This window comes from Peromyscus eremicus, chromosome 1 (genome assembly GCF_949786415.1).
Source record: "Peromyscus eremicus chromosome 1, PerEre_H2_v1, whole genome shotgun sequence".
NCBI classification, from domain to species: domain Eukaryota; kingdom Metazoa; phylum Chordata; class Mammalia; order Rodentia; family Cricetidae; genus Peromyscus; species Peromyscus eremicus.
In genome coordinates this window covers 113,389,745-113,533,923 of record NC_081416.1, presented here as the reverse complement: position 1 = coordinate 113,533,923, position 144,179 = coordinate 113,389,745, and the positions used below count along the sequence as shown (strand labels likewise).

Here is a 144,179-nt window from a genome sequence, read left to right as displayed (position 1 = left end):
CTTCATGTATTTGGCATTTACTACGTTAAAAATGGTAAGAGAGATTGATAGTAAGAAAGCATGAATTCTGGCATATTTCTAACAGATGGCTAGTGATATATATATATATATATATCATATATATATATATAAATTCTCATTTATAATTACACGTTATACTAAGAACCAATCAAAACACATAGGTTGAATTTCATAAGTGCTTCCCAGAATCTCTAGTCTAAAAATTATTCATCTGTACATTGCATGTTACATAAACTCTTCCTGAGAACTATATGATGGACAACATATCACTCTTCTTCTTCTAGTTCATTAAAAAATGCTTAATATTTATTTATGTTTTAATTTGGAAGAGGATATTGTTGAGATGAATACAAGCACCCTCTCCCCATGAACAAGTTCCATACTGTATCTATCATGGCCATGTGTTTCATTGAATACTTTCAAAAGTGAAGTATAAAATGTAGGAACAATGTGCTTTCAGTTATTATGGGCATATATTAGTCATATAATTTGGGGACAAACAGGGTATGTTTATTAATCAGAATGTTATTGGTGAATTACTACAGTCCTTTTTTAAAGGGTCAATTTTGTGTGAGTGAAAATAAAGGTAATTAATTATAGAAACTAGAATTTACTCTCTGAAGACATTGCTCTTGTGAAAAAGGTGTCATATTTGTATACTTACATCTACTTTGCTGTTTTCAAAGACTACATATGTTTGTCAACAGTTTAACATTCCTGCAAGACTGTGAGCATTTGAGAGCTTAAGAACTGATATGACATAGTTTTGTTTTAGTCATTGCTATTCACTCATTAACTATCCTTCAATTAAATAATGATATACACATCTCTTTTATCTTTATAGTAAATTTCTTTGTTATATTTTATGATTTGAAGAGAACATTAGTCAAAGATCATTTTTTCAAAAATTTTCCATAACTGCTGTTGCTTCAGAAGAGAAAAATGTCACTCCTTCAGGGCTTGCTCTCTTCTTTCCCTTTGATTTGAAGCAGGGTCTTGCTTTGCAGTTTAGGGTGGCCTCAAATATAAAATTCTCTTCTCTTAGCCTCTTAATATAGGAATTAAAAGCCCCACACCACAATAACCACTTTATCAGGCACACTCAGGAATCTTAATACTCCTTATTTGTATCTTACCTAGGAAAAAGTGATGGGAAGACTTTCATTCTACTTGTGACTAAAAATAATTATGTATAACTTGCATTATTTGCCGTATTCATTTTAATTGACCAAAGAAAATATTTATTGTTTTTATGTAAAAAAATTGCATAGGGTAGTAGAATGTTCCTTTTTGTTTTATTTTAACCAGGTTTTTCATGAGAATTTTCAAATTCTCATGAAAAAGCTGGTTAAAACAAAAGGAAAAACTGTTTTCAAAGTGACAAAAATGTGGATTTCCATGTGTTCAGCTAGATTCTTCCAGACAGTTGGCTTAGTGTAGTTATTATGTATCCAATTAAGTTAAATGCTAATATGGTTTCAAAGTCATAAGAACATTTCTGTATTTATTCTTCTAAGTATAGATACTCGGTTTGAGGAGCTAAAATGTCATTCATGTACATTTTTTACCCTATTATTGACTTGATTTCCCACACATCTACTAATTCCTAACATTTATTAATTTTCATGTATCAGGGAATCTTTATATATTATAATAATTACATAAAATAAATGAAATACATAATAAATACATGAACTACATATTTTAAGTTCTATTAATTTAATTAGAAAGTTTACATAAAATTATGGATATTAAGAGAAGACTAAATGAAGCCAATGTCTATGGAGATGTTAGAAATCCATTAACTTTCATGAATAAAATCACATAATTAAAGGTTGCTAATGACTATAAAGAAGATATACTTTCAAGTTCTCATTAGTGTCTCAGGGGATTTTCTAAAGATAAGGAGCAGAAGATGAGTATTTCAAGAAATAGTATGACTACACAAACACTTAGGGCAGAAGTTTTAAGAACTCAAATCCATAACTGAAGTATTGTGTACATAATCATAATTCACCAGTAGCCTGATATTTCCTTTGTCCCAGAGCTCTCTGCCTTGTCACTCCAATCTGCATTCTTTGATTTCATTTCCCTTAGAAACATCCTTTCAGAGAGAGAAGATGGATGTCTACAATCTTACCACAGTGACTCAGTTCATCCTCATAGGGCTCTCTGACCTCCCTGAGGTGCGTTACCCCCTCTTCGTGGCCTTTGTCATCATCTATCAGATCACTTTGCTGGGAAACGGGGCCATCCTCTTGGCCATAGTGACTGAGAGAAAGCTTCAAAATCCCATGTATTACCTGTTGGCAAATCTGTCCTTGCTAGACATATTCTGCCCATCAGCTACTGTCCCCAAGATGCTCAAGAATCTCTTGACTGAGGATCACAGCATTTCCTTTGTTGGGTGTGCTTTGCAGCTCTATTTCCTGGTGGCCCTAGCTGGGACTGAAGTTTTCTTGCTGGCTGTGATGGCTTATGATCGGTATGTGGCCATATGCTTCCCTCTGCGTTACTCTCTCATCATGACCAAGGTTCGCTGTGTGCAGCTGTTGTTTGGGACCTGGGCAGCTGGGTTTCTCAATTCATTCATGCATACAATGGCAACCTTCAGCTTATCTTTCTGCAAGTCCAACCGAGTTAACCAGTACTACTGTGATATCCCACCTGTGGTGGCCCTGTCGTGCTCATCCACCTTCATAGCAGAACTGCTGATTTTATTGATGGGCAGTATCTTTGGGGTTGGTGCTTTTCTAATTACTTTGATCTCCTATATATACATCGTCTCCACCATCCTAAAGATCCAGTCAGTGGAAGGGAAGCGCAAAGCTTTCTCCACATGTGCTTCCCATCTTCTTGTAGTCTTCTTGTTCTATGGCACAACAATATTTACCTACATCCGCCCCTCCTCCAGTCAACACTCTCCTGCTAGAGACAGACTCATCTCTATGCTGTATGGTGTCATTACCCCGATGTTAAACCCTATTATCTACAGCCTGAGAAACACAGAAGTCAAAGCAGCACTCAGAAAAGTTTTACATCTTAGGATCTGTTCACAGAAAGCATGAGGTAAGAATTACTCACATTCTCCTTAGAACAAATGTATAGGAGCACATAATAAAATAGAACACGTGCACAGACAGGAATTGATATATACATGTAACTTCAAATATAAGTGTGCACACATCTGAATATACTGGAAATGAAAATTTGTTTTTTAAAGATTTATTTATTTTGTCGCTATTTTCATGATTGTTTTCCCTGCACATGAGTATGCACACCACTCGCGTTCTTGGTACCTGTGGATACTCTAAGGGGATGTTGGATTTCCTGGACCTGGAGTTACAGATGTTTGTGAACTGCCATGTGGATGCTGGGAACTGAAGTTGCATCCTTTGTGAGGACAACAAATGTTCTTTAACCATCTGTCTAGCCCTAGAAGCAAAAAATTGTAATCCAATATTAAAAATTTTGATTATATTTAGCAGGCTATCTGAAATAACTTTAAATATATTGCTGCTTTATCTATACCCACATGTATATGCACATACATGACTACAGTTGTATTTACATGTGTCTGTTTTATCTGTTCCTCTTTATTTGAGTTTGTAATCTACATCTATTCATTTGAAAAATGTTCTACTTTTATTTTAATTGACAATTATAAATATTTAAGGGAGACAACATAGTGTTATTGTTCATGAACACTCTCCATATAATTAAATAAAGCTAATCAACATGTTTCTCATCTGAAGTACAACATTTTCCTAGTGAGAACTCTTGAGATCTACATGTTTTAAACTAAGAGATATACATATATTGTTATGTGCTGTACTGAACATACTTTGAAATAAATCTTATTGAAGAAAAATATTGTTTCTCCTGAGAACATGAATATCTATGCTCTCATGTCACCAATTTCCTGTTGTCTCCACACTCTTTCCTTTTTATAATGACCATTTTTCTCTTTAGCTCAATTTTCTCTAATTCTGTATGTAAGTTATAGCTTTCAGTATTGATCCCTTTGTGATCATATTATTTCATTGAGCTTAATCACATGCATCCATTCGTGCTGTCACAAATGATATTTCTATGTTTAAAGCAGAATCCATTCCATGATATATTTATGTCAATGAATCTTTACTATTCATTTGTTAAACACACATTTCATTGAGAAAAGTCAGGACAGAAACTCAAACAGGGCAGGAAGTTGGACTCAGGAGCTGATGCAGAGACCATAGAGGGGTGCTACATACTGACTTTCTCCCCATGGCTTGCTCAGCCTGGTTTCTTACAGAACCCAAGACCACCAGGCCAGGGCTGGGCTCTCCCACAACAGTCATTAATTAAGAAAATAATAAGAACTAGTTGGGAACAAACCTAAGCTAAAGGCCAAACTTTCATAATTAAAAGAAAAGAAAAGAAAGAAATCTGTTATAGAGGCATTTTTTCAGTTATGGTTTCCTACTCTTAGATGACTCAAACCTGTGTCAAGGTGACATAAACTTATCTAGTACACCATCCCTTAATGTCAACCACCAACATGTGAAGGATGCTCACCCTGGAAGCCCACTAGAAGTGCCCACCAGGGAATTGAGTAGGTAATCTTCATTCTCCTCCCATCCTCCAATTCCAACTCCCCAGTTTCATCCCCAGCCCTGTACCAGACTACCTTCAGGGGCTTGTATTCCTTTTCTTCCTCCATTCCCTAGGGACATTCCTACCTTTTGTATCTCTCCTTCCACACTTCCAGCAAATCCCTATTTCTCTCAGCTCCCAATACCTAGAAACAAGTTCTACCCTAGTGGTCACACCTGGCAGGATCTCAGACACTCCTTATGAGGTAATCCACAGCTGCCACACTCTCCTAAGATCTAGAGAAGAAAATATAAACCAAGGAATGGGAAACTCACTCCAAAAGGACAAGACCAAATATCAACAACTAAAATTGCAATTTCCCAATCCCAGATGCCTAGATGCCAGTGTAAAATCACAGTTAATACCAGCCAGGATGATATGTCTCCATGAGAACCCAGACACACACACACACACACACACACACACACACACACACACACACACACACATCCTGAGAAATACAATTCATCAGAAGCACAAGATAAGTACTTCCAAATAGCTATTGTGAATATCATCAAGAAATCTATAAAAACACAACTCTCTCTCTGTGTGTGTATGTGTGTGTGTGTGTGTGTGTGTGTGTGTGTGTGTGTGTGTGTGTGTGTAATGAACAGAACAATTGAAGACCTGAAAATATAAATGTAATCAATAAAGAAAATCCAAACTGAGAGAAATGTGGAAATGAAAAATTTGAGAACTTGAATAGAAAACTCAGAGGAAAGTCTCACCAATAGAATACAAGACATAGAAGAAAGAATCCCAGGCATTGACTATTACATAAAAGAAATAGACACCTCTGTTAAGGAAAATGTTAAATCTAAAGAAACCCATGCACAAAACATTTAGGAAATCTGGAACACTGTAAGAAGACATAATCTAAGAATAATAGGGATAGAGGAAGAGGAAACCCAGATCAAAGGCAGAGAAAATGACTTTGACAAAAGTCATAGAAAATTTCTTTAGCCTAAAGAAGGTATTGAGGTATAAGAAGCATACAGAATAACCAATAGAATGGATCAGAAAATAAATTTCCCACAACACATAATAATCAAAACACTATTCATGCAGAACAAAGAGAACATTAAAAGCTGCAAGGAAAAGAGACCAAGTAACATATAAAAGCAGACCTATTCAAATAATACATGATTCTCAGTGGAGACTCTAAAATCCAGAAGGGCCTGGACAGATGTTCTATAAACTTGAAGAGACCACAGATGCCAGTCCAAACTATAATACCTAGCAAAACTTTCAATCACATTAGATAGAGAAAAAGGAGTATTCCATAGTAAAGCACAATTTAAGTAGTATCTATCTACAAATCCAGCTATTAGAAGGAAAACTTCAATATGAGATGATAATTAAACTTGAGAAAATACAAGGAATAAATAATATCAGGCCAGTACATCAAAAGAGATGGAGAAAATCCACACCAAATAAATAAATAAATAAATAAATAAATAAATAAATAAATAAATAAATAAATAAATAGATAAATAGTACCAACAAACAAGGTTGAAGGATAACTCTAAGTATCAGTGGTCTATGTCACCACTCTAAAGATGGTGGGATCTGGGAGAATGGACCTGATAAATGAAGCAGGCTAAAGCCTCATACAACAGTCAACTTTGCTCATAGTATCAGACAATTTATATTCTGAGGGTTAAAGAAAAACCACATAAGTAAAGTTGTCATATTCAAGCCACGTACAATCACATGGAAAAGCTGCATGTGGCAAAAACATGTTTTTTCCTTAGCGGCATATAAAGGATATTTTAAATATTTAATTGAATGATTATCTCAAGCAATAATAAGTAATCTGAGCAAACTCATTCCTATCTGCTACACCTAGAAGGAGCATGAAAATACATTCCAAAATCTATTTCATATTTTGAAAAAAACTGTGTCTGGCTGGCAACTCCTGACTCAGCCTTCCTGTGTTGCTCTGTAGAATAAATATACTTTGGTGTTTGTGTTGACTGTTCTACAGATTTCTGCTAAGTCTGTTAGTATGATGTCATTTAATTCTGATGTTTCTCTGCTTATTTTGTTCAGATGATCTGCCTCTTGGAAAGAATGAAGTATTGAAATCACTTTCTATGGTAATCTGTGTCTTTAAATTCAGTAGCTGATGTTTTATGAAACTGAGTGCTCCAGAGTTAGGTGCATCAATGCTTAGGATACTAATGTCTTCTTGGTTAATGGGTCCCTTTATTAAAATGACATGTCCCTCTTTGATTAGTTTAAGTTTGAATTCTGCTTTCTCAGATACTAGTGTAGTATCCCCTGCTTGTTTTCTGGTACTCTGAATGGAATACTTTTATTCAAACCCTACTCTAGGGTGGGGTCTATCCTTAAATCTGAGATGTTTCCTATAGACTACAGATAGATGAATTTTCTCTCTTGATCTGTTTAGCCACAGTATGTTCATTGATTGGAGAATTGGAGCCATTGTTATTTAAAGTTACTATTGAAATGTGTGTGTTAATTGTGGTTATTGTATTGTTGATTTTCAGTGGTGGTGTTTGTGTTCTCAGTGGTACTTTGTATTTTAATCATTATGGTTTTGTATTTTTTTGCACAGTCTCTTGGCTATGCTCTTTCCTTTCTTCAGCCCAAAAAGTGCTTCCTGTATTTTCTTTTGGTTTGGTTTGCTAAATGTAAGTTTTTTCAAGACAGAGTTTCTCTGTGTAGCCCTGGCTGTCTTGGAACTCACTCTGTAGTCTAGGCTCATCTTGGACTCATAGAGACCTGCCTTCCTCTGCCTCTTGAGTGTAGGATTAAACATCACAACTACCAGGAGGATATAAATTTTTAAAGGCTGTTAATACTGTTTCCCTTTCATTTAACTATGGCAGATAGTTTTGCTGTGTATATTAGTATAGTCTGGCTGTCACAGTCTTTTAGGACTCAGGGAAATGCATTGTTCCATACTCTTCTGGCTTTAAACATTTCCATTGAGGAATTACCTCTTATTATTATGTGTTTTCCTCTATATATGACTTATAATTTTTCTTTTGAAGATTTCAATAAACTCTATTTGTTCTGTATACTTTATATTTTTACTCTGACATGCCACATAGATTTTTTATTTTATTTTATCTATTTGGTCTTCCATGTGCTCCTTGTATTTGTATGGGTGTGTCTCTGCTTGGTTTTGGAATGTTTTCTCTGATTCTTGTTGAAGATCTTGTCTATGCCATTGACTTGGGATTTTTTTCTTTCATCTATGCCTGAAGTTCTAGGTTATTGTTTTAGCTAGGGTTTCTACTGCTGTGACAAAACTTCATGACCAAAGAGCAAGTTGGGTAGTAAAGGGTTTATTAGGCTTATACTTCAGAATTGCTGTTCATCACTAAAGGAAGTCAGGATAGGAACTCAGAATAGGGCAGGATCCCTGAAGCAGGAGCTTATGTAAAGACTTTGGAGGGGAGCTGCTTACTGGCTTGCTTCCCCAGACTTGCTCAGCCCACCTTCTTATACAATCCAGGAACAGCAGCCCAGTGATGGTACCACCCACCATGAGCTGAGTCCTCCTTCATTGATCACTAATTGAGAAAATGTCTTACTGTTGGATCTCATTGAGGTGTTTCCTCAACTGAGGCTCCTTCCTCTGAGGACTCTAATTTGTGTCAAGTTGACACCTAAAACCAGCTGGTAAAGTTATGTTTTTTCATGTTTTACTACATTTTTTGTTTGTTCTTTTCCTGTGTTTAATTTTTTTCATCTTCTTTGTGTATTTGATCTAGATCCTCCACGTAGTCTTCAAATCCTAATATTCTATTTTTATCATTATTCAATCTATCTGTTCAACTTTCCTTTGATTTTTCTAATTGAGTTATTGGGTTTTTAATTAAATCTCCATTTCAGCTTCAGTCCCTTAAATGTTTCTTTCTTCTGTTTCTTGAATTCTGTTTTTATGTCTTAGATTGTCTTCATCAGTTCATCATCCTTATAGTTTTGTTTTCTTGGGCATCAACTGTTTATTCTCAAGTTCTTTCTCTTTAATTTTACTGAGCTGTTTCTTTGTGTCTACTCTAAACTCCTCGAATTCACTGATAAAGTTTATGATTGTTCATTTAAATTCTGTGTCCTGGGGTTCATCTAGGTAATTCTCATTGGAAAAATTTCTACAGGAAAAATTTCTGGTAGGTTTTTGACAGAAGATACTGGCTTTGTCTTTCATATTGGTACTTCTGCTATAGGATTTGGGAATGTGACTTTCTTTTATAAGTTCCAATTCTAATATAGACAGAATATATTGGGGCAGATGATAGAAAGTATGGGAAGCTTGGGCCTAGAGTTAGGATATGACTTACATGAAATGAAATCAGGTAGACAGAGAGTACTGGGTTGGTATACAGGTTGACTCCTTATCTAATCTTGGAATGTATGTGTACATTTTTCTGGGTGGTAAGGTTAAATACAGTGTTGGAGGGGCCTGTAGGTTGGGGTATGGGTAGAAAGAGTCCTGACAGAAACCCATAGATTTGTTGTGGCACAGGCAGGTGATGCCAGACTACGCTGGGGCACTGCTTGTGGGACTGAGACTAGATCTGGCCAGTCAGGAGGAAGATCTGGGGGTGAGGGCCAGGAAGACATACCAGAGTAGATTCTAGAGAAGGATGTGGGACATCTGGTCAGTGGAGAGTTGAATGTGGTATAGAAGTTGCTGTGGTGATGGCAGAAGGACAGGTCCTGGAAGACCTTAAAATTGTTTACAGAGCAGGCCAGAATCACCAGACAATGTCATGGTACTTGATTTTAGACCTGGGCTACCAACACTGGGTGAGTTGAGGAAAAGGCATAGATTGGGTGGTTCAGGAAGACTCAATGGGCTAGATTCTGGAGAAGGATTTTGGAGATCTGGATCACTGGAGAGGTTGGATGTGGTGCAGAAAGAAACTCTGGGTAGTTCAGGTAATACATTTCCTGCCAGAAGCCTAGGAATTGGCTGTGGCAGAGTCAGGAGTGCCTAAACTAGATATGGGTACTTAATTTGAGACTGACAAGATCTAGTATAATGGGGAGAAGACCTGAATATGGAGGTCAGGGAGACTCAACAGGATGGATCCAGGGGAAGGACACAATATATTTTGATCATATTCATTTCCCTGGCCAATTTTCTCTCTCTCTAGCAAGAAACAAAGAGGCAAAGCAGCAAAATCCCCAAACAAATCAGAATAAGAAACCCACAAGAAATACACACACACACACACATACACACACACACACACACACAAAGCCCAAACAAAAGTGTGAGACAAAAAATCTACAAAAATACCATTGTGTGTGTTTGTGTTGGCAGTCTACTGCTGGGTATGAGGCCTACTCTTAATTGTGATTAATATACTCAGTAAGATTCCATTGGACTAAACTATTTTTTTCCTTTGAAAGTGGGTGTCAGTTATAGATATCTTCTTGCTTAGCAGTGGGAGCCTATATACAGTTCTTCCTCTCAGTACTAGGATACAGTCCGGCTTGAATATGTATAGACCTCGTGCATGCTACCACAGTCTTTGAATTCATATGTGTACCAGTTCTGTTGTGTATGGGAGATTGTTTCCTTGGAGCCATCTACCTTCTCTGGCTCTTACAGTCTTTCTGCTGTCTCTTTTGCATAGCTTCCTGAGGCCCCAGAGGGGAGGGGTCTGATGAATACATCCCATTTAGGAATGAATGTTTCAAAAATCTCTGTCTGCACATTGTTCAGTTGTGGTTCTGTGTTAGTTCTTGAAAGTAGAGGATACTCTGATGATGGATGAATGAGGCATCAACTTATGGCTATAGCAGAATGTCACTAGAAAACAGTGTTTACTATGTTACTTCAGCAGAAAAATAGCATTCGGTTTTCCTCTAAGACCATGGCATATCAAGTCAAGAGTTCGTGGCTATTCTAGCAGTGTCATTCACAGGTTCAACCTCATGGAATGGGTCTTAAATCCAATCTGGTAGTGGTTGGTTATTCCAAAATGTTTGTGCCATTATTTCATAGATATATTATGCAAGCAGGTCACCATTGTAGATAGCAGGGTTTGTATCAGAGTTGGTGGTAACTTTGTCTTCTGGTAGCACACAGAGTTTCAGTACTATCACCTCTAATCAACAGGGGTGAAGTCTCTAGGTCAGCAAGATCTTGACTTCTCCATGTTCAGGGAGATATGTAAGTATAGTCTTCAGCAATAGGATCTTATTATCAGCCAAGGGTCTTGGAAATAGCTTGAGATCTTTTTGGGTTTTCATGAGGCCCCTTTGGCCAGCTACTCAGTGCCACTAGAGATTTTGCTTGGTGGTGAAAGATGTCTAGTTGGGACACTGTCTTCCTGTGTTATTTAGTGACTCTATTTACATTTCTTTCATATATGTATGTATTTTAGGTAGCTTATGCAGTAGTAGGTTTCCATATAACCCTTAACGTTAGTTGCCCCTCCCTATTTTTCCTCTCATTCATTCCCTTCCTCATTTAATCAATCTATTCCAGTCTCTCCTTGTCTCTTCATAATTATATTTTATTTTTCTGCACTGAAACCATCTGGTCCTGGGCTTTTTTTGGTTGGGAGACTTTTAATGACTGTTTCTATTTCGTTAGGGGTTATTGGACTATTTAAATAGTTTATCTGGTCTTGATTTAATTTAGGTATGTGGTACCTATCCAGAAAATTATCCATTTCTTTTAGGTTTTCCAGTTTTGTGGAATAGAGGTTTTTGAAGTATGACCTGATGATTCTCTGGATTTCCTCAATGTCTGTTGTTATGTCCCCCTTTTCATTTCTGATTTTGTTGATTTGGATGCTCTCTCTGTCTTTTGGTTAGTTTGGATAAGGGCTTGTCTATCTTGTTGATTTTCTCAAAGAACCAACTCTTTGTTTCATTAATTTTTTGTATTGTTCTCTTTGTTTCTATTTTATTGATTTCAGCTCTCACTTTGATAATTTCCTGGCATCTATTTTTCCTGGGAGACTTTGCTTCTTCCTGTTCTAGAACTTTCAGGTGTGCTGTTAAGTCACTAGTGTGAGATTTCTCCAGCTTATTTATGTGGGCGTTTAGTGCTATGAATTTCCCTCTTAGTACTGCTTTCATAGTGTCCCATAGGTTTGGATATGTGGTGTCTTCATTTTCGTTGATCTCTAGGAAGTCTTTAACTTCTTTCTTTATTTCTTCCTTAACCCATTGGTGATTCAGGTGGGTATTGTTCAGTTTCCATGAGATTGCAGGTTTTCTGTAGTTTTTGTTGCTGTTGAAATCCAACTTTAGACCATGGTGGTCTGATAGAACACAGGAGGTTATTCTAATTGTTTTGTATCTGTTTAGATTTGTTTTGTGACCAAGTATGTGGTCGATTTTAGAGAAGGTTCCATGGGGTGCTGAGAAGAAGGTATATTCTTTTTTGTTAGGATGGAATGTTCTGTAGATGTCGATTAAGTCCATTTGAGTTATGACATCAGTTAAGTCCTTTATTTCTCTGTTAAGTTTCGATTTGGGGGATCTGTCCAGTGGTGAAAGTGGGGTGTTGAGGTCTCCCACTATTAATGTGTGGGGTTTTATATGTGATTTAAGCTTTAATAATGTTTCTTTTACATATGTGGGTGCCCTTGTGTTTGGGGCATAAATGTTCAGAATTGAGACTTCATCTTGGTGGATCTTTCCTGTGATGAGTATGTAATGCCCTTCTTGATCTCTTTTGATTGATTTTAGTTTGAAGTCTATTTTGCTGGATATCAGGATGGCTACACCCGCTTGTTTCTTAAGACCGTTTGATTGGAAAGTCTTTTCCCAGCCTTTTATTTTTAGGTAGTGTCTATCTTTGAATTTGAGATGTGTTTCTTGTATGCAGCAGAAAGATATTTTTCTCATTCTTTATGGGATCTTTCCTTCCCACTTTAATTGATACCTAGTCTCTTTTGTTATGTATCTTGCAGCATGTCTCTCAAAGACTTAAAGGTAATATTCATATATTTCATATAGGAGAAAACATACAGTATTTGTCTTTTGGGGTCCAAATTACCTCACTCAGGATGAGTTTTCTTTTCTTCATTCATTGAGCTGCAAATTTCATGATTTTTTTTAACACCCAAATAATATTCTATTGGTATATGCACTGCATTTTCATCATTCATTCTTCAGTCTTTTCAATTTCTAGCTATTATAAGTAGGGCAGCAATGAACATGCTGGAGCACATGTCTCTGTATTAGGATGTATATTCCTTTGGGTATATACCAAAGAGTGGTATGATGCTGTAGGGGTGGTTGTCTGTGCTTACCCTGAAGCACCACCCCTAGTGAGGCCGCAGGTGACTGCTAGGTACCTGCCCCCAACCCCTGGAATGTGGCCCAGAAGAGAAGGGGACCCCTTAAGACCTGGGATTCAAGTATGTACTCTCTCTTCTCTTCGCTACCTCATGGTCTTGGATGCTAGTGTTGTGGGTCAAGGCAGAGTTCTCCTGAGTACCATGTTGGACCATGCCCCACCTCTCCTTAGGTGCATGCCTGTAGTCCCAGCAACTCTGGAGGCTGAGGCAGGAGGATCGCTTGAGTCCAGAAGTTTTGGGCTGTAGTGCACCATGCCGATCAGGTATCCACACTAAGTTCGGCATCATGGTGCCTAATGTGTCAGCTTGTCAAAAGCAAGAGCCATCTGAAAGGAAGGAACCTCAATTGAGAAAATGTCCCCATAAGATCCAGCTGTAGGGCATTTTCTTAATCAGGGACTGATGGGGGAGAAGCCAGCCTATTTTTAGGTGATGCCACTCTGGAGCTGGAGATCCTGGGTTATATAATAAAGCAGGATGAGAAAGCTAGTCGGCAGTACTCTGTGTCTGTGCCTCCAGGTTCCTGCCCTACTTGAGTTCCTATTCTGATTTCCTCCAGTGACAGACTGCAATGTAAAAGTTTAAGCCAAATAAACTCTTTCCTCTAACTTGATTTTTGTCACGGTGTTTCGTCATAGGAATAGTAACTCAAATTAGAACAAGAAGTATGGCTGTATCTTGTGGTAGATCTATTTCCAGATTCCACTAGAACCTGCCACATTGATTTCCATAGTGGCTGCACAAGTTTTCATTACCACTTACAATGAGTGAGTGTTCCCCTTATTCCACATGCTTGCCAGCATGAGCTGTCATTTGTTATATTGATCTTGGCATTTTATCTGGTATAAGATAACAATCTCAAAGTAGTTTTGATTTGCATTTTTCTGAGGACTAAGGGTGTTGAACGTTCCTTTAAGCACTTCTTAACCATTTTATTTCTTCTTTTGAGAATTCTCTGTTTAGATCTGTACCACATTTTAAAACTGAGTCATTTGTTTTCTTAATGTTCATTTTTTTTAGTTCTTTATATATTTTAGATACCAATCCTCTATTAGATGTGTAATTGGTAAAGATCTTTTCTCATTTTGTGTCCTGATGCTTTGCCTGAATAATGATGTCTTTTGCTCTACAGAACCCTTTCAGTTTCATGAAGACCTATCTTTTAATTATTTGTCTTAGTGCCTGTGATATTAGTGTCCTTTACAAAAAGCCTTTTTCCTGTACCAATGTGTTCAAGACTATTGCCCACTGTCTCTTCTATCAGATTCAGGATATCTGGTCTTATGTTGAAGTCCTTAATCCATTTGGAGTTGAGTTTTGTGCAGGCTGATACATGGATATATTTGCATTTTTATACATTTACCCATTCAGTCTGACCAGCACCATTTGTTGAAGTTGCTGTTTCTTTCTCTAATGTACTTTTGACCTATTTGTAAAAAAACAAGTTTTCATAGGTGTAAAGACTTAAGACATTAGTAAAATTTAAGGGATATTATCAGTTTTAGAACACATGCCCCTGAATTTTGGTACAAATTTTTTTTCTGGTCTTAATAAAATTGAGAAACACTTTGGGGCAAAGATACAAACAAGCAGTCCTGCACTGGAGGCCAAGATAGAAAAGATCTCCACAAACACCATTGCTTTCCCCTTGGTGCTATGGTAGACAGGGAGAAAAGTGACCCACACACTACAGAACACCAGCATGCTGAATGTCAGGAACTTGGCTTCATTGAATGTGTCAGGCAGATTCCTGGCCAGGAAAGCTACAGTGAAAGTCCCTAGGGCTAGTAAACCCAAGTATCCCAGGACACAGTAGAAGGCAATAACTGAACCCTTGTTGCAGACAATGATGATGTGGCCATATTCAAAGTGTGGATCCATGTCAACAAATGGAGGAAATGTTCTTAGCCAGATTCCACAGAGAATCAGTTGGATCATGGTGCAGATGGGAATGATATAGTTAGGTGTCCCTGATAGTAACAGCCATCTCATCTTTTTTCTTGGATCAGTGATCTTGAAGGCCATTACTACAGTAATCGTTTTAGCCAGAATAGTAGAAACAGCTACAGTGAACACAATTGCAAGTGTGGTCTGCTGCAGAATGCAGGTGGCCATATGAGGATGGCCAATATAGAGCAAGGGACAGAGAAAACAAAATATGAGGAAGATGAGCAGGACATAACTGAGAACTCGGTTATTGGCCTTGACAATGGGAGTATCTTGATGCTTCAAAAAGACACCAAGTGTAACAGCTGTGAGAACAGAGAAGCAAAGAGCCAAACAAGCCAGAGCCATTCCCGAGGGGTCTTCATAAGTCAAGAAGGTCACGACTTTTTTGAGGCAGTGAGTTTGTTCTGTTTTGGCATACTGGTCATGTGGACACTTCACACATTGATCCGTGTCTGATATATGAAGAGAAACATCATCAGTTTTAATTTCACTCTGTTATTCACAAACATGTTAAATTAATGTATTGGAAAAATTTAGCCAAATTGGCATTATTTGTTACTGTAGATAGCAATTCAAATAAGGTTGTAGTATATTTCTATCACTGTCAAACCTAATCTTTGTCAAACCTATGCATGTTTAAAAAATGTTATTATTATCCATAATACATATTTGTGACTGTTTAGAATCTTGAATGAAAACAAATATAGACTCAGGATGGCACGATAAAATACTTTAGAGTGGGCAATTCATAGAAGCATATATCTATATATACATATACATATATATGTATATATGTATATATTCACTGTTCTGTAGCAAGGGCAATAAAGGAACACAGAGCCACCTGCCGCCATGCATGTTATGAACTTCCCATGAGCCTCAAAGTAAACTCCACAAGTCAATGTTCTCATATAGGTTCTTTGACATACATACTCCCCCAAATCTTGTTTAAAAAGTTGTAACTAGTATTAATTAGGAAGGTAAAACCTCTGTGAAGTAATTAGCACCTAATGTCATTACATCTTCAAAATCTTTTTGGTTTTATGTTTCAGTGTGAGAATTTTAGTAGGAGAGAGTATTTCACATTTTCACTACTAGATTTTAGTGTTAGTGAACTCAAATGACAATACTTATTTGGAAAATAGCACTATAAGAATGTTTTTCATCTCAATACTAGATGGATACAAGAACCTCCTTCCACACTTGGAATTTACACTGCAGTACATTCAATTTTAAAATTTCAATGAATGGAAAACCACATCCACTTGCATTCAGTCTTTCTAATACTAGTCTTCTGATCGGGATCATACATTGTTATTCAGTAATTTTAAGTTTCATCTTATTTTCCTAAACTAAGAATGTGGGTAAAAGCATCTATTCCAGTGGTTCTCAACCTGTGGGTTGTGACCCCAAACCCTTTCACAGGTGTCACCTAGGACCATTGGAAAACACAGATCTTTACACCATGATTTATAACAGTAGCAAAATGGCAGTTGTAAAGTATCAGTGAAAGTAATTTTATGGTTGGGGGGTCACCACAGCATGAGGAACTGTATTAAAGGGTTGCAGCATTAGGAAGGTGGAGAACCACTGACTTGCTCTTTTCAATTTTTTTCTAACCACTTTATCATTACTAAATGTAATAAAAATGTTATGTTATGATTTTAAGGTTTTCTAAATACATATAACTAGAAAGTTAAATGAGATGCAATGTAGAATTATTCTGTGTTCAACTGACAAATTTAGTGCATTTAACTCATTACTTTGGATTTTATACTTATACCATAGTGTCATTTGACCAAACATAATTTTTATTACCAATTTCAGTATATCATTCATTTCAACTTTTTTTCTTGCATTACTCACTATATTTTGTATCTAAAAATGCTGACCATTCTTTTTGTTGTTGTTTTGGTTTGTTTTGTGTTTTTAGACAGGGTTTCTCTGTGTAGCTCCAGCTGTCCTCTGACTCATTTTGTAGACCAGGCTGTCCTTGAGCTCACAGAGATCTGTCTGCCTCTGCATCTGGAGTGTGGGGATTAAAGTCATGCACCACTGCTGCCTGATTTAGTGCTGAACGTTTTAATGAAAATTTTCTGTTTGCAAACTACATCCATCTCTACCTTGCTCATATTTAAATTATGTTGAACTATTTACTCACTGGTCTTGATATTAAAGTTTAATTTTATTTTTTATCTATTACTACTCACTCCAATAATAATTATTTTTATGTGTCAGTTGCCTGATTTACCACCAATTACATCATCATTTTCAAAATTTCCCTGGGACTTTTGAGGCAAGGCAAATACCACCACTTATTCAATCTTTAGTATCTATGTAAAATTATGTATTACAGCATTATAATAGATCCTTGAATACATACATCTATATGTTGGCTGCCAAACTCACCTGTGAGTAGAGAAGATTTGAAAATACAACCTACTAATTGGTAAGGCATGTAATTACCTGTCATATTGGAAATTTCATTCTCTGGACATGGTGTACAATCAAAACAGCAGACAGCCTTTCCTTCCCGAAGGGATTTTCTGAATCCTACTCTGCAAGGCATACTGCAAACTGAAGGTGGTGTCTAACAAAAATAAGATATATGTTAGTAAAAAGGATTTGACCTACTCCACAGTAGAGACTGTGATTTACAGTCAGATCACTGAAATACTCCATTCATAAACAAGTACAACAGATCAAAGAGTGATATTTTGTTGTGTTTTTAAATAATATTAGAAACATATGCTTTATGATACATATTAGCAATAAATAAATGCAAAAATGGAGTCAAATGTGTCACATATTTAATATAAGAAAATCGAGGAAGGTAGAAAGTGAGTCAATAAATTACCTAATGCTGTACTGCACTACCCTGTGTGAGGAAGCACATGCCCACCTTGAGACCTTTGGTATTTATGTCAGATGTAAAGCATCATAGTTAAGTCCAGCTCACCTGTCTAATGTCCATGGTCCACTCTATCATGTCTTCAGCCATAAACAATTGCTGACCATGTAGAAAATGTTTTGAAAACTTTCCTATTTTCACCTTAAGTCCAAGACCTGGTAGAAAATTCATAATGTAGAGAATGTCGTATTCTGTATCCAGTTTTCCTTTGTGATTCATGTTGATTTGTTCTCTAGGATTTATAAATTGGTTGTTCTCCAGGAAAGGGGCCATCTGAAATACATTTACTGTTTAGTCTGGTCTATCACATTAGGACAGATAATCTGAAAATATGAATGCTCTTAATTTTCATTTATCTATCCTAAAGTATGGCATTATTAGAAGTCCTCAATGTAATAGAAGAAAAGAAGATACATCCAGAGTTAAATATCATTATACCCTAGGAATAGTTACTTAATGGAATTAATGGCCTATAACATGCACACCTGAGTGATACTCATGGAGAATGAGACATTCTTAACTTTTTTTCCTTTATCAATATTATCAGACCATCAGCTAGTGAGTAGAGGTCCTCAGTACATAAATACAGTTGCATAATTACTTAACATAAGTTAATAAACTTTGTTATAGCAATAAAGAAATTCTTGATCATTTAAAGGGTGTGTTATGCTTATTGCTGCCATATAATAATTTTGTTTCAAATATTGAAAATATAATAATGGGTATGTATTGGAAATATGCTGGCCAAAATCAACTTAAATTATTTTTCTTTTTAAAAGTTCTTTGAGAATTTTCTTACAGTATAGGTTCTCATATTCTTGAATGTCTCCCAGTACCTCCCATACCCTCCCTTCTTCTTTATCCTCCGAACATCATGTTCTTTCTCTCTCTTAATATAAAACAAAAAAAATATAGCCATTAAAAGCATGGAGTTCTGCCACACCTGTGACGGTGTCGCCTGTGTGACAAATGCCAATCTGGTGGTCTCACGAGGAAGGGGGGGCACGTGTCTCTTGAGGCTAAGCCCCCGGCGGTCCCCTGGCAATCAGCCCGAGCAATGGTTCTTGGATACACTGTTCCCTAAAGACCAGCCTTCCGTGGATGGTTGGCAAGACTCCTGCTTCTTTCTTCTTTCCTGACAATAACAACCTCCCTGTGTCTGGACTCCCGTAGACGCTCACTTGACATACCTGATAACTCCTCAGCTGTTACACCGGCACCACCCCCAGTGATTCAAGCCCTTGGGCAGATAGCACAAAAAACCCCTACTTCAGTGAGGGCACTCATGGATGGATTAGAAAAGAAAGAGCTAATGATTCAGGTTCCCACAGATTCTAAGGAAGAAAATGTAAAAGTAAAAAGATTGTTAGGTAACCCTCACTCAGCTCATGCAAACTCATAAGAAAGAGAACTTAGGAAACTGGCAACTCCCACAAGAATGGTTGGAAAGTACATTCAATACTGTATTAATGGGAAATAGTGGACACCCCCTCATTGAAATCCCAGAAGTAGAAATTACTTAGATCTACCCCCTTTTACAGGGGCTTATGACTATGAAGGAAATCGGTTGGGTAAATCATGGGGGAAAAGAATGTTGTGGAATCAGTTGCCTTTTATGGAAAGGCTGGTTAGAAGCAGAAAGGTATGGTGTACATATGATAGGCAGACAAGGTCAGCTATATTGAGGGGTATAGCACCTGTGCTGAAGAGGTGGGCTAAGGCTCTTGGCGAGGACTTTGTAACTGTCTTTAATAAATTACTAGAAATGGATCACTAGTTACTGAGTGCGTGATCTGGCTCTTAGGGTTCAGGCCACAGCATGTCTCTGTCTGAAAGGATTAATCATTCTGAAAACCACATTGTGTGACCACAAAAGATTGCGCCTATTGTTTTCCTTTTGCCTCTGGACTTAGTTCCTTGTTAAGATTGTACAAAATCTCAGCGTGATGTTCAGTAAATTTGCAGCAGTTTCACAGCATACTCTGGTGTCTGTGTCTGTCTGTCATCGCCGAATCCCAATTACCCTGAGCACCTTCACCCCGTTCTCCCTCGGTCTGGTGGCCCTACTGAGACCCAATCCGCGGCAGAGTTCCAAAGAAAAAAACCACATGATCATCTCACTAGATGCAGAAAAGGCATTTGACAAAATCCAACACCCCTTCATGATAAATGTCTTGGAACTATCAGGAATACAAGGAACATACCTAAACATAATAAAGGCAATTTACAGCAAGCCAACAGCCAACATCAAATTAAATGGAGAGAAACTCAAAGCAATTCCACTAAAATCAGGAACAAGGCAAGACTATCTGCTCTCCCCATACTTATTCAATATAGTACTTGAAGTTCTAGCCAGAGCAATAAGACAGTATAAGGAGATTAAGGGGATACAAATTGGAAAGGAAGAAGTCAAGCTTTCCCTATTTGCAGATGACATGATAGTATACTTAAGTGACCCCAAAGATTCAACCAAGGATCTGATACAGCTTATAAACACCTTCAGCAACTTAGCAGGATACAAGATCAACTCAAAAAAATCAGTAGCCCTCCTATATACAATTGACAAACAGGCTGAGAAGGAAATGAGAGATACATCACCCTTTACAATAGCCACAAATGATATAAAATACCTTGGGGTAACACTAACCAAGCAAGTGAAGGACCTATATGACAAGAACTTTAAGTCCCTGAAAAAAGAAATTGAAGAAGATGTCAGAAAATGGAAAGATCTCCCATGCTCATGGATAGGCAGAATTAACATAGTAAAAATGGCAATCTTACCAAAAGCAATCTACAGACTCAATGCAATCCCCATCAAAATACCAACACAATTCTTCACAGTACAGGAAAGAATAATACTCAACTTCATATGGAAAAACAAAAAACTCAGGATAGCCAAAAGAATCCTGTACAATAAATCAATCTCTGGAGGCATCACAATCCCTGACTTCAAGCTCTAATATAGAGCTACAGTAATAAAAACAGCTTGGTACTGTCATAAAAACTGACATGTGGACCAATGGAATCGAATTGAAGACCCTGACATTAATCCGCACACCTATGAACATATAATTTTTAACAAAGAAGCCAAAAGTGTACAATGGAAAAAAGAAAGCATCTTCAACAAATGGTGCTGGCATAACTGGATATCAACATGTAGAAGGCTGCAAATAGATCTATATCTGTCACTGTGCACAAAACTTAAGTCCAAGTGGATCAAAGACCTCAACATAAATCCAGCTACTCTGAACCTGCTAGAAGAGAAAGTAGGAAGTAGTCTTGAACACATCGGCATAGGAGATCTCTTCCTAAATATAACACCAGTAGCTCAGACACTGAGAGAAACAATCAATCAATGGGATCTCTTGAAACTGAGAAGCTTTTGTAGAGCAAAGGATATGGTCAACAAGGCAAAGCAACAGCCTACAGAATGGGAAAAGGTCTTCACCAACCCCACATCTGACAAAGGACTGATATCGAGAATATATAAGGAACTCAAGAAATTAGACATCAAAATGCCCAACAGTCCAATTAAGAAATGGGCTATAGAGCTAAACAGAGAATTCTCAACAGAGGAAACTCAAATGGCTGAAAGACATTTAAGGAATTGCTCAACATCCCTAATTATCAGGGAAATGCAAATCAAAACAACTCTGAGATACCACCTTATGCCTGTCAGAATGGCTAAGATCAAAAACACTGAAGACACCTTATGCTGGAGAGGATGTGGAGCTAGGGGAACTCTCCCCCACTGCTGGTGGGAATGCAAGCTTGTACAACCGCTTTGGAAATCAATATGGCACTTTCTTAGAAAACTGGGAATCAATCTCGCCCAAGATTCAGCTATATCACTCTTGGGCATATACCCAAGGAATGCTCAATTATACCACAAGGGCACTTGCTCATGTATGTTCATATCAGCATTGTTTGTAACAGCCAGAACATGGAAACAACCTAGATGCCCTTCAATTGAAGAATGGATAAACAAAATGTGGTACATATACACAATGGAATACTACTCAGCAGAGAAAAACAATGACATCATGAGGTTTGCAGGCAAATGGATGGATCTAGAAAAAATCATCCTGAGTGAGGTAACCCAGACTCAGAAAGACAAACATGGTATGTACTCACTCATAGGAGGATACTAGATGTGGAACAAGGATGACTGGACTGCTACTCACAACACCAGGGAGACTACCTGGAAAACAGGACCCCAAGAAAGACACGGGGATCGCTCAATGATGGAGAAATGGATGAGATCTACATGAACAGCCTGGACGTGAGTGGGGGCAATGAAGGGCGAGGGTTGAGGGAAAGAGAGCTTGGGGGAGCGGGAAATCCCAGCTGGATCAAGAACAGAGAGGGAGAACAAGGAATAGGAGACCATGGTAAATGAAGACCACATGAGAATAGGAAGAAGCAAAGTGCTGGAGAGGCCCACAGAAATCCACAAAGATGCCGCCACAATAGACTGCTTGAGCTTAGGGCCTGCCCTGAAGTGTGGCTGATATATCCAGTATCATTCCATTGAAGAAAATTTATTTTCCCTCTCTAGAAAAATATCAATTGCAAACAGCTTCTTTGTCCAAGATGTGAATTTGTGCCTGCTTCTCCTTTGTGCTGGGATTTGTCTGCCTTGTGCTTGTGCAGGTCTTATGCAGTCTATCATGGTCTTTGTGAGTTCATATGTGCATCTACCCTATGTGCCTGTAAAATAATGTTTTCCACATCATCAGACACTCTGGCTCTTAGATTTTTTTCCTATCCATTCTTTGGTATGGTTCCCTGATCCCTGAGGGGAGTAGTGTGATAGACACCTCCCATTTAGGGATCAGTCCTCCAAAGCATCTCACTTTCTGCACGTTGTCCAGTTGTGGGTCTCTGTTAGTTACCATCTACTGCAGGAAGAAACTTCTCTAATAAGATTTGGGTGATGTCCTGATATATAGGTATAGAAGCATATTATTAAGAGTTGTCTTATTGTATGCTCATTTGGCAGAATAGTAGCAGTAGGCTTTTCCTTGGGTCCATGATCTATCTATATTCACATTATTGGTTTCATTAACAGTGCCAGGTATGGATACCATCTCATAGAATGAGTCTTAAACCCAATCAGAAAGTTGGATTTAGGTTGGGTAGCCCCCTAATATTTGTGCTACCATCATGTAGGAATGTCATTTTTACAACTTTCAGGGTTTGTTACTTGGAGAAATTGATGATTCCTCTTTTTCTTCAGTAGTGAGAATAGCACCTTTCAGCACTATGAACACTAACTAGTAAGTAGTGGTGAAATTTTTGTTTGAGCACCAGTTCAATTGCTCCATATTCTATGTCATCACTATGTGGTGTCTTCAGCAACAGGGTCTTACTGTCACACTGTGGAGGATAACCAATATCATCAATTCTGATGTTTCCTGTATGTTGTTGTCTCTTGATGTTAATTTATACCACTAACAAGGTTTATGTCATATGCAGCAAAAGAGTACAGAAATCCATCCACTTGGGAGAAAGATTTATAGAATACTTGTATTTAGAATCTATGTTAAACTTTAAGCCATGTCTTTGACAATTCATATTATTCAGTGGAAGACTTATTACCTGCCAGGGGTAAAATTCCAGTCTTTTCCAAGTGTTCTCTGGTGATGTAACTATTTGTTCAACAAGCATTTCATGAAGTGCATAGGCCACAGCATAGACAGCATTGTATAGGTTGTAACTTGTCTCTCTCATGGACACTTCAAATTGGTTCCTGGATAACCATTCTAGTAGGATTTTGGTTGAACAGTTTTTCAGTGTGTTACAATGAAATGACAATGAACAGTTAAAATACATCCACCACAACCTACCAAGGGAAATATCTTTACTGTAGTTGGAAGGTTGCACAGTCTGAATGAATTTTTTAAACTAGAAATCTCAGAATGGTGATGTGATAAAATGAGAATCCCATGGAAGGAGTTTTTGGGGAACTCCCCTTTACTTGTGGTCATATCCCACCATGAGGTGGTGATCCAGAGTCTCTGAGTGACTAAATGTTGTCATAATCTAAAGTGTAGAGTTAGAGCAGAGTCTGTGTCCCCATAGATGATAATAACTTTTGCTGATGATGTCATGATCTGGTTATAGTATGTTTCAGTTCTTTTCTGGTCTCTATTTCCTGTGATCACATTCACAAAGACCAAACAGATTCTGTGTTTGTGCATCTCTTCTCTCAATTCAGACAGAAATTGAATGCCTGGGTCATCATCTGGAATTACTAGTCCCACCCAGTTCCAGCCAAAATGAATTATCAAAGCCATCATGGCCAAGGACAGAAATGTGTGCTTTGGAGATATCTGGTACAGGTAAGTAAAACGTTCACAGTCACTCAGGAGAGGATGAAATGGCCCATAATAAAGCTAAAGAACATAAACATAAACAGTATGAAGAAGATAAATACATACATCTCAGTCTTTCTAAGCATTCTAAGAAAAATCTGAAAGTCTTAGGAAGTATGAATTGTTTATCTAGTTATTACATTTTTTTGGTGATTTTTCTCAAAAACTATTGATAAGACTCTATCTTACATTAAAACACCTCACATCTCCACTCTTTCAGATCTATTTCCAATTAATCTGCCGAAAAGTGAGTATTTATGCTTCAAACTGTGAATCAGAATAGACATAAAGCCAGTTATGGATTCCAACCTGTCTTGGTGCTCAGAAAAGTGGCAGAAACGAAGACAGGGTTTCATCACAAGCCCTACCTTACCTCACCTGTGGTATTGTGAAAATGTACAGGAGGGGCCCAAGTGCGACGGATGAGAACCACCTTGGTCTGGTAAGTACGGTGAACAATCTTCTTTCACATCTAGAGTTGTAATTAGGAATAATTGCATCTTTATTTGAGAATACACTGATTGTTTGAAGATCTTTCTTTTTGGCACAGCTGACTTCAACCATCAGAGAAATATTGGGTAAAACATGAATGTTCCTGTTTATTTGTTTGATGGCAAAAAATAGAGACAAAATCAAGTGGATATTCGTGGCTGTCAATCTGAAAACAGAACATAATGATCACTTGAGTTTAGGCTCTAAACATGATAATCTTAGACTATAGTCACTGTACTGATTGTGTACTGAATGCTGTTTACCTGACCCATTTCAATGTAGATATAGGTCTCATTGCTGTGGTATGTGAGAATGTGAGATCTGTGAAAGAATTTAAGAATATTTAAAAGATTTTTTTTGGGGGATAGATTTCACTCAAATGGGACTCTGTTATTTTTGAAAATTCATATAGTTTACCTCTGTTGTCTGTGAACATGGCAAGAAGCCTGTGGACTGTCCATGGACCAGAAAGTAGGTGATAGCCAATACTGAAAGTGTTCATGGCTTTATCTTCATATACTTACTGTACACAGAAAATGAATGAGTTCCTGCTGTGGGATGGTCTGTATGTCAAATGCTCTGATTGGTCAACAAATAAAACACTGATTGGTCAGTGGCCAGGCAGGAAGTATAGGCGGGACTAACAGAGAGGAGAAAGGCGAGAACAGGAAGGCAGAGGGAGACACTGCCAGCCACCGCCATGACAAGCAGCATGTGAAGATGCCAGTAAGCCATGAGCCACATGGCAAGGTATAGATTTATAGAAATGGATTAATTTAAGATATAAGAACAGTCAGCAAGAAGCCTGCCACGGCCATACAGTTTGTAAGCAATATAAGTCTCTGTGTTTACTTGGTTGGGTCTGAGCGGCTGTGGGACTGGCAGGTGAGAGAGATTTGTCCTGACTGTGGGCCAGGCAGGAAAACTCTAGCTACAAGTTTCATCAGCTACCTTGATTCTGATATTTTCCCCCCATAAAGAATAAATAAGACAATAACTTAGTAAATGAGAAATGGTTAGTAAAATCTATCCAATAGAATAAACAGATCTTAGGAGGCCATTGAGTTCATAGGTAACACAAATAACATAACATTTCTTATTTTTTCCTCTCCATTCCATAGAATTTTCTCCTTTTAATTTTCTGAGGCTGTGCAATCTTGAGTGATAAAAGGCTGAGTATAACAATGACTGTTTCTTTATGAGGAGGGGCCCTTGGATCACTAACAATGCATTTTATACTTACTTAATTGAACATAGATATATTAACCCTGATTTATGTTGTTGGTTTTTTTCAAGCTTTTAGGGACTTTATTTTCATTCACTGTTTTCCTCCTTTGCCCTGGTATCGCAGATCAGCCCTGGACCACTCAGTGGTGGCTCCAACCCATTCAGTGTCCTGCTCTATGGGATCTGCTGATCTATCATTGGTGGATGGCTGGACACTCTAGTCATCATTAGAAACTGCTGAATGGGTACAGAGAATACCTGTATGCCCTTAGACCAGTCTTTCATCTCTGGCTGAGCAGCAGTGAACTCAGGAGCTGGTGCAGTCCATTTGTGCTTTATCACAGCCTTCTCAGCAGCAGCCTTTTCCCCCTCCTCAGTCACCTCTGGGTCTCTGTAGAAATACAGATCAGGCATATCCTCCAAGGGTGGTCATGGGAGATAGCACCACAGAGGCAGAATACTTCCTGGGCCAGCATTTACCACATCAGAAACAATGAGTGAGCTTCCTTGTTGTTGCATTGGATAACAATACCCATGTAGTGCAGAGGAGAGTCTGTGTTACACAGAGCAGTGGTGGTTGACGTAAGATGCCTCTGTGAGGTTAGCCCTGGGATAAGCCACCACTAGAAACTATGGCTCCCTAAAGGCTGCTTGGATCTGATTAGTGAAGGACTCAGGCATGAAGCAGCCAGCAATTGGAGTGGCTCCAGTGGCAGCAGCAAGCTTCAGCACTGCTCACTGGCCAGTGTTCCTGGAGGACATGATGCTGATATCAGCAGGGTTCTTAATGGCAATGGTAGCCTGGGATGCAAGCAACAGTTTTCCCTGGGCCTTCTTCAGATTTATGATATAGATATCATCACTTTTCCTTTTGTAGATGTACTGCTCCATTTGAAAGTCATGGTTGGTGCCATCTAAGTGGGTTCCTGTGACAAGAAATTTGAGGACACCCTCCTCCTTCATTTGCAGGACATCATGGGCTCTGTATATTGTGTAAGTTTCCCTTTAAGTTTAAGATTAAGTTTAAAATTAACTCAAAAAAATCAGTACCCCTTCTATATACAAATGATAAATGGGCCAAGAAAGAAGTCAGAGAAACATCATCCTTTACAATAGCTACAAATAATATAAAATACCTTGGGGTAGCTCTAACTAAGCAAGTGAAAGACCTGTATGACAAGAACTTTATGTCTCTGAAGAAAGAAATTGAAGAAGATGTCAGAAAATGGAAAAATCTCCTATGCTCATGGATATGTAGGATTAACATAGTAAAAATGGCAATCTTACCAAAAGCAATCTACATATTCAATGCAATCCCCATCAAAATCCTAACACAGTTCTTCACCGATCTAGAGAGAACAATATTCACCAACAGCACAGAAAATGAGAGCAACAATTAATAAATAGGATCTCCTGAAACTAAGAAGCTCTGGTAGGGCAAAGGACAGAATTCTAGAAACTAGACATCAAAATACTAAACAACCCAATTAAAAACTGAGCTATAGAGCTAAACAGAGAATTCTAAAGAGAAGAATCTCAAATGGCTGAAAGGCATTTAAGGAACTGCTCAACATCTTTAGTCATCAGGGAAATGCAAATAAAAACAACTCTGAGATACCATCTTACACTTGTCAGAATAGCTAAGATCAAAAACACTGAATACTGGTTATGTTGGAGAGGATGTGGAACAAGAGGAACACTCCTTCACTGTTTGTGGGAGTGCAAACTTGTACAGCCACTTTGGAAATCAATATGGTGGTTTCTCAGAAAATTGGCAGTCAATCTTCTTCAAGACCCAGTTATACCACTCTTGGGCATATACCCAAGGAATGCTCAATCATACCACAAGGACACATGTTCAACTATGTTCACAGCAACATTATTTGTAATAGCCAGAACCTGGAAACAACCTAGATGCCCCTCAACTGAAGAATGGATCAAGAAAATGTGGTACAATGGGCAATGGTGGTGCATGCCTTCAATCCCAGCACTTGAGAGGCAGAGACAGGCAGATCTCTGAGTTTGAGGCCAGCCTGGTCTACAGAGGGAGATCCAGGATAGTCATCAAAACTACATGGAGATACCCTGTCTTGAAAAACCAAAAACCAAACAAACAACAAAAAAAGAAAATGTGGTACATACATAATGAAGTACTACTCAGCAGTAAAAACAATGACATCATGAAATTTGCAGGAAAATGGATGGAACTAGAAAATATCATCCTGAGTGAGGTAACCCAGACTGAGAAGGACAAACATGGTATGTACTCACTCATAAGTGGATACTAGATGTAAAGCAAAGGATAACCAGACTACAACCCACAGCTACAGAGAAGCTAGCTAACAAGGAGGACCCAAAGAAGGACACATGGATTGCCCTGGGAAGGGGAAATAGATGAGATCTCCATGAGTAAATTGGAAATTAGGGATGGACAATGGAGGGTAGGGGTTGGGGGACGAGAACATAAGGGAAGAGGATGGTTGAGCTGGAACAGGGATAGAGTGGGAGAGCAAGGAAAAAGATATCATGATAGAGAGAGACACCATGGGGTTAGAGAGAAACCTGGTACTAGGGAAGTTTCCAGGAATACACAAGGATGACCCCACCTTAGACTACTAGCAATAGTGGAGAGGGTAACCTGAACTTGCTTACCCTGGTAATCAGATCAATGAATACCTTAACTGTCATTATAGAGCCTTTCTCCAGTAACTGATGGAAGCAGATACAGAGATCCATAGCCAAATACCAGACCAAGCTCTAGGAGTCCAGTTGAAGAGAGAGAAGAGGGATTATATGAGCAAGGTGCATCATCATCATGATGGGAAACCAACAGAGACTACCAAACCAAATTAGTAGGAACTCATGAAATTTAGACCAACATCTGTGGCGTCTCCATGGGACTGGAGTAAGCAAGACAGTTGTGTAGCTTGATCTGCTTAAGGGGCCACCTTAAGCAGTAGGATCAGGATCTATCTCTGGTACATGAACAGGCTTTTTGGTGCCCACTACCTATGGTGGGATGCCTCACACAGCCTTGAGGCAGGGTGAGGGCCTTGGACATTCCTGTGCTGAATGTACCAGGTGCTGCTGACTCCAAATTGGAGGCCTTACCTTCTTGTAGGAGGGAAAGGTGGGTGGGTTGGGGGAGGGGAGGCTGGAGGGGCTGGAGGAGGGAAGAGAGGGATCTGTGATTGGAATGTAAAATGAATAAAAAAATTTCTTAATAAAAATATCTCCCTCCCCCCAAAAAAAACAAAAGAAAAAAATGTTACAATGGGAATCAAGATCAATGCCATGTGGACCTGAGCAGTGTGTAAAGGCTATGTTGGTTGTTTTGTATTTAGTAAAGATTTGTTCTTCCTATAATACCTTGGATTTTTATTTCAATATTTTTATTTAATATTTTAACAAAATATATTGACAATTCTCTTCAGTGTGGTGGAAGAGGAAACAAAGTCAGCATACACAAACCTGCCTAGTCGTTTTTGCTGCTCTCTACACAATAGCCTGCCAATGCAATTGGATTCAGTAGCTGTCAACAGTTGAATGGATAAAGAAAATATGATACTTATAGAAGAAAAATGTTATCCCTCATATTAATGAAATCCTACATGACAGTGGATAGGACTGTTTATCAGGCTAAATAAGCCTGAGACAGAAGCACAACTACTATATATTTTTCTTAAGTTATAAAGGATAAAATAAATATATGACTAAAAGCAGTAGATTTTTCTCCAAAACCAGGGTGTTGGAACAATGATGAGGGAATAAAGAAGAAAGCGTACAAGTTGGAATAATGAACATGATGATATAAAGTATATAAATGTATATGAATATGCGTATTAAATTATCTTATGTGGAAACTTTAAACACAAAAATTATAACACCAAAGCAAAAACATTACTGTAAAAATAACAGATACCAGTACAATATATTTATATTCTTTAGGATAAGTTTTAAAGGGAGCTGGAGAGATGGCTCAGTGGTTAAGAGCACTGGATGTTCTTCCGGAGGACACAGGTCAATTCCCAGCACATAAATGGTGGCTCACAACCATCTGTAACTCCATTTACAGGAGATATGACTCCATATATGCACACAAAACACCTATACAATAAAAATAAAAATTTTAAAAAGATAAATTTATATTAATTTCTTTTTCTCCCATAGAAGAGACAGAAAGTTATGACTGAACCCAGTAACTAGAAAAAAGAGTGTTATTGATGTGAATCCACGTATTTACTGATAAAATGCCTCAGACAATAAATAATTTTATTTTTTCTGAGTACTCATACACAAATTTCTCAAGTAAAAATTTGTTGAAAAATACAAAATAATTGCAAAATTTATAAATTGTGATAACATAAGACTTTTCACAAGAGTTTAGGAATGAGAAAAACATACAAACACAGCAGTATATAATAATCAGCATATTTATATTAGTTTTTGACCATATTTAATGAAGGAGTAATACAAATGTTATATTAATTCATTATGTATTTATTAAAAATCCAGCCGGGCGATGGTGCCGCACGCCTTTAATCCCAGCACTTGGGAGGCAGAGCCAGGTGGATCTCTGTGAGTTCAAGGCCAGCCTGGGCTACCAAATGAGTTCCAGGAGAGGCACAAAGCTACACAGAGAAACCCTGTCTCGAAAAACAAAAACAAAAACAAAAACAAAAAATAAAAATTCAAAGATACACCATAATGGTGAAATCAGATGTTGTACCTGTGCTTGACAGTTTTATACTATCAAAGCAAAATCCTCAAGGTAATGAGTCTCAAAACAGAAGCTAGAAGGCTTACAGTTTTGGAGATTTCAGTTGATCTGAATGGAGTTTGATCACTGGCTTTTGTTCCATATAACACCATGATTCAAGATGAGAGAGATAGTTATCACCAAAACCACTCAAATCATGGGTAGGATGCAAAGGAGAAAATAATGGGGAATTGGAATCACACAGTTCCATTGGAAAATGCACATTATCAGTAACTTAAACTACCTATTAACTACACCACACACAGGCAGTGCCAAACTGAAAATCAAATCAAGTGCAAGCATTTGAGCAGACCTTCACATCCAAGCTTCAGCAATGATGGAAATGTAAAGAAATCGTATACATATAACACACATTTCTTTTCATCACCAACCAAGTCTAAGTTAGAGTGAATTAGTGAAGAAAGTTGCTTTGCTCAGCCACAGAAGTTCTGATTAAATTATAAGATGAGCTGACATATTTGAAACCTAGTTTGATAATCCACACACTAAGAAATGCTCATTCAACACACAAGTATAGTAACCTGGCTAGAAACTGGGTAAAGTAATAATACGTTTGATGAATTGCTTTTGATGATAACCACAAAGACATAGAATATTGAGTTCTTTTCGATGACCCCTTTCAGCTTTTTCTTCTAGGCCACCTCCATCTCATTCTTTGTGACTATGTAGAACCAGAGATTTGATGTCAGGGATCCAGAGCTGTAACACTAGTCCGGGACTCAGGTGGTGACCTTTATCCCCTTTTCTGTCCTCAATTCCAGTTTCTCCAGACTTATTCTTAGTTTTGCTACAGCCTGCTGGCAGGAGCTTCTTCTCCCAGCCCCACTTCCACATCCTCAGAACTTGACCTCTTAGTATAGTCCCAGAGTCACACTCTGGGATTACATAAAAAAAAAAAAAGCATTGTTGTCACCCAAGAGTTTTCTAGTCTAATTTCCGAGAATTTTAATGACAGAATCATATTGTCTGTGATAGAAACATTTAGAATTCTACTTCCTAAATCTTTGTGATACTTCCTGAGAGTTTGTGCACTATACTGAATAATAACAGAGCATGAAGGGACTTTTCTTCATACTTGGTGTCAAGAAAAATGTTTTCAGTGTTTTTTTTTATAATGTTTGTAATTGTTTTGTCCCATGTATTCTTTATTATCTTATGTGTATATCTTGTTTTTCTCAGTACTTAAGGCTCATTTATTATTGAAGGATGTAGAACTTAGACAAAATTCTTGGTAGAAAAACTGATCTATTTATTTAATGGTAGAGATATGGAATGAATATATATATATATATATATATATATATATATATATATATATATATATATATATTACTTATAGTTAGAGTCAGGTTCATATACAAAGATGATTCCAAAGGTAAAGATGATTCTTGAAAAATATCCTTACCCAGCATTGTTAAACAACAACGTCAACAACAAACCCAGTAGATATTTAACTCTTCTGCCATTCTACTGGGTATGATAATGTCTCCTGTTATAGCCCTCCTCACAGTATATCAATACAGTGTTTTATTTGTCTTATTTAGACTGAGAAATCATGAAGGATGTGAGTCCACATAATTTATTTCTGTGATATATGAGTAACAAATGTTTATCAAATGGATGAAGAGAGCATCAACTGGGTGGTTCACTAGAAAATGAGGCAGGATGGTGTTGACTATAAGGTTGTTTGTGTCTTGGAGCTGTAGAACACTAGTGTCAAAAGGCATTTTAAAAGTGAATCCCAGCTCCCTCATTTTCAAAAGATAAGCTACACAGACAGGGTAAGCAGCTTATACTAGGTCACAGTCACTGAACCAGAATCTAGACCTTCAGTCTTCTGTTTCCAAGTTCAGGATTCCTATTTCTTTGAGAATTTGTGATAAATAGGAGAGAAGATTTAAAAATCTTCCAAAATGTCCTCCTTCCTCCATTAACCCAGAATCCTCAGAAAACTCTCTTCAAACTTGTATCCTCTTTCAGGACCCTTTTGGGAATTATGACTGCTTTGGATTGAGATGGACGAGAACACTTAAATTGCACCAATCTTCTCCCCCTTCCCCTCAACAGTTGCTTCAACTTGTAGTGTGTCTTCATCTGATAGGGTACAGTTTAATTATGAAGGATTTTCATTGCTAGGTTTTTTAATGGTTGCTAATTTTTTGTTTCTTTTTGGGTGGTGTTTTATTGTTTTCTTTTTTTAACGAATGAAATATATACACCAATTAATATGACTACCAACAATTCATGAGGGTTCCCCCTTCTCATTTCATGCAAGTTGTTAAGGGAACAAAAAAATAAGTTGAAATAGACTACATAGAAAAAGATGAAAATTAGCTTTACTTGTGCGTGGTATTGCATATTTATGTACATTATTATGAATACTGTATATTGAATAATATTTTGATTTCCAGCTGCTTTTCCAGTGCTATCCTGACAATGTCAATCAAGATCAGAGGAACAACTGCTCTGTTCTTCTTGTCTGGGTCCCTAGTGCTTCCGATTGTCCTCTCATATCTCTCACAGATTCGTATTGAAGGGTTTGAATCTATGCTATATTTGTGGCAAAATATCATTACTACCTATTATTTCTGTCACAGACATTACTAATGTATTTCTTAGACTTTGCTTCAAATTTTATTTATTTATTATATTTTATTTAAATAACATTTTTCATTTATTTTACATACTAACCACAATATCCACCCTCCCTCCTCTCCTCCAAGTCCTCCCCTTCCCATCTATCCCTCTCCCCTTCCACTGTTCCTCTGTCTCCAGTCTCCATTCAGAAAGGGCAAACCTCCCACGGGCTTGAGCACATCATGTCAAGACAGGACCAAGCTCCTCTTCTTGTGTCAAGGCTGGACAAGGTAATCCAGCATGAGAAACAGGTTCACAAAAGCCAACTAAGCACCAGGGACAGGTCCTGATCTCACTGCTAGGAGCCTTAGAAAGAGACCAAGCTATCCAACCGTCACACACATGCAGAGGGCCTACGTCGGTCCCATGCAGGCTCCCCAACTGTTGGTCCAGAGTCATGAACTTCCACGAGCTCAAGTCAGCTGTCTCTGTGGGATCCCTATTATGAACTTCCTGGCTTGTACAATTCCCTCTTCCCCTTCTTCAGCAAGACTCCTTGGCTTGGCTGTGGATCTCTGCATCTGCTTCCATCAGTTACTGAATAAAGTATCTCTGATGACAATTAGGGTAATCACCAATCTGATTACAGTAGATGGCCAGTTCAGGCACCCTCTCCACTATTGCTAGGAGTCTTATCTGGGGTCATCCTTGTGGATTCCTGGAGGTTCCCCTGGCCCCAGGTTTCTCGCTAACCCCCAAATGGCCCCTGACATCAGGATGTCTCTTTTGTTACTATCCCCCTCCAGCCCACTTCCAATGCGCTTCTCATACTTAGTCCACCCAATCCACTCCTCCATCCCACAGCCCCGCCCCCAGTTTATACCCAGGAGATCTCTTTTATTTCGCTTTCACAAGCAAAAACATGCATCACTCTTTGGGCCATCTTTGTTATCTAGCCTCAGTGTGTCTTCATCTGATAGGTGTACAGTTAAATTATGAAGGACTTTCATTGCCACATTCATTAATGGTTGCTGTTTTTTGTTTCCTTTTGGGTGATGTTTTATTTGTTTTCTCTGGGCTTTTGTTAGTTTTTTTGAGAAAGAACTTTAAATTGGCTGAGTAGGGAAGGGGAGAGGATCTGGAAGGACTTGGGTGAAGGAAAGAACATGATCAACATATATTTAAATTAGAAATAGTTTTAAATAATAAAAGAGATAAAAAAGTTATAAAAAAAAGAGACCACAGCAGTACCTTCTTTTCTAAAAAGGACTAAGTTAATATATGTAAAGTCCTTAGATAGTGATTGGTATATGGTAAATAGTCACTAAATGATAGTTAATAATTTTGATTTCATTATTGTATTATCAAAATATGATTTCAATGAGTTATTGAACAGCTTTTATACATAATCTATGCCATTGTATAGCCATACTGTGATTTACTTAAGTTTAAATATTTTTATTTATCACAAAAATTCTCAAGCATCTCCATAGCATACAAAGACAAGAGCATTATCAAAATTGTTGCATACCTAGTTATCAGTTTGCATCTTGGCATGGCAAAGGATGTAAGTCTGAATGATCAAGCCACATAACAGTATTTGCATACCTGAAGCATTTATGCCTACATGTATGGTGATATTTTATTTGTATTAAAATGTTATTTATATGTTAATAAATAAAGTTGCCCGTGGGTCAGAGCTATTAGCAAGCCACAGGAAAGCAGGGCAGTGGTGGCATATGCTTGTAATCCCAGCACTTGGTAGGCAGAGCTAGGTAAGTCTCTGTGTGTTCAGGGGTATAGCCAGTATTGGATACACATGCCTTTAATCTCAATACCAATCATAGAAAACCTGGAGGTCTATACAGACAGGCCGTGATGAGGTGGTCATGTGGTTGGGTTTACAACCAATGAGAAGGCAGAACAGGAACTCTATATAAAGACTTTAACACAGGGGTAGCTCTGGTTTGGAGAGGTAGGACCACCGCAGGAGGAAGGGTAAGGTTTTAGCTCTTAGCTCTGACCTCTTGGCTTTCTTCTTTGCATTGGTTCTGTGTTTCTTATTTAATAAGAAGGTTGGTTACATCTACATACACGAGCCATTTCTTACATTAACAAATACTGAACTTAGATTTCTCATTTGTAAAAAGGCAAAATCAGGCATCTAGATAGGAAAACATATGTTGTGTTATGCTCTTTCATCTCTCATAACTTAAAAAAGTTTAAAACATTCTTTTAGATTTCTCTTATACCATGTAAATATGTAAGCCTGGATATAAAAAGGACCTTCAATTTCAACTATTTCTTTTACAGACATAAAATTCCCAGCATTGTTATCAAGAGAGATCACATTACTCCATTACTCAAGCATGTTGGCCCGTCAGATGATGAGATTGGAGTGTGAATGATAAGAGGAAGTACAAATGCTCTCACCTTAACTCCCAAGAAAACAAATTTGTCCCCCTCCAAATTCTGCATGCTAGAGGCTGATGGGGCACATTGCACAATTCATCCTCATTCTTGACTTTCTTTTTCAAAGTCCACTAACTTTCCCCTCAGGTCTTTCTCAACTGTGACTTATCTTTTGGACTTTGGGACAATCATTTCCATGTTCTATTTTACTGTGACTACTAATTCCCTATATGATCACTCTTAGAATGTTTCCTATCATCCATTACCCATAACCATATATTTGATATCCAGGCTAGTGATAATCACACACTATATTCATTCAGTTTCATTAAACTTCCCCTTTACTTCCATTTCTTCTTAGAACATTTCTCTCATCTGATCCACAGTCTCAAAACATCCTCCTCTGCTTTGAATTTAATTCATGCATAAGCTATAAATAACTGGATACAACGTTTGTCCCAAGCTATTAAACTCCACTGTGCTGGACCTCATAGATACAACAATATCCCATATTAAAGAGCATTTGCTACCAAAAATTTGTTTTATTTGTGATGATTTCCTTAGCATAATCCAGGGGATATTTGGTATGATTTCCCTAATTCAAATGCCAAATTCTACACATCTCATTAATGACAAAAGTGATAGTCTACCATACAAGTCAAGGAATATGTCATGTATATACTGCTATAATATTTAAATACATTTTGTATCACTAGGGAAAGAGGAAATAGAGACATAAATATAGGGTGAGTGTCCAAAATGTTAAAATAGCAGGCAAAATCATGATGTGGAATTATGAATTCAACAAACTATCTTCAATAGTGGGAAATGTAACCAAATTTGTGATCTTAATAACCCTTTCTCAGATACTGCAGGAAATAGCTTTCATTCTAGCACATGACAAGGCAAATAGCAGGTTAGTACTTGAAGTGACATCTCTTGTAATAGATGAACGAAATTCTTTCCTCAAATAATCTAAATAGCTGCTACATAAATTTCTAACCTAGAACTTTAATAAAGACATGGCATTGTTAACACAACCAGTCTGTGGCTATGCATATGATCAGATGAAACATAATTGAAAGGGAAGAATAAAATTTTTGTAGTGACATTTTGTTCCAATTCTTGATTGCAGCTATAAGTCATAGCCAGGCAGGTAGAAAAATGATGATATGTAGATTTATTGAACCAAAGATAAATATCTCCATAAGAAATTTACCCATAAAGCAGATCAGAAAGATCAAGATCATCTCTGTACAGGAATTGGGCTTTCCATACTAATGGAAGGAATGGTAGTAGACCATTGAAAGACCACTTTACTGCAGCCCCTAAAAAGGGAACTCAGGGTAGTGCTTTGCACTGTGTTTCTGGGGGGACAATGCATGACCCCACCAAGTGAGAACTGTAACTAATAATTATAACCCTTTAGGAACAAGGTAGAATGTGTATGTCTGATGGCTGACATCAGAGTTACTATCTAAAACGAACCTGGAAATGAGAATAGGTACCAGTTACTTACTTCATCTCAGGTCCCCTATTTTATAAAGATTTTTTTTGAGTACAGCCAGATTATTTCTAATGATTGCTGAGATATACATAAACAACAATTTTGTTTTAAAACTGTATCATAACCTCTCTGTTTTATATAGAGCAGGTTAGTGCCCCATCATATTATAGAATTTTTTCAGCTAGTGAATCTACCTGTTGATAGATCTTGGTCTAGCTGGCCTTAACAGGTACCTTTCCTGGTATGCCAATAGGCACTATAGGTAGCTATTTTGTCCTCTATGCCTGGAAATATCCTTTTGATCTAACATTCCAGTCTGTTGGAGGACAAGAGGAGACACATTCTCTTCTGTAACTACTTCCTGCTGAAACTAGGACATTGCTGTCAGGGCTCAGGGAGGCTGGAGTGCTAGTCAATGGCTGTAAGGGGATTCAGGCAATGGGGCATTCATCAGAAACATCTGGTTCACTGATCTCGTTGAAGAGATAGGGACCAGCCACATTGGCTGGACTGGTCTGCATCAGTTTTCAGCAAGTCCCAGGATTTCAGTCATTTGGAGAAGGTTGTAGTCAGCAGCTGATGCTTCGATGTGTTTGTTAGCTAACTGGAAACATGCCAAGACAGATATAAACTAGGAACAGAAGTTAAAATTTTTGAACTTAAAGAAAAACCTTACATTTGGAACTTTCAGGCCCATAGTCCTAGTTGGGAAAGGGAAGGAGTCCCAAAAGCAGAAAAGAGAAAGATCCCATTCTTTTTTCCTTTTTTTTCCAAGACAGGGTTACTCTGTATAGCTTTGTGCCTTTCCTGGAACTCACTTGGTAGTCTAGGCTGGCCTTGAACTCGCAGAGATCCACCTGGCTCTGCCTCCCGAGTGCTGGGATTAAAGGCGTGCGCCACCACCGCCCGGCGAAAGATCCCATTCTTAGGAGCAGACAGATGGGGAAACCTATTCTGTACTTATCTGAAGTACTTCTCACTTTTGATAAGTGGACCCAAGTCTTATAACTCCCTAGATTCTCTGAAGGTTACGTGCCTTTTTGTTTTCAAAAAGAGATAAAAGTCTTAGCTATATTAGCGTTACAAATATGTACTGACATCCACATTGTAGCTAAAGCAGGTAACAGGTATCTGTAGAGCAGGTGGAGTTTGTTGTTTTATCACCGGCACTGTGGCTGCACCTGAATCTACTGCTGTTTCAGCTCCTGACTGCAGCTCAGGCTGAGGCCCGATGGGTCTTTTTGCATCCTGCCAGAACTAACTTTTACTGATGCCATCAAATGTAGTTTTTAACTAAATCTCTGTCATTCTATTTACCAATAAAGACTAGGGAATCAGTTGCTGGGGTAAAAACATGCTAGCTCAGAGATACTGAGAATCAACCAGCCACCCTTCTTCTTTAGTCAGTGACCCAGCAAAAGAGCTTCTTTCTGCTGACCCAATTCAAAACAACTGAAGTCACTACCTACTACTTCCTGTGCATCTCTCTATCATCTTCTGGACTCCCTCTGACTCTCTGTGACTCTTTTCTGTCAACTAATTTCTGGTTCTGCCTCCTGACCCAAGGTTGATTTTATTTAATTAATGCAGTCTCAGAGTTCACAGTGTAATCGAATATCCCACAACAGGAATAGACTCACACCACTCAGTCCTAGCAAAAGCTATATATTTGAGTTAAAAATGTATGAAAAATTTCCTCGATCCGGAGAGCTAGATATAGCTTGGGCAGAGATGCCTCTAGCCTAATAAGAAGCACCTTTAAGTCTATCCTTAGAAGATAACCAAAGGAAATTTAAAATCTTGAGCTTTAGAATAAAAAGTAAGTAATTAATGCTCTACCTTCATATCCTGCTTACTTATGCTCTACCTGCTTACTCCATTGATCAATGTTAAAACTTTGAACTTTTGAAATCTTACTGTAATAGTAGCATAGAAGGGGAAGAGTCTGAAACATTTCCCCTTTTAACTTACCTTAAATCACTTACTTATACCTTTACAATTTGCATTTACATCTTAAATAATTTCTGTGACCCTCAGAACTTACTTAAACTTTCACATCCTCAGACCTTTATATCTTCTTATACCTTCAACATTTGCATAGACTTTAACCCTTTCTCTTTCCATCTAGTCATTTGCCAGAGACACAAGTAGTAATTATTGAGAACAATCATTGGAAAGCATGTTCCTCTAGTGGAAAAGTACATTGGAATCATGTTTATCCTTTAATATAATGCTTTTAGCAAGGAAAACCTGTCTGCCTTTGCTCAACGGAAGCCTGGAAAAAACAAGGCCTGATTTTTTACATATGAAATGAGCTAGGAAGGTGGCTGCAGCCTTAGACAAGACCATGGTCACCTTCAGCTGCTGAACTGACAAAACTATAGTTAGCCTAGCTGTCAATAGCATCAGAGATCTGAGAAAAATAAATTATAGCTGGGAGTATAATCCAATTGGCTGGTGTATCAGTTAAAATGACAGAAACTAGTTCATTACCTAGATGGTTGCCCCAGGCTCCTGTGGCTTCTATGGCATTGGGGGCAGAGGTACCAGGGCAGCATCAGTCTTCAACTGCCAGATCCAAAAGGTGATAGGCTTTCATGTGGAGGAAAATTTGGGGAGCTGACCTTATTTTATCTAGGCAAAGTGGGACAATCAACTACCCAGCGTCCTGCTTGTCCACAGTTTGGGCTGTGTTGTGTCCTGGCATTAGGTGTGGCATTGGGGTAGTCTTGCCAAGTGGTTAACATTACCACAATGCAGATGGAGTAGTCATGGTGTCCTGTCATCTTCTTTTGAGGACCTTTGGGTCAATGCTAGGAGCTGGTGGTCTCTGTCACAGTAAGCTTTTTCCATTAAACATTTTAAGTGCCATATTCATCATATCTCTGACAGGTTTGAGGACCATTATTAAGTATATCTGCTACATCATAAGATTGGAACATCCCAGTGTCTGGTGTTTAGTATTTGGTGCTCATAGCTGGGCCTTAATTTTTAGCCTTTTATTGGTTTATTTTAAAATTCAAATATTAATAATATAAAACATTTTATAAACTTAAAATTTCCCATAGCTTTATGAATTTAAATATTTTAAAAGCTGTTCTTTAAAGAATATCTAGTTTTTTTAATTTAAAGTCTTTAAATCTCCAAAATTTCATGTTAAAGACATTTGAAATCTCTCAACTGTTTTATTGCAAAATCAAAAAATAAAGTGCTTTTGTTTACTTCAAAAGGGAACAATCTGCTTAAGGCAAAACCAAACTAATAGTGCAAATAATTCAAAGCTCAATATCTGGGGTTCATTCACAGTTCTTTGGGTTTTCTGGAGGGGCTTGGATCACCTCTTAGGTCCCACCCTTTTCAGCATATTCATAGCACAACTTCTAGATCCTAGTCTGCTCTGTTTCATTGTGGCTGGTGCTTCTGGTGACTAGCACATGGCACTGGCATTTCCAAAACCACTAGGGTCTACCATTGCAACTGGGCTCTCTCTAGGAACTCTAGCCCTGCCACACATTTGCAAGCCTCAGCTGTTCTCCATGACCTCTTAAAACCAATACCACACAGGTGACTCTTAAATTACAAAGTTTGGCTGCCAGGGCAAGGTATATTCTTGCATATGAATGCATGGATATTCAACTTTAATAACTTATTATAATAAGCATTGTTTTTAAATCCCAGCTTTCATAAACCTTGTTTTCAGGATATGACAGGATTTCTCATATAAAAATCTGTCTTTATTCAAAATATCTTGGAGTCCTGTTGTTGCCTTCTTGGTAGGCCCACACCACATTGTCACCTTTAATAGAAATGCTGGTGAAATCACATGACATCTGCCTTCTCCAATCCTAGCAAAGATGGCTATCATCCATGTAGCTGCCTAAAGATGGTGCCAATGCACGTGTTGTTTATATCCTAAAATGGAAAATATGGTTCCTTTAAGATTACCTATGAACAGATTTTTAACTATCTACTCCCAGTGTCACATTAAATTTTTTAAATCAGATTTTACATATTTTTAACCATATCTAACATAATAAACTTGTAAATTTGAGATACAGAATGTTCACATAAACCATATCTTATATTTTGGCTGTTCTATTTTGCTTTCTTTTCCCTGTCATAGTGTCAGGTAGATCAACTGATACAGGACATATAGAAAACATTTAAATATGCATAGATCTAGAGAAGGAAGAACCAAAACCCAAATCCAGAACCAGCTTTCTAATAAAAATAGAATAACATAAAAAACTTTAATTTTATTCACACCCAAAAGGCATCTGAACTCCTGCTAACCTGAATCCAGTGACCAGAGAGCTCAGAGATAAATTTTGAGTCCCAGTCATGAGAGCATTCATTGCAGCTGTGGACAGAGGTGGCTGGTGGCAGCAGAGACAGCAAAAATATCTGACTCATTTCTATCTCAGCTCCATGCTTGCAATAAAACTTACAGATACACCAGAAAACAGACAGACAAAACTTTTCAACAAAACAAGCAAACATAACTTTCTTGAAAAATAGACAGACAAAAATTCCCAAGAAGACAGACAAAACTTTCTGCAGGAAGCAGACAAACTTTCCAATCAACCAGAACCAGGTGGGTTGGTGATATCTTTCTATTTTCTCTGGATGGGAGAATACTGGAGTCCTGTCAAGCCCCTTCCATATCCCAGATAGGGATCCCACAAAACAGAACCAGCTGATGACTCACCAGGAAGTCTCCATAGATGCTCGCTGTATTTAAGGGCACGTCAATTCACTCCAATAGTCTATGAACTGCAGGCTGTCTCAGAGCCTTGGAATGTCTCAAAGCCTATGCCTCCCGAAACAGCTCATCAGCCCTGGAGTTACCAAGTGAACATCCAGCTTTAGAATTTGTTTGGGTTGTCTGAATCTCAGGGGGGCCTCTAGAAATTGTTAATCCCATTGGTAATAATGAGACTAATACTACATTTTAAAATCAAATTTGAAACAAGCTTTAATTAAATATTGGCCAAGTGGATGGACTCTTTGTCCAGGTCCATCTTTGGGTTTCCAGAAAATGGCCCCTAGTCACAGTTTGCAGGGACTTAGGAAGGCCAAACCCACAATTTATATTTCCCATTAGATCCAATCATGGGCAAACATACATCCTGATGTTTCTCTACCAATATCCAATCAAGGACAAGCATGCATCCTGATGTATTTACTGCCTATGAATCTCAACCCACATGTGATCAAGCATATCTGGTGTAGTTTTGTCAAACAAACTTGTTTAGGGGAATGAAAACATGTGACTTGTTAACTCTCATTAACAATAGCCTCCAGAATTTCAGGAACTATCTGTCATTGGACAAGGGGCTTTTAGAACAGAGGCATTTTTGTTTCATGAATCTCTTAGGCATAGTAATTAAAACTTAAAATGTAACTTTGGCCATCACAGAATGACTTGTGACCAGTGGTGAAGAAACTTTTATAAGATCATGAATAAATTCAAGTGTATACTGCTGTATACTTATAACTCAGTGGTGGTGGTTATTATTATTCAAGATTTGACAATGTGCTTTTATTAACTTTAATAAAAGCCATTTTTTTAAACTTTTGAAATTATAATATAATCACATTATTTCCTTTTTCCCTTCCCTTTTTTTCTTCCAGACCCTCCCTCGTACCTCTCCTTGCTCTCTTTCAAATTCATAGCCTCTTTTTTTAGTTTTTCCCCCTCATTTTCAGAGGGGAAGAATATCAGTAGGTGTCCTAGAGGTCATTCTTGTGGTAATTTGTCAAAGAATGAGATGCTTTTTGCCCTTGCCCTAAAATTTTGCCTGAGGCTAACTCAAAGTTTTGGGTTAATGGCTTTGGCAGAGGAGACTTCAAGGCAGTCTAGTATTGACTTTTTTCATGTGGCTATTAGTAATTATTTATGCATATCTATAATAGAAAGGAGCAAGCTGGACAAAAGGAAATACAAACTGTACAGTTTGAGGAATAAAGTAGCACCAGTAAGTGTCTAAGTTCAGTTCTCAAAGAGATATAAAGTTTAAAGAAAAGCTTGATACTAATTGGAATAAAGGGAGTGGTGATCTTAGGTCAAAACCCAACTCATCTAAACTTCCAACTTGTGAAAATGAGTTAAAGGAAAGTTTATACAGGGAAGGAAACCATTAACAAAAGAAAGCTGATGCAAATGTAGTTGAAGGAGGGAGCCTAGTTCTAGTCCCAGCAAGCAGTAGAACTTGGCAGATTTGGCCACATAGTTCTGGCTTTAGAATTAAGAATACAAGAAGCCGGGCGGTGGTGGCGCACGCCTTTAATCCCAGCACTCGGGAGGCAGAACCAGGCGGATCTCTGTGAGTTCGAGGCCAGCCTGGGCTACCAAGTGAGTTCCAGGAAAGGCGCAAAGCTACACAGAGAAACCCTGTCTCGAAAAACCAAAAAAAAAAAAAAAAAAAAAAAAAAGAATACAAGAAAGTGGTTGTGGAATCTCCCTATGCAGTTAAGGAAATCTCCTGAGGTCAAGTGTGTGTAAGGGGTATCCCTGCATTAAGGCCCAGGGAGATCATTGCATGAAAGTAAAGGCAAAGCCTGGACTGTGTTGGAGACTCCAAGATGTTGGAAATGCCAGAGTTATTGGATACCTGCTAAGGAAAGTTGCAGATCACATGAAACCAGATGCAGAGAGAAGTATGTTTCAAGTCGGCAAAATTGGAAAGAGTTGGAGATCTGAAGAGTGCTTTGACATCACACAAGGAGATGCAGAATTGGATTTTTCCCAGGTATTTTTCTTTTGGGGGGGGTTTGCTTTGGTCCAGGAGTTCCTTACTATGGTCCCCTTTCTCTTTTTGGAATGGTAACATATATACTGTGCCATTGTATATTGGAAAAAATGTGGTTGGTTTTTTATTTTGATTTTACAAGGGGTTGCAGGTACAGATTGCCTTGAGTTTCAGAAGAAACTTTGAACTTAAGTTGTCACTGTGATAGAATGTGAATACTTTTGAAGTTGAATTGAATGCATTTTTACATTATGATATGGCTAAAAGTCTATGGGGTCTAGGGAGTAGAATGTGCTGGTTTGAATAAAAATGACCCCTGTAGGTTGATATTTTTGAATCCTCAGTCACCAGGGAGTGGCACTATTTTAAAGGAATAAAAGGATTAGGAGGTGTGGTCTTGCTGCAGGAAGTCTGTCACCAGGGTTGGGATTTGAAGTTTGAAAAGTCCATGCCAAGTCTAATGCCTCTGGGCCTATAGATCAATATGTAACTCTCAAATACTTCTCCAGCACCATGCCTAAAATACCTGCTGCCATGCTCCCCATCAAGATGATAATGTACTAAACTGCTAAGTTTAAGCAAGCCCCTAATTAAATGCTTTCTTTTATAAGAACTGCCTTGATTATGCCTCTTCACAGCAATAGAACAGTGACTAAGGCAGTTAACATATGGGGTGAATAAATCAGTTACAATAGCTACAAAGATTCTGTATCATTTATAATATATTTACATCCTTTATTAGAAATTGAATTTTAATTGAATTCTATGGGTTTATAGAAAACACAAAATGTTAAGGTTGGACAATCAGTAACATGATTATAGGACATATTTAATGTATTTACTCAGAAAATGCTATATATAACTAATCATTAAATTATTTTCTGAATATTCATACGCAAAGTCTCAAGTCAAAATTTATTGATGAAGGCCAAAATAATTGCAAAATTAAATCATGACAGTAATAACTCCAAAATAAGAAAAAGAAATAAATGTAAGTGAAATATAATAATCAGTAGAATTCTTTCAGTGTTATTTGCCCACAACATTTAATGCAGAAATAATTAATAATTAATTCATTGTATAATTTATTAAATTCAAGTCCAAGTCCAAATAGACATACACACCTAATAGAGAAGTCAAGCATTATACCTATGATTGTAAGTTTTATTCTATTGCAACAAATTAGTCAAGGTAATGAGCTTCACAGTGTGTCCCTCCTAGGGTCTTTCCCTCTTAGCTAGCCTCTCTGGAGTTGTGGGTCGCAGTCTGGCCATCCCTTCCCTCACATTTAGTATCCACTTATGAGTGAGTACATACTATGTTTGTCCTTCTGAGTCTGGGTTACCTCACTCAAGATGATATTTTCTAGTTCCATCCATTTTCCTGCAAATTTCATGATGTCATTTTTTTTTTACTGCTGAGTAGTACTCCATTGTGTATATGTGCCATATTTTCTTTATCCATTCTTCAGTTGAGGGGCATCTAGGTTGTTCCCACCTTCTTGCTATTACAAATAATGCTTCTATGAAGATAGTTGAGCATGTGTCCTTGTGGTAAGATTGAGCATTCCTTGGGTATATGCCCAAGAGTGGTATAGCTGGGTCTTGAGGAAGACCTATTCCCAATTTTCTGAGAAACTGCCATACTGATTTCCAGAGTGGCTGTACAAGTTTGCACTCCCACCAACAGTGGAGGAGTGTTCCCCTTGTTCCACATCCTCTCCAACATAAGCTGTCTTCAGTGTTTTTGACCTTAGCCATTCTGACAGGTGTAAGATGGTATCTCAGATTCCTTTTGATTTGCCTTTCCCTGTTGGCTAAAGATGTTGAGAATTACTTAAAAGTCTTTTGGCCATTTGAGATTCTTCTGTTGAGAATTCTCTATTTAGATCTGTGTCCCACTTTTTAATAGGATTATTTGGTGTGGTGATATATTGTGTACCCTAATAAACTTGCCTGAGGATCTGAAGACAGAGCCAGCCACTAGATTAGACACAGAGTCAGGCAGTGGTGGCCCCCACTTTTAATCCCAGCACTTGAGATCTCATGCCTGTTTTGGGAAGCACATGCTTTTAATACCAAGAAGTAATATGGCAGAGCAGAGAAAGGTATATACAGCATGAGTAAATAGGAACTCACTCTTTTTAGGATGAGGATTTTGTAAAGGTAAGAACTAGTACTGGCTGTTAGCTTCTCTGATCATTCAGCTTTTACCCTGATATCTGGCTCTGGGTTTTTTATTAAAAGACTATCTAAGATTCAAACAACAATTTGGCATTTTGATGTCTAGTTTCTTGAGTTCTTATGTGGCATTGGTGAAGATATTTTCTCATTCTGTAGGCTGCTGTTTTGTCTTATTGACCATGTCCCTTGCCTTATAGAAGCTTCTCAGTTTCTGGAGGTCCCATTTATTAATTGTCAAATCTCAGTGCCTTTGTTACTTGTGTATTTAGGAAGTGGTCTCCAGAGTTAAGCTTTCAAGGCTACTTCCTACTTTCTTTTCTGTCAAGTTCAGTGTAGCTGGATTTATGTTGAGGTCTTTGATCTACTTGGACTTGAGTTTTGTGCATGGTGATAGATATGGATCTATTTGCAAATCTTCTACATGTTGACATCCAGTTATGCCAGCACCATTTGTTGAAGATACTTTCTTTTTTCCATTATACAGTTTTGGCTTCCTCTTCAAAAATCAGGTATTCATAGCTGTGTGGATTAATGTCAGAATATTCAGTTTGATTCCATTGCTCCACATGTCAGTTTTTATGCCAATAACAAGCTGTTTTTATTACTATAGCTCTATAGTACAGCTTGAAGTCAGGAATGGCGATATCTCCAGAAGTTGCTTTATTGTAAAGAATTGTTTTACCTACCCTAGGGTTTTTGTTTTTTCATATGAATTTGAGTATTGTTCTTTCAAGGTTTGTAAAGAATTATGTTGGGATTTTGATGGAGATTGTTTTGAATCTGTATATTGCATTTGATATTGCCATTTTTCCTATGTTACTACCTATCCATGAGCATTGGAGATCTTTCCATTTTCTGATATCTTCATTTTTTCTTCAAAGACTTAAAGTTCTTATCATATAAGTCTTTCATTTGTTTATAGTTACCCCAAGGTATTTTATATTATTTGTGGATATTGTAAATGGAGATGTTTCTCTGATTTCTTTCTCAGCCCATTTATCATTTGTATCTATGAGGGCTACTGATGTTTTTGAGCTAACCTTGTATCCTGCCACCTTACTGAAGGAGTTTATCAGCTGTAGGAATTCCCTGGTAGAATTTTTGGGGTCACTTATATGTACTATCATATCATCTGCAAATAGGGAAAGTTTGACTTCTTCATTTCCTATTTGTATCCGCTTGATCTCCTTTTGTTGTCTTATTGCTCTAGCTAGAACTTCAAGTACTGTATTGAATAGATATGGAGAGAGTGGACAGCCTTGTCTTGTTCCTGATTTTGGTGGAATTGCTTTGAGTTTCTCTCCATTTAGTTTGATGTTGGCTGTTGGCTTGCTGTAAATTGCCTTTATTATGTGTAGGTATGTTCCTTGTATTCCTTATCTCTCCAAGACCTTTATCATGAAGGGGTGTTGGATTTTGTCAAAGGCTTTTTCCACATCTAAGGAGATGATCATATGTTTTTTCTTTGAGTTTGTTTATATGATGTATTACATTGTCAGATTTTTATATGTTGAAATATCCCTGCATCCCTGGGATGAAGCCTAATTGATCATTGTGGATATTTTTTTTTATGTGTTCTTGGATTCATTTTGCCAGTATTTTATTGAATATTTTTGCATCAATGTTCATGACAGGGATTGGTCTGTAATTCTCTTTCTTCATTGCATCTTTATGTGGTTTAGCAATGTCCTTCTGTTTCAATTTTGTGGAACAACTTAAGGAGCATTGATATTAGTTATTCTTTGAAATTCTGGTAGAATTCTGTGCTGAAACCATTTGGTCCTGGGCTTATTTTGGTTGGGAGACTTTTACTGACTTATTCTATTTCCTTAGGGGTTATTGATCTATTTAAATTGTTCATCTGGTGTTGATTTAATTTTGTTAAGTGGTATTTATCCCAAAAAATTCCCATTCTTTTAGATTTCCAATTTTGTGGAGTACAGGTTTTTGAAGTATGACCTAATGATTCTCTGGATTTCCTTGGTATCTCTTGTTATGTCCATTTCATTTCTGATCTTGTTAATTTGAATATTCTCTCTCTACCTTTTTATTAGTCTGGATAAGGGTTTGTCTACACTGTTGATTTTCTCAAAGAGCCAGCTCTTTGTTTCACTGTAGCTGAAAGTTTTCCTGTGTCCCATCCAGTCTGCAGCTGCTCAGACCCAAGTAAACATACAGAGGCTTATATTAATTAAAACTGCTCAGCCATTAGCTCAAGCTTATTACTGACTAGCTCTTGCACTTAAACTCAGCCCATTTATGTTAATCTATATGTCATCACATGTTCCATAGCTCTACCTGTGTGCCATTACATGCTGCTCCCTGGATGGCAGGCTGGCATCTCTTTGTTTTCTGTTTCCTCTTTGGTTTTCTAGTCTTTGTGGCCTAGATTTCTGGCAGCTGGCATCACTTCTGGTCTAGTTGGGAGTCTCTGTCCAAGTTGGGAGTTTTCTGTCTGGTTAGCTTGGTTTTGTAGCAGTGTGTGTGTGTGTGTGTGTGTGTGTGTGTGTGTGTGTGTGTGTTTGTTTGTTTGTGTTTATGATTGCCGTGGCATGTAGCTGTTCTTACTGGCATGGCCTGCATCTGAGCAGCTGGAGTCTGATTAAGCTGGTATGATTTGTGCCTGTTCTGACTGGTGTGGCTTGTGCTTGAGTAGCAGAAGTAGCAGTCCACTGGGGTTGGAGCAGGGAGTCAGCAGTGGGGCTGGAGATGTGAAGGGATCATGTGGGCTGTGGGAATGTTCTTTAGATACAGAATCTAGGCAGTGGGGTAGTTTCACCTGTGGGCTGGTCATTCACCAGTTCTGATTGGTGTGGCCTGTGCTGGTTCTATTTGGTATGGCTTTTGCCTGATTGGCAGAAGTCTGCTGGGGTTGAGGTCAGGGCCCAGTAGCAGGGCTAGTGATAAGCTGGGGCAGTGTGGGTGGGGTGGGGCATCCTGAGGAACAGAATCAGTGTGACCTGGCCTTCAGTGGCAGAATTCCTCTGAGGTTTAGGCAGGGCTCAGCAGCATGTATGGCAAGGGCCTGGGATGGTGTGGACACTCAAGTATTTCTTTTTTTTTTTTGGTTTTTCGAGACAGGGTTTCTCTGTGTAGCTTTGCGCCTTTCCTGGAACTCGCTTTGAAGACCAGGCTGGCCTCGAACTCACAGAGATCCGCCTGGCCCTGCCTCCCAAGTGCTGGGATTAAAGGCGTGCGCCACCACCGCCCGGCACACTCAAGTATTTCTTAATCTTATCTTCTTTGAGAACTCCCTGTTTGGTTCCCAGGCCCATTTACTTTTTTGCATGGGTCATTTTTTTTGAGTTCATTTTATGTTCTGGATATTAATCTGTCAGATTCATATCTGACAAAGATTCTCACCCATTCTGTGGATTTCCTTTTTCACCCAGTTGATTGTATCTTTTAAAAAATTTATTTTTGGACTTTCTTTGTAAAGTTTTCATTTTTATTTATTTTTTCTTTCCTTTTTTTCTTTTCTTTTTAAAAATTAAGACATTTTCTATTCATTTTACATACCAACCACAGATCCCCTTCTCCTCCCTCCTCCCACTCCCCAGCCTCCCCCCCATTCCAAACCCCCATTCTCACCTCCTTCTAAGCAAGGCCTCCCATGGGGAGTCAGTAGAGCATTATATACTCAGTTGAGGCAAGTCTAAGCTCCTTCCCCTGCGCCAAGCCTGTGTAAGGTGTCCCATCACAGGCAGTGGACTCCAAAAAGCCCACTCACATTCTAGGGATGGATCCTGATCCCACCGCCAGGGTACCTCTTAAGCAGATCAAGCTACATAACCATCTCCTCTATGCAGAGGGCTTAGTCCAGTCCCATGGAACCTCCACAGCTATTGGTCCACAGTTCATGATTTCCCACTAATTTGGTTTGGTTGTCTCTTTGCATTTCCCCATCGTGATCTTGATGCCCCTTGCTCATAGATTCTCTCTTCTCTCTCATCAACTGGACTCCTGGAGCTCGGCTGGTGCTGCTTCTATCAGTTACTGAATGAAGGCTCTATGATGACAGTTAGGGTATTTCCTAATCTGATTACTGGGGTAGGCTAGTTCAGGCACCCTCTCTGCTATAGCTAGCAGTCTAAGGTGGGGTCATCCTTGTGGACTTCTGTGTAGCTAAAGTTTTCCTGTGTCCTGGCCTGCCGGCGGTCGGGAAAAATCTCTCCCACTCGTGTTCTCCAAGTAAACACACAGAGGCTTATATTAATTATAATTGCACAGCCATGGCTCAAGCCTTTTGCTAGCTAGCTCTTATATCTTAAATTAGCCCATAACTATTATCTATGTATCGTCATATGTTCTGTGGCTTTACCTACGTCCCATTACATGTTGCTCCTTGGGTGGCTGGCTGGCATCTCCCCTCACCTTCTTCCTGTCTCTCTCTTTGAATTTCCCGCCTGCCTGTAAGCTGCCTTGCCATAGGCCAAAAGGCTTTATTTATCAACCAATCAGAGCAGCACATATTCGCAGCATACAGAAAGACATTCCCCCATCATTTCTGGGAACTTTCCTAGTGTCCAGTTTCTCCCTATCCCCATGGTGTCTCCATCTATCATGGTGTCTCTTTCATTGCTCTTCTATTCTGTCCCTGTTCTAGCTTAATCATCCCATTCTCTTATGTTCTCATGCCACATTTTCTACCCTCCATTGTTCCCCTCACCTCAAGTGTATTCATGGAGATCTCATCCATTTCCCCTTCCCAGGGCAATCTATGCATCACTCTTGGGGTTCGCCCCCTTAGCTAGCCTCTCTGGAGCTGTGGGTTGCAGTCTGGTTATCCTTTGCCTTTCATCTAGTATCCACGTATGAGTGAATACATGCCATGTTTGTCCTTCTGAGTCTGGGTTACCTCACTCAGGATGATATTTTCTAGTTCCATCCATTTGCCTGCAAATTTCATGATGTCATTGTTTTTACTGCCAAGTAATATTCCGTTGTGTATATGTGCCACATTTTCTTTATCCATTCTTCAGTCGAAGGGCATCTTGGTTGTTTAACATAACATTATATATATATAATGTTATGTTATGTTAAATTTATATATATATTTATATTATTTATTATATTATTTATATATATATTTATCCTCTTGTTTAAAGTATTGTACATATTCAGCTTATTTTTAAAATGTAAAGCTCTAGGTCTTAGAGGCTATTATTACAAACTGTTTAGGATAATTAAGAAATGTATGTTAGTAGTTAGTCATCAATAACAATCAAACTTGTAGCCATGTAGGTTTGTTTCAAAGTCAAACAGAGATTTATTTTAGATAGTCAGATGGTCTTCAGCACTTTAGACATCTACAGAATATGGCATTTAAGATGTTTTAATAGAATAAGGCTTTTTCATGACAGTGAAAAATGTGTGCTTCTGGCACCACCAATTTACTTCAAAAAAGGATGGTAGGCATTGAAGAACCTCCATATGGAGCTTGCTTTCAATGTAACAAAGCTAGTCATTTGGGCAAGAAACTGCCTTTGCTTTGACTGCTGACAGTATGCTGTCTAAATTGGATAAGTAGGACACAAAAGAAAGCAACTGCCAAACTTTGCCAAGTCAAGGTAGGACAGTCCTTCAAAATTTCCTGCTTCACAACAATTTCTGTCAGATATTATAAGCCTATAAGCTGAAGATGGCTGCCCCAATGTTGCAGAGGAAACTTGTGTGATTGTCTAGGTAGCCAGATTTTTTTTTGTCATTTCTATAGTTTTGGGAGTTTCTTGCTCTGCATTTCCTGTTTATTAAGGTAATATTTTATCCTTCTTGTGTCTCTGATAGGGTTGAAGACTCGAAAGTTAAACTGTTTTTGTTACCAAATTAAAAAAAACTACAAAAGAAATGTAAAGTGTATAAAGGTTGAAAGACATAAAAGCTTAAGTTGTTTATCTAAAAAATGTTTTAAGATCTAAAAAGATATTTTTGGGTTGGTAATACAAGCTATGACAAAAATCATTTAGGTACAAAACTTTGCACTCATCAAGATAGGAGAGATAATAGAGTATTTTCTCAAAAATTGCCAAATATGAATGGACTTGACATTGTAATGTAATTCTTACCTCAATAATTGTTCTTATTATATATTGTTTTACTGTGCTAGAGTTAAACCATTTCCTTTCTACTTAGACAAAAGGGAGAAATGTTGTGGAATATTTGTTTACACTGTGTAAAGATGTGCCATTGTGATTGGTTTAATAAAGAGCTGAATGTATAACAGCTTGGTAGAAGAGAAAAGGTGGGATTTCTGGGGAAAGAGAGAACTCTGGGAAGAAGAGACACAGGGATTCACCAGCAGGCTTGGATCTAGTAGTATATATTGTACTGAGGAAAGATAAAAACCACATGACAGAACATAGATTAATATATGTGGTGATATTTTGTGTATGCTCTAACAAATAAAACTTGCCTGATGATCAGAGGGCAAAGCCAGCCCCTGGTTAGCTATAGAGGCCAGGCAGTACACACCTTTAATCCCAGCACTTGGGATCTCATGCCTTTGCTTCCAGTACTTGGTGGTACACATGCCTTTAATCCCAGCAATAGGGAGGTTGAGACAGGAAGAAATATGGCTGGGCGGGGAAAAGGAATGTAATGTGGGAGGACACAGGAGCTCAGTCTTTTTGGCTGAGGAGTTGATAAGGTGAGACGTGGCTGTGGCTTGTTCCTTTGTCTTTCTGATCTTTCAGCATTTACCCAATATATGGCTCTGGGTTTTTATTAAGACTAATTAGGATTCAGGCTACAAATATAAGCAGGTTAATTTGAGTTATAAGAGCTAGTTGTGGACATGCCTAGGCTAAAGGCCAAGCTTTCATAATTAATAACAGGTCTCTGTGTCATTATTTGGGTGCTGGTGATCCAAAGATAGTACAACAAGAAAGCTTGCTACAACACACACACACACACACACACACACACACACACACACACACACACGCACGCGCACACACACACACACACACACACACACACACTTCTACATCATCTACAAATTAAGACATTTTGACTTCTTTTCTAGTTTATACTCTTTTGATTTCCTTCAGTTGCCTTGTTAAGTACTATATTGAATAGGAATAGAGAGAGTGGACAACAATATCCTGTTTCTGATTTTAGTAGAATTGCTTTGAGCTTCTCTCCATTTAATTTTGTGATGGTTATGAGTTTGATTATATTGTGATATTCTCCTTATATTAAAGAAGGCTTTTAAATAAGCAATGAAAGAGCATGATCAGTGAGGGTGTGTGACATGGGGGTAGACAGTATCAGTCTAATTGCTGTGGAGGCTGAAATACTGGGCAATAATTTTCCATCTCTTCTTAAGACAAAGGCTGAATAACCTGCAACACTGTCAGGGCAATCAGTCCCTGATGGAATAGCTCATCAAAGACATTAGAAATACTTGGTTATCTCCATCTGAAGTCCTCACAAATAGCAGTGGCTGGAGGACCATTTAGAAGGTATAGATGCTATTGACGGAACTGAGAAGTAGGAATTGTGTGTTTGAAGCCTGGCTCATTGGTCAGATTGAACTATGTTTACAGAGGAGTTAAAGAAAAGACTGACCCAGCCAGGACCTTGAAACTAGTATGGAATTTTAGTAGCTTTGCTGAGCCCTTTGGTAGGGAAAGGTCTTTATAAAGTAGTAAAGGCTTTGACTTAACTTAGTTATCTTAGAGTTCATAAAAGGAGGGAAAGCAATCTGGAGAATATAATATGCATATAATGCAGAAGAAGAGGTCTGTCTGGGTTACTCAATGACAAATGTGGAAAGATTCGTGTTGAGCCGGAATTCCTAAGAGAAAAAAAATTGATAAAAAGCCAAGTTTTGTGCTAAGGAGCTTCTGGAAGGAATTAAAACTGAAGGAACTATTCCCATAAGCTATCTGTGATAGAACAATATAGATAAAATGATCAAGCCTCTGCCAGAGTTGGGTAATTATCCCCCCAGTATAAAAAGGGTACATTACTCTACAAGAAAAGATTATATTAGGAATGGAGATACTTTGCTCCACCATTGTGTGGTGGGTGAATGGAGAGACAATAGCCACAGTCACAGTGCCATCCCAGTGTCACTCTGACCCAGGGAGCAAGCAGGTACTATGTGGAGATCAGGACCACATTCATCTTTGGCCATCAGTAGATTTGGGCTGCTTAAGTCAGGCTTACTGAGTTGGTCATCTGAGGATTACAGAAAGCTAATTAAGTTAGCACTTGATTTTTGAGGAGGCAATTGACACATATGAACAGAACCTTTCTATGCTGCATCAGATCAGACTTATGTTCAACTATAATATCTTTTTAGTTGTGAACTTCTGAGATTACCTGACACTAGCTCAGAACGGAAGACAAAAACTTGCAGAGTGCTTCATGAAGTTTGTCTTTGTAACCCCACTATTTATTATGGGATGGTAGTTTGGGATGTTTCCTTTGGAAAAGGCTTTATCATATAGATGACCTAATGCTAACTATTGAGTTTTTTTTTTTTTTTTTTTTTTTTTTTGCAGTTTTGGAACGCCATCATAAAGACAACCAAGTACAGTAGTACTTCCAAATATCTTGCAACCCAATGGGGACTATGTTAATTAAAATAAAAAAAACACAAATGGTATGCTATATGACTTCTCACTATATGACACTTCCAGAAGTTGTAAGTTATAGAATAAGAACTTCGGTGCTAAGACTGGGCTACCTTCCTTTGAGTTCTTGACCAGGGATTCTCCCAAGGCCTCACAAATTATAAAAGCTATTTCTCCTGCTTTTGGTTGTATTTCAGGACTAAAGTGTAAGACACTATGGCTAAAGACACTGCATTTGCATACTTTGACTGTAGGACATGGAGAAATTAAACTGGGAGTAGACAGGGAACTCCAACCTTGCTGGCTGGCTTTTACATTTTCAAGGAAAGGAGGGGTATGGAGGCTGCTGGTAGAGAACTGCCACCAATATTCTTGCTTGGCTATAAACCCTGCATGCTATAACACCAACATGCCAGGCAGGATATGCCTGCTTGTGCAATAGTGGCTTGTTTATCATGGATAAGACCAACAGTCTTCCAAATGGACTTAAGGCCTGCTCAACAAGAGGGAGTTCAAGTCTAATGCTATAAGCCAGAGCAAAAATCTGTGGCTGGGGCAGCTACTTCTATCTTTTGTGGTTTTTCTAGATAGATATGATATGCCTGTCAAACTGCCTTCTAAATGTGTGTGCTTACACCCATCAATCACTGTGGTTGTCAGCCTCAACTCATAACTACTGGTGAAGCTACTGACAACAAGTGTCTGTTACTGTGATATGAGGGTCTATGACTTAGACATTGGTGGACATCTGTAGCCACCCCTCCAAGGTTCAGGAATCATTGCAGTAAATGGGGTGTTAAGAAAGTAAGAGCCAGAGGAAGGGTTGGAATGTTGTCTACTGCTTTCCCTCAGATTTAAACTTTCCAACCTACAGGAAGTTCCTTAAGCAGAAAGGTAAATAATAAAAAAAAATCTTCAAGTAGTCCCTGAAACTGACCAGATTCACTAGAACCCTCCATGGCAGAGTAAGCAATAAAATCTGAGAGCCCCTCTCAGACAAAAAGAAGCTGAGCTGCAAAGAAGGCTCTCAGAGAAGAGTTGCAAAGAAGACTCCGAGACTAGACCAGCTGCCTGCAAGAAGCAGAAACCAGCAAAGCTGCCTGGAAAAGTTTTAGACCAGAGCCATTTGGAAAGGATACTCCCTCTCCAATATTTGAGCATCTTGCAGGCTGTGCAGTATACTACAGATTCCCGGCTTTGTGAGATGTCATCCATGCTGGGGTGGGCTTTAGTGAGTTATTTCTATTTCTCTATGCAACCCTTCACCAACATTCTAGTAAGCAACCCCAATAAAACTTGTTGGCTCACCAAACTGGACTTTCATGGTGTCTGTACTTTGTTTTGTTGTGGGTTCCCTATCTGAGGTGAGTAGACATGTATGTTACACCTACCTGGGTAAAGTTTTGTCACACACCAAAATTCAGGACCACATATAAGCATTTTGAAATGTCAAACCTTACCACATTCTTTTTTTTTTTTTTTAAAGATTTATTTATTTATTATGCATATAGTTTTCTGCTGCCATATATGCCTACATGCCAGAAGAGGGCACCAGATCTCATTATAGATGGTTGTGAGCCACCGTGTGGTTGCTGGGAATTGAACTCAGGACCTCTAGAAGAGCAGCCAGTGCACCGAGACATCCCTCCAGCCCCACCCTATCACATTCTTAACATTATTAATCCATTCTGTAAAGATCTAGAACTAGAGAAACAGGTCTTTCTTATAATGTGCAATATAGACATACATTGCCCAACAAATTTTCTAGAACTGTTATCATCTCCAAAGGGATATTACCTGAGATTTCACTAATAGTATTCCTGTCACAATGTCCTTTAAGGAAACCAGTGACTTTCTTTAAAGGCCCAGTATCCTTTAAATCATAAATTGAGAAAAGACTTACAAACTCTTAGTAAATTATAGATTATTAGCTACTACACCCATGGAACAATTCATGACTAACCCATATCTTATCCATGAAAATGACACAATAAGCTTATAGAATGATCCTGGAGGATTGTAAATGATACTATGGTCCCAGCCTACACTGTAGTTGTTAACCTTACATGTTGTTTAGAAAGATGAGTAAAGTACTACCTCATTTAAATTTTATTCCTTAATCATCCCTCATTTTGCCTCTTTTAAAATTCTACTCCCAGTTCCTTTTAACATTTAAGAAGCAGGGTCTCTCCATTCAAATAACGTAATAGATCATCTAGGGTATCTGATCTTAAGAATTTCTAGAATGTCCCAACATTTTAACACAAAACTTTATGGAAGGCCTAACTTTCCTTAAATTTAATATGGGGAATAGTCAGATTCAATATATACATGACAGATGAATCATAGCCTAGACAACATTTTAAACTTAAATAAGTTTTTTGAGAATTTCATGTATTAATCAATGTAACACAATCGTATCTATTCATTGTTTCCTCATACAACTTTCCCCACATCTTAACACACCCTTCTCCCAACTTTTTGGCTTTGGTTTTTGATACTCAGTATACTCAGCTGCTAGTGATGCTAAACTGTGCATTGATTTAGGACATCTACAAGTGAGTGATATTCCTAATAAAAACCACACTCTCAAAAAAGAACGAGTTTTCCTCCCATAGGTACTCTCTACTGCCTATAGATTATTAGTATGTTGGGGGGTCTTCAAGGAGATCTCCTGAGTCTATGCCAGGATTTTCACTTGTTTGTTCTTATGGCAATTTTGTCAAGTAATCAGAACTGCAATAGCAACATCATGTCATATTTCACAGCACTTTTTAGTTGCTGGCTCTTACATTCTTCTGTCTCCTATTCCAAGATATTTCCTAAACCACAGTGATGAGGGAATTTTGTTAGATTTCCTATTTAGGGTGGAGCACTTGGTCTGTTATGCTCAATACTTCAAACCATTATGCATTTCTCCATTGGCTACTTTCTACTGCATAGATAATCTTCTATGACTAAGTTTGAGAATAGCCTATGTCTTAGAATATGCATAAATATTTAGAAAGACAGTTGATACTATGGCCACTTAGCAAAATAAGAACAGCATTTTATATTATGGTCTCTTTTCTATCCTCAGCCATGAGATTTTTCAATAGCATTACAATATAAAGCATGAAATATCTTCCTGTTGAACAGTCTTCAAATGAAACTAGAAAGCTGTTAGTTATCTCATAGCATAATTATTTGCATCATCCCAAGGTCTTGTATATCACCTCACATAGAGAATGATTTCATTACCATTTTTGTAGCTTTCTTTGCAGTCCTAGATCAATATAAAGGGTTTTCTTATTAATGTTATCTGTATATACTTTCCACATGGCTATATTTTTTTCTGGAATGTAACAGTAACACACAAATTATACTGGGAAACTGATATCAAATGAAATAATTTATAAAGGCCAGTGCCAATGTTCAAATACCACATGATTCAACAATAAAAACAAACCAGCACTAGAGGTATAAAAGTGCCTGTTCACAAGGTTTGACCCAATAGAATTAAGGTCCAATTCATGTGTTAGAACTATATTATGCAGCTTATTTTCTACATTTTTCATGGTAAAAGCCTCATATTTTGACATAATATTTGATGACTAGAAAGCAGCTTTGTGATCTTGTGGATACATTTGGTAAATTAAATCAGTTGTTAAGTTTAATGAATATTTTTAGCTTTCATGTGCATTCCTGAACTTGTGAAGAGAATTTATCTGTGATCTTCACAAAATAATGTAGCACTTTGGGGAAAAGATATAAAGAAGAAGCAGTACACTTGAGGGCAAGATGCTGAAGACTTCCACAGCAACCATAGTTTTGTCTTTGGTGGTATGGTAGGCAGGAAAGTGATCTAGACATTTCAGAACACTATCATACTTAATATCAGTAGCTTGGCTTCATTGAATGTGTCAGGCAGATTCCTGGACAAGAAAGCTTCAATGAAACTTGCTAAAGTCACAGAGCCCATGTATCCCAGGACACAGCAGAAGGTAATAACAGAATCTTTGTTGCAAACAGCAATGATGTGGCCATGTACCATATAACCATCAGCATCAACAAATGGAAGAGGAGTTGCCAGTCAAATTCCACAGAGAATCAGTTGGATCGTGGTGCATACTGGAATGATAAAAATAGGTGCCCCTGACATCAGTAGCCACCTCATCCTTCCTGAAACAGTGACCTTGAATGCCTGTATTTCAGTAATTGTCTTGGCCAGACAGTAGAGGCAGCCACAGTGAACGTAATTGCAATTGTGCTCTGCTGCAGGATGCAGCTGGCTATGTGGTATGGCCATTGTGAGCAAGGAACAGAGAAAGCAAAAGATGAGGGAATGAACAGAAAATAGCTGAGAGTTCAGTTATTGGCCTTGCCTGTGGAAATGTCTTGGTGCTTCAAGAAGACACAATACAACATCTGTAGGAGCAAAGAAGCACAGAGTCAAGCAGGCCAGAGACAGTCCTAAAGGATCTTCATAAGTCAGCAAGGTCATAACTTTTTTGAGGCAGTGAGTTTGATCTGTGTAGGTAGACTGATCATGTGGACACTTCTCACATTCATCCATATCTAGGAAGGAAGAGAATTATTATCAGATTTTCTCTATTATTTACTATCTAATTAAATTAATGCATTGGAAAAATCTTAGCTAGATTAGCCTTACCTCTTGTGGTATATGGAAATTTAAATGTGGTTGATTCACAGGATTTAATCCAAGTTCCCAATGCTTATCATTTTTATGAAAGCTCTTGTTCATATTTATTTTATATACTTGCAAACTGTTTAGTATTTTTCAAAAACAATAATGTACTGCCACATAATATTCAGGTTTCCACAGTAACATACCTTGTATTGGATCATTCATGGAAGCACACTTTTGTTTTTCATGGTTTTGTATATTATGCAGAACAAGAACTTAGAATGAGCTGCTTCCTTGCATCTTATGGTCTATTAGTCAGTCACAAGTTTGGTCACACATATGGCCTCATATGGGTCCTTGGACATACAAACTCCACCCACTCCATATTTGGAAAAGAACCTACAACCAAAACTTTTCTAAACCAGTATAATCCCTAGCTCCATTCTAGATATGTGTCCTTACATATACAGGTAAGTATAGTCCTCCACCATCATCAGGGAAACTTATCTTTGAAACACACAGACCATTAGGGAAAACTACAACCAATGAAATTTTAGAATTTTTAGATCCCTGTCTAATGGATACATCTACAAAACCAATCCCTCAGTTAAGGCTCAGAAAATTGCAGAAGAGGAGGTTTAAAGACTGTAAGTGTTAGAGGATCATGGATTTTAATATGAGTCTGTGTCTCCTAGGAAAGTCACTAGCAATATCCATAAAATCTCACCAAATGACTGCTTAAACATGAACTGAAAAAGAACAAAAACAATAGACATTGCAAAGTCAATGACTGAAAGACCATCAGGAAGCAACCATACACAGAGAACTACAGACAACTAAGGAATATCAAGAACGTGAGAACTTGTCTCCTCCAGATAAGTGCACACCAACTGATTATCTTTGGGTAACAAAATCGTCAATCATGAAAACATACATTACTTGATATATTACATGAACAGGTGATATATATATATATATATATGTATATGTATAGATGTATATATATATATATGCACAAATATATATGCACAAACTATTTGCATGTAACAGCAATTAATAAGAAAAGGGGCCATGGATTTGGAAAAGAACAAGGAGGGGTATATGGGAAATTTTCAAGGAAGAATAGGGAAAGAGGAAATGAAGTAATTGTGTTATAATCTAAAAAAAAAAAAAACTACACAAGCAAATAAAATGCACTGATAATGTCAGGGAAAGTAGAGACAATTTGAACAAATTACCACCTAAATTCTCTACATGTCAAAAATATCACCTTTGGTTTATGTTTCAATGTATGAATTCTGGTGGGGTATATCATTTGCCAATTATAATTTCTGTAAGATTCTAGTGCCCAATGCTCTCAGTTTAGTATTCATTGAGAAACATGATACTCAAGATAATGTTCCGTATTTCAAGGACATAATTTTGAAAGATAGTACTGGATGAGGCTGAGGACTTCCTTCCACCTGTGTTTTTGTAATTTATACAACAATATATTGTTTTCTTTCAAATGCACTGAGCCAATGGGTCAAACTGAGAAGTGATAGTGTCTTTCAAGTACTAAGTCTCTCCATTGAAGGATGTATATTCTGTTTCAGTTTTATATATTCAGTTCTGATTTTGCTGAACAGTGTTATCTAAACTGTTGAGTAGAAGTATTCAAATACTTCAATTTCTTCTATCCAGTTAAAAATTAATTTATAAAAAAGCTGTATTTCAAGCTTTTATAAGTATGCATAAGAGGTACAACCCCTGCTCAACCACAAGCAATGCTTTCCAGAAGACCAGGTATGCTGCCTACAGACTTTCCCTATGCTTTGCTACCCCAGAACCAATTTTCAAGGTCTGTGGATTCCACAGACCACCCCTGTTGCCTTTCCCTTCCTGCCTCATCTCTCTGTCCCAGCCACCAACTTGGGCCAACAGCCTTTCCGTAACCACAGGCCATTCCTGCTGCGGGACCAGTTAGTCTGTCCATAGACCTTTCCTCTCTCTCTGTTACCTGAGACACAAATTTTAGGGTGGCTTCTCACATTGAAACAGAATACCAGGTGTTGTGGATTATTAGTTGAAGATATATTACACTTGTTTATTCTGTGGAATATTTGTTTAATGATGCAAAGATACGTTACATTCTTTTATGTTGCATTTGTTTAACTCTGTGAAGCTGTGTTATTTTGCCTGCTTAAAGCACCCAATAAAGATCTGAATAGCCAATAGCTAGGCAGGAGATAGGAATAGGTGGGGCTGACATGCAGAGAGAATAAGTAGAATGAACAAGAAAAGGAAAAGAGGAGGATGACAGGGGGCAGCCACCTAGCAACACAGCCAGACACAGAATAAGAAGGAAAGCTATACAGAAATAGAAAGTAGGTAAAATCCCAGAGGCAAAAGTTAAACAGGATAATTTAAGTTAAAAAAAGCATGGTATGTACTCACTCATAAGTGGATACTAGATGTAAAGAAAAGGATAACCAGACTGCAACTCACAACTCTAGGTAGGCTACCTAGTAAAGAGGACCATAAGAAAGACACAGGGATTACCCAATGACAGAGAAATGGATGAGATCCACATGAGCAAACTGGACATGAGGGGAGGTAATTAAGGGCAAGGGTCGGGGGAAAGAGAGCTTAGGGGAGCGGAGGTCCCAGCTGGATCAGGAACAGGGTGGGAGAACAAGGAAAGAGACACCATGAAAAGTGAAGACCCCATGGGAATAGGAAGAAGCACAGTGCTAGAGAGGTCCCCAGAAATCCACAAAGATACCTCCACTGTAGACTACTGGCAATGGTCCAGAGAGTGCCTGAGCTGACCTACTCTGGTGATTGGATGGCTGAACACCCTAACTGTCATGATAGAACTCTTATCCAGTGACTGGTGGAAGTAGATGCAGAGATCCATGGCCAAACTTCAGGTGGAGCTCCAGGAGTCCAACCGGCAAGAGAGAGGAGGGATTATATGATCAAGAGATATCAAGACCATGATGGAAAAAGCACAGGGACAAATAGCCAAACTAGCAGAAACACATGAACTGTGAACCAATAACTGAGGAGCCCCCATGGAACTGGACCAGGCCCTCTGGTTAAGTGAGACAGTTGATGAGCTTGAACTGTTTAGGAGGCCTCCAGGCAGTGAGACAGACCTGTCCTTGGTGTATGAGCTGGCTTTTTGGAACCTATGCTAAGACACTTTGCTCAGCCTTGGTGCATGGAGAAGGGGACTGGACCTGCCTCAACTGAATCTACCAGGCTGGGCTGAATCCCCAGGGGAGACCTTGCCTTGTAGGAGGTGGGAATGGGGGGTGCATTGGGAGGGAGGATGGGGGATGGGAGGAGAGAGGACAGGGGAATCCATGGCTGATATGTAGAATTAAATTAACTATAAAATAAAAATATTTATTAAAAAAGGTGGCTAGAAACAAGCCAAAATAAGGCCAAGCATTTTCAAGAAAGAATAAGTCTCCATGTGATTATTTGGGAGCTGGGTGGTGGGCCCCCCAAAGAACTAAGAGCAAAGAATAAAGAGTAAAAAAAAAAGAAACAACTAAAACCAGGGGCAGCTTTCCTGAAACCCTCTACATACCTCTTGTGAATCTCTTGGATCATTACTCCTGGCCTCCCCTTCCTCAGTGTACAACACTAGCAAGCATTTCCCATGAATACACCAGCATATCAGACCAGAAAAGCAGGCAGCAATCAGCCAGCACACTCTCTGAAAATCCAGAGAAGAAACTGAAAGCAAGGAACAAAACACACTTCGACCAAGAAAAACCCAGAAATCAGCAACTAGACCTATAATCATCCCAAACCCAGATACCTAGATGCCAGCTTAAGAACATAGTCAATAACAGCCAGATCAACATGTCACCACCAGAGCCCAGCTGTCCTACAACAGCAAGTCCTGAATCTTCCAACATAGCTGAAGTACAAAGACTTTAAAACCAAGTCCTAGGCATTAAGGATGCTTTCTTCATGATTCCTTTATACTCAGATTCACACAATCTCTTGGCTTTCACCTGGAAAGATCCTGGCACTGGTACAGCATCCCAGCTTACTTGGACTGTCCTTCACCAGGGGTTCTGAGACAGTCACTATTTTTTGGTGAGACACTGGCCACTGATCTTTTCTCCTTAGACCTGTTCCCAGCCCCTTAATCTAATATGTAGATGAACTTCTACTCTGCAGCTGCTCATTCTTGCTGTCACAACAGCACACTGTTCAGCTTCTTAACTTTCTAGGACACAAAGGATACATACTCCCCTCCAAAGCTCAACTTTCTGTCTCTCATGTCAAGCACTCAGTCTTTCTGCTACCTGCTAACAGCTGTGAATCCACTCTCAACTACAGATAGTACCTGTGGTCCCTCACACTTCTAACCATCAAGGAGGAGATTCCCTCTTTCCTTGGCCTGGTGGGGTGCCGTAGAGCCTAGATTCTTAACTTTGCTCTTCTTTCTCACCCACTATCTGAAGAAGTTAAGGGCACTCTTACTGAGCCTCTAGATCTTACTAAGCTTGTCATGCATGCTTTCTCTTGCCTCCAAGATGCACTTTTACAGGCCACTGCTCTGGCTCCCCTTGACCTTGATCAACTCTTTATTCTGTATACTACTGAAAAGTGGGGAATGGCTCAAGGGGTTTTGGGACAAATAAAAGGACCCACATTTGTCCTTGTGGCCTATCTTTCCAGACAGCTATATATAACTCTTTGGGGATGGGATCCTTCCTTATGGGCACTAGCAGCAGCCTTCCTACAGGCTCAGGAGGCTTCTAAGCTCACTTTTAGTCCTATCTTCTCACTACAGCAGCTTAAACAAACTGAAAGAAAAAAACTACATGATTATCTCATTAGATGCTGAAAAAGCCTTTGACAAAATCCAACACCCCTTCATGATAAAGGTCTTGGGAGAGATCAGGAATACAAGGAACATACCTAAACATAATAAAGGCAATTTACAGCAAGCCAACAGCTAACATCAAATTAAGTGGAGAGAAACTCAAAGTGATTCCACTAAAATGAGGAACAAGACAAGGCTGTCCACTCTCCCCATATTTATTCAATATAGTACTTGAAGTTCTAGCTAGAACAACAAGACAACAAAAGGAGAACAAGGGGATACAAATTGGAAGTGAAGAAGTCAAACTTTCACTATTTGCAGATGATATGATATTGTACATAAGTGTCCCCAAAAATTCGACCAGGGAACTCCTATAGCTGATAAACACCTTCAGTAATGTGGCACCATACAGGATTAACTCAAAAAAATCAGTAGCCCTCCTATACACAAATGATAAATGGCCTAAGAAAGAAATCAGAGAAGTAACATCCTTTATAATAGCCACAAATAACATAAAATATCTTGAGGTAACTCTAAGCAAGCAAGTAAAAGACCTGTATGACAAGAACTCTAAGTCTTTGAAGGAAAAATTGAAGATATCAGAGAATAGAACGATCTCCAATTACACTGAACCTGGTGGAAGAGTAAATGAGAAGTAGCCTTGAACACATTGGCACAGGACACTACTTCCTGAATATGAGACTAGTAGTACAATCACTGAGAGCAACAATTAATAAATAGGACCTTCTGAAATTGAAAATCTTGTGTAAGGCAAAGGACATGTTCAATAAGACAAAATGGCATCCTACAGAATGGAAAAATATCTTCTTCAATCTCACATCTGTCAGGGGGCTGATCTCTAAAATATATAAAGAATTTATGAAACTAGACATCAAAACATCAAATAATCCAATTAAAAATGGGCTACAGATCTAAAAAGAGAATTCTCAATAGAAGAATCTCAAATGGCCAAAACACATTTAAAGAATTGCTTAACATCCTTAGCCATCTGGGAAATGCAAATCAAAACAACTCTGAGAGATGCCATCTTATACCTGTCAGAGTGGCTAAGATCAAAACCACTGATGACAGCTTATGCTGTAAAGGATGTGGAATAAGGAGAACAATCCTCCACTGCTGGTGGGAGTGCAAACTTCTATAGCCACTTTGGAAGTCAATGCGGTTTCTTAGAAAATTGAGAATCAATGTACATCAAGACTCAATGATACCACTCTTGGGTATATATCCAAGGGATGCTCAATCATACCACAAGGCAACTTGCTCAACTATGCTCATAGCAGCATCATTCCTATAGCCATAACCTGGAAACAACCTAAATGCCCCTGTAGTGGGTAGCCATTCCAGCTTTGATCTGGAAGTTCCAACCTCCATTGAGACTTCAGCAACTGTCATGCCTACAAGGCGGGGCCAAGGGAAGCGCCTGGGGACCCGAGATCTGGATCGGCGGACACGCTTTCCATTCCAGGACCCTGGATGGTGGAGGTGGATAAAGCAGAGCTCCAGAGAACACCGCTGGACTGTGATACACCTTCCCCAGACCCGGCGACCTACCTATCCCTTAATTTGTAAGTTACGCCATTAAATAAATCTCCTTTTAACTATGTGGAGTGGCCTTAATAATTTCACCAATATGCCCCTCAACTAAAGAATAGAAAAAGAAAATGTACTACATTTACACAATGGAGTATTACTCAGTGGTAAAAAAAAAAAAACAATGACATCATGAAATTTGAGGGCAAATTGTAGCTAGAGAGTTTTCTCTCTGGGTCCCGCCAAGCCTGACAGCCCACTTATAAAATAAACACACAGACGCTTATATTATTTAAACTATTTGGCCTAATGGCTCAGGCTTCTTGTTAACTGTTCTTATATCTTAAATTAACCCATTTCTATTAATCTATACTTTGCCACGTGGCTCATGGCTTACTGGTACCTTACATCTTCCTTGTCATGGCGGCAGCTGGCAGTGTTTCTCTGCCTCAGCCTTCCACTTCCCAGAATTCTTCTCCTCCTTGTCCCGCCTATACTTCCTCCTGCCTGGCTACTGGCCAATCAGTGTTTTATTTATTAACCAATCAGAGCAACACATTTGACATATAGAACATCCCACAGCAGCAAATGAATGGAACTAGAAAAAAAAATCATCCTGTGTGAGGTAACCAATAATCAGAAATAGAAACATACTCACTCATAAGTGGATAGTAAATGTAAAGCAAAGGATAACCAGGCTACAACCCACAGCCTTAGAGAAGCTAGGTTACAAGGAGAACACTAAAAGGGATGCATGGATCACTCTGGGAAGGAAAAATAAATGAGACCCCCTGGGTAAACTAGGGGTGGAGGGGTGGAAAAAGGGGGTGGGGAATTTGAACATGAGGGATCAGGATGGTCAAGTTGGGGGAGGGCAACAAAAGAGATATCTTGATAGAAGCAGCCATTATGGGGTTAGAGAGAAACCTGGTGCCAGGAAAACTCCCAGGAATCCACAAGGATGACTCCAGCTATGACTCCTAGCAATAGTGGAGAAGATGCCTGAACTAGCCTTTTCCTGTAATCAGATTGGTGACTATCCTAATTGTCATGATAGAACATTCTTCCAGTAACTGATGGAAGCAAATACAGAGATCGGCAGCCAAGCACTGGGCCGAATTTCAGCAGTCCGGATGAACAGAAGGAGGAGGGATTTTTTTTTAAGTAAGTGGGGGTCAAGATCATGATGGGAAAACCCACAGGGACAGCTGACTTGAGCTGTGGGAGCTCACGGACTCTAGATAGACAACTAGGGAGCCTTCATGGGACCAACCTAGGCCCTCTGCATGTGGGTGATACATATGTAGCTTGGTATGTTTTTGGGGCCCCTAGCAGTGGGACCAGGCTCTGTCCTTCACACATGAGCTGGCTTTTTGGAACCTAATCCTTATGGTGGGATGCCTTGCTCAGCCTTGATGCAGAGGGGAGAAGCTCATTCCTGCCTCAACTTGGTATGCCATGCTTTGTTGAATATTATGGGATTCCTTATCATTTATGAGGAGTGGATGGGGAGTGTAGAAAAGAGGTTGGGGAGGAAACTGGAGAAGAGCAGGAAACTGGAGAAGGGAAACTGTTTGGTATGTAAAATAAACAAATAATTTAATAAGAAAAAATGAAAAAAACAGAAAAATGAACAGTAGCACCTAGTTTTATGACTTATTTTTGTCCCTTCTTTGTCTCTAATCCAAGCTCCTATTAGTATTCAAGTAGACTATTCCCTGTAATACCTATGGAACACTTCAAGACAAACCCTTTTCTTGTCCATGAAAATGTTAAAATAAACTTACAGAATGATAGAGGACTAGGGGATTGTAAACGGTTATGTGGTCCCAGTCTACACTGTAGTTCTTAACCTTACACCATGTTTACAAAAATGAGTAGAAACACTTAATTTTGTAACTTAATCAGTACTACTTTTGCTTCTTCTCTATCTTTAATCTAAGCTCCTATTAATATTGAAGTAGAAGGATCTCCCTATTCAGAACATTTAATTGATCATCTAGGCTATCTGACCTGACAATTTCACAAAATATCCCAACATTTTAGCACAGAACTTAAGGAAAAGCCCATGGTCCTTCAAATATGACAATAGGAAGTGACTTATCACAAGGTTTGATCTATAGAACTGATGTAAAGGTGATGTGTTAAAACTTTATTATGCATGTTATTTTCTTCATTTCACATGGAGAAACTTTATATTTTGACACAACATTTAATGTGTAGAAAGCAACTTTGTAATCTTTTGGATTTGTTTGAAGTTGTACATAAGCTAGAAAAATTTAATGAATATATTCAGCTTTAGCATTTGTGATTCTGAACTTGTGAAAAGAATTTATCTTTGGTTTTAACAAAATAATGTAGCATTTTGGGGCAAAGATGCAAAGAAATAGCCCTGCACTGGAGGCTAAGATAGAGAAGACCTCCACGGCCACCAGAGCCTTGCCTTTGGTGCTTTGGTAGACAGCTAGAAAGGTGACCCAAACACTGCAGAACACCAGCATGCTGAATGTCAGGAACTTAGTTTCATTGAATGTGTCAGGCAGATTCCGGGCCAGAAAAGCTATAGTGAAACTTGCCAGGGCAAGGGAGCCCAAGTATCCCAGGACACAGTAGAAGGAAATCACTGAACCTTTGTTGCAAACAACGATGATGTGGCCATGTTCCATGTGTACATCAGTATCAACAAATGGAGGAGAAGTTCCTATCCAGATTCCACAGAGAAGCATTTGAATCATGGTGCACACGGGGATGATGAAGTTAGGTGCCCCTGAAACCAGCAGTGACCTCATTCTTTTATCTGGAACAGTGACCTTGAATGCCAGTACTACAGTAATAGTCTTTGCCAAGACAGTAGAGGTGGCCACAGTGAATACAATTGCAAAAGTAGTCTGCTGCATTATACAGGTGATTGTATGTGGGTGGCCAATGTAGAGCAAGGGACAGAGAAAGCAAAAGATGAGGGAGATGAGTAGGACATAGCTGAGAGCTCTGTTATTGGCCTTGACAATGGGAGTGTCTTGGTGCTTCAAGAAGACACAGAATACAAGAGCTGTGAGAGCAGAGAAGCACAGAGCCAAGCAGACCAGAGATATTCCCAAAGGATCTTCAAAAGCCAGAAAGGTCACAACTTTTTTGAGGCAGTGAGTTTGATATGTGTTGGCATACTGATCAGGTGGACACTTTACACACTCATCCATGTCTAGTATAGGAAAGGTATTGTTATCAGTTTTAATTTTTCTCAATTTTTATGTATAAAATATACAAAATATTAATGCATTGGAAAGTTATATCTAAATTAGCCTTACCACTTGTGGTCTATGGAAATCTAAATATGGTTGATTCATAGGGTTTAATTCCAATTTCCAAAGCTTATCATTTTTATGAAAGCCCTTGCTCATATTTATCATACATACTCATGAATTTCCTAGTGTTTTTCAAAAACAATAATGTACTCTCACATAATATTTATATTTATGCAACAACATAACTTGGATTGGATTATTCATGGAAGCACACTTTTGTTATTCATGATTTTGTGTAGTATTCAAAACAAGAACTTAGAATGAGCTGCTTCCGTGCATATTATGGTCTATCAGCCACAAATTTGATTCCACATTAATGGCCTCCTGTGGCTCCTTGGCCATACAAACTCAACCCACTTTATGTCTTTGAAAAGAACCTACAACAAACACTTTACTTAAGCAGTGTAATCCCTATGTCATCCTAAATATTTGTCCTTATACACATAAATAAGTATAGTCCTTACTCCTCATCAAGGAAACTTATTTTGGAACAGGCAGAGATCATTAGGGAAAAACATAACCAATGAAAATTTAGAGTTATGGAGTCTAGTCCAATGGATACATCCACAATACTACTGTGTCACTTAAGGCTCATGGGAAATTGCATGAAAGCTGGTTAGAAAGCTTACAAGAGCCACTTCACAGGGTTTGATGTGAGTCTGTGTTTCCTAGGAGCATCACAAGCAATATACACAATGTCTCACCAATATGCCTGCTTAAACATGAGCTGAACATGGACAAAAACAATAGACATGTCAAAGATAGTTGGAGAAAGACCATCAGATAACAGCTCTATGCAGAGAACTACAGACAGTTGAGAAATATTGAAAATGGAATAGGTTGTCTTCTCCAGACAAAGATATCACCAACTGATTATCTTTGAATAACAAAATGGTCAGCCCTGAAAACATACACATACTGAACAGGCTGTATAAAGAAATATATGTGTATACATAAAATATTTTTATGTAACATCAATTAATAAGAAAATAAGCCATGAGTTTTAAAGAAAGGGAGAAGGCATGTATGGGAGTTTTTGTAGGAAGGATAGGGAAAGGAATATTATGTAATTGTATTATAATCTCAAAAATAAAAGAAGCAAATAAAAGCATTGATAATATCAAAGAAGGCAGAGACATCATGAACAAATTACCACCTAAATTCTCTGCATGTCAAAATCATCACCTTTGGCTTATGTTTCAATGTATGAATTTTGGTAGGGTATATTATTTGCCAGTTTTACTAATTTCTGTAAGATTCAACTGCTCAAGTCTCATGACAGTTTAGTTTTTATTGAGAAACATCATGGTCAAGATAATGTTCCATATATAAAGGACAGAATTTTGAAAGACAGTACTGAATGGGGCTGAGGACATCCTTCCACCCTTGTGTTTGTAATTTACACTGCAGAGCATTCAGTTTTCTTTCAGTTGCACTGAGCCAACAGGTCATACTGAGCAGTGATGGTGTCTTCCCCTACTGAGTCTCTTCATTGAAAGATGGACATTCTTTTTCTGTTTTTACATTCTTTCTGATTGTGCTGAACAATGTTATCTAAACTAGTAAATCTAAGTATTCAAATACTTCAGCTTTTTCTATCCATTTCAAAATTATTATGTATTATAAAATGTTGTATTTTAAAGCTTTAAAAAATACACATAGGAACAAGAGGAATTTAGTATAACTCTGTTTAGTATTCTTGTATTTGACTAACACAAAAGTAAATAAACAAGCTTTTAATTGAATTTGATATATAGTCTATAGAATCATTTGAATAGATATACTTTTATTAATTTCTTTTCATTGTCTTATTCTATTCAAGTGGTTTATCTTCTTCAATTTTTAATTGGTTTCTGAAATCAAATATGTTAATATTCAGTGTAATTTTTAAAATATGTACTTCATCTTCACAGCCTTTGTGTTCAAATTATATGAAACCATATACATTTTGGTCTTATTCTTAAATAAAACTTTGAGTTAATTATTTAGCTGTTTTTCATCACTCCAACCACAATTAATTTCCTCCTTCAGTTATGCCATACACTAATAGTAACATAATTTCCAATATTTCTATGAAACTCAGTACAGATACCACCACATATTGAATTAAAAACCCTCCATTCATATTTGTTATGATCATTAGAATAAAAGATTTAATTCAGAGTTTAATATGTTGGCCTCCTAACTCATCTGTGACCTAGAATACTACTTAAAATGAAACCAACTGATGATTGTATTGACCTACCGTAGCACACAATACAAAAACACATGTTTATAAAACATGATACAACACTACTGAGTGTCCACTTCTTGTTAGAGACATTGGGGGACACTTGGAAAATATGGATGCTGTGGTAGTTTGAATGTGATTAGTGTCTGTAATCTCATGAAGAGTGGCACTTTTGGGAAGTGTGGCTTTGTTGTCGGAGCAGGCATGGCCTTGTTGGAGGAAGTATGTCTCTTTTGATCAGGCTCAGTGTGACATCCAGTTCACTTCCTGTTGCCTTTTGAGCAAGATGTAGAGTTCTTAGCTCCTTGTCCAGTAACATATACTTATCCAACACCAAGTCTACCTGCATGCCACCATGTCCAACCATGATGATAATGGACTAAACCTCTGAACTGAGCCACTCCAATTAAATGTTTTCTTTTATAGGATTTTCCATAGTCATAGTGTCTCTTCATAGCAATAGAAACCCTGAGTAAGACAGAAGTTGGTCTCAGGGCCTGAGGTATTGATGTGATAGGCCTGACCATACTTATCTTTGAAGGAATATAGATCTTGGGACTGTAGATTAGAAAGCAGTAGAATGCTTTAAGTGCTGCTTAATGGACAGCATGGAAGACAGTGGTGATGAGTGTCATTTGATGAACTGTGGCAGCCTGCCTCAAAGGGTTTCAGAGAAGAAGAATATTAATACAGGGCCTAGAGATAATTTTTTGTGATTTTTTGGTGAAGAATGCAGTGACTTTTTGCCCTTGTCTGAAGAGTCTGCCTGAGGCTAAAGTGAAGAGTTTTGGATTAATTTTTTTGGCAGAGGAAATCTCAACACGTACCAAATTGAGAAAATAGCACAAAAAGTCCCACAAAACTGCCATGTGTGGTTATTAGTGTTAACTCTACTGAAGATTTATAATGAAAAGGAGCAGCTGAGCAAGGTAAATACAAAATGTACTCCATTAGCAAAGGTTGATACATATCTGAGTTTTAGGTCAGCCTGGTCTACAGATTCAGTTTCAAGATAGCCAAGCTCAGGCTGTGAAGGATACCACTGAAAACAGAAAAGTGGTGAAGATGTAATTGAACAAGGGGATCATTCCCCAGCCCCAGCAAGTAGCAGAACTTGGCAGCTTTGGCTATGTGATTCTGGTTTTAAGGATAGAAGAAAGGGATCATGGAAACTTCCTCAATGATTAAGGACTGTTGCTGAGGCCAGGCATGTGTCAGGGGTGTCCCTGAATGGAAGCCCAGAGATGCCACTGTATGAACCTCTGAAGGTGAAGCCTGGATTGCTTTGGAAACCCCAAGTTGTCAGAGATGCCAGAACCTTCTGAGTAGAGCTGCTAACAGGTACTGGAACCAGCCCAAGAGAGAGAAGTGTGTTGCTGTCAACAAAGTTGAAAGGAGTTGGGGTTCTGAAGAGTGTTTTGACATTGGACATGGAGATACAGAATTTGGAACTTCCCCAGCAAGGTTTTGGTTTTGTGTTGGTGAAGTATTTCACTATGCTCCCTTCCCTATATTTTAGAATGGTAATGTATATCCTGTGCTATTGTATGTTGGAAATATGTGATTTATTTTTTATTTTGATTTTTTTCATTTTTTTAAAGAAATTTTCTACTCACCATTCATAACACCCACAGATCCCACCTCCTCCCTCCTCCCACCCCTCAGACCTCCCTCCCAAGCCACCCCCTATCCCCACATCCTCCAAATCAAGGTCTCCCATGGAGAGTCAGCAGAGTCCAGCACCCTCAGCAGAGGCAGGTCCAAGCCCCTAGCTGCTGCACCAAGGCTGCCCAAGGTGCCATACTGCAGGCACTGGGCTCCCAAAAGCCTGCCCATGCACCAGAGATCGATCCCAATCTCCTTGCCCGGGTGTCCCCCGAACAGTTTGGCCTAAACAACTGTCTCCTGTATCCAGAGGGCCAAGTCCAGTCCCATGGGGTTCCATAGCTACTACTCCACAGTTTATGGGTCTCCACAATTATGGCTGGTCATCTCTCCGTGTCTTCCTATCGTGATCTTGACGTCCACCACCCAGAGAATCCCTCCTCTCTCCCATTGACTGGATTCCTGGAGCTTAGCCTGGCCCCTGGCTGTGAATCCCTATATCTACCTCCAACAGTCACTGGATAAAAGCTCTATGATGACAGGGTATTCACTAGACCCGTCATCAAAGTAGACCAGTCCAGGCAACCCCTCAATCAGTGGCAGCAGTCCAAGGTGGGGTCATCCCTGTGGATTCCTGAGAGCTTCCCCAGCACCCTGCCTCTTCCCACTCCCATGGTGTCTTCATCTATCACAGTATCTCCTTCCCTGCTCTCCCACTCCATCTCTGCTCCAGCTCGACCCTCCCTTTTCCCTATGTTCTCACCCTCCATTCCTTGCCCTCTGCCACCCTCTCAACCCCCAGCCCATTCATGCAGATTTTTATAGGGGATTATAGTTAAGAGATGGCATGAATCTCAGAAGAGACTTTGTACTTTTAAACAGAGTTGAGACTGTGATAGATTGTGAGGATTTTTGAAGTTGGACTAAATGCATTTTGCATTATAATATTGTTAGAAGCTTATGGGGACCAGAGCGTAGAATGTGATAGTTTGAATGTAATTGGGCCCTACAATCTCATAGGGAGTAGCACTATTAGGAGGTGTGGCTTTGTTGGATTGGTGTGTCCTTGTTGGAGGAAGTGTGCCACTGTTGGGGGTGAGCTTTGAAGGTCTCATTTATTAGGCCCAGTATTACACCCAGGTTATTTTCTGTTGCCTTTGGATCAAGATGTAAAATTCCCAGCTCTTTCTCCAGCACCATGTCTGCCTAATGCCACTGTGTCCTACAATGGTGATATTGGACTAAACTTCTGAACTGTAAGCCACCCCAATTAAATGTTTTCCTTTATAAGATTTGCCATGGTCACGGTATCTCTTTACAGCATTATAAACCGTAACTAAGACAGAAGAATAGCATTCATATCTTTAATATAATTGAAAAGTAGATACAATTTATTATAATATGCTGAATTCTAAAATATAGATTAGATGAAGAGGAAATATTTAGTACCCCAAGGAAACATCTAAGAGAAAATTCTACATTCACTTGTTCTGGAATGATGAGACCATAGTGTCATTCATGAACAAGACAGTATATTATTTCAAATAATAGGGTTATTAACTCTTTCAAGTTTATAATGTCACTTATCTTTTCCTTTCCCCCCAAAGTTCTTTGAGAACTATATAAATATGGTAGAAAGTAAACAATCTGTCGATTATTTTGGTAAATTATATTCTTACTTGTCATGTTTGAAATTTCATTTTCCGGACAGGGGTTACAATCAAAACAGCAGATAGCATTTCCCTGCTGAGGGAATTTTCTAAATCCTGGTTGGCAAGGCCTACTGCATATCGAGGGTGGAGTCTGTGGAAAATCAGATACATTTTTTTAAAATAAAAAGCTTAACATACGTGACAAAAGCAGCAGTGATTCACAGTATGGATCCACTGAAAAGTCTCCCTTTACACACATGTATCATATTATAAAGCATAATTTCAGTACCTTCTCATGCTTCTCTTTCCCTCCAGACCCAATTCCACAGCTTTCTCCCTGGTGCTGCACCAGAACACCAGTTGCAGTCTTCCCTCCTCCTACCACATCTCCCATAGATGTCATAGACCATCGCTTCTTAACTTCCCTTTCCTCGCTCATCCCCATATCACAGTACCCAACTCTAGCAGGCATGAGCTGCTTAAACAGATGCCACACCTTCCAGAAAGCTAGGTAGACTATGGCAGGCCTTATTCTGTCTCTCTGTTCCCCTAGATACAATCCTGCATTCTCCTCACTAGTGCTGCAACAGAATGCCATCTGCAGCCTTCCCTCACCTCTGCCCATACCTCCTGTGAGTTCAAGAAGCTATCCCTTCCTAAACTCCCTCCCCCAATTCATTCCCGAATCCCAGCCTTCAACTCTAATAGGAATCACCTACTAATTCAAGTGCCACCCTTCCTAAGTCATCAAGTAGGTTGAAAACAGACTCACAACCTCTTCCTAATACTCTTGAGGTACAATCTTTTTAGTCTCATTCCCAGCTCTGTAGCTGGAAACCTGCTGTGTTCTCCTTTCCTGTCTTACACTTAATGTGATCCTCAATGTAACACAAAGACTTTCTCCCCCAACCTTCCTTTCCTCAACTCATCCCAATTATCCAGCCTCAAACACCAGCAGGCATTCCCTGTGAACAAAGTGGCTGAACAGGCAGGGAACACACAGATAACACACAGACATCACACTCTGAACATCCAGAGAGGAAACAGAAACCAAGGAACACCAGCCAACAAAGACAAATCCAAACATCAGCACCAAGAATTTTAAGCACCTAAAACCCAGGTGCCAGGATGCCAGCCTAAAAATCAATCAACAGCATCCAGGACAATAGAGCCCAGCTATCTTACCCCAGCAGGCCCTGAATATCTAAACATAGCTGAAAGTACAAGAAAAATACCTTAAAAGAGACTTTTTGGATTTGATCGAGCTCCCTAAATAGGAAATTAATGAATTCCTTAAAGAAACATGGAAAATCACAAGCTGTCAGTGTAAAAAAATATATAAAACTGTTTAAGACCTGAAAATGGAAATAGAATCAATAAAAATAACTCAAACTGAGGGAATTCTCAAAATGAAAAATTTAGGAACTAGACATGAACTACAGGGGAAAGCTTCACTAGCAGAATACAAGAGGTGGGTGAGAGAACATAAGGCCTTGAAGATATGATAGAAGAAATGGGTACATATGTGAAAGAAATTGTTAAATCTGAAAAAATTTTGACAATAAACACCCAGGATATCAGTATTATATTGGAACATTATGAATATCAAATCTAAGAATAATAGAGAAAGAGGAAGGATAAGAAACCCAGATCAAGGACCCAGACAATATTTTCTACACAATCAAATTTGCCTAATGTAAAGAAACAGATGACTATAAAGGTATGAGAAGCATAGTGAACACCAAATAAATTGAACCAGAGAAGAAAGTGTCTTTGCCACATAACAATAGAAACACAAAGCATACAGAAAAAAGAAAGAATATTAAAATTGGCAAGGAAAAGACCAACTAACATATAAGAACAGGCCTATTACAATTATACCCAACTTCTTAATAAAGTCTCTGAGAGACAGAAGGTCCCAGACAGAGACCACATATGCTACCTAGACTACTATACCATTCAAAAAAACTTTCATCCATCATCAATGCAGAAAATAATATATTCCATAAAGGAGTCAAATTTAAACAATATCTATCAACAAATCCAGTTGTACAAAATATGCTAGAAGGAAAAAATCCTAACTAAAGAGGTTAAAAACACAAATCAAATCATAGAAAAGAATTTCTCACCAGAAAAATTAAAAGAATTGAAACTCTCTCTCTCTCTCTCTCTCTCTCTCTCTCTCTCTCTCTCTCTCTCTCTCTCTCTCTCTCCATCACTATTCTCATTCCCCTCATCACAATAACATGAATCAACAATCATTGGTAATTGATATGTCAAAATCAGTGGTCTCAATTCCCTAATAAAAAGACACAGACTAACAGATTGGCTGTCTAAACAGGATCCATGCTTCTGTTCCATCCAAGAAATACCCCATAACATTGAGGATAGACATAACCTCAGGATAAAGACTTGGGAAAAGATAATCCAAGAAAATGTACCTAACTCTCAAGCAGGTTGATAATAATTAATTTCATTAATATCTAGTGAAATGAGCTTCAAACAAAAACTAATAAAAAGAAGTAGAGAGATATAATACATACTCAAAAGAGGAAAAAACCTAACAAGTTGACATTTCAATTCTTAACATCTATGCCACAAACACCAGGGCATCCAGGTTTGTAAAAGAAACACCACTACAGCTTAAAACATACATTGGCCCTCTCAGATGGATAGTGGGAAACTTCAACACTCCACTCTCACCAATGGATGGTTCCCAGACAAAAATCAAACAGTGAAAAACTGGAGCTAAGAGACATTATAAACCAAATGGACCTAATTGTTATTTTGAGACCAATTCACACAAACACAAAAGAATCCTCTATACTCTGCACCTCATGGAACTTTCTCCAAAATTGTCCACATATTCAGACACAAAACAAGTCTCAACAGATAGAAGAAAATTGAAGTAACGCCATGTATTCAATTAGACCACCAGGTATTAAATCTGAATATCAACAACAACAGTAGAAAAAACCAGAGAGCCTACAAACTCATGAAAACTGAACAACTATCTACTGAATGAAAAATGAGTCAAGACAGGAATCAGGAAAGAAATTAGGGGTCTCCTAGAATTCAGTGAAATTGGATACACAGCAAACCCCATGTGACACTATGAAAGTGCAGCCAAGAGGAAATATCCCAGCAGTCAGTGCCTTCATAAAGAAACTGGAGAGATCTCACACTATCAACTTAACAGCACACCTGAAAGCTCTAAGACAGTGATAAACTCACACCTGAGTAGTAGATGGCAAGAGATATTCAAATTGAGGGCTGATTTATAAAATAGAAACAAAGAGAACAATGCCAAGAGTCAATGAAACAAAGAGCTGGTCTTTGAGAAAGTCAACAAGATAGACAGAGAGAGAATAATAAAATTAACAAAATAAAAAAAAAAAAACAAAGGAAGACATATCCACAGAGAGTGAGGAAATTCAGAAAACTATAAGTACATAACTTATACTCCACAGGACATACTTTAATAACCTGTACTCCATCAAAATGGGAAATCTAAAAGAAATGGGCAATTCCCTCAACAGACACAGCTTACTAAAGTTAAATCAAGATCAGTTTAACAATTTAAACAAACCTATAACCCCCAGTGAAATCAGAGCAGTCATTAAAATTCTCCTAGCCACAAACAGAGAAAAAAATTCAACCCAACAAACAAACCAAAAGAAAAAAAAACCCAATTAACCAAATAAAAAACTCTAGCAATCAAACAAAACAAAACAAAGCAAGCAAACAAACAAACAAAAAAACTCATGGCCACATGGTTTCAGCATAGAATTCTAATAGACTGTCAAAGAGTTAACTCTAATCTTCCCCAAATTATTCTACAAAATTGGAACAGAAGGAGCATTGCTCAATTCATGAGTCCACAGTTACCCTGATATGAAAACCAAATAGAGACTCAAAGATAGAGAATTACAGACCGATTTCTCTTATAAAAATAAATTGAAAATTACTCAATAAAATACATGCAAACCAAATCTAAGAACATATAAAAAAGATCATCCACCATCACCAAGTAGGTTTCATCCAGGGGATGTACAGATGTTTCAACATAGGGAAATCAGTAACTGCAATCCACTATATGAATAAACTGAAAGAATTAAAACCATATGTTTATCTCATTAGATGCACAAAAGACCTCTGACAAAATCCAATATTGCTTAATGATAAAAGACCTGAAGAGATTAGGGATGTAAGGGCCATACATAAAGATATTAAAGGTAATTTACAGTAGGCCTATTGCCATCAAAAAAGTAAATGAAAAGGAATTCAAAACTCTTTCTATAAAATCAGTAACAAGACAAGATTGTCCACTTTCCCCAAATCTATTAAAAATACTTGGCTGGGCAGTGATGGCACACGCCTTTAATCCCAGCACTTGGGAGGCAGAGGCAGGCAGAACTTTGTGAGTTCAAGTCCAGCCTGGTCTACAGAGAAAGATCCAGGAAAGGTGCAAAGCTACACAGAGAAATCCTGTCTCAAAAAACAAAAAAAAAATAGTACTTGAAGTTTTAGCTATGACAGTCAGATAATTGAAATAGATCAAGGTGATACAAAGTATCATTATTTGCAGGGGATATGATAATATGCCTAAATTACATTAAAAACATTGACCAGGGAACTCCTACAGCTGATAAACATTTTCAGCAAAGTGACTAGACACAATATTAATTAAAAATATCAACAGCCCATCTATGTAAAACTGGCAAACAAAAACAAGTCAGGGAAATACCACTTTTCATAATACCATCAAATAATATAAAACATTTTGAGTAAACTATAAGCAAGCAAGGAAAATATTTCTATGATAAAAGCTTCAGTCTTTGGAGAAAGAAATTGAAGAAGAAATAAAAAGATGGAAAGATCTCCCATGTTCATGGATTGTTAGGGTTAACATAGTAAAATTGGTCGTCCTAGAAGAGCAATCTACAGATTTATTGCAGTCCCCATAAAAATTCCAACACAATTCTTTACAGACATTGAAAGGACAATTCACAACTTCATATGGACATATAATAAACTCAAAAGAGCAAAAACAATCCTGAACAGCAAAAGAGCTGCTGGAAGTATCGCCATCCCTGGTTTCAAGTTGTACTACAGAGCTATAATCATTAAAACCATATGGTATTAGAATTAGAACAGACATATTGATCAATGGAATTTAATTGAAGACCAGATATAAGTTCAGATACATATGGACACCTGATTTCTGACACAGAAGCCAGAAACACACACTGGAAAAAAGACAGCATCTTCAACAAATGGTGCTGGTCAAACTAGATGTCTGTATGTAGCAGAATGCAAATACACCCATATTTATCACTCTGCAAAACCTTTAGTTCAAGTGAATCAAAGACCTCAACAAAAAAACCAGATAAAATGAACATTAAGGAAGGGAAAGTGGGAAATGACCTTGAACTCATTGGCACATGAGATGACTTTCTGAACAGAACACCAATATTGCAGACACTAAGACTGTCAATTAGTAAATGGGACCTCATGAAATTGAAAAGTTTATGTAAGGCAAAGGACATCATCAACTGGACAGAGAGTCAGTCTACAGAATGAAAAAGATCTTTACCAACTCCACATTTGATAGAGGACTAGTATCTAAAATATAGAAGGAATACAAGAGACTCAAATAATCAATTAATAAGAAAACAAATAATACAATTAAAAAATGGGAACAGACCTACAAAAGAAATTCTCAGGGAAGAATCACAAATAGCTGAGGAACACTTGAAGAAAAGTTCAACATCCTTAGCCATCAGGGAAATACCAAACAAAACTACTTTGAGATTCTATCCTACACCTGTCAGATTGGCTAAGTTTAATAACACAAATGATATCTCTTGCTGGTGAGGATGTGGAATAAGGGGATATCAGTTCCATTGCTGGGGGGGAGTGCTAATTGTATATCCAGCATTGAAAACAAAATGTCAGTTTCTCAGAAATATGACAATAAGTATCTCTAGACCTAGATATACTATTTTTCAGCATATATCCGAAGGACACTCCATACTACCACAAGGACACTTGATCAATTTCATTCATTGAAATTTTTTCATGATAGTCAGACACTAGAAACAACCTATATGTCTCTCAGCAGAATAATGGATAAAGAAATGTAGTATACTTATGCAATGGAATATTACTTAGGTTTTAAAAGAAATGATGTTATGAAATTTGCAGGCAAATGGATGGAACTACAAAAAAGCCATTCTGAGTGAGGTAACAGAGATCCAGAAAGATAAATATGGCATGTATTCACTTATCAGCTAATATTAACCTTTAAATAAATGATAACCAAGCTAGAATCTATAGACCCTGAGAAGTTAGGTAACAAGGTGTCATGAGAGGGCACAGGGATCTCCCTGGGAGAGTGAAGTAGAATAGATTTTATTTGTAGACAGGGGCTGGGTGGGGACAAGAGTGGAGGAATCAGGTAGGAGGAGATAGGGTGGAGGAAGAGAGTTATTGAATAGACACTTGGAATTAGGGGGGCTTTTGTGGAGTGGCGTGCAGTCCTAGAGCAATGGAAATTTCCTGGAATCTATGAAGGTGATTCTAATGAGGACTCCTATTAATGGAAGATAAAGAGTCCCCAATGACCACCTCTTGTAGTGAAGCTACTCTTCCTATTGTAGAACTAGGTTACATTCAGTTGAATTGTTGCCTAAGGTGATCCCATCGAAATCTCCAATGAAGGCTGTTGCTAAGACAAAATGTTGCTCTCTGAAAACTGACAGTGGGGCCTCCTTGTGGAGGATAACATGCATTACAATGCCTTGAAAATGGAGAGGTCAAGCTGCTACCTACATGGAGCCCTCATCCCTACATTCTACTCTGTTTGCAGAAGACAGTTTTCAGGCTACCAAAAGATAAATGTGGGCACAAACCCAGCCACAAAACCCTTGACCTAAAAATACGTCCTGCCGACAAAATATGCTAGGGCAATGGTGGCACAGAACTCATGGGAGTGTACAAGCAATGTTTCAGTTGACCAACAGTCAACTCCATAAGAGAAATTCATACCCAACGCAGCTTGGGTAACCATGAACCAGAGACTCGGTAGCTCAGAGATCAATACCAGTTGGTCTAAAAACCAAAATCAATAACATGATTCTTAATGATGTTCTGCTATATTCACAGATCAGTGCCTTAACCAGTCATCAGAGAAGCTTCCTCCAGCAGGAGATGGGAACAGATTCAGAAACCCACAGCCACATATTATGTGGAGAGTCTAAGTTTGAGGTCCATCAAATACCTCCCATTTGAGTTCAAGGAATCCTGTAGAAGAGGAGGTGGAAAAATTGTAAGAGTCAGAGGAGACAGAGGACACCAGGAGAACAAGATCATCTGAATCAACTAAGAATGGCAGATATGAGCTCACAGAGACTGAAGCAGCAAGTACAGAGCCTACATGGGTCTGCAACAGGTCTAGATTAAAGTATTAGGTTAGAATTTTGTGAGACCCCTGACTGTGAGAATAAGTGGGTCTCTGACTCTTGTGCCAACTCATGGGATTCTTTTCTTTCTGTTGGCTTGCCATGTCCAACTTCAATATGATAGTTTTTCCTTCATTTTATTATACTTTATTTTGTTATGATTGGTTGTTATCTCTAAGAAGGCTGGTATTTTCTACTGAGAAACATAAAGTCCATCTGGAGGGGAGGAAGAAGAGGGAGAACCTGAAAGGAGCAGAGGAAGGGTAAAATATAGTCAGGATATGTTGTATGAGAGAAGAATCCACAATCAATAGAAGAAAGAATAGACCAGAATTTCATTGTTTTTTAATTTAAATATTATGAATGTATGAGATTTATACATTGCCAATTAAGAGAGAGATAGATATAGATATAGATAGATAGATAGATAGATAGAGAGAGAGAGAGAGAGAGAGAGAGAGAGAGAGAGAGAGAGAGAGAGAGAGAAAATCTAGGAAGGTGGAAAGTGAGTTGGTAATAAGTGTCAAAGTGCTTTATCCCACGTGGAAGCATAAGCAGACCATTTAATTTTAGGCATTTATGCTACATGTAAAGCATTAGAATTAAGACCAAATTACCTGTCTAAGACCTGTAGCCCATTCTATCATTTCATCAGACATATACAATTGTTGGTAATTTGGAAAACGTCCAGAAAACTTTCCTATTTTCACTTTAAGTCCAAAATTTGGTGGAAAATCCATGATGTAGAAAATGTCATACTCTGCATCCAGTTTTAGTTTCTGGTTCATGTTCACAACATCTCCAGCAGGATTTACAAACTGTATGTTCTTCAGGAAAGAGAACATCTAAAACACATTTGTCATTTTAGTTTCAACTGGCCTACACATTAGGCCAGACAACATTACATACAATGTTTGTAATGATCCTAATTTTCAATAGCCTTTCCTAAAATGTAACTGTTTCATAAGTACTCAGTAATAAAAAAGAAGCAGCTCAACAGAGATGCAAAGATTCAATATGCTTAAAAAATACATTTTTCTTGCTGGAGGTCATGCCTCACATGCACACCTGAAATATATGCTTGAAGAGTAGTGACACATTCTCTACTTCTTTCTACTAACAGTGTTATTTGATCATAACCTAGGGAATTGAGATCCTTAGTGGGTCAAAAAGTGGCAAAACTACTTGATATTATTTTGTGTCTCTTCATTACATTGATCAGCAACTTTTTGATCACAAAAAGACAAGATATTTTCTTATTACCATTTAATAATTTCATGAGAAAATATTTTTATTCAAATGTTAAAAACATGAGATGTGTGTGTGTGTGTGTGTGTGTGTGTGTGTGTGTGTGTGTGTGTGTGTGTTTGAAACATCTGAGCAAAATTTTTTGACTTAGATTGTAAAATGCTGATTTGGCTGCCAGTATTTAGTGCATCATCATTTATTACATTAACATGATCTACTTTACATGCAGTGCTAGGGTACAGGCACATATGCATTTAGGAGAAAGATTCCTTATTTACATGGATTTAGATCTTGTGCTTTCCTTTAAGAACATCATCTCTATGACATACATGCTATTCAGTGTAAGACACACTACCTTCCAGGGGTCAAATTCCAGTTCCTTCCCAGCATTATTGGACCATGTGTCTACTTGTTGCAGAAGCACCTCATGGAGTGAGTGGGCCACAGCAAACACGGCATTATATAAGTTATAAGTTGTATCACTCATGGACATTCCAGATGGTGTCCTAAATAACCATTTCAGTAGGGTTTCTATTGAACAATACTTCAGTTTGTTACAATTAGATGATGGTAAGGAACACTTAAAATAAGTCCACCACAGTTTTGCAAGAGAAATTTCATTACTGTAGTTTGAAGGGTGCACTGTCTGCAGAAATTGTTTAAAACCAGATACCTCAGAATGCTGATGTGAAAAAATGAGAGTCCCATGTTGGGATTTAAGCAAGAAATCTCCTCTTACTGTGATCATATCAAATTGTGACACACTGACCCAGATTCTCTGAATGTCTAGAGATTGCCATAGGATAAAGTTCCACTTTAGATGAGATTCTTTGTCTCCATTAACAATCACAACTTTTGCTGATGATGTCATGATCTGGTTATAATACTTATTTAACATTTTAAAGTATAAATTTGTATCTGTTGAGATTATAGTCACAAATGCTAAACAGACAATGTTTCTCTGCATCTCTCTTCTCCATTCAGAAAGAAATTGAATTCCATGGTCATCATCTGAAATGATCATTCCCACCCAGTTCCATTTGAAGTGAGCCACTAGGGATACCATAGCTAGTGCTAGAGATGTGTCTTTGGGAGATATTTGGTAGAGATGAGGATTTCGTTCATGAGTATTCAGGAAAGATTGAAAATGACCACAGTAAAGCTGAAAGACATAGAACATAAGCGACAATATGAAGATGATGGAATGCATAACACTCAGTCTAAGATCTAAGTGTGCTAAGCAAATGTGGGGAGAATTAGAAAGTATGAATTCTTCATCTATTTATTAAAATCATATTTAATTTCTTGTGATTATCTAAACACGTACAGATAAACTAAGTTTTCAGGTAAAACATTTCACAGTTCTCTCATGCCCATTTGTGATAAAGTTACGTTTTCCCACAGAAAATGTTTGAGTGTTTATGCTTTATGGATCAGAATAGAAACACACCCAGTCTCAGCCTTTCAATTGCACTTGGCACCCAGAAAGTTAACTTGAAGGGAAAAAGCAATTCATTTAAAGTAATCCACCAGTCTTACCTCTGGAGTTCTGGAGGTGTACAGGAGTGGCACAAGAATGGCAGATTTTCTCCACAATGGTCCTGTAAGTACAATTAAGTATCTTCTCTGTTTTGTACAGTAGTAGTTAGGAAAATGTTCAGTTCCTCTTGAGGACAAAGCAGTTTTTACATATCTCGCAAACAGATCACAGTTAATGTCAACTAGCAGAGAAATGTTTGGTAAAATATGAGGGTTCCTGTTGATTTCTTCCATGGCAAAATAAAGAGAGAATATAAAGTGGATGTTCTTTGGTGTCAACCTGAAAACAGAGGACACTATTAATGAGAGATTAGGTTCCAAACATGATAAACTTAATCACACTCATAGTGGGTTCGGCACTGGATTCTTTTTTCTTGACCCAGGGTTGTGATGACTCTCACAGGTCCCATTATTGTGGCACATTAGGATATGAAACACGGAGAAAATATGAAGATTCTCAAAGGATTTTTTTATTTTTATTTTTTTGAGGGGGTGTGGGTATATTATCTATCAATGGGATTCTGTCATTTTTAAGTTTTCTACATTTCCACTCTATTTTCTGTGAACACTGTGAATGTCCGTATGCATTCCATGAAACAGAAAAGAAGTCCTGGCCAACACTGGATCTCCTCATACATTTATACTGTAATTCTAATACTTACAATATGTAGAAAATAATTTGGTATTATCTGCTATCTAGATAGCTATACCTTTTTTTTAACATAGAGACAATACTGGCCAATGTCATGACATTGTTATGGGTATGAAGACGATGTGTCCTTCTTTCTGTGTCAACAGCTCTGAAAATTCTAGTGGAGTAATAAATCATGCAAATAGCATAATAATTATTACTTTTCCTCCTTGCTTCCACACAGTTTTCTACTTTTCATTTTCTATTTGAGGCTTTGAAATATTGAATGATACAAGGTATAAGGTTAGTTATAACTACAACTTCTTCCTGGGAGGAATGAGTTCCTTTCACTTCACAAGGACCCTTAGGTTGTACTGATTCATATCATCCTATACACTTAGGTGGGTATCTCAGAACTGGCCCTGGGTACTACTAGGTTCAGATTTGTCCTGAAATGTCATAATTCTCTAATATATTCACTTGAGGTTTTGTCTTTCATTTAACAAATTTTAACTGGTTATAACTACTTTGGTATAATTTTATACAGTTTGATAATCTTATTTAACCATAACATATCATTTCAGTATTTTGTGTATTAGTATTTTTGCTTTTGCTTAGTGTTCTGATTTTCTGCCCTGCTTTGTGACTATAGTACATATTCAAATAACTGGACATGGCTTGTGTCTGTGTATCTGGTATTGAATTGCTGAAACATCTATGTTCCCTTTACTTTTCTGCTTGAATAACTTTTTTCTGCCCTGTCTTCTTCCTTTATCTCCTACAATTATCCCTTTTTTTTCATAAAGGCCTGAAGTTATTGCATATTTTCTAGGTCATTGCCATTCTGCACTGGAGATGTATATGCATTGCTAAAAGTGAGTTTCTCAATTAACCCACTGCTATTACTGTTCTGTGAATGTTTAATATGTCAAATAATATAGGGTATTGTTTATAAATTAGTTGTTTTACTTCTGGAATGAATTGTCAGTTTCATATGGAAGGAAAGACAAGCCCAGGATAGCTCAAACAACCATAAATAATATGATATTTCCTAGGAACATCAGCATCCCTCATCTTACATTGTAATACATAGCTGTTGTAATAAAAACAGCATGATATTGGTATAAGACAGACATTTTGATCAATAGAATGCAATTGAAGATCCACACATAAACCTATAGACCTATGTGTAACTGATTTTTGATAAAGGAGCCAGAAATATACACTGGGAAAAATAGAAAGCATCTTCATAAAATGGTGTCAGCCAAACAAGATAGCTGAATGAAGAAGAACACAAATTTATCTATACCTACCACCCTTCACAAAATGTAATTCCCAGTAGATCAAAGAGCTCAACTTAAGACAAGATACCTAAATATGATGAAATAGGAAATAGGGGAATAGTCTTGAACTCATTGGTACAGCAAAAGTGTTTTTGAACACAACACTGGCACCCCAGAAACCCAAAGCAACAATAAATTAGTTAATCTCATGAAACTGAAAAGCTTTTCTATGGAAAGAATGCCTTCATTCAGACAGAGTGAAAGCAACAACATGGGTAAAGGTTTTTTGGGGGTGGGTGGGCCACTAAGCTTCCAAGAGCACTAACATCTAAAATATATAAAGAAAACAAACAAACAAAAAACAAAAGATGACTGGACATCACAAGACAAATAACCTAATTTAAAAAGGTGGTACAGTGTGGAGTCACCCTTCTGGACTAGAGGCCATTCTTCCTCCCAGAATTCTAGGTAGGCCACTCATGCATGGACTGCCCTGTAGCTAGAGTTTTCCTGCCTGGCCCACAGTCAGGACAAATCTCTCTCACTTGCCAGTCACACAGCCACTCAGACCCAACTAAGTAAACACAGAGACTTATATTAGTTACAAACTGTATGGCCGTGGCAGGCTTCTTGCTAACTGTTCTTACAGCTTAAATTAATCCATTTTCATTAATCTATACCTTGCCACATGGCTGGTGGCTTATCTGCATCTTCACATGCTGTTTGTCATCGTGGTGGCTGGTAGTGTCTCTGACTCAGCCTTCCACTTCACAGCTTTATTCTCCTCCTTGTCCCACCTATACTTCCTGCCTGGCTACTGGGCAATCAGTGATTCATTTATTGACCAATCGGAGTAATTTGACATACAGACCATCCCACAGCATTTCCCCTTTTCTTTTCTTTTTTCAAAAAGGAAGGTTTTAACCTTAACAAAGTAAAATTACATATAATTTGGGAATTTGGGCGTAGCTTCTCTTACTACTTCCTGCTGGAGGGGGGCGCTGTATCTTATGGGGACATAAAGAAAATTTTAAGATTATGGAATAGTCCATGAGGCTGTATTGTCTCAGCCAGTTGCCTTGAATCTGATCTGGACGTTGGATTATCTGGGCCATGGTGTCATCAGAGACCTTTCAGGGGGTCTTGGCTGGTCAAACCTGATGTATCTTAATCTGGAACAAATCCATAGCCTTTGGCTTTCTGTGGGAACAAAAGCAGAGTCTCCTTTCCAAAGCAACACATCCTTACATCCAAATTTTGAAGTCAAGATACCTTTAAAATATCCATATTGGTTTAACTCAATAGCTTTTACGATCAAATGTTTTTCTGCAGTTAAAAATCACAAAGACAACACAATCCGGATTCTCTGTGTAATATTCATCTTTATGTGGCTTATTTTTTATATTAATTTTACTGTCTTTTTAAAGACTTTATTTTTTAAAACTATATATTTGTTTATATAACTGTATATATCACCTTTTTTGTCTCTTTCAAGCCTACGTATATTTTACACACATTGTAAACTATTACATCTGAATCTGTCTTATTTTGAATCTATTGCTTTAAACTGCAGCAGCTGTGGCTGCTGGCTCCACCCACCTCAGCTTCCCAACATGGTGGTGGTGTGTTTACTACCAGTTCTGGGAGCTATCATGGGTCTATGCTTTTATCCAAGCAGCATGTAGCCCAGAAACCTCTTTTTTTGTTTTGTACTAGCAAAAGCTAAATCTACCATGCAGCTTAATGTGCCACTTGCAGAGGCCTCATTCCCGCCGTACTGCAGGTCGAGCACACACACTAGGAACCCGCCAGTAGCTCAAACTGGCAGGCTGCCGCTCATTTGAGAGAGACTATTAAGAAGCTGCTTTTAGCTCCGTTTTAGAATCTTTTTACTCAGGTTTTAGGTGGAAACTCTTGCCAACACGTTGGGCACCATTTGTGGCCAATCAGTGATTTATTTATTGACCAATCAGCAACACACTTGACATACAGACCATCCCACAGCACTGCCCCCAACCTCTCAGTGCCTACCCACTCTACTCTCAATTGTTCCTCCCCTCCATGTCACCACATCCTGGCCTGCAACTCCAACAGAGGCACCTTCTTGACTAGAAGCCGTGTCTTCTTGACTAGAACTCCAGGTAGCCCATCTTTCCATGGATCACCCATACTTTCTCACTGTCCAAATACCCTAACCCCTATCCCTCTTCCCTCCTCCTCACCATATCCCAGCTCCCAATTCAGGCACAAGTCCCCTGTTTGACCAGAGGCCATGCCAGGCACCAAAGCTCCAGGTAGGGTGCCTATATGGGGATACTTTTCACTCTCTTGATTACACCCATCATTCACCAAACCACACCCTTTCTTATTGCCTTGTTTCAACCCCCAGTGCAGGCAGAGATATCCTGATGGCCAGTCACACTGGCAAGAAGACTAGGAAGGAAACAGAACCAAGGAAATAAAACACCCACCCAACCAGAAATTGGCACCTAGGCCTAGAATCACCCCAAAGCCAGATGGCTATTTACCAGCATAAGAATACAACCAACAACATCCAAAGTAATATGTCACTGACAGAGCCCAGCTATCCTACTACAGCAAGCTCTGAAAACTCTTAACACAGCTGAAGCACAAGAAAACGACCTTAAAACCAACTTTATGAAGATGAAAGAAGTACTTAAACAAGAAATGAATAAGTCCTCTAAAGCAAGACAAGAAAAAACAAACAGTTCAAGGAAATGAATCAAATGGTTCAAGATCTGAAAATGGAAACAGAAGCAAGAAAGAAAACACAAACTGTGGGAATCCTGGAAATGGAAAAGCTAGGTAAGCAAACAGAAAATTCACATAGATGCATCACCATTTCATTTCACAAGAGATGAAAAAGAGAATATCAAGAATTAAAGATATGATGGAAGAAATGGATAAATCAGTCAAAGAAAATGTTAGATTGAAAAAATTCATGAAACAAACCATTCAGGAAATATGGGTAGAACACTAAAACGACTAAAACTGAGTTCTGCTTAGGTGGGGGCTAGCCAGCCAGGGCCCTCAAGGGCTTCCTGGTGGGAAGACATATGTGGACTCAGCTGCAGTTCTGCTCAAGTGTAAGCTAACCAGTTGGGGCACTCAAAGCCCTGGATGCAGGAAGAAATCCATGACCCCTATGCAGTTCTGTTTAGGTGAGGGCTAGCCAGGCCCAGCAGGTGGGAAGATATCCATTGGTCTTCTCTTTACCTAGTGGCACTAGGCAGGTATGCATCATTATGATCAGCAAACATGTGGTGGAGAAATGGGAGAGAAAAGGGGCTGAATGGTTCATGTGCTGTGGAAAGAGACAGAAAGGAAGAAATGAAGGCACTTAGGAGTATGCTGATGGGGGCTCTGCTTGCCACCAGGGAACATGGTGATGTTCGGGCAAAGCTACTACCAAGAGCCATGTCTGTGCCCCTGGTCCTATAGCAGCCAAGGTCTGAGTTTATGTCCATGGCTCCTGTTGCAAACAAGGGCCATGTGGTTGTCCAGGGTTTGATCAGACACCTGGGATCATATTGGTTCCCAAGGGCCATGCTGCAGCTGGGGCCATACAAATCTGATGGACATATAATACTACCCAGTGTTATGGTGATGTATGGGACAGGGGTTCATCTGGGGGCCACGTTTGTGTCCATGACCCTACTGCAGCCAGGGTCTGTGTTGCTCTCCATGGCTCCAGTTGCCATCAGGGGCCATGCTGATTTCAGTGGGCAGGGCCACCACCTGTAGCCATATTGTTCTTTAGGGGTGGAGGCCATCATGATTTCAGTAGCCTTTGCTGCCATCTGGGGCCGTGGTCACTACACATGGGCTACTGCTGAGGATTATGTCTGGGTGTGTGGCCCTAATATAGCCATGGTTTGTGTTGAAGTCTGTTGTTGTGGAATAGCCTTTTTGTACACTGTGAAAATGTCGCTGAACGGCTGATTGCTAGGCTATTGGTTAGGTTAATTTGGGACTTCCAAGCAGAGAGAAAAGAAGAGGAGGTGAATCCAGGCATGGGAGAGATGCTAGAGGATTCAGAGAGGAAACAAGAGGTGCAATATGGAAAAGAGGTAAAAAGCCACAAGGAAAAACATAGATTAATATAAACTGGTTAATTTAAATTATAAGAGCTAGTTGGACAAACCTAAGCTATAGACAGAGCTTTCCTAATTAATTATAAGTCTGTATCATTTTTTTGAGCTGGTGGCCCAAAGAAAAATCTGTTCACATATGGCATCCAACTTGGGGGCTCAAATATCCAAACACAGGGCCTGAGAAAGCTAAGAAAAGTTCTGGCCAGAAAGCCAGATGTGGCTTTCTATCCTGTAATCTCTCAGGTGGGCAGATGCTTGGCATACAGAGGCTGCACTACCAGCTGCTGCCTGAAGGCTGGTACCAGCTACCAGGGCCATGCACCAGCACCATGAACTAAGCTGAACCATGTGGTGGCTCTGCTGGCAGGTAAAGATATGTCTCAAATGGTCAGTGAATGCTACAAGTGCCCAGTAAAGACATATCCAGACAGAAAAAAAACTCTGAACAGGTTACAGTGTGTTTAAAAATGTGTAGGCTTAATAAAAAAAGAAAATGAGTACAGACAGTAATAGAAAAAATAGTTTATAAATAATAAGATAATGCCTTTAAAGAGAGAATAACAATATAAAAAGGATATTTCATAAAGATGAAAAATACACTGAGCATCTGGATCCTATATGGTGTCTTGTTGACTTTGAGTTTTTTGATTACCATAGCTGCTGAGAGAAATGGAATTGTAAGAGGGACTGCTGAATTATACCAGTCTAGATACTTCAGGAATGCCTTAACTTTAGAATGAAGTCAGAAAACATACTGCTTTGGGAAAGAGGTTATGCTTTTTTCCACAGAAAATATAAGGCGATGGATCCTTCGAGGTTGATAGAGATCAGGTTTGATCAGGAAAGACCCTCTGAATCCTTGCTACAGATATAAAGAAATAAATCTAGAAAGGTAACATGTATTTTACCTGCTCAAACATAAAACAGAAAATCATTTTAACTCACTTGTACATACTGCACATTCCATATATATATATATATATATATATATATATATATATATATATATCACCTTTGATAGTTTGTGTGTTCTCAGAGCAAGGGGACCAGACACCAATGAAAATAGATGGCCCAGATGATTCAGTTTCTCAGAGTGCCTCTGTTGCAGTTTCCTAAGAGTTCTGCATCCATTCAAGGCTGTTGGCTGAAACGGTGAACCCTCACAGACAATTTTAGCCAGGTCTGCAGATAAGCCTTGCACTTTCCCATTGTACAGAGACTGGACAACAGATGTTATGGCTAGCTCTCCCAGGACTCGATTATCCTAATTTTCTGTGTCCACTAAAGATCTCATCACCCCCAGACAACAAGAAACAGTCTAGAGAACATGATGCTCACATTCCCAAGAGGTAGGGTGGGTGGTTTTTGATCATTCAGTGGGATATGGATGTTTGTCATCATTTAGGGGGGGTTGGTTACAAGTTGTTGTTGGTAATGGTCAGGAAAAAAGCTGAACAAAGGAGGCTATATTCAAGGATCTCTTTCTGAAAAGAAAAAAGGAGGATGTGGAAAGGATAGAATAAAAGGGTAGATTATTGAATTTCCTTGAAACTAAAAAGCAACTATTAATCTCAAATATTTTACATTGGTATGGATTTTTGTATATTGACACAAATTTAAGGTTTTCTTTGTTAGAACACATTCTTTATATATTTCTACTCCTATTTATGATATTTTGTATATTGATATAAATTTAAGGTTATTTTTACTATATTGTATATATGTTTCTACTATTATTTAAGGCATTGTACCTATCCAGTTGATTTACCAATACAATGTAAATTTCTAGTTACTGAAAGTTATTATTACAAACTTTTTAGGATAATTAAGAAATGTAGGTTAGTAGTTAGTCATATACAACAGTCAATGTATATGTACTCATGTAAGGTATGCTTCAAGGTCATACAGATATTTATTTTAGATAGACAGGTGGTCTTCAAACACTTCAAAGACTTACATAATATGGCATTTAAGATGTTTAAGAGCCTAAGGCTTTTCATGACAGTGAGACATGTCTACTCTTGGCAGAATGAATCTACTTCACCTGGAGCCATGGTATCATCTGGGTCCAGTCTCCTGCTGAAGGCCATTTCTGGGTCTGTGGTCCTATAGTGGCCAGGGTCTGGATCGATGTATGTGGTTTCTGTTGCTACTGAGAACCATGAGGATGCCCAGGGGCATGTCAGCCACCTGAGTCCAGGTTGCTGTCCAAGGGCCATGATGCAGCCAAGAACATGCAGATCTGCGTGGCCTGTGCTGCTACCCAGAGCCATGGTGATGTCTGGGCCATAGCTGCAGCTGAGGTCCATGTCTGGGTCTAGGACACTACTGCAGCCAGGGTATGTGTTTATGTCCTAGGCTCCAGTTACTAACAAAGGTTGTGCAGAAACCCAAGGTCTGGAGACATGTTGGTGTCTGAGAGCCACACTGCCAATGGGGCCAGTGATGATCTGAGTGACCTGTACTGCCACCTGAGGCAATGGTGACATCCAGACCAGGCTGCTGCTGAGGACCATGTCTGGGTATGTGATCCTACCGTGGCTGGGGTCTGTGCTGAAGTCTGAGTCCCATTTTGGTACCAATGGTAACATAGAAGCCCAGGGTTAGTGCTACAACCTGAGGCTTTGATGGTATCCTGAACAAGACCCATCCTGACCTGAGTGGCCAGTGCTTCAACCCAGAGGCAGAATGTCATCTGCATCCAAGATACTGCTGAGGGCCATGTCTGGGTCCATATTCTAATTACAGCTGGGGTCTGTTTTGATGTCTGTGGCCCATGTCACCTTGGGCCCATAGGAAACATGCAAGATGAAATCAGAGGGCCATGCTGAACTAGCTCTGCCCTACACTGGCACAGGGAAATCTGGCTTTACCTCTCACTGGACACTGCAGCTAGAGAGCTGGCTCTGGAGTACTGGCCCCTGCACTTGGGAGGGCTGGCTTCACCCTTCACCACAGGAAAGGTGACCAGACCCTCAGGGATTGGGCTAGAACCAGTGGCCAGACTGACCAGCTGGCTACCACCCAGGCCCATATCTGGGTCTTGGGATGGCCCACCCAAACATCTACTCCATCTAGGATCTTCTGGAACTCATGAAGGGACTGGCCCTGTGGAACAAAACCTGCAGAATTGCCATGACTTGGGGGTGGCCATGGGTTATCACAGACGCATTTCCATGAGGATCTAGTGTAGATAGTGTACCAGAAACCAGAGGCCTTGAACCAGACCAGTGACTCATTGCAATGAACATTTGTTAGTAAAGCTGATTGGACAAAAGGGTATACTATATGACATACTGAGGTTGCCAATGCTACCATGATGAAAGAAGAGGTGTTGGATAGGCAGGACAGTAGAAGTAGAAGTGAAGAGGGTTTTTTTTTTTGGTTTAGTTTGTATTTGTTGTTTTTGTTTGTTTGTTTTCATGCTTGTTTTGTTTGAATTTTTTAAAAATTTTCTTTTGTGGGGGGACATTGCAGAGGTGAGGGGAGGATATGGGGGACCAAGAGGTGAGCAGAATTGTGGTATATAATATGAAACCCTCAAAGCAGCAATAAAGAAGTTAAATTGAAAAAAGACCTTAACTAAGAATAATAAGAATACAACAGGAAGAATCCAAGCTCAAAGATCCAGAAAATATATTTAACAAAACTTTAGGAGAAAATTTTCCTAACCCAAAGAAGGACACACCTATAAAGTTGCAAGAAGGTTGTAGAACACCAAATACATTGGGCAGGAAAAGAAAGTCCCCCACCACATAATAATCAAAGCACTACACACACAGAACAAAGAAAGAATCAAAAGCTGCAAGGAAAAAAAAAGTAAGTAACATATAAAGGCAAATCTATTAGAATTACACCCCACTTCTCAAGGGAGACTTTAAAAGCTAGAAGGGCTTTGAAAGATATCCTGCAGATTCTAAGATACTACAGATGCCAACCCAGACTACTACTATACCCAGCAAAACTTTCAATCACCATAGCTGGTCATCTGCAAGTACATTATTGTTGTTAGCTTGTTTCTTTTTGTTTTTGTGGGACTCCTTACAGTGGACTGGGGATATTGGACTCTTTTGCCTGCCCTTAGGACCCCTTTCCTTCTATTGGATTGACTTGCTCAGCCCTGATATAAGGGTTTGTTCCCACTCTTATTGTAACTTGTTATGTTGTGTTTGGTAGATATCCATGGGAGGCCTTTTCTTTCTGAAAGGAAATTGAAGAGGAATGAATTGTGGGAGAAAGGACATGAGGAGGAGGAAATGGGAGGAGTTGATGGAGGAAAAACTGTGCTCAGGATACATTGAATGAAATAATACTAAATATAGAGAAGAAAGAAAAAAAGAAATAATGCCAAAAATGTAGTACAGGTCTAAAAAGGATTGATTCTTGATAGTGATAACACAAAAGTCTGAGGAATACATAAGGAAATATTAAAAATCCTTAGTTATCACAGAAATGCAAATCAAAAGTACTTTGAAATTTGATTTATTAGTCAGAATGGCCAACACCAACCAAACAAATGACAACTCATGGTACAAGAATGCAGAGTAATAGTAATGCTCATCCATTGCTGATGGGAGTTCAAACTTTTACAGCACTATAAAAATCAGTGTGGAAGTTCCCCAGGAAACTTGGTATAGATTTACATCAACATCAAGCTGTACTACCTGTCTTGATCAGGGTTTTTATGGCTGTGGTGAAAAACCATGACAAAAAAGCAAGTTGGGAGAAAAGGGGTTGTTTGCCTTACACTTCCATGTCCCTGTAGAAGAGAATCAGAGCAGGAAGTAAAACAGGCAGAAGCTGACAGGCAGGCATGGAGTGGTGGTGCTTACTGGCTTGCTTCTTATGACATACATAGCCTGTTTTCTTATATTCCCTGTTACTACTAGTCCAGGAATGGTTCCATCCACAATGCCTTGGGCTTTCCCCATCAATCACTAATTAAGTAAATGCCCCACAGGTATGCCTTTAGACCAGTCCTATGGCAACATCATCTTAATTGTGGTTCCTTACTCTCAGATTGCATTAGATTGTGTCAAGTTGACATAAAACTATCCAGCACACTACTCTTGGACATATACCCTGGTAGCTTTACATCCTATTATGGAGACACTTTCTCAACCATGTTCATTGTATGGAAATATAAAACAGCATAACCAACCTAAAATACATACATGTATGAAGGCAATCTAAATGAAATTGCCAAATAATGAGGAGACCAACACTGCCAGACATCTTTTATCACCCAATGATACTTAACTGGTGCCAGGTTAAATCCTATGAAACAGCTAACCAGAGGGACACCATGGGAACCCTAAACAAGCCAGGCTATTGCCAAGCCTTCTCTTTATAAACTGATAGTAAAGCCCTATGGCTGAAGATGACATCTACTCAGCTCACTGAAGATGACGTCAAGCTATTGCTTACCTAAAGACTTCATATCGACTGACTACTGTTCATGATACTTGAAGATACTCTATATACTACCAAAAGAGAAAGGTAAACAATAAGCCAACTACAAACCCTTAGATCTATATTGGTGACCTGCCTGAAAGATGTGCTAGTTTAACAGTGGCACAAAGATCACGGGAGTAATCAGATAATATATGATTTGGTTTAAGGCTCATTTCAAAAGATTTGATGTTGCCACATAGCAATAAAAATACAGAACAAAAAAGAATACTAAAAGTTGCAAAAGAAAAAGAACAAGTAACATATAAATGCCAACAAACTAAAATTACACATGACTTTAGGGTCAATGGAGACCCTAAAATCTAGAAGGGGTTGTACATACATGGTGCAGACTCTAAGAGACCACTGATTGATGGAGTCTGCAAAGATATGCAGTACGTGAGATCTAATATTCATAAAGCCAACCCACCAGAAAACAACTATCTTTTGTAGGAAACTCATGAGCAAAGGTTATGAGAAGTATTACCTATGAATAGCTGACTGCTTCTGTCTGTAATCCTCTTGTGTGATACCATGGTTCCCCTCTAAAACAGGCATGGTACTTGTCCCACAACCTTGGCAGTGTGTTCTTCAGTGTCTTGGCACAATTATTCCTGTGTATTGATAGAAGGATGAATTCTCCCTACACTGCATATTTCTGTTGAATAAAAAAAGCCCTCATAGTTCAGCTTTTGTTCCACAATACAGTGAGAAACTTAGAAGCCTATTCTCTGTCATTAGCTCACTGACAGGACAAAGTGGTCAGATGAAGTGTCTCTGTGGAGAGATCACCAGTTGGACTTTCACAGATTATACTCAAGGATGGAATTATAGACTGTTTGATTTTGCTGAATCAATGTCTTTTGGGGCACATAAGTGACCTAAATTGCCCTGGGCTTCCCCCACCTGGACCAGTTGACAATGCACAGACTGACATGTGGCAATATTCCCTGAGCAATTAACATTTTGAATATACTTTTTACCTCAGTTTATGGTGCAAGATTTTAGGCTCAGTTTACTAATTGTTTATGTTTAAGTCCTGGATTTTATGTGGATAGCAGACAATTAATGAGTTAATTTAAACTAGTCTAGAGGGAATCAGCTTTAAGCCTAGTTACTGTGGGAGAAGTTCCACAGACTGGCAGAATTTCAGGGAGATGGCCTGGCCTCTCAGCCTTGAACATAAAACTACAAGGTTCCCTCCTTGTGTTCTGAGGCTACATATAGGACAGAAAATGTACTTTTGGATCTGAGATGGTTTTCTATGCCAGCCAGCCTTTGGAGAAAGTGCTGATGTGAATCAGTACAGTTGGCTTCCCCCTTTCTTTACACGGGTTGCCATGGTTACTCAGAGAAAGTTTGCCCTTGCATATTCGCTAATTAGAAACTGCTTCCAGTGGTGACTGTGCCCTGGGCCAGGAGAAATTGGCGCCTTTTGCATTTTGCTGATCATAAAATGTTATCCTATAGTATTAGTTACACTTAAGAAATGTAGAATAGTACATGATTTTTTTACTTCTTCCTTAGAATTCTCAATAGTTCAGGTTTTACCCTTTGTAACCCCTGTAAACTCTCCCTTTAAGAGATAATGTTACAAGCCAAACTTTTACTACTGCAGCTGTAGCTGGCCACTAATCAAAGCTGACAAGTTTATGCTATTTGTGTCTCTTAATCTTTTTACAAAGAAATGCTTTGTGACCCTGAGAAATAGTCTTGTAATCTTTTTTATTGCCAAAGTTTGCTGTAGTATATGTATATAAGCTATGGAAAGTTGAAGCTGGGGAAAAGTAGAATAAAAGAGTGTGATCCAAATAGTTTGTGTGTGAATTTATTATAGATAAGAAAATTTCCTAGGTCCTGCTCCTGCAAAACATTCTCCAAGTAACCCTGGGGACAGAACTGAGAGCTGGTATTGCAGTTTGCAAAAACTGATCCCAGCCCAGATTATAATATCCAGAAAAATATTCAAACACCATCGATGGAGAAAAGAAAATGTTCCATGATAGAGTCAAATTTAAACAATATCTGTCTTCAAATCCAGAAATACATAAGGTCATAGAAGGAAAAGTCCATCCCAAGATGCTTAACTCCACACAAAATCACAGGAAATAAATAATCCCATACCAGCAAAACCAAAAGAAGGGAAATACACACCCACCACCACCACCACCACCATCACCAATGAAATAACAAGAATTAACAATCATTGGTCATTGATATCTCTCAGTGACAATGGTCTCAATTCCCCACAAAAAACTACACATACACACACACACACACACACACACACACACACACACACACACACACAGAGAGAGAGAGAGAGAGAGAGAGAGAGAGAGAGAGAGAGAGAGAGAGAGAGAGAGAGAGATTAACAGAATGGATGTGAAAACAGGATTTATCCTTTTATCCTTCACCTGAATACAAAAAACACACCTCAACATCAAGGATACATATTTCCTCAGGGTAAAATGTTGGAAAAAGATATTCTCAATGAATTAACCTGAGAAGCAATCAGATGTAGCCATTTTTATCTCTACCAAAATAGACTTCAAAGGAAAAATTAATCAAAAGTGATGGAGAAGACACTACATATTCATCAAAGGAAAAAGCCACCAAGGTGACGTTTTCATTGTTAACGTCTATGTTCTAAACACAAGAACATTTGTAAAAGAAACACCACTACATCGTAAAGTAAATCACATGTTGATCCTTACAAAACAATAGTGAGAGACTTTAATATCCCACTCTCATCAATGAACAAGTCATCCAGACAAAATCTAAACAGAAAAATGCTGAAACTAACTGTCGTTATAAACCGAATAGACCTAATAGATACTTAGCAGTTCATTTTACTTAAACACAAAAGAACGTACCTTCTTCTCCACACTTCAGGGACTTTCTCCAAAATCACATACTCAAACATAATAAAAGTCTTAATAGATACAAGAAAATTGAAATAACTCCCTCTATCCTATCAAACCACCATGGATTAGAGCTGATATCAACAACAACAGAAACAACAGAAAGCTTAAAATCTTATGGAACCTGAACAATTGTATATCAAAGGGAAACATGGTAGAGACAAAAATAAAGAACAAAATTAAAGACTTGTGAAAATTTAATAAAAATGAATATACAACATACCCAACTTATGGTATACAATGAATGTGGAAGTAGGAGGTTTAATAAGCACTTAAGCACTCAAAGCATAAGTGCCTAAATAAGAAAATTAGAGAGATCTCATGCTGGCAACTTAATAACACACTGGAACTCTAGGAAAGCATGAGAAATCACACCCAAGAGGAGTGGATGGCAAGATAAACTGAGGGCTGAAATTAATAAAATAGAAACAAGAGAACACTATAAGATTCAGTTTAACAGAGTTGATTCTTTGAGAAAATCAACAAGAGAGGCAAACTCTTATCAAAACTAACTAAAAGGCAAAGAGAATATTCAAATTAACAAAATCAGAAACATAAAGTGGGACATAAGAAGAGACAGTGAAGAAGCACAGAAAATCATAATGACATACTATAAAAACTTGTACTCCACAATATTATAAATCTAAAAGATATGGATAATTTCCTAACCACAGTTTAATCAATATCAGATAAAAATTAAATGGACCTATAACCCTGCAGGAAACACAAACTGTCATTAAATTCTTCTAAAACAAAACAAAACAAATCAAAAAATCCCACTAAAATAGAATACAAAACAATACAAAAAAAACCATACAGGGTTATATGGTTTAAAGCAGAATTCTACTAGGTATTTAAAGAAAAGTTAATGATTAAACTCCTAAACTTATCCACAAATAGAAACAGAGCGATCATTGCCCAAATCCTTTTATAAGGCCACAGTTGCCCTTATAACCCATACCACCTAAGGACTCAACAAAGAAAGAGAATTACAGACCAATTCCCCTTATAAACATGATACAAAGATATTCAATAAATGCTTGCAAACTGAATCCGAGAACATATCAAGAAGCCCAACCACCATGATCAAATAGGCTTCATCCCAGAGATGCAGAGATGGTTCAAAATAGGAAAATCAGTAAATATAATCCACCATATAACTAAACTGAAAGGAAAGAAATAACACATACCAATCTTATTAGATGCCAAAATTGCCTTCAAAATACAGCACCCCTTCATGATAAAAATTCTGGAGAGATTAGGGATACATGGGACATACTGACATAATAATTATAAACATAATAAACGGAATTTAGAGTAAGACTGTAGTCAACATCAAATTAAATAGAGAGAATCTTAAAGCATTTCCACTGAAACATGACAAGTTTGTCCATTCTCTCCATATCCATTCAATATAATTCTTCAAGTTTTAGCTACAACAATGAGACAACTGACATAGATCAATGGGATACAAATTGGAAAGTAAGAAGTTAAAATATCCTTATTTGCAAATAATATGATAAAATACATAAAAGACACTCAAAATTCCACCAGGGAACTCCTACAACTGATAAACATTTTCAGCAAAGCAGGTTGATACAAGATTAGTTAAAAAAAAAAAACAACTCAATAGCAATCTTATATGCAAATAACTAATGGGGTAAGAAAGAAAACAAGGAAACAACATCTTTCACAGAGGTGTCAAATATTGTAAAATATCTTAGAGTAGCTCTAATGAAGCAAGTAAAAGACTTGTGTGATAAAAACTTCAAGTATTTCAAGAAAGATATTGAGGAAGATATCAGAAGATGGGAAGATCTCCCATGCTCATGGATTGATAGGATTAACAGAGCAAAAATTGTATACAACAATTGACTTGCCTCATTGTATCTTGTTTTGTTTTGTTTGGCTCATCTTTCTTGGAGGTCTTATCTTTTCTGAAGAGGAAACAAAAGAGGATCTAGGAAGATGGTTGGAGGAGAGGTTCCCTCAGGAGCTGAGAGTGGGAAACTGTGGTTGGGATGTATTATATGAGAAAATAATCTATTTTTAGTAAAATGAAAGAGATGAAAATGTGGAATAAATTTAACACATCAAATATATGCAGCAGAAAGAGATATGGCCATTTATAGTCAGGAAATGACCTTCCATCAGGGGAAACTTGACAGAATTTGTAACTTTAGTGCTCCTCTCTCAAATGTTTGCAGGTAACACAGGAACACCTTTTATTCTAGTACGTGAAAAGGGAAATAGGAAATTATTGCTTGCAGGGGCATCTCCTCTTCTAACAAATGCACACATTATGTACTAGGATAAGCAGATGCTTTATAAGTTTCCAATTTAGAACTTGAAAAATGTCCTGACATTGTTAAAACAACAAAAATGTATCTATTCCTATGAAACAGAATGTAAAGGAAAGGAAAGCATAAAATTTTTTAGTGAACAGAAATAGCATTCTCAACCCTGATTTCAACTGCAGGAGTCATAGAATACAACAATTATGAAATTATGACAGAGTTTTTAAACAAAATCTGTGTATCTTTTCAACAGATGTAACTTAAAGTCAGGGCAGATACACTACATTCCAACTGCAGGAACTGGGTATCCATGCTGATGGATGAAGCACTAGCAGGCCAATAAACACCATCTTACTGTAGTCTCTGTGAAGTAAACACAAAGATAAGTTTGGTACTATGTTTCTGAGAGACATCACATGATTTGATGAGATGGGAATTGTCATACTAAGGGATTCTTCCTAGGAGCAAGGTAGACAGTATGGGCCATTTATTCAGCTTCTGCCTGGAAATGTTGACTCAAGAGTGATAAAAAAAAAACAAGCTACAAACTATCCCTTTAATCATTAGCTATAGGGAGATAACCAGCAGTAAAACATGAAATAAATTTGGATTATATCCCAGAGGAGGGAGAGCAAAACAGATTGAGAACACACAGAGTCATGTTCTATTTCTCAGTACCCCTAGAATACATCATCTTCCATGATCTACTAAAATTAATGAATGAAAGATGTACTTACTTCTTGTCTAGATTCCCAGTGAAATGATCATTCTTCACATATCCATGCTTTGTGTAAATAGAAAATAAACAATCAAGCTCTTCATCTCCTTCCTGGTTTCTCTTGTCTTTTACTCTCCAAAAGCACTTGGGGTCAGTCAAACTGCAAAAAATGAGGGAAAGCTTCAGGACCAAAAAGACAAAGATCAAAGAGAGCATCTTTGTCATGTCTCCAAGAGAGGAGTCTGAATAAAGTGCAGCATGAAGAGTCAGACAGAAACCCATGTATCAATTATGCATGAACACATCTAGGTGTCTCTTTTTATTACTGTAGTTACTAGTAAAGAATGCATGTACTTCTCTCAGTCATGTTTTTCAGCCCACTGTTCACCTCTGGAGGATTCTTAAGCACTCTGTGTCCTGAGGCCCTGCATCTGAGTTTCTTAGTCCAGGTGACAAATAAGGGGTAATAATTTTGTTTATGATTATCTTTCTCTCCATATCCCTTATGGTTCCATCTGTTTCAATGGACATGAAGGCCCCAAACCTGATTCCTCTTGTGCAAATTTGTTAAAAAGCTTAGTTCATCAAACTGATTCTCTGATTACCATTTGAATTGTTGACTTGTATTGTACCAGATTATTACAAATGAGTTTTGAGATGGAAGTGTAAGAAATAGTTAATCCTAGATAGAGCTTATTACAGACATATAGGCACTATGAACAATAATGTTCATGACTGGAAATAGTATGAATACATATTTGCTGTCAATATCGATAGAACATGCACTGTATGATTCACATGTTTGAGTACCTGCTAGTGCACACAATCCCATGGAGCAGCCTGTGTTAGAAGTTCAATCATCATTCTGAATCCAGAACTTTTCATCACTACCTGAATATCAAGGTAGAAAGAAAACCACATATTAGAGTTCTATCACATGACCAAGACCTCAGTTCCCATAGATGTGTATTTTGTGATCAGCTATTTCTACATCTACAGCTTTGATTTCTTCCATTTTAATGCTTTCATTTGAATAGTATACCAGCTGATAGTTAACTATAATTTATGGATAACCTCTGCTAATTCTAATTTCCTAGTATGAAATTGTATGCTATTGTAGCATTACATAATATATATATAGCCATGAAGGTAGTGCATTGGTAGGTCTTAAATGAACTTATTTCTTACATTAATATCAGTCATTTGAGAAAGTTCCACTAATGCAAATCAATTGTGTTTGCTTGTAGATGATGTACCCCAAAACACTGAGTCTTGTGCTGCATAGGTTTTAATACATTAATGATAAACTCAGTCACCAATAATGTGGATATGTAGCACTAAAGAAAGGAAATTAAAAGCACTTTCCTTTGTTATATGTTACCCCCCAATCAACCTATATTACTCTACTTCTTTTCCTGAGTCTTCTGTCATTTCTGTCTGTCTGTTATGTGAATCTGAATCTGTGCTTGATTGAATGCTGTTTTGTAAATCAGTCTGTCTGTCTGTCTCACAGTGCCTGTGTTTCTATACCTCCAATAATAGGCTTTGCTTTGTCTTTTCAGAACAGCTCAGAAAGTGTAACATCAGGGAAGAAATGCAAGATTCTTTACAGAATTTGTAGTTTTTTTTTTAAACAAGGAATTAAATCATTGACTACAACTGATCCCAAATGATCTCAGCAACAAACAAACCAATATGATTTAATATCTGTATGTGTCTTCAACACTTGTGGATATTAATTTTATAAAGTTACTTTTGACCTATTTTCTGATTCCTGAATTTCTAACCATAAAATGTATTACTTTTGGGCCAGGGTACTGGAAGAGTACATAGCTTAAAATTAAAGTTATTCATAAGCTTAGAATGCAAAAGCTGATTACATGGGAATTCCAAGGCATGTAAGGTGTGATGTCCCATTGTCTTTAAAAGGCAGGTTAAAGAAGTGAGCTGAATACACAGGACATCAGTCTTTTTTCTCTCTTTTTTTCTTATTTACTTATTTACATATTTATTTACTTATTTATTCTATGTGTCTTTAACGTCATGTATCTTGATTCTATTCATTTTCCATTCCTTTGCATCTGTCCTTCCCCCTTGCACAACCCGCAAATAAAACAAAATTTAAGAGAAAAAAAAGGAAAAAAAAATCTTAAAAATATCTCATCATGAAAGCTGCAGTATGACACAGTGGGTCAGGCTGTGAATCCCTTTGTCCAAATATCTTTACTAGCAAGTGTTCATTGCAAAGAGTCATTGGTCTGATCCAAGGCTCTTGGTTTCTACTACTCTATCAATGCTTTGCCCTCATTAGGGTTCCTTCTGGATAGCCTGTTGTGATGGGTGATGTCTTTCTGTATATTGTGAATATGTGTTGCTCTGATTTTTGATACATAAAGCCGTTTGGCCTATGGCAAGGCAGCTTAGGGGTAGGCAGGAAATCCAAAGAGAGAGAGGAAGAATGTGTTGAGAGACAACAGCCACCACACAAGGAACAATATACCGGCAGACTGGTAAGCCAAGGCCATGTGGCAACTTATGCATTAATAAAAATGGGTTAATTTAAGATATAAGAGCTAGCTAGCAAGAAGCTTTAGCCATAAGTCATCTAGTTCATAACTGATATAAGCTTCTGAGTGATTATTTTATTAGCGTGCTATGAGACTGTGGGTAAGAAATTTGTCCCAACTGTGGATGCCTGGTGGGAACCGAGAATCTTCTGGCTACATTTGGCGCTCACTGTTGGGCATTGATCCACATAAACCTGAGGAAGCTTAAAAAACAGATTCTAAAACAGAGCTAAAAACAGTTTCCTAAATGTGTAGCTCAGGCCAGCTGTGAGCTACACTATGGTGGGTTCACAGCATGTGGGCTTGGGCTAAGCACCAAGGTAGATTTTCACCACGGTACACAGAAGTGTCTCCAAGCTGCACAGTATGCTGCATGGTGGATTTAGATTTTGCAAGTACAAAAAAAAGAGGTTTCTGGGCTAAAAACTGCTTAATGGACGCATAGACCTACTGCTTCTGAGAGCTGATGGTACACATGGCCCAGAGCTGGAGGTGAATTACCTCCACCATGTGGAAAAGCTGAAATGGGCAGAGTCAGCAGGTAAGGCTGCTGCTTTTCATCCTGGCCATGCAGTTTCGAAGTTTAAATTCTCTCCTGTCCAGAAAAGGATTATAGATTCAGAATAAGACAGATTCCGATGGCATAAAGCCTAAACAGTTTACAGTGTGTGTAAAAATGTACATAGGCTTGAAAGAGAGAGTAAAATGAATATAGACAGTTATATAAGGAATCAGTTTTAAAAAATAAAGCCTTTAAAAAGAAAATAAAAATAATATAAAAAATAATCCACATAAAGATGGAAATCACACACAGAGTCTGGATTATATAGTCTTTGGGATTTTTAACTGCAGAAAGACATTTGATTGTTAAGGCTGCTTAGTTACACCAATATGTATATTTTAAAGGTATCTTGACTTCAAAACATGGATCTAAAGATACGTTGCTTGGGAAAGAAGGCTCTGTTTTTGTTTCCACAGGAAGCAAGAAGCTATGGATTTGTTCCAGGTTAAGATGGATCAGATTTGATCAAGCCAGACCTCCTGAACCTTAACAGATGGTACCTATCAACAAAGGTTATAGCCGGTCTGCCCAGGACTTGACTATTATCTCGTATTTTCTCAAGATCCCCATAAGATTACCAGTGCCCCCTCTCAGCAGGAAGTACTATGAGAAGCTTTGCCCAAATTCCCAAAATATTGTTTATTAATATTTATTTTTTTTCTGTTTTTGTACCATTTCCTTTATTTTTTCCACAGTGATTGAGAGCATTAGGAAACTAAAGTTGCCAGGTGGTGGTGGCGCATGCCTTTAATCCCAGCACTTGGGAGGCAGAGGCAGGCGGATCTCTGTGAGTTCGAGGCCAGCCTGGGCTACAGAGCGAGATCCAGGAAAGGCGCAAAACTGCACAGAGAAACCCTGTCTTGAAAAACCAAAAAAAAAAAAAAAAGAAATAAAGAAACTAAAGTTATCTTCAGAATGTACCTGAAGAAACAGGGGGGGGGGCGGGAGGGGAGAGAACAAGGGAATCCGTGGCTGATATGTAAAATTAAATTATAAAATTAAAAAAAGAAAAAAATTAATGTTTATTTTTATTTAAATAGGTTAGTTATAAATAAAATCTCTTTCTAAAAGAAGAAAGGGGGCTATGATATAGAAATATAGGATAAACGTTTTACATTGCTATAGATTTTAATTTATTACAAAATTTAAAGTTAATTTTATTATATTGTATATATTTCTACATTAATTAAAAAAATTTACAAATCAAAACAACTCTGAGATACCATCTTACACCTGTCAGAATGGCTATGATCAAAAACTGAAGACACCTTATGTTGGAGAGGATGTGGAGCAAGGGAACACTCCTCTTTAAACTTGTACAACCACTTTGGAAATCAGTATGGCATTTTCTAAGAAAACTGGGAATCAATCTACCCGAATACCCAGCTCTAACACTCTTGGGCATATACCCATGGAATCCTCAATCTTACCCAAAGGACACATGCTCAACTATGTTAATAGTAGCATTAATCATAATAGCTAGAACATGGAAAAAACCTAGATGCCCCTAAACTGAAGAATGGATAAAGAAGATGTGGCACATATACACAATGGAGTACTACATAGCAGTAAAGAACAATGATATCATGACATTTGCAGGCAAATGGATGGAACTAGAAAATATCATCCTGAGTGAGGTAACCCAGACTCAGAGGGACAAACATGGCATGTAATCACTCATAAATGGATACCAGATGTAAAGCAAAGTATAACCAGACTACAATCCACAGCTTCAGAGAAGCTAGCTAACAAGGAGGATTCTAAGAGTGACACAGAGAGCCCAGTGAAGGACAAATAGATGAGATATACAAAAGCAAACTGGGGGAAAGGAGGGGTAATGGAGGGCAAGGAATGGGAGATGAGAACATAAGGAAATGGGAGTTTCTAGCTGGCCCAGGGCCAGATTGGGAGAGCAGAAAAAAAAGTGATACCATGATAAATGAAGAAGAAACAGGGTGCTAGGGAAGTTCTCAGGAATCCACAAGGATGACCCCACCTTAGACTACTAGTAATATTGGAGATGGTGGCTGAACTGGTCTATTTCAGTAACTGGATTAATGAATACCCTAACTGTTATCATAGAGCCTTCATTCAGTTACTGATGGAAGCAGATACAGAGATCCATGGCTGGGCACCAGGCTGAGCTCCAGCAGTCCAATCAATGAGAGAGAGGATGGATTCTATAAGCAAGGGACATTGAGATCATGATGGGAAAACATACAGAGATGACCAGCCACACTAGTGGAAACCCATGCATTGTGGACCGCTAGCTGTGGAGCCCCCATGAGACTGGATGAGGCCCTCTAGATAGGCATGACAGTTGTTTAGATTGAACTGTTTGGGAGGCCCCAAGGCAGGGGCATCAGGATCCATCCCTGGTGCACGAGCAGGCTTTTTGGAGCCCAGTGCCCAAGATGTGACACCTTGTGCAGGCTTGGTGCAAAAGGGAGGGGCTTAGACCTGCCTCAACTGTTTGCACCAGGCTCTGCTAACTCCCTATTGGAGACCTTGTCTTGCAAGAGGTGTGAATGGGGTGTAGGTTGGGGGGAAAGCTGGGGGGCGGAAAGAGGGAGGAGGGAGGATCTGTGGTTTGTGTAAAATGAATAGAAAATTTCTTAATAATAATAATAATAATAATAATAATAATAATAATAGCTTAAATCACATAAAACCACACACTCTAATAGTGAGAGACTTCAACAACCCACTTACACCAATAGACAGGTCTCCCAGACAGAAACTTAACAGAGAAATAAGGGAACTAATAGATGTTATGACTCAAATGGACTTAACAGACATATATACAACATTCACCCAAACACAAAGAATATACCTTCTCGGCACCTCAGGGAACCTTCTCTAAAACTGAACACATGCTTAGCCACCGCGCAAATCTCAAAAGATGCAAAAAATTGGAATAATGCCCAGTATCTTATCAAATCACCATGGCTTAAAGTTTTCATTCAACAACAACACAAATAGCAGAAAGCCTACAAACTCATGGAAACTGAATAACACTCAACTGAATCACCACTGGGTCAAGGAAGAAATAAAGAAATTAAAGACTTTCTAGAATTCAATGAAAATGAATGCACAACATACTCAAACTTATGGGTAAAAGCAGCAGTGAGAGGAAAGTTCATAGCACTCAATGTCTACATGAAGAAATTGGGGAAATCTCACACTAGCAACTTAACAGCACACCTGAAGGCCCTAGAACGAAAAGAATCATCCTCACCCTGGAGGTGTAGATGACAGGAAATAATCAAAGTGAGGGCTGAAATAAACAAAATAGAAACAAAGAGCTCAATACAATGAATCAATGAAACAAAGAATTGCTTCTTTGAGAGTCAACAAGGTAGACAAACCCATATGCAAACTAATCAAAAAGCAGAGAGAGTATATCTAAATTAAGAAAATCAGAAATGAAAAGGGGGTCATAACAACAGACACTGGAGAAATCCAGAGACTCATTAAGTCGTATGATCAATGATAAAGTTCTGTATGCTGTGAATATGTGTTGCTCTGATTGGTTGAGAAATAAATCTGTTTGGCCAATGGTGAGGCAGAGTAAGGTTAGGCAGGACATTCTAACTAAAAAGAGATAAAGGCATAGAGCAGATGAGACACTGCTAGCCACCGCCAGGAGAAGCAAATGTAAAGATACTGCAAGTCATAAGCCATGTGGCAGAGTATAGATTTACAGAAATGGGTTAATTTAAGAGATAAGAGCAAGCTAGTAAGAAGCCTGCCATGACCATAGTTTAAAAATAATGTAAGTTCTGTGTATTTACTTGTGTCTGAGCAGCTGCAGGACCACAGGGCAATGGGAGCTGGGCGGGACCATAAAAACTTCAGCTATATTCATACTTCAAAAACCTATACTACAAAAAATTGGAAAATCTAAAAGAAATGGACAATTTTCTGGATAGGTAACACATATTAAATTAAATCAAGATCAGATAAATAACTTAAATAGAACTATAACCCCTAAGAAAATAGAAACAGTTATCAATAATCTCCCAAACAAAAAAGCTCAGGGCCAGATTGTTTCAGCACAGAATTCTACCAGAATTTCAAAGAAGAGCTAAGACCAATACTCCTCAAATTGTTTCACACACTAGAAACATAGGGAATATTGCCAGACACTTTTTGAGGCTACAGTTACCCTGATACCTATACCACACAAAGACACAACAAAGAAAGAGAATTACAGACCAATCTCCCTAATGAACACTGATGCAAAAATACTCAATAAAATACTGGAAAACTGAATCCAAAACCACATAAAATTCATCCACCAAATAGGCTTTGTTTCAGAAATGCATGTGTGGTTTAATGTACAAAAATCTGTCAATGTAATACACCAAATAAAGAAATGAAAAGAAAAACCATATAATCATCTCATTAGATGCTGATAAAGCCTTTGACAAAATCCAACACCCCTTCATGATAAAAGTCTTGGAGAAATCAGGGATACAAGGAACATACCAAACATAATAAAAAACAATATATAGCAAGCTGGCAGCCAACGTCAAGTTAAATGGATAGACATTCAAAGTGATTCCACAAAAATGAGGAACAAGACAAGGCTGTCCACTCTCAATATCTATTCAATATAGTACTCAAAGTTCTAGCTGGAGCAATAAGACAGCAAAAGGAGATCAAGGGCTATAAATTGGAAAGGAAGAAGTCAAACTTTTCGTATTTGCAGATGATATAATAGTCTACATAAGTGACCCTAAAAATTCTCCCAGAGAACTCCTACAGCTTATAAACACCTTAGATAATAATGTGGCAGGATACAAAATTAACTAAAAAAATCAGTAGCTCTCCTATATACAAATGATAAATGGGCTGAGAAAGAAATCAGAAAAATGACATCTTTTTTTTGTTTTGTCTTTTTGTTTTTTTGTTTTTTTGAGACAGGGTTTCTCTGTGTAGCTTTGTGCCTTTCCTGGAACTCACTCTGTAGACCAGGCTGGCCTTGAACTCACTGAGATCCACCTGGCTCTGTCTCCCCAGTGCTCAGATTAAAGGCATGCGCCACTACCGTCCCTACAACATCCTTTATAATAGCACAAATAACATAAAATATCATGAAGTAACTCTAAGCAAGCAAGTAAAAGACTTGTATGACCAGAACTTTAAATCTTTGAAGAAAAATTGAAGATATCAGAAAATGGAAAGATCTCCCCATGTTCTTGAATAGGTAGGATTACCATAGTAAAAAATGGAAATCTTATGAAAATCAGTCTACAGATTGAATGCAATCCCCATCAAAATCCTAACACAATTTTTCACAGATCTGGAAAGAACAATACTCAACTTCATATGGAAAAACAAAATACCCAGGATAGCTGAAACAGTCCTGTGTAATAAAGCCACCTCTGCAGGCATCACAATCCCTGACTTCAAGCTCTACTATAGAGCTATAGTAACAAAAATAGCTTGGTATTGATGGTAAAACAGACTCATGCATCAATGAAATAAAATCAAAGACCCCAAGTTTTGACAAAAAAGCCAAAATTTTACAATGGAAAAAAAAAAAGCAACTTCAACAAATTGTACTGGCATGACTGGATGTCAACCTGTAGAAGAATGCAAATAGATTTGTATCTATCATTATGAACAAAACTCAAATCCAATTGGGTCAAATACCTTAACATAAATCCAATTACACTGAACCTGATGGAAGAGTAAGTGGGAAAGGACACTACTTTCTAAATATTAGACCAGTAGTACAGTCACTGAGATCAACAATTAATAAATAGGACCTTCTGAAACTGAAAATCTTCTGTAAGGCAAAGGACATGTTCAATAAGACAAAATAGCGTTCTATAGAATGGAAAAAATGTCTTCATCAATCCCACATCTGACAGAGGGCTGATCTCCAAAATATATAAAGAATTCAAGAAACTAGACACCAAAACACCAAATTATCCAGTTAAAAATGGGCTACACTTTGCTTCTTCCTGTTCTTATGTGGTCTTCATTTATCATGGTCTCTTATTTCCTGTTCTTCTCGAGAGGTCCACAGAAATCCACAAAGATACCTCCACAATAGACTACTGGCAACGGTTGAGAGAAAGCCCGAACTGACCTACTCTGGTGATAGGATAGCCAAACACCCTAATTGTCGTGCTAGAAATCTCATCCAATGACTGAGGGAACCGGATGCAGAGATCTATGGCCAGGCCCCAGGTGGAGCTCCAGGAGTCCAATTGGCGAGAAAGAGGAGGGTTTGTATGAGCGAGAATTGTTGAGACCAAGATTGGAAAAAGCATAGGGACAAATAGCCAAACGAATGGAAACACATAAACTATGAACTAATAGCTGAGGAGCCCCCAACTGGATCAGGCCCTCTGGATAAGTGAGACAGTTGATTAGCTTGAACTGTTTGGGAGGCATCTAGGCAGTGGGACCAGGACCTGTCCTCAGTGCATGAGCTGGCTCTTTGGAACCTGGGGCTTATGCAGGGACACTTGGCTCAGCCTGGGAGCAGGGGACTGGACCTGCCTGGACTGAATCTACCAGGTTGAACTCAATCCCCAGGGGAGTCTTTGCCCTGGAGGAGATGGGAATGGGGGGTGGGCTGGGGAGAAGGCGCCGGGGGGGGGAGGGGAGGAGAAGGGAATCTGTGGCTGATATGCAAAATAAATTAAATTATAAAATAAAAAATTATAAAAAATGGGCTACATATCTAAACAGAGAATTCTCAACAGAAGAATTTCAAATGGCCAAAAGACATTTAATGAATTGCTTAACATCCTTAGCCTTCTGGGAAATGCAAATCAAAACAATTCTGAGACACCATCTTACACCTGTCAGAATGGCTCAAATCAAAATCACTGATGACAGCTTATGTTGGAGAGGATGTAAAGCATGGGGAACACTCACTCCTCCACTTTTGGTGGGAGTGAAAACTTCTACAGCCACTTTGGAAATCAGTATGGCAGTTTCTCAGAAAACTGAGAATCAATGACCCAATGATACCACTCTTGGATATATACCCAAGGGTTGCTCAATCATATCACAAGGACACTTGCTCAACTATGTTTACATCAGCATCATTCCTAATAACCATAACCTGGATCAACCTAAATGCCCCTCAACCAAAGAATGAATAAAGTAAATGCAATACATTTATATAATGGAATATTACTGTGGTAAAAAAATATCAGGAAATTTGAAGGCAAATGAATAAAACTAGAAAAAAATCATTCTGAGTGAGGTAACTGATACCCACAAAGATAAACATACTCACTCATAAGTGGATAGTAGATGTAAAGCAAAGGATAACCAGGCTACAACTGACAGCCTTAGGGAATCTAGGTTACAAGGAGGACCCTAAGAGGGAAGCCTGGATCACACTGGGTAGGCTTCCTGGGTAAACTGGGGGTGGGGTGGTATAAAGGAGTGTGTGGTATATGGCAACATGAGGGATGAGGATGGTCAAGTTGGGGAGGCAACGTAAGAAATATCTTAATAGAGGCGGCCATTACGGGGTTAGGGAGAAACCTGGTGCCAGGGAAACTCCCACGATTCCACAAGGATGACCCCAGCTATGACTCCTACCAAGCGTGGAGAGGGTGCCTGAACTAGCCTTCTCCTATAATCAGATTGGTGACTATCCCAATTGTCATCACAGAACCTTTATCTAGTAACTGATGGAAGCAGTTTCAGAAGTCCACAACCAAACACTGGGCTGAATTTCAGGAGTCCAGTTGGAGAGGGAGGAGGGAATTTTTAAGAAAGTTGGGGTCAAGATCATGATGGGAAAACCCATAGAGACATATTACCTGAGTTGTGGGAGCTCACAGACTCTAGACAGATAACTAGGAAGCCTTCATGGGACCCACCTAGGCCCTCTGTATGTGGGTGACATTTGTGTAGCCTGGTATGTTTTTGGGGCCCCTAGCAGTGGGACTAGGCTCTGTCCCTGGCACCTGAGCTGGCTTTTTGGAACCTATTCCATATGGTGGGATGCCTTGCTCAGCCTTGATGCAGAGGGGAGAAGCTCTGTCCTGCCACAACTTTTTATGCCATGCTTTGTTGACTATTAGGGGAAGCCTTGTCATGTCTAAGGAGTGGATAGGAGTGTAGAAAACATGTGGGGGAGGGAACTGGAGAAGAGCAGATAGTGGAAACTGGTTGGTATGAAAAATAAACAAAAAGCTTAATAAGAAAAAATAAAAAACAGAAAAATGAACAGTAGCACCTAGCTTTATGACTTAATCAGTACTATTTTTGCCTCTTCTTTGTCTCTAATCCAAGCTCCTATTAATATTCAAGTAGACTATTCCCTGTGATACCTATGGAACACTTCAAGACAAACCCCTTTCTTGTCCATGAAAATGTTAAAAATAAGCTTACAGAATGATTGAGGACTAGAGGGTTTTAAATGATTATGTGGTCACATTCTATACTGTAGTTATTAACCTTATATCATGTTTAGAAAAATGAATAGAAACACTTAATTTTGTAATTTAATCAGTGGTACTTTTGTTTCTTCTCTGTGTCTAATCTATGCTCCTATTAGTATCAAAGTAGAAGGATCTCCCTATTCAGATCACTAAATAGACCATCTAGGCTATCTGACCTTAAGATTTCATATAATGCCCCAACATTTTAGCACAGAATTTAATGAAAGGCCCATGGTCCCTCAAATATAACAACAGAATGTGGCTGATTACAAGGTTTGATCAATAGAATTGAGGTCCAGGTCATTTGTTAAAACTTTATTATGCATCTTATTTTCTTTATTTTAGATGGAGAAACTTTATATTTTGACACAATATTTAATTAGTAGAAAGCAGCTTTGTAATCTTTTATATTTGTTTGCAGTTGTAAATAATGTAGATAAGTTTAATGAATATATTCAGCTTTAGCATTTGTGATTCTGAACTTGTGAAAAGAATTTATCTTTGGTCTTAACAAAATAATGTAGCATTTTGGGGCAAAGATGCAAAGAAGCAGCCCTGCACTGGAGGCTAAGATAGAGAAGACCTCCACGGCCACCAGAGCCTTGCCTTTGGTGCTTTGGTAGACAGCTAGAAAGGTGACCCAAACACTGCAGAACACCAGCATGCTGAATGTCAGGAACTTAGTTTCATTGAATGTGTCAGGCAGATTCCTAGCCAGGAAAGCTATAGTGAAACTTGCTAGGGCAAGGAAGCCCAAGTATCCCAGGACACAGTAGAAGGAAATCACTGAACCTTTGTTGCAAACAACGATGATGTGGCCATGTTCCATGTGTACATCAGCATCAACAAATGGAGGAGAAGTTCCTATCCAGATTCCACAGAGAAGCATTTGAATCATGGTGCACACGGGGATGATGAAGTTAGGTGCCCCTGAAACCAGCAGTGACCTCATTCTTTTATCTGGAACAGTGACCTTGAATGCCAGTACTACAGTAATAGTCTTTGCCAAGACAGTAGAGGTGGCCACAGTGAATACAATTGCAAATGTAGTCTGCTGCATTATACAGGTGATTGTATGTGGATGGCCAATGTAGAGCAAGGGACAGAGAAAGCAAAAGATGAGGGAGATGAGTAGGACATAGCTGAGAGCTCTGTTATTGGCCTTGACAATGGGAGTGTCTTGGTGCTTCAAGAAGACACAAAATACAACAGCTGTGAGAGCAGAGAAGCACAGAGCCAAGCAGACCAGAGATATTCCCAAAGGATCTTCATAAGCCAGAAAGGTCACAACTTTTTTGAGGCAGTGAGTTTGATATGTGTTGGCATACTGATCAGGTGGACACTTCACACATTCATCCATGTCTAGTATAGGAAAGATATTGTTATCAGTCTTAATTTTTCTCTATTTTTATGTATAAAATATACAAAATATTAATGCATTGGAAAGTTATATCTAAATTAGCCTTACCACTTGTGGTCTATGGAAATCTAAATATGGTTGATTCATAGGGATTAATTCCAATTTCCAAAGCTTATCATTTTTATGAAAGCCCTTGTTCATATTTATCATACATACTCATGAATTTCCTAGTGTTTTTCAAAAACAATAATGCTTTCTCACATAATATTTATACTTATGCAACAACATAACTTGGATTGGATTATTCATGGAAGCACACTTTTATTATTCATGATTTTGTATAGTATTCAAAACAAGAACTTAGAATGATCTGCTTCCATGCATATTATGGTCCATCAACCACAAATTTGATTCCTCATTAATGGCCTCATAGGGCTCCTTGGACATACAAACTCAACCTACTTTATGTTTTTTAAAGAACGTACAACATATACTTTAAGCAATATAATCCTTATGTCATTCTAAATATTTGTCCTTATAGACATAAATAAGTATAGTCCTTACTCCTCATCATGGAAAATTATCTTGGAACAGATAGAGATCATTAGGGAAAAACATAACCAATGAAACTTTAAAGTTTTGGAGTCTAGTCCAATAGATTCATCTGCAACACTATTCTGTCACTAAGGCTCATGGAAAATTGCATGAAAGCTGGTTGGAAAGCTTACAAGAGCCACTTCACAGAGTTTGATGTGAGTCTGTGTTTCCTAGGAACATCACAAGCAACATCCACAATGTCTCACCAATATGCCTGCTTAAACATGAGCTGAACATGGACAAAAACTATAGACATGACAAAGATAATTGGAGAAAGACCACCAGACAACAGCTGTATGCAGAGAACTACAGACAATTAAGGAATATTGAAAGTGGAATAGATTATCTTCTCCAGAGAAATGCACACCAACAGATTATCTTTGATAACAAAATAGTCAGCCCTGAAAACATAAGAATTATATCACACATACTGAACAGGTTGTACAAAGAAATATATGTATATACATAAAATATTTTTATGTAATATCAATTAATAAGAAAATAGGCCATGAATTTTAAAGTGAGGGGGGAGGCATGTGTGGGAGTTTTTGGAGGAAGGATAGGAAAAGGAATATTATGTAATTGCATTATAATCTCAAAAATAAAAGAAGCAAACAAAAGCATTGATAGTATCAAAGAAGGCAGAGACATCATGAACAAATTACCACCTAAATTCTCTGCATGTCAAAATCATCACCTTTGACTTACGTTTCAATGCATGAATTTTGGTAGGGTATATTATTTACCAGTTTTACTAATTTCTGTAAGATTCAACGGCCCAAGTCTCGTGACAGTTTAGTTTTTATTGAGAAACGTCATGGTCAAGATAATGTTCCATATATAAAGGACATAATTTTAAAAGACAGTACTGGATGGGGCTGAGGACATCCTTCCACCCTTATGTTTGTAGTTTACACGCAGAACATTCAGTTTTCTTTCAGTTGCACTGAGCCAACAGGTCATACTGAGTAGTGATGGTGTCTTCCTCTACTGAGTCTCTTCATTGAAAGGTGTACATTCTTTTTCTGTTTTTACACTCTCTCTGATTGTGCTGAACAATGTTATTTAAACTAGTAAATCTAAGTATTCAAATATTTCAACCTTTTCTATCCAATTCAAAATTATTATGTGTTATAAAATGTTGTATTTTAAAGCTTTAAGAAATACACATAGGAACAAGGGGAATTTAATCTAACTCTGTTTAGTATCCTTGTATTGGACCAACACAAAAGTCAATAAACTAAGTGGTTTATCTTCTTCAATTTTTCACTGGGTTCTGATATCAAATATATTTAATATTCAGTGTAATTTTTAAAGTATGTCCCTCATCTTCACAATCCTTGTGTTCAAATCATATGAAACCATATACATTTTGGTCTTATTCTTAAATAAAACTTTAATTATTCAGCTGTAGCTCATCACTCCAACCACAATTAATTCTGTCCTTCAGTTACTCCATATACTAACAATACATCATTTCAATTATTGCTATGAAATTCAATATAGATACCACCATATATTGAATTTAAAACTCTCTACTCATATTTGTTATGATCATTAGAATAAAATATTTATTTCAGAGTTTAATATGTTGGCCTCCTAACCAGGCTTAGTGTGACATCCAGTTCACTTCCTGTTGCCTTTAGATCAAGGTGTATAATTCTTAGCTACTTCTCTAGTACCATGTCCTTATGCAGCACCATGTCTACCTGCAAGCTACCATGTCTCACCATGATAATAATGGACTAAACCTCTTTACTGTAAGTCACTACAATTAAATGTTTTCCTTCATAGGATTTTCCTTGGTCATAGTGTCTCTTCAAAGAAACAGAAACCCTAAGTAAGACAGAAGTTGGTCTCAGGGACCGAGGTATTGATGTTATAGGCCTGATTGTACTTTTGTTTGAAAGAATATAGATCTTGGGACTGTAGATTAGAAAGCAGTAGAATGCTTTAAGTGCTGCTTAATGGACAGCATGTAAGACAGTGGTGATGAATGTCATTTGATGAACTGTGGCAGCCTGCCTCAAAGGGTTTCAGAGAAGAAGAATATTAATACAGGGCCTGGACAACATTCTTGTAATATTTTGGTGAAGAATGCAGCTGCTTTCTCCCCTTGTCTGAAGATTCTACCTGAGGCTAAAGTGAGGAGTTTTTGATTAATACTATTGGCAGAGCAAATCTCAAAACATTCCAATATTGAGAAAATAGCACAAAAAGTCCCACAAAACTGCCATGTGTGGTTATTAGTGTTAACTCTATTGAAGATTTATAATGAAAAGGAACAAGTGAGCAAGGTAAAATACAAATGTATAATTTGAGGAGAAAAGGAACACCAGGAATTGGAATGCAGCTAAGTCCTGTGTTTCGAAGTTAAACTGATTAAGAAATGGAATGAAGGGATTGGTCACCTCATGACAAGATCTCACCCAGATAAGTTTCCAATTTGTGAAAAGGAATTAAAGAAAAGCATAGAGCCTGGTGTGGTGGTGTACACCTTTAATCCCAGCACTCAATAGGAAAATGTTGGCACATCTCTGAGTTTGAGGCCAGCCTGGTCTGCAGATTCAGTTTCAGGATAGCTAAGTTCAGGCAGTGAAGGATACCATTGAAAACAGAAAGTTGGTGAATATGTAAGTGAACAACAAGACTATGCTCCAGCCCCAGCAAGCTGCAGAACTGGGAAACTTTGGCCACTTGATTCTGGTTTTAAGGATTGAATAAAGGGATTATGGAAACTTCCTCAATGATTAAGGACTGTTGCTGAGGTCAGGCATGTGTCAGGGGTATCCCTGAATGGAGGCCCAGAGAGCCCATTGTGTGAACCTGTGAAGGTGAAGCCTGGATTGCTTTGACATTTATCTTTTCCTTTCCCCCAAAGAGATCTTTGAGAACTATATAAATATGCTATAAAGTAAACAATCTGTTGATTATTGTGGTAAATTATATTCTTACTTGTCATGTTTGAAATTTCATTTTCTGGACAGGGGTTACAATCAAAACAGCAGATAGCTTTTCCCTGCTGAGGGGATTTTCTGTGTCCAGGACTGCAGGGCCTACTGCATATCGAGGGTGCAGTCTGTGGAAAATTAGATACATTTTTGAAATAAAAAGCTCAACATATATAACAAAAGCAGCAGTGATTCACAGTGTGGATCCACTGAAAAAATCTCCCTTTACACACATGTATCATATTATAAAGCATAATTTCAGTACCTTCTCATGCTTTTCTTTCCCTGAATTTTCTCCCTGGTGCTGCACCAGAACACCAGTTGCAGTCTTTCCTCCTCCTACCACATCTCCCATAGATGTCATAGACCATCGCTTCTTAACTTCCCTTTCCTCGCTCATCCCCATATGACAGTACCCAACTCTAGCAGGCATGAGCTGCTTAAGCAGATGCCACACCTTCCAGAAAGCCAGGTAGGCTATAGCGGGCCTTCTTCTGTTTCTCTATTGGCAGAGACACAATCCTGCATTCTCCCCACTAGTGCTGTAATAGAATGCCATCTGCAGCCTTCCCTCACACCTGTTTACATCTCCTGTGGGTCCAAAAAGCTATCCCTTCCTAAACTCCCTCCCCCAATTCATTCCCGAATCCCAGCCTTCAACTCTAATAGGAATCACCTACTAATTCAAGTGCCACCCTTCCTAAGTCATCAAGTAGGTTGAAAACAGACTCACAACCTCTTCCTAATACTCTTGAGGTACAATCTTTTTAGTCTCCTTCCCAGCTCTGTAGCTGGAAACCTGCTGTGTTCTCCCTTTCCTGTCTTATACTATCCTCAATGTAACACAAAGACCTTCTCCCCCAACCTTCCTTTCCTCAACTCATCCCAATTATCCAGCCTCAAACACCAGCAGGCATTCCCTGTGAACAAAGTGGCTGAACAGGCCAGGCAACACACAGATAACACACAGACATCCCACTCGGAACATCCAGAGAGGAAACAGAAACCAAGGTACCAGCCAACAAAGACAAATCCAAACATCAGCACCAAGAATTTTGAGCACCTAAAACCCAGATGCTAAGATGCCAGCATAAAAAATCAATCAACAACAGCCAGGACAATATGTCTTCATTGGAGCCCAGCTATCTTACCTCAGCAGGCCCTGAATATCTAAACATAGCTGAAAGTACAAGAAAAATACCTTAAAAGAGACTTTTTGGATTTGATGGGGTCCCTAAATAGGGAATTAATGAATTCCTTAAGGAAACATGGGTAAGCACAATCCGTCAGTGTTAGGAAATATATAAAACTGCTTAAGACCTGAAAATGGAAATAGAATCAATAAAAATAACCCAAACTGAGGGAATTCTGGTGGTGAAAAATTTAGAAACTAGACATGAAGTATAAAGGAAAACTTCACTAGCAGAATACAAGAGATGGGTGAGAGAACATAAGGCCTTGAAGATATGATAGAAGAAATGGGTACATATGTGAAAGAAATTGTTAAATCTGAAAAAATCCTGACATATTATCAGGAACATTATGAAGATCAAGCCTAAGAAAAATAGAGAAAGAGGAAGGAGAAGAAACCCAGCTCAAGGGCCCAGACAATATTTTTTACACAATCATAGAAGAAAATTTTCCTAATGTAAAGAAACAAATGACTATATAGGTACGAGAAGCATATAGAACACCAAATAGATTGAACCAGAAAAGAAAGTGCTTTTGCCACATAACAGCAAAAACACTAAGCATACAGAAAAAGAAAGAATATTAACATTGGCAAGGAAAATACCAATTAATATATAAAGACAGGTCTTTTAGAGTTATTCCAACTTATCAATGGAGTCTCTGAAAGACAGAAAATGCCAGACAGAGACCATGTATGCTGCCCATACTGCTATACTATCCAAAAAAACTTTCACCAATCATCAATGGAGAAAATAATATATTCCATAAAGGAGTCAAATTTAAATAATATCTATCTACGAATACAGTTGTACAGAAGATGCTTGAAGTAGAAAATCCTAACTAAAGAGGTTAACAACACAAATCAAATCATAGAAAAGAATTTCACCCCAGATCAATTAAAAGAATCTCTCTCTCTCTCTCTCTCTCTCTCTCTCTCTCTCTCTCTCTCTCTCTCTCTCTCTGTCTCTCTCTCTCTCTCTCCTAGCAATATTCTCCATTCCCCCAGTAAAATAACATGAATCAACAATCATTGGTAACTGATATCTCAAAATCAGTGGTTTCAATTCCCAATAAAAAGATACAGACTAAAAGATTGGCTGTCTAAACAGGATCCATGCTTCTGATGCATCCAAGAATGCCCCCTAACATTTGTATAGACATAACCTCAGGGTGAAGAGTTGGGAAAAGATAATCCAAGAAAATGTATCTAAACTCAAGCAGGTATAGCCATTTTAATGTCTAATGAAATAAGCTTCAAACAAAAATTAATATAAAAAGATAGAGAGATACACTACATACTCAAAAAAGGAAAAAATTCCAACAAATTGACACTTCAATTCTTAATATCTATGCCCCAAACACCAGGGCACCCAGGTTTGTAAAAGAAACACCACTACAGCTTAAAACATACATTGGTCCTCTCAGATGGATAGTGGGAAACTTCAACACTCCACTCTCACTAATGGATGGTTCCCAGACAAAAATTAAACAGTGAAATACTGGAGCTAAGAGACATTATAAACAAAATGGACCTAATTATTTCGAGACCAGTTCACACAAACACAAAAGAATCCTTCTACACTCTGTACCTCATGGAACTTTCTCCAAAATTGTCCACATATTCAGACACAAAACAAGTCTCAACAGATAGAAGAAAAATGAAATAACTCCATGTATTCTATTAGACCACCAGGTATTAAATCTGAAGATGATGATGATGATGATGATGATCATCATCATCATCAACAACAACAACAACAGAAAAAACAGAAAGCCTACAAACTCATGGAAACTGAACAACTCTCTACTGAATGAAAAATGAGTCAAGACAGGAATCAGGAAAGAAATTAGGGGTCTCCTAGAATTCAGTGAAATTGGATACACAGCAAACCCCATGTGACACTACGAAAGTGCAGCCAAGAGGAAATATCCCAGCAGTCAGTGCCTTCATAAAGAAACTGGAGAGATCTCACACTATCAACTTAACAGCACACCTTAAAGCTCTATAAGACAGTGATAAACTCACACCTGAGTAGTAGATGGCAAGAGATATTCAAACTGAGGGCTGAAATTTATAAAATAGAAACAAAGAGAACAATGCCAAGAGTCAATGAAACAAAGAGCTGGTCTTTGAGAAAGTCTACAAGATAGACAGAGAGAGAGAGAATAATTAAATTAACAAAATAAAAAAAAAACAGAAAGGAAGACATATCCACAGAGAGTGAGGAAATTCAGAAAACTACAAGTACATAACTGGAAAACCTATATTCCACAGGACATACTTTAAAAACCTGTACTCAATCAAAATGGATAATCAAAAAGAAATGGGCAATTCTCTCAACAGATATAGCTTACTAAAGTTAAATCAAGATCAGTTTAACAATTTAAACAAACCTATAACTGTTAGTGAAATCAGAGCAGTCATTACAATTCTTCTACTCAAAAACAGGAAAAATCAAAGCCAAACAAACAAACCAAAAGAAAAACACAAAAAACCAATCAATCAAATGAAAAAACTCTAGTGTCAAACAAAACAAAAGAAAACAAACAAACAAACAAAAAACTCATGGCCACATGGTTTCAGCATAGAATTCTAACAGACTGTCAAAGAGTTAACTCTAATCTTTCCCAAATTATTCTACAAAATTGGAACAGAAGGAGCATTGCCCAATTCATGAGTCCACAGTTACCCTGATATCAAAACCAAATAAAGACTCAATAAAGAAAGAGAATTACAGACTAATTTCCCTCATAAAAATAAATTGAAAAATATTCAATAAAATACATGCAAGCCAAATCCAAGATCATATACAAAAGATCATCCACCATCACCAAGTAGGTTTCATCCAGAAGATGTAGAGATGTTTCAACATAGGTAAATCAGTAACTGTAACCCACTATATGAGTAAACTGAAAGAAATAAAACTGTATGTTAGATGCCAAAAAGGCCTCTGACAATATCCAATATTCCTTCATAATAAAAGACCTGAAGACATTAGCAATATAAGGGCCATTCATAAAGATATTGAAAGTAATTTAAAGTAAGCCTATTGCCATCATAAAAATAAATGGAAAGAAATTGAAAACCCTTTCACTAAAACCAGTAACAAGACAAGTTTGTCCACTTTCCCCATAGCTATTAAAAATAGTACTTGAATTTTAGCTATGACAGTCAGATAATTGAAATAGATCAAGGTGATACAAAGTATCTTTATTTGCGGAGGATATGATAGTATGCCTAAATGACATTAAAAAAATCCACCAGGGAACTCCTACAGCTGATAAACATTCTCAGCAAAGTGGCTAGACACAATATTAATTAAAAATATCAACAGCCCATCTATGCACAAATGACAAACAAAAGGAAGTCAGGGAAATACCACCTTTCATAATACCCTCAAATAGTATAAAACATCTTGAGTAAACTGTAAGCAAGCGAGGAAAAGATTTCTATGATAAAACTTCTGTCTTTGGAAGAAGAAATTGAAGAAAAAATAAGAAGATGGAAAGATCTCCCATGTTCATGGTTTGGTAGGGCTAACATAGTAAAAATGGTCATCATAGAAGAGCAATCTACAGATTTTTTGCAGTCCCCATAAAAATTCCAATACAATTCTTTATAGACCTTGAAAAGACATTTCACAACTTCATACAGACAAATAATAACCTCAAAAGAGCAAAAACAATCCTGAACAGTAAAAGAGCTGCAGGAAGTATCAGCATCCCGTGTTTCAAGTTTTACTATGGAGCTATAATCATTAAAACCACATGGTATTGGCATTAGAACAGACATATGGATCAATGATATTTAACTGAAGACCAGATACAAGTTCAGATACCTATGGACACCTGATTTTTGGTAGAGAAGTTGGAAACACACTGGAAAAAAAGATAGCATCTTCAACAAATGGTGCTGGTCAAACTAGACGTCAGTATGTAGCAGAATACAAATACACCCATATTTTTCACTCTGCAAAAACCTCTAGTTCAAGTTGATCAAAGATCTTAACAAAAAACAGATAAAATGGACATTATAGAAGGGAAAGTGGGGAATAGCCTTGAGTGCATTAGCACATGAGATGACCTTCTGAACAGAACACCCATATTGCAGGCACTTAGTCTGCCAATTAATAAATGGGACCTCATGAAACTGAAAAGCTTATGTAAGGCAAAGGAGGTAGTCTACCGAATGAAAAAAGATCTTTACCAATTCCTCATTTCATAGAGGACTAATATCTAAAATATAGAAGGAATTCAAGAGACTCAAATAATCAATTAATAAGAAAGCAAATAATACAATTAAAAAATGGGAACAGACCTACACAGGGAATTTTCAGGGAAGAATCTTAAATAGCTGATAAACACTTGAAGAAATGTTCAACATCCTTAGCCATGAGGGAAATACCAAACAAAACTACTTTGAGATTCCATCCTACACCTGTCAGATTGGCTAAGTTTAATAACACAAGTGATATCTCTTGCTGGTGAGTATGTGGAATAAGGGGATATCAGTTCCATTGCTGGAGGGAGTGCTAATTGTATCCAGCACAGAAATCAAAATGTCATTTTCTCAGAAATATGACAATAAATATCTCTAGACTGAGTTATACTATTTTTCAGCATATATCTGAAGGATACTCCATACTACCACAAGAACACTTGATCAATTTCATTCATTGAAGATTTGTTCATGATAATCAGACCCTAAAAACAACCTCAGCAGAATAATGGATAAAGAAATGTAGTATACTTATGCGATTGAATATTACTTAGGTTTTAAAAGAAATGATGTCATGAAATTTGCAGGCATATGGATGGAACTACAAAAAACCCCATTCTGAGTTAGGTAACAGAGACACAGAAAGATAAATATGGTATGTATTCACTTATCAGCTAATATTAACCTTTAAATAAAAGATAACCTAGCTATAAACTATAGACCTAGAGAAGTCTGGTAATGAGGCGTCATGAGAGGGCACAGGGATCTCCCTGGAAGTGGGAACTAGAAAAGATTTTATTTATAGACTGGGGCTGGGTGGTGACAAGAGTGGAGAAATCAGGTAGGAAGAGATAGGTTGAAGGGAGAGAGTTAATGAATAGATACCTCAAACTAGGGGGTTTTTGATAAGTGGTGTGGAGACCCAGAGCAATGGAAAATTCATGGAATCTATGAAGGTGATCCTAATGAGGACTTCTAGTAATATAGGATAAAGAGTCCCAAATAACCATCTCTTGTAGTGAAGCTAGACTTTCAACCGTAGAACTAGGTTACATTCAATTGAATTGTTGGCTAAGGGGATCCCATGGAAATCTCCAATGAAGGCTGTTACTAAGACAAATCATTGCTCTCTGCAAACTGACAGTGGGGGCCTCCTTGTGGAGGAGAACATGTATTACAATGCCTTGAAAATGGAGAAGTCAATCTGCTACCTACATGGAGCCCTCATCCCTACATTCTACTCTGTTTGGTACAGAAGACAGTTTTCAGGCTACCAAAGATAAATGTGGGCACCAAGCCAGCCACAAAACCTTTGACCTAAAATATGTCCTGCCAACAAAGTATGCTAGGGTCTTGGTGGCACAGAACTTATGGTAGTATACAACCAATGTCTCAGTTGACCTATAGTCAACTCCATGAGAAGATATTCATACCCAAAACAGCTTGGGTAATCATGAACCAGAGACTCGGTAGCTCAGAGATCAATACCAGTTGGTCTAAAAATCAAAATCAATAACATAATTCTTAATGATGTTCTGCTATATTCACAGATCAGTGCCTTCAACAGTCATCATCAGAGAAGCTTCCTCCAGCAGGAGATGGGAACAGATTCAGAAACCCACAGCCACATATTATGTGGAGAGTCTAAGTTTGAGGTCTCCATCAAATACCTTCCATTTGAGTTTAAGGAATCCTGTAGAAGAGGAGGTAGAAAAATTGTAAGAGCCAGAGGAGACAGAGGACAGCAGGAGAACAAGGTCTTCTGAATCAACTAAGAATGGCAGTTATGAGCTCACAGAAACTGAAGCAGCAAGTACAGAGCCTACATGGGTCTGCAACTGGTCTAGATTAAAGTATTAGGTTAGAATTTTGTGAGACCCCTGACTGTGAGAATAAGTGGGTCTCTGACTCTTGTGCCAACTCACGGGATTCTTTTCTGTCTGATGGCTTGCCATGTCCAACTTCAATATGATAGTTTTTCCTTCATTTTATTATACTTTATTTTGCTATGACTGGTTGTTATCTCTAAGAAGCCTATTATTTTCTACTGAGAAACAGAAAAAAAGTGCATCTGGAGGGGAGGAAGAGGAGGGAGAAACTGGAAGGAGTAGAGGTAGGATAAACTATAATCAGCATATATTATATGAGAGAAGAACCCTTTTTCAATAGAAGAAAAAAATAGATCAAAATTTCATTGTTTTTCAAGATAAATATTATAGATGAAGTTTTCCTGTGTTCCAGACTGCTGGCAGTTGGGACAAATCTCTCCCACTAGCATCCCCTAAGTAAACACACAGAAGCTTATATTAAATGTAAACTGTATGGCCGTGGCAGGCTTCTTGCTATCCGGTTTTTTTATCTGAAATTAACCCATTTCAATAAATCTATACTTTGCCACATGGATCGTAGCTTACCAGTATCTTTACATCTTACTTCTCATGGTGGCAGTGGCTAGCAGTATCTCCTGACTCAGCCTTCCCATTACCAGAAGTCTCCTCTCTGCTTATCCCATCTAGACTATGCTTCCTGCCTGGCTACTGGCCAGTCAGTGTTTTATTTATCAATCAATCAGAGCAACAAATTTACAGCATACAGAAAGACATCCCTAGCAAAATTTTATGAATGTATGTGACTTATATATTGTTAATTGAGAGGGAGAGAGAGAGAGAGAGAGAGAGAGAGAGAGAGAGAGAGAGAGAGAGAGAGAGAGAGAGAAAGAGAGAATGAATTTAGGAGGGTGGAAAGTGAGTTGGTAATAAGTGTCAAAGTGCTTTATCCCACATGGAAGCATAAGCAGACCATTTAATTTTAGGCATTTATGCTACATGTAAAGCATTAGAATTAAGACCAAATTACCTGTCTAAGACTTGTAGCCCATTCTATCATTTCATCAGACATATACAATTGTTGGTAATTTGGAAAATGTCCAGAAAACTTTCCTATTTTCACCTTAAGTCCAAAATTTGGTGGAAAATCCATGATGTAGAAAATGTCATACTCTGCATCCAGTTTTAGTTTCTGGTTCATGTTTACAAGGTCTCCAGCAGGATTTACAAACTGTATGTTCTTCAGGAAAGAGAACATCTAAAACACATTTGTCATTTTAGTTTCAACTGGGCCTACACAGTTGGCCAGAAAATATAATGTTTGTAATGATCCTAATTTTCATTAGCCTTTCTTAAAATGTAACTATTATAAGTACTCAGTAAGAGAAAAGAAGAAATTCAATGTAGATATAAAGATCAATATGCTTTAAAAACACAATTTTCTTGCTGGACTTATGCCTTAACGCATGCACACCTGTAATGCATGCTTGAAGAGTAGTGACACATCCCCTACTTCTTTCTATTAACAGTGTTATTTGACCATAACCTAGGGAATTGAGATCCTAATGGGTCAAAAAGTGGCAAAACTACTTGATATTATTTTGTGTCTCTTCATTACATTGATCAGCAACTTTTTGATCACAAAAGACAAGTCATTTTCTTATTACCATTTAATAATTTCATGAGAAAATTTTTTTTTTTGGTTTTTTGAGACAGGGTTTCTCTGTGTAGCTTTGCACCTTTCCTGGGACTCACTTGGTAGCCCAGGCTGACCTTGAACTCACAGAGATCCACCTGGCTCTGCCTCCCGAGTGCTGGGATTAAAGGCGTGCGCCACCACTGCCTGGCTATGAGAAAATACTTTTATTCAAATGTAAAAACATGAGAGGTGTGTGTGGTTGAAACATCTGAGCAAAAATTTTTGACTTAGATTGTAAAATGCTGACTTGGGTGCCAGTGTTGACTGCATCGTCATTGATGACACTAACATGATCTACCTCACATGCAGTGCTAGGGTACAGGCACATATGCATTTAGGAAAAAGATTCCTTATTTACATGGATTTAGATCTTATGCTTTCCTTTAAGAACATCATCTCTATGACATACATGCTATTCAGTGTAAAACACACTACCTTCCAGGGGTCAAATTCCAGTTCCTTCCCAGCATTATTGGACCATGTGTCTACTTGTTGCAGAAGCACCTCATGGAGTGAGTGGGCCACAGCAAACACGGCATTATATAAGTTATAAGTTGTATCACTCATGGACATTCCAGATGGTGTCCTAAATAACCATTTCAGTAGGGTTTCTATTGAACAATACTTTAGTTTGTTACAATTAGATGATGGTAAGGAACACTTAAAATAAGTCCACCACAGTTTTGCAAGAGAAATTTCATTACTGTAGTTTGAAGGGTGCACTGTCTGCAGAAACTGTTTAAAACCAGATAACTCAGAATGCTGATGTGAAAAAATGAGAATCCCATGTTGGGATTTAAGCAAGAAATCTCCTCTTATTGTGATCATATCAAATTTTGACACACTGACCCAGATTCTCTGAATGTCTAGAGATTGCCATAGGATAAAGTTCCACTTTAGATGAGATTCTTTGTCTCCATTAACAATCACAACTTTTGCTGATGACGTCATGATCTGGTTATAATACTTATTTGACATTTTAAAGTATAATATTGTATCTGTTGAGATTATAGTCACAAATGCTAAACAGACAAGTTTTCTCTGCATCTCTCCTCTCCATTCAGAAAGAAATTGAATTCCATGGTCATCATCTGAAATGATCATTCCCACCCAGTTCCATTTGAAGTGAGCCACTAGGGATACCATAGCTAGTGCTAGAGATGTGTCCTTGGGAGACATCTGGTAGAGATGAGGAAATTGTTCATGGGCATTCAGGAAAGATTGAAAATGACCATAGTAAAGCTGAAAGACATAGAACATAAGCATCAATATGAAGATGATGGAATGCATAACACTCAGTCTAAGATCTAAGTGTGCTAAGCAAATGTGGGGAGAATTAGAAAGTATGAATTCTTCATCTAATTATTAAAATCATATCGAATTTCTTGTGATTTTCTAAACAAGTACAGATTAAGTTTTCAGGTAAAATATTTCACAGTTCATTCATGCCCATTTGTGATAAAGTTATGTTTCCCCACAGAAAATGTTTGAGTATTTATGCTTTATGGATCAGCGTAGACACACACCCAGTCTCGGCCTTTTCAATTGCTCTTGGCACCCAGAAAGTTAACTTGAAGGGAAAAAGTAATTCATTTAATATAATCCACACAGTCTTACCTCTGGAGTTCTGGAGGTGTACAGGAGTGGCACAAGAATGGCAGATTTTCTCCACAATGGTCCAGTAAGTACAGTTAAGTATCTTCTCTGTTTTGTACAGTAGTAGTTTGGAAAATGTTCAATTCCTCTTGAGGACAAAACAGTTTTTATATGACTAGCAAACAGATTACAGTTAATGTCAACTAGCAGTGAAATATTTGGTAAAATATGAGGATTCCTGTTGATTTCTTCCATGGCAAAATAAAGAGAGAATATCAAGTGGATGTTCTTTGGTGTCAACCTGAAAACAGGACAATTTTAATGAGAGATTAGGTTTCAAAAACCATAATCTTAATCACACTCATAGTGGGTTTCGCATTGGATTCTTTTTCTTGACCCAAGTTTATGATGACTCACACAGGTCCTATTATTGTGTCGCACTAGGATGTGAGTCATGGGGCAAGAATATGAGGATTCTCAAAGGATTTTTTATTTTTATTTTTTTGAGGGGTTGAGGGTATATTTTTATCAATGGGATTCTGTCATTTTGAAGTTTCCTACAATTCTACCCTGTTTTCTGTGAACACTGTGAAAGTCTTATGCATTCCATGGAACAGAAAAGAAGCCCTGGCCAACACTGGATCTCCTCATACATTTATACTGTAATTCTATTTTTTTTTTTTTTTTAGGTGAAATTTTACAAGTCTATTACAAAATGTGCTCAAATTACAATCTTACAGATGGTTAGGTAAAAGAGTTTATAAGTCACTAAATGTAACTGCTTCTCTATTTCTTTTTTTTTTTTTTTTTTTCCCCCAGGCAACTTTATTTATTAACATACAATTAAAATCACATTTCAGTACAAGTAAAATACCACCACATTTCCCCTTTTCTATTTTAATAAAAAGGAAAAAAAAAGAAAAAGGTTATAACTAACAAAAGAAAAACTATATACAAAAGTACAATAACTATATACAATATATACAAATAATAAATGTCTAAACAATGTCTAGTCCATTCTAATACTTAAACAATATGTAGAAAATAATTTGGTATTATCTGCTATCTAGATAGCTATACTTTTTTTTTGTTACATAGAGGCAGCACTGGCCAATGTCATGACATTGTTATGGGTATGAAGAATACGTGTCCTTTTTTCTGTGTCAACAGCTCTGAAAATTCTAGTGGAGTCATAAATAATCTAAATAGCATAATAATTATTTCTTTTCCTCCTTGCTTCCACACAGTTTTCTACTTTTCATTTTCTATTTTAGGCTTTGAAATATTGAATGAAATAAAGTTGGTGATAACTACAATTTTTTCCTGGGAGAAATGAGTTCCTTTCACTTCACATGGACACTTAAGTTGTACTGATTCATATCATCCTATACACTAAGGTGGGTAGCACAGAACTGCGACCGGATTCTAGTAGGTTCAGATTTGGTTTGACATGTCACAATTCTCTAACAAATTCACTTGAGATTTGTCTTTCATTTAACAAATTTTAACTGGTTATAACTGCTTTGATATAATTTTTACAGTTTGATAATTTTATTTAACCATAACATATCATTTCAGTAGTTTGTGTATGAGTGTTTTTGCTTTCACTTCATGTTCTATATTTTCTCCCCTGCTTTGAGTATAGTACATATTCAGATAACTAGACATGACTTGTGTCTGTGAATCTGGTATTGAATTGCTGAACCATATGTTCTCTCTACTTTTCTGCTTTTCATGCCTGAATAATTTTTTTTCTGCCATGTCTTCTTCCTTCATCTCCTACAACTTCCCTTTTTTTCCAGAAATGCCTGAAGTTTTTACATACATTGTAGGTCCTTGCCATTCTGCACTGGACATGTATATGTGTTGTTAAAAGTGAGTTTTTCAATTAACCCACTGCTATTACTGTTCTGTGAATGTTTAATATGTCAAATGATATAGGACATTGTTTATAAATTAGTTGTTTTACTTCTTGAATGAATTTTCAGTTTTATATGGAAAGAAAGAAAAGCCCAGGATAGATTAAACAACCACAAATAATGTGATAACTCCTAGGGATGGCACCATCCCCGATCTTACATTGTACTACATAGCTGTTGTAATAAAAACAGCATGATATTGGCACAAAACAGACATTTTGATCAATAGAATGTAATTGAAGACTCATACATAAGCCCATAGACCTATGGGTAACTGTATTTTGATAAAGAAGCCAGAAATATACACTGGGAAAAATAGAAAGCATCTTCATAAAATGGTGCCAGCCAAACTGGATAGCTGAATGACAAAGAACACACGTTAATCTAAACCTACTACCCTTCACAAAACTTAACTCCAAGTAGATCAAAGACCTCAACTTAAGACAAGATACACTAAATATGATGAAATAAAAAATAGAGGAATAGTCTTGAACTCATTGGTACAGCAAAAGTGGTTTTGAACACAATACTGGCAACCCAGAAACCCAAAACAACAATAAATTACTTGAATCTCATGAAACTGAAAAGCTTTTGTATGGAAAGAATGCCATCGTTCAGACAGAGTGAAAGCAACAACATGGGTACAGGTGCTTTTTTTCCCTTGGGGGGGCAACTCAGCATCCAAGAGCGCTAACATCTAAACTATATAAATAAAAAAGCCAAACAAACGAAAAGACCACTGCACATCAGAAGACAAATAACCTAATTAAAAATGTGGTACAGAGTAGAGACACCCTGCTGGACTAGAGACCATTCTTCCTGCCAGAACCCTAGGTAGGCCACTCATGCATGGACTGCCCCCAACCTCTCAGTGCCTGCCCACTCTACTCTCAATTGCTCCTCCCCTTCACTTCACCATATCCTGGCTTGCAAATCCAACAAGGGCACCTTTTTGACTAGAAGCCATCCTGGCCTCTAGAACTCCAGGTAGGCTATATTTTCGTGGATCATCCACACTTTCTCAGTGCCCAAATACTCTAACCCCTATCTCTCCTCGCTCCTCCTCACCATATTCCAGCTCCAAATTCAAGCTCAGGTCCCCTGTTTGACCATAGGCTATGCCAGGCACCAAAGCTCCAGGTAGGGTGTCTGTCTGGGGATACCCCTCATTCTCTTCATTACACCCATCGTTCCCCAACCCACACCCTTTCTTGTTGCCTTGTTTCAACCCCCAGTGCATGCAGAGATACCCTGCTGGCCAGTCACACTGGCCAGAAGACTAGGAATGAAGCAGAAACCAAGGAAAGAAAACACCTACCCAACCAAGACAAAGTCAGAAATTGAGACCTAGGCCTATAATCACTCCAAAGCCAGATGACTAGATACCAGTGTAAGAATATAACCAACAACATCCAAAGTAATAAATCACTGCCAGGTCCCAGCTATACTAGTATAGCAAGCTCTGAAAAATCTAACATAGCTGAAGCACATGAAAATGACCTTAAAACCAACTTTATGAAGATGTGAGGAGTATTTGAACAGGAAATGAATACGTTCTCTACAGTATGACAAGGAAAAACAAACGGTTCAAGGAAATGAATCAAACGGTTCAAGATCTGAAATTGGAAACAGAAGCAAGAAAGAAAACACAAACTGTGGTGATCCAGGAAATGGAAAAGCTACGTAAACAAACAGAAACTTCAGATAGATACATCACCTTTTCATTTCACAAGAAATGAAAAAGAATCTCAGGACTTCAAGACATGATTGAAAAAGTGGATAAATCAATCAAAGAAAATTTAATCTAAAAAGTTCATGATGCAAACCATCCCAAAAATATGTTTGGGACACTGAAAAGACTAAACCTTACTTCTGCTTAAGTGGGCGCTAACCAGGCAGGGCCCTCAAGGCCTTCCTGGTTGAAATACATTTATGGCCCCACCTGCAGTTCTGCTCAAATGGGAGCTAGCTTGCCACAGGCCACTTGGGGCACTCAATGCCCTGGATTGCAGGAAAAAATCCATGACCACCATGCAGTTCTATTTATGTTGGGGCTAGCCAGCTGGGACTTTGAGGGCCCCAGCTGATGGGAAGATATCCATTGGTCTTTTCTTTACCTAGTGGCACTAGGCAGGTATGTATCATTATGATCAGCAAATATGTGGTGGAGAAATGGGAGAGAAAAGGGGCTGAATGGTTCATGTGTTGTGGAAAGAGACAGAAAGGAAGAAATGAAGGCACTGAGGAGTATGCTGATGGGGGCTCTGCTTGCCACCAGGGAACATGGTGATGTCTGGACAAAGCTACTGCCAAGAGCCATGTCTGTGCCCCTGGTCCTATAGCAGCCAAGATTTGAGTTGATGTCCATGGCTCTTGTTGCAAACAAGGGCCATGTGGTTGTCTAGGGTTTGATCAGCCACCTGGGATCATATTGGTTCCCAAGGGCCATGCTGCAGCGGGGGCCATACAAATCTGATGGACATATAATACTACCCAGTGTCATGGTGATGTCTGGGATAGGGCTTCAGCTGGGGGGGCCATGTTTGGGCCCATGACCCTTCTGCAGCCAGGATCTGTGTCACTGTCCATGGCTCCAGTTGCCATCAGGGGCCATGCTGATTTCAGTGGTCAGGGCCACCACCTGGGGCCATGTTGGTGTTTAGGAACCATGCTGTGGGATGTTGTTCTGTATGCTGTGAATATGTGTTGCTCTGATTGGTTGATAAATAAAGCACTTATTGGCCAGTAGCCAGGCAGAAAATATAGGTAGGGCAACCAGATGAGGAAAATTCTGGGAAGAGGAAGCAAGATGACAAAGCAGAACTGAGAAAAGTTACCAAGCCATGTGGCTAAACATAGATAAAAATTATGGCTTAATTTAAGTATAACAGCTAGTGAGTAATAAGCCTTAGCTGATGGCCAAGCAGATATAATTAATATAAGCTTCTGAGTGATTATTCTATATGTGTTCCACACAGGATTGTGGGGGCCTGGTCAGACCAGAGAAACTTTCAGACTACAAATGCTTCACTCACATGGTGGCAAGACTTTCCACCTAAAATCTGAGAGAGCTTAAGAAGAGATTATAAATGTAGCTAAGAGCACCTTTCTAGTTCATGTTGCTCATGGCAGGCCAAGATACAGTGATGAGTCCCCTGCTGTGATGGGTTCAAAGTATGTGGGCTAGAGCTACAGCATAGCAGATTCCTGCTGAGTTACACAGAAGTTTCTCCAAGCTGTGCAGTGCACTGCATGGCCGATTTAGCTTTTGCTATTATAGATAAATAAAAAATAAACTGGTTTCTGGGTTACATGCTGCTTTGATAGAGGCATAACTCACTGCTTCCAAGAGTTGCTGGTGCACATGGCTCCCAGAACTGATGGTAAATGTACCACTGCCATTTTGGGAAGCTGAAATGAGTGGATGCAGCCAAGGCTTCTATTTCGGTACTAGCCACTGCAGTTTAAAGCAATAGATTAACAATAAGGCAAATTCAGATGGAATGAGACATTAAAAGGTTTACAGTGTGTGTAAAAATGTACGTAGACTTGGAAGAGAGAAGAAAATGAATATAGACAGTTATGTAAAGAAATACTTTTAAAATAATAAAGACTTTATAGAGACAGTAAAGGTAATATAAAAAACAAGCCACATAAAGATGGATATTAACAGAGAATCTAGATTGTGTTGTCATTGGGATTTTTAAATACAGAAAGTTATTTGATTGTAAAGGCTGATAAGTTTAAGTAATATGTATATTTTAAAGGTATCTTGACTTCAAAATTTGTGTCTAAGGGTATGTTGCTTTGGAAAAGAGGTCCTGCATTTGTTTCCAGAGAAGATGAGAATCTGTGGATTGTTTCCAGGCTAATATGGTTTGATCTTCCAAGACCCCCTGAAAGATCTCCAGTGACAGCCATGGCCCAGATGATCCAACATCCAGATCAGCATCAAGGCAACTGGCTCAGACAATGAAGCCTCACAGACTACTCCAGTCAGGGCTTGACCATAATTCTTAATTTTCTCAGGCTCCCCATTAGATTGCCTACACCCTCAACCAGCAGAAAGTAGTATGAGAAGTTATACTGAAATTCCCCAAATATTACTTATAAATATTTATTTTTATTTAAAGGGAGTTGATTATAAATGCAATATCTTTCTAAAGAAAAAAGGGGATATTATAGATATGATAGGATGAGAGGATAGGTTATTGAACCTGTATTTAAAGAGCAACAACTTGTTTAAAAGTATTTTACATTGCTATAGATTTTTGTTTATTTATAGAAATTTAAAGTTAATATTGTTATATTGTATATATATTTCTACTGTTTTTAATGTATTTCGTTTATGCAACTTATTTGAAATTGTAATGTATAGTTGTGAAATACAGATTTATAATTAGTCATCTATGATAATCAAACTCATAGTCATGTTAGTTAAGTTTCATAGGTATACTTAGATATATTTCAGTTAGGTAGGTAATCTTCAAACACTTTAATGACCTACAGAATATGAAATTTAAAATGTTTTAAAAACTTAGACTTTCCTGGACAGTGAGACACATCTGCTCCTGGCAGCACCTATTTGCTTCAGAGAGGAGGATGGGCATCGAAGACACTCCATATGGAGTTTATCTTCTTCTTGGCAAAAGCAGCTATTTGAGCAAGAAATTGCTCTTGCCTGGACTGCTTGACCAAATGTTGTATCAACTGAACTTGCAGGGCCCATAGGAAAATGACCACTGAAATTTTCAAGATGAGATAGTCCTTCAGGTTCCTGCTTTGCAGAGCAGACTGACAGATTCTACAGGGCACAGAGAGAAGCAACTGAGAGATTCTAGGCCTATAAGCTGAAGATGGATGCCCCAACGTTGCAGTGGAACTTTGGATGATGTCCAGGGAGGAAGCTGTCTCTGTCATTTCCAGAATTTTGGAAGTTGCTTACAATGCATTTCCTGTTTACTTAGGTAATATTGTATCCTTCTGTCATCTTTGTTGTAGTCAAATACTTGACACTTATAATTTTCCTTTGTTATGATAAATGATAAATTACACATGAATCTTTAGACTCACAAATACAGGATAGATAGAATTTTTCTTTAATTTTCCCAAATACAAATAGACAAAATATTATAACTGTAATTTTTGCTTGATAACTGTTTTGTTATATGTAATTTTACTATATTAAAGTTAAAACCTTCCTTTTTGATTAGACAGAAAATAGGAAGTCCTGTGGGTTATTGTTCTGTATGCTATGAATATGTGTTACTCTGATTGGTTGATAAATAAAATTTGATTTGCCAGTAGCCAGGCAGGAAGTATAGGTGGGGCAAGCAGATGAGGAGAATTCTGGGAAGAGGAAGTACTAAGTCAGGAGTCACCAGCCAGATACAGAAGAAGCAAGATGACAAGGCAGAACTGAGAAAAGGTACCAAGCAATGATGCTAAACATAGATAATAATTATGGGTTAATTAAAGTGTAAGAGTTAGTGAGTAATAAGCCTGAGCTAATGGCCAAGCAGTTGTAATTAATATAAACTTCTGTGTGATTATTCTATAAGCGTGCCTCATGGGACTGTGCGGGCCTGGTGAGACCCGAGAAACCTTCTTACTACAGGGCCATGCTGCTGCTGAGGCCATTGTTATTTTGGTAGCCTTAGTTGTCATCTGCAGCCATGGTGACTAGACATGGGCTGCTGCTGAGGACTGTGTTTGGGTCTGTGTGCCTAACAGAGCCAAGGTCTGTGTTGAAGTCTGTTGTTATGAAATAGTCTTTTTGTACACTGTGAAAACGTCTTTGCCAAGGCACCTTCTGATTGGTCTAATAAAGAGCTGAATGGCCAGTAGCTAGGCTACTGGTTAGGTTAGTTGGGATTTCCAAGTAGAGAGAAAAGAAAGGGAGGTGAATCTAAGCATGGGAGAGATGCCAGAGTATTTGGAAAGGAAACAGGAGGTGTAATATGGAAAAGAGGTAAAAAGCCACAAGTAAAAATGTAGATTAGTATAAATGGGTTTTAAGTTATAAGAGCTAGTGGGACAAACCTAAGCTATAGACAGAGCTTTTCTAATTAATAATAAATCTCTGTGCTATTTTTGGTGAGCTGTTGGCCCAAAGAAAAATCTATTCACACATGGCATCCAACTTGGGGGCTCAAATATTCAAACATAGGGCCTGAGAAAGCTGAGAAAAGTTCTGGGCAAAAAGCCAGATGTGGCTTTCAATCTGTAATCTCTCCAGTGGGCAGATGCTTGGCATACAGAGGCTGCACTACCATCTGCGGCCTGCAGGCTGGAGCCAGGTACCAGTGCTATGTACCAGCACCATGAACTAGGCTGAACCATGTGGTGGCTCTGCTGGCAGTTAAAGATTTCTCTCAAATGGTCAGAGAATGCTGCAGGTACTGAGTAAAGACAGATCCAGACAGAAAAAAATTCTGAACAGGTTACAGTGTGTTTAAAAATGTGTAGGCTCAATAAAAAAAGAAAATGAGTACAAACAGTAATAGAAAAAATAGTTGATAAATAATAAGATAATGCCTTTAAAGAGAGAATACCATAATATAAAAAGGATAAACCTTGTAAAGATGAAAAATACACTGAGCATCTGGATCCTATATGGAGTCTTGTTGACTTTGAGTTTTTTGATTACCATAGCTGCTGAGAGAAATAGAATTGTAAGAGGGACTGCTGAATTATACCAGCCTACATACTTTAGGAATGCCTTAACTTTAGAATGAAGTCAGAAAATATACTGCTTTGGGAAAGAGGTTATGCTTTTTTCCACAGAAAATATAAGGCTATGGATCCTTCAAGGTTGATAGAGATCAGGTTTGAACAGGAAAGACCCTCTGAATCCTTGCTACAGATATAAAGAAATAAATCTAGCAATGTACAGAGAGTCAACACAGTGTCCATCAAAATTTCAACACAATTCTTTTTCAGACCTTTAAAGGAAATTCTGAACTTTATATGGAGATGCAAAAATACCAGGAAAGCTAAAACAATCCTGAACAATAAAAGAACTGGTAGAAGTATGACCATCCCAGATTTCCAGATGTACTACAGAGCTATAGTAATTAAAACCAAATGGTTTTGGTATAAAAACGGACATGCTGATTGATGGAATCTAATTGAAGACCCGACATATGTTCAGACACACATGGATGCCTGATTTTGATAGAAAAACTAAAAGTATAAAAGTATCCTGCACAAACTGGACAAGTGGGACACAAAGGGATAAAACTGCCATACTTTGTCAAGACAAGGTGGGACAGTTCTTCAAAATTTCTGCTTTACAGAAAAATCTGTCAGATATTCTAGACCTTAAGGCTGAAGATGGATGCCCCAATGTTGCAGAGGTAGCTGGGTGACTGTCCAGGCAACCAGCTATTTCTGTCATTCCTAAGAGTTGGAAGTTGCCTGCTCTGCACTTCCTGTTTACTCAGTTAATATTATATCTGAATCAGGTCTGTGATGGTGTTAAAGATCTCCTTTTCTTTCTAAAGGGTAGTCTTGTGCAGCCTCAGTATGAGGGCTTTTGCTTTGTCTTCATGTATCTTTTTTTGTCTTGTTTGGCTCATCTCTTTTGGAGGTCTTATCTTTCTGAAGAGGAAACAAAGGGGAAGTGGATCTAGGAAGAGGGTTGGAGGAAAGAATCTGGGAGCAGTTGAGAGAGAGAAAACTCTGGTTGGGATGTATTGTATGAGAGAATAATCTGTTTTCAATAAAATAAAAGAGATGAAAATGTTGAATGAAAATAACATAAATATATGCAGCAGAAAGACACATGACCAACTGTAGTCAGAAAATGACCTTCTATCAGGGGAAACTTGACATAATTTGTAACTTTAGTATTCCTCTTTCAAATGTTATCAGGTACCACAGGAACACCTTTTATTCTAGCACATGAAAAGGGAAACAGGAAATAATTGCATGTAGAAGTATCTCCTCTTCTACCAAATGCATAAATTAGTACTAGAATACACAGATGCTTTATAAGTTTCCAATTTAGAACTTTGACTCCTTATGTTGTTAATACAGCAAAAATGTATCTATTCATATGAAACAGAATGTAAAGGAAAAGAAAGCATAAAATTCTTATAGTAAATGGAAATAATATTCTCATCCCAGATTTCAACTGCAGGAGTCATAGAACAAAACAATTATGAAATTATGACAGAGTTTTTAAACAAAATCTGTGTATCTTTTCAACAGATGCAACTAAAAGTCAGAGTAGATACACCACATTCCAACTTCAGGAACTGGGTATCCATGCTGATGGATGAAACACTAGCAGGCCGATAAACACCATTTTACTGTAGTCTCTGTGAAGTAAACTAAAGATAAGTTTGGTACTATGTTTCTGAGAGACATCACATGATTTGATGAGTTGGGAATTGTCATATTAAGGGAATCTTCCTAGGAGCATGGTAGACAGTGTGGGCCATTTATTCAGCTTCTGCCTGGAAATGTTGACTCAAGAGTGATAAAAAACAAGCTACAAACTTCCCCATTAATCATTAGATATAGGGAGATAACCAGCAGTAAAATATGAAATAAATCTGGATTATATCCTAGAGGAGGGAGGGCAAAACAGATTGAGAACACACAGAGTCATGTTCTATTTCTCAGTACCCCTAGAATACATCATCTTCCATGATCTACTAAAATTAATGAATGAAAGATGTACTTACTTCTTGTCTAGATTCCCAGTGAAATGATCATTCTTCACATATCCATGCTTTGTGTAAATAGAAAATAAACAATCAAGCTCTTCATCTCCTTCCTGGTTTCTCTTGTCTTTTACTCTCCAAAAGCACTTGGGGTCAGTCAAACTGCAAAAAATGAGGGAAAGCTTCAGGACCAAAAAGACAAAGATCAAAGAGAGCATCTTTGTCATGTCTCCAAGAGAGGAGTCTGAGTAAAGTGCAGCATGAAGAGTCAGACAGAAATCCATGTATCAGTTATGCATGAACACATCTAGGTGTCTCTTTTTATTACTGTAGTTACTAGTAAAGAATGCATGTACTTCTCTCAGTCATGTTTTTCAGCTCACTGTTCAGCTCTGGAGGATTCTTAAGCACTCTGTGTCCTGAGGCCCTGCATCTGAGTTCCCAATTCCAGGTGACAAATAAGGGGTAATAATTTTGTTTGTGATTATCTTTCCCTCCATATCCCTTATGGTTCCATCTGTTTCAATGGACATGAAGGCCCCAAACATGATTCCTCTTGGGCAAATATGCTTAAAAGCCTAGTTCATCTAACCAATTCTCTAATTACCATTTGATTTGTTGACTTGGATTATATCAGATATTTCAAATGAGTTTTGAGATGGAAGTGTAAGAAATAGTTAATCCTAGATAGAGCTTATTACAGACATATAGGCACTATGAACAATAACGTTCATGACTGGAAATAGTATGAGTACATATTTGCTGTTGTGTATTGAAAGAACATGTACTGCATGATTCACACATTTGAGTACCTGCTAGTGCACACAATCCCATGGAGCATCCTACATTAGAAGTTCATTTATCACTCTGAATCCAGAACTTTCATCACTACCTGAATATCAAGGCTTGAAAGAAAACTGCATATTGGAGTTCTATCACATGACCAAGACCTCAGTCCCCATAGATGTGTATTTTTTGATCAGCTATTTCTACATCTACAGCTTTGATTTGTTCCATTTTAATGCTTCCATTTGAATAGTACACCAGCTGAGAATTAGCTGTGTAATTTATGGATAACCTCTGCTAATTCCAATTTCCCCATAAATAATTTTGTGTCATTGTAGCATTACAGAATATATGTAGCCAAGAAGGTAGTGCATTGATAGGTCTTATATGAACTTATTTCTTACATTAATAAGGGACATTTGAGAAACTTCCACTAATGCAAAGCAATTGTGTTTGCTTATAGATGATGTACCCCAGAACAATGAGTCTTATTCTACAAAGGTTTTAATACATTAATGATAAACTCAGAGTCACCAATAATGTGAATATGTAGTACTAAAGAGAGGAAATTAAAAACACTTTCCTTTGCTATATGTTACCCCCAAATCAACATATATTAATCTTCTCTTCTTCTTTGCCTGAGTCTTCTGTCATTTCTGTCTGTCTGTTATGTGAATTTGAATCTGTGCTTGATTGAATGCTGTTTGTAAATCTGTCTGTCTGTCTATCTCTCAGTGCCTGTGTTTCTATAACTCTAACAATAGGCTTTGCTTTGTCTTTTTTTGAACAGCTCAGAAAGCATCACATCGGGGAAGGAATGCAAGATTCTTTACAGAAATTGTACAGTTTTTACAAGAAATTAAATCATTGACTTTAACTGATCCCAGTTGATCTCAGCAACAAACAAACCAATGATATGATTCAATACCCATATGTGTCTTCAACCCTTGTAGATATTAATTTTATAAGGTTACTTTTGACCTATTTTTTGGTTCCTGAATTTCTAACCATAAAATGAATTACTTTTGGGTTAGGTGCCTGGAAGAGTACATAGCTTAAAATTAAGGTTATTTATAAACTTAGAATGCAAAAGCTGATTACATGGGAATTCCAAGGCATGTAAGGTGTGGTGTTCCATTGTTTTTAAAAGGCAGGTTAAAGAAACAAGCTGAATTTACAGGATATCAATCTTTTTTCTCTCCTTTTTTCTTTTTTACGTACATATTTATTTATTCTATATGTCTTTAACATCATAACACCTTGATTCCATTCATTTCCCATTCCTTTACATCTGTCTTTCCCCCTTGTACAACCCGCAAATAAAACAAAGTTTAAGAGAAAAAATGGAAAAACAATGAAATCTAAAATCTCATCATGAAAGCTGCAGTATGACACAGTGAGTCTGTGAATCCCTTTGTTCAAATATTTTTACTAGCAAGTGTTCATTGCAAAGAGTCATTGGTTTGGTTCAAGGCCCCTTGTTTCTACTACCCTATCAATGCTGTGCCCTCATTAGGACTTCTTCCAGATATCCTGTTGTGATCGGTGATATCTTTCTGTATGGTATGAATATGTGTTGCTCTGATTGCTTGATACATAAAGCCATTTGGCCCATGGCAAAGAAGCTTCGAGGTAGGCAGGAAATCCAAACAGAGACCAGAAGAAGACAGGGAGAGATGCCAGTAGCTACTGAAGGAACAACATACAAGCAGACCAGTAAGCCAAGGCCACATGGCAACATACAGATTAATAGAAATGGGTTTATTTAAGATATAAGAGCTAGCTAGCAAGAAGTTTTAGCCATAGGCCATCCAGTTCATAATTGTTATAAACTTCTGCATGATTATTTTATAAGGGGGCTGCAGGACTGTGTGTGAGAGTTTTGTCCCAACTGTGGAGGCCTGGTGGGACCAGAGAAACTTCTGGCTACACTATTGCTGCCCTGTGTTGTGGAGATCCTGCATCTTTGGGTCTGCAGGTCAGTTTCCTTCATGTGTTCCAGCAGATCATAGATGGGGTGGATAATAGGGCAGGCTAAGTCATAGCCTTGGGTTTGGGTCTGGGCCACTGTAGGGTTGTTCTAACAGATATGAAATGGGGACAGGCCTCCCATGTTTATAATTTCTGGGCTGTCTCTCCCATATTTGCACTAACAGGCTTGACTCTCTCACTTACGACCATAGAGCTAACTATCCCACCTTTCCCAGATACTAATGGGTGGAGGGGGAGGAGGAGGGTAACTATCCTCCACCCAAGCCACCACAAGACAGATAGGTAGTGGGGGAAGATCTCTCATGCTCACAATTTTGGGGATGGCTCACCCATATCTGCATCAGAAGGGTTGGCTCTATTGTGCTTTCCTGGCAAGGTGTAGGGCCTGCTTTCCTGAGTGTTGCATCTTGTGTGTACAAAGGGGTAGTTCTCTCTCTCTCTCTCTCTCTCTCTCTCTCTCTCTCTCTCTCTCTCTCTCTCTCTCTCTCTCTCTTTTGAGCACAGGGCCAGCTCTCCCATCTGTCTCAGGCATTGATGGGTAGGCATGGACATCATTTCTCTGCCAATGCCACTACAAGACAGATGAGAAGTGGGGAGATCTCTCCCATGCTCATAATTTCAGGGATGGCTACCCACACCTACACTAACAGAGTTGGCACTATAGTGCTGCCCTGGCAAGATACAGGTCTGCTCTCCTAAGTGTTGCAGCTGGTAGGGGGCAAGGAGAGCTCTCCTACTCTTATGACCACAGGGTCAGCTCTCTCACGTACCACAGGCATTGAGAGGGGGTAATGTCTCATTCCCCAACACCTGTCATGACAAGGTAGATGAGAAATGGGGAGAGATATCCCATGCTCACAACTTTGAGGCTGGCTCACCCCCATACCTGCACTAACAAGGTTGGCTCTCCCACTCTTTTTTTTTTTTTTTTGAGACAGGGTTTCTCTGTGTAGCTTTGCGCCTTTTCCTGGAACTCACTTGGTAGCCCAGGCTGGCCTTAAACTCACAGAGATCTGCCTGGCTCTGCCTCCCTAGTGCTGGGATTAAAGGTGTGCACCACCAAGGCCTGGCTCGGCTCTCCCACTCTTATGACTACAGGGCCATCTTTCTTACCTACCCCAGACATTAATGGACATGGGGGGAGGAGAGGGCAACTCTCCCCCACCCATGCCACCACAAGATAGATGGTTGTAGCGTGAATTCTAATTTGTCTTAATAATAAAAACCTGGAGTCAGATACTGGGGTAAATGCTGAATGAACAGAGCAGTAACAGAGCAGCCAAATTGACCTTTTAGCTCTGTCTCTCAGACAGAAAAGGGGCTGAGCTCCTGTCTCTGCTAGCCTTATATTCCTCTCTCTGACCAGCCATATCTCTTCCAGTCTCCTGTCTATACTGACCTCCAGACCTCTATGGTTAACCAATGTCTAGCTGCACCCTCTGATATTCATGTAAGCATTATTTGTTAGAGTCCAAATAAAATATCACCAAATTTCATCATTTTGTTTAAAATAAAAAAGGTTATAACTAATAAATGAAAAACTATATACAGTAAGTATAAATTTATACTATGTATATATAGGTAATAATTACATCAACAATGTCTAGTCTGCTAACAATTGACACACTCAG

The 144,179-nt window shown here is 38.2% G+C and overlaps 3 protein-coding genes and 2 pseudogenes across 3 annotated transcripts; 1 reads left to right on the top strand and 4 right to left on the bottom strand.

Moving 5' to 3' along the window:
* The first annotated feature begins 863 nt into the window (after nt 1-863).
* Nucleotides 864-27,523, top strand: LOC131917766 (olfactory receptor 5V1-like). The gene is made up of 3 exons (XM_059271845.1): nt 864-3,090; nt 24,424-24,645; nt 26,800-27,523. Exon 1 carries the CDS (start codon nt 2,142-2,144, stop codon nt 3,087-3,089), a length of 948 nt encoding a protein of 315 aa, XP_059127828.1. The 5' UTR covers nt 864-2,141; the 3' UTR covers nt 3,090; nt 24,424-24,645; nt 26,800-27,523.
* LOC131915440 (vomeronasal type-2 receptor 116-like) lies at nt 14,448-25,197 on the bottom strand (annotated as a pseudogene).
* Nucleotides 26,014-39,971, bottom strand: LOC131915382 (small ribosomal subunit protein uS2-like; annotated as a pseudogene).
* A 28,035-nt stretch (nt 39,972-68,006) lies between these two features.
* Nucleotides 68,007-102,410, bottom strand: LOC131902251 (vomeronasal type-2 receptor 116-like). Its single transcript, XM_059253282.1, has 6 exons — nt 102,205-102,410; nt 84,767-85,046; nt 83,583-84,389; nt 82,597-82,824; nt 74,544-74,667; nt 68,007-68,926 (listed from the first exon to the last, which is right to left on the bottom strand). The coding sequence occupies exons 1-6, from the start codon at nt 102,408-102,410 to the stop codon at nt 68,007-68,009; spliced, it is 2,565 nt and encodes an 854-aa protein (XP_059109265.1).
* Nucleotides 102,411-114,182: 11,772 nt separating this feature from the next.
* LOC131902250 (vomeronasal type-2 receptor 116-like) lies at nt 114,183-139,997 on the bottom strand. Its single transcript, XM_059253281.1, has 6 exons — nt 139,792-139,997; nt 129,201-129,480; nt 128,019-128,825; nt 126,915-127,142; nt 118,653-118,776; nt 114,183-115,102 (listed from the first exon to the last, which is right to left on the bottom strand). The coding sequence occupies exons 1-6, from the start codon at nt 139,995-139,997 to the stop codon at nt 114,183-114,185; spliced, it is 2,565 nt and encodes an 854-aa protein (XP_059109264.1).
* Nucleotides 139,998-144,179: the final 4,182 nt, after the last annotated feature.

Excerpts from the sequence above, each read along its gene's own strand:
- LOC131917766 (XM_059271845.1), top strand. The coding sequence starts at position 2,142 with ATGGATGTCTACAATCTTACCACAGTGACTCAGTTCATCCTCATAGGG.
- LOC131902251 (XM_059253282.1), bottom strand. The coding sequence starts at position 102,410 with ATGACAAAGATGCTCTCTTTGATCTTTGTCTTTTTGGTCCTGAAGCTT. Across the intron at positions 74,668-82,596 it reads GGGCTACAGGTCTTAGACAG|ACTCCACCCTCGATATGCAG; the intron begins GTAATTTGGTCT and ends GATTTTCCACAG. Across the intron at positions 68,927-74,543 it reads TGAAATTTCAAACATGACAA|ACATGGATGAGTGTGTAAAG; the intron begins GTAAGAATATAA and ends TTCCTATACTAG.
- LOC131902250 (XM_059253281.1), bottom strand. The coding sequence starts at position 139,997 with ATGACAAAGATGCTCTCTTTGATCTTTGTCTTTTTGGTCCTGAAGCTT. Across the intron at positions 129,481-139,791 it reads ACTGGGAATCTAGACAAGAA|GTTGACACCAAAGAACATCC; the intron begins GTAAGTACATCT and ends TCCTGTTTTCAG. Across the intron at positions 128,826-129,200 it reads ACACCTCCAGAACTCCAGAG|CTTTACTATGGTCATTTTCA; the intron begins GTAAGACTGTGT and ends TATGTCTTTCAG.